Here is a 144,179-nt window from a genome sequence, read left to right on the forward strand (position 1 = left end):
TTGCTTGCAGTTTGTGCCGATATATTAACATTTAAAAATAAATCCGTGAATACGTCTCAGATTGGTGCAACAATTTGTATAGGTTGAGAAAACGATGTAAACATAATTTCTGGCCAATAACACAGGCTTATGAAATACAGTAGTTATGACGTCTTTTTTATTGCCGTATGCAGCATAAAATGGTCTTTTATGCAATAGTTGAAATTCTTAAGAAACATTGTTATTTAAAAAGTTATTTAAAAACAACAACACACACAACAACACAAAAACAAACAACAACAACACTTACCGGTGTGTTAACATCCATTTACATTTAAGTTTGAACCCCACAAAGTCACGTGATACTGCACCATGTGCATAGTTAGTTCAACTCAATGACGTTATAACCAACCACGCGACGAAAGTCGAGCCACCTGGAACAATAATTTTCCCATTAAACCAGATCTGGAAAGATTTTTTTTTGTGATGGCAGATAGTGTATGTATCTTTTCAGGTCTGGAAAATGTACGTCATCCCGCGGTTCCTATATGGTATAGAAGTACAGCTGCTTTAATCCAGAAATTTCAGGATACTAGAAGCCTTTCAAAGAAAGATACTTCGACATCTACATGGCTTGCCAGAGAGATCATCAAACGCAGCTGTCTATACCCTGGTAGGGGCCGAACCCGTTGAGCTTGCTCATTGAGAGAAATCGCATGGCACTTTTCTTGAACATTGCACGTTTACCAGGATCGGTTGAACATCAAGTTTGTTGGTTTGTTTGCATCAAACTTTAAAATTGGCCATGCATGTGTATCTCATGGAGCTGCACATTTTCAGTGGTGAAATGTCAAGGTCATCCTTTAAGGTCGAAAGTCAGAGATATGGGGGGGGGGGGGGGAAATGTGTTTCACAAACACATCTTGTTATATTATGTTTTTTAATTTGATTTGAAAGAACTCAAGTGCTAGTCCGATTTCTATGATTTTTTTACATTTGTGCAGCTACTACTAAGTATATAATAATGGTAAGTTTCTACAAGGCTTGTAAATCTTCTCCAATTTGGTTAACCAAATTGGATAGTTTTACTTTGAGAAATTTTTGCGTAGAAAATACATCATGCTTATGCTTACTATTATTATTACGCAACGCATAATTTTGGCTGTCAAAAGTTAAAGTGATGTTAACCATGGTAGTTCTATTACATGTATTAACTTGTACGTTTGAATAATGAAACTGCTTTTTATTGATAATTTAATCACCAAGTGTACCACTAAACCTGGAATAAATTTGTTCGTAAAATCTTTTGGAAAAATCAATGCGGCTTGCCTAGAAGTGGATGAATTTTGAGTTTTTGAATAGAAATTAGACAATCAAGCAATTTTGATATTACTATGCAAATGATCTGGTAACAAGCTTTTACTTCTTAATGACTAGGTAAAGTTCTTTAACGTGCCCATGTAAAGGCAATTAGGGTTGTATATGATATTATGTTAATAATATTTTGTTACTGCCAAAGTTTTTAAGCAAATATTGAAACAATTGCTGTTTTTAAATAGTGGTTATCATCTTTGTATGAAGTTTTATGCATCAGCATTGCACATATATGTGTTCAGTCTTGGGAATTAAATGGATTCATTCAACAAAGTTTTAAATAAAACATATAACTCATATCATTGTTACTGTTCTCTTCTTATATTATATATGACATACATTTACACATATGTGGAAGTTAAAACATATTTTGTTACTTGTATTATTTTTATTAATGCTAATCTTTGCTATATCAAGGCAAAAATCGATTCTCGGTCACGTGCGTCCTAAAGCTAGGTCACCTGATGAAATTTAAGAAACACATTTCCACTACTAAGGAGTCCATACTTATCACTCAATATTGATAAACTTGGTCAGAATGTTATTTTTACAATGCCTAAGGCAAGTCACATGTGTCTCAAACCTAGGTCACCAGTTCAAGTTTTGACTATTGTATGTATCTCGAACTCAGGGGATCTATTAAGGGCCATGATGGCCTACTTGCTTTAATATTTGTATGCCACCGGGTCGAATGATCGGGGATATATTGTTTTTAGCCTGTCTGTCATTGTATGTGTCTGTATGTGATTGTATGTGTCAGTCCAAAAACTTTATCTTGCTCATAACTTTTGCAATATTGAAGATAGCAACTTGATATTTTCATGCATGTGTATCTCATGGAGCTGCACATTTTGAGTGGAGAAATGTCAAGGTCATCCTTCAAGGCCAAATAAATGGCTTCAAAGCGGCGAAGTAGGGACATTGTGTTTCACAAACACAGCTGTTTATTATGGTAACTGTTCTATAAATAATGTGTCACTTTTTTACACACTCATATTCGATTAATACTTTTATAATGTGAATTAATTTAAATTTGGAATATATTTACAAACATTTTATATTCTGTAACTGATGAGCCATTGGTCGTACCCGAAATACACATAAGCTTTTGGTCGTACCCGAAATACACATAAGTCGTATCTGTTTATTTCGCGCGGCGCTTAGAGACAATCAGTGGTCATATACAGTCAACACGATTGTCTACCTTTCTTGGAGTATTTCAATTGTAGCCTTCCCTGTATGAATTTACTTCAATCCATTTCTTCACTCGCAGTACATCCGGATACCTTTCACGGCATTTAGGACTGCGGGGATCTTCTTTTCCTCCGTGGTTGGGATCAAGTCTGAACCGAAATCTGAAACATCTGAAACATTTGGAGAGGGTCGTAACGAAATGCGTTGGATCGCCTTTTCCAATTTGTTCAATTTTGACCGGTATATGTGTTCGTTTATTCGTTTGCTCATACAGTGAGTGATGTTTGTTATACTGTGTATAGGCAATCCTGGTAGTAACACAAAATATAACGACAACAACAGAACTCTTCATATTATTCAATCGTTTCGCATTACAACGCTTTATAATTTACAGGTTTTTAAATCGTCAAAACATGCATATAATGAATATTTAGAGCATGGTTAATGGTCAGTATTACTGTTTCCTCACAAATATTATAACTTCAACACAAATGTGCGAATCCGAAACCATTTTTTTTTAAATTTTGTCAATTTACCAAAACGTGAAAAGGCACATACCATACAACTTATTCTTTAACGGTGAATAATTATGTATATGTGTATTAAGTTACTGCTAGTGACATTATTCGAACAGGTTAAAATCATTTAGACCAGTCTTTAACGGCCATAATTTGACCAAACTCTGTTAATAGTAATGAAAATCGATTTCATAATCTGGTAAATTGCGGCTTAAATGGTGTACTCACTATGTTAGGTAAACTATAAGACACAACAAACTGAAACTGATTTAATTGTAAGCCAACAGATGCAGCTTACGGTAATTGAAGCTGTCACTGAAGACACACCAGGAAATATCGTGTGTGACATATCTATTAATCTAATAATAATCAATCTAAATGCGTCTGATCTTTAACCGCCGATCTTGTTAATAGCATTCACCATATGGACGCTAAGTCTGTTATTTTATGTGTACTGCTTTTAATCTGTTTGGAGATCACCACCATATGAGGAAATTCATTTTATCAACGATTATCGGTCTCAGTAGGGAAGTCGCAGAGATAATAAAAACATTAACGAAAATTATTGCAATGTCTGTGAATTTCTTGTCATCAATTTTCCACTAGAAAAGCATGCGACGAAAAAAATTCTGACATGTACAACGTCTTCATGAAAAGCATGGACAGCCTTGACGTATTGAATGTTAAGTAAAAACTTTCATAAAGTGTCAATGTGTGGCTGGCACGTTTTACGGAAAAGAGCAGAGGCACTTTCCGAGGTAAATACTCGCGCATTTAGATTAATAGTTTTTTTTTCCAAAGACAATTGCATATTTCAACGACAAATTCACCTTATATCCATTGAATCCTAGCTTGCTGTAAACTTTCATATTTTTTTTAAGCCAAAGGAACTTCCGCTTACAGAATTTATAGTCCTAACTGGACCTGTTTAGTCTTAACCCATTTATGCCTAGCGTCTAGAAAAAAGGCATTGGCAAACAGCGTAGACCCAGATGAGACGCAGCATGATGCGGCGTCTCATCAGGGTCTGCGCTGTTTGCTTAAAGGAAATATTCTAACTATAGAAATAAATATACTTAAAGGGGCCTTTTCACAGATTTTGGCATGTTTTGAAGTTTGTCATTAAATGCTTTATATTGATAAATGTAAACATTGGATCTAAAAAGCTCAAGAAAAAAAAAATCAAGAATAAAATTTAAAAAAGGAAAAAAAGTAGCCCGAAGCAGGGCTGGAACCAGTGACGACCGGAATCCTGGAGTAAAAACCAATTAGACCGCTCGGCCATCCTGCCAATTATATAAGGGTGACGTATTTTATACTTTATATAAGCAATCTTCGTAGTTTCACAAAATTAAACGACAACAGAACTCTCCAAATTATTCAATCGTTTCGCGTTGCAACGCTTTATAATTTTCAGGTTTTTAAATCGTCAAAAGATGCATATAATGGCTATATTAGACCATGGTAAATGTTCAGTATTACTGTTTTCTAACAAATATGATAACTCAAATGAATTTGCGAATCTGAAACAACTTTTTTTCAATTTTGTCAGTGAAAAGATCCCTTTAATATTAGCGTAGGATTATCATCTGAGTAACTGTCTATTCAGCTGCGAAGCCCTGCAAACACCAGTATGTGAAGTATTCAAGTGTCCGTATATATACTTACAATATTTTTTCTATTGGCTTCCCCAGACACATATGCTGAAATGGCCCAATCTGTTCTCCGATTGACAAATATTTCTATGTTATTGACGTTAATGGTCATTTTTCTAGTCGTGAATGTGCAAGGCTGATTCGATATTTCCGCTATCACCGGTAAGGACAGGAAGGAAAGCTCCAATCACATTCCGTTTTTTTGGGGGAAAACACTGTAGTCATTTTAATATTGGAACAAAGGGCGACAACAAGTGTATACGAAAATAATGAAATAAAATAGTACATAACACGTATAATGTTGTAACAACAAATATCAGAAATCCAAGTGATTGGATACCGTAATACAGTAAAGCTATTATCCAAATGTTTTTCGGTTGACAGAGCTCAAAAGCTAGACGCACTCGGGCGGTTAACATAATAATACAACCGAGTGACTTATTTGCGCAATATTGTGATTTATTGCCGAATCTTATAATGAACGTATTCACTGATTTTTTTCAAATGAGAAGTAATCAACACATTTAGAAATAATAAATAACAAAGCATAAATAACCCACAATATATAACGTAAATCATTCAGTCGTTTAGTTTTGGTACTACACACGTATCTTCCGTGAAGTAATATTCCCTATTTATTCTATGCTTTTCTGTGACAAAGCCCATTCATATCAAGACATTATTTAACTTCATGCCGTTCATTTCACTCCAAGTAACAATTTACGAAACACCATCATCGATCGCTCCTCCACTAACTAAAGTCGTTAAAGAGAGTTATTATTATAGCTTTTAACCAAACACGGCCACTGTCAGTACTTATAGCAATTATTTTAAAGAAATAATGACTAATTGGTACTTGCGGTTCCAACTCGCAAGTCTGAAGTCAAAGGGAAACAATTTAAGATAAAATTGTGACAGATTTATACATCAGATGGGATCACACAAATATTTACAGAATATAAACACACTGATAAGGACTTTATTTTTCGCAAATATCTCAAGTTATTAAACTACATGTAAAACATATTTAGTGCATAAAACAAAGTTTGATTGCAGTTTGTGCCGATATCATAACATTTAAGAATAAATCCTTGAATACCTCTGGGATTGGTGCAACACTTTTTACAGGTTGAGAAAACAATGTTAACATAACCCACCCTGAACATGAATGCTGTACACATCGAATTTCTGGCCAATAACACAGGCTTATTAAATACAGTAGTTATGACGTCTTTCATATTGCCTTATGCAGCATAAAATGGTCGTTTTATGCAAAAGTTAAGAAATTCTTTAGAAACATTAAAAAAAAAGTTATTTGAAAAAAAACAACAACAACAACACACACAACAACACAAAAACAAACAACAACACCACTTACCGGTGTGTTTACATCCATTTAAGTTTAATTGTGATTCCACAGTCACCTGATACTGCACCATGTTCATAGTTAGTTCAAATAAAAGACGTTATAACCAACCACGCGATGAAAGCCGAGCCACGTGGCACAATAATGTTCCCTTTTTTTTCTAATTGTTATTTAGGTTATTATTTTTTTTAATTATGAGCCTAAACCAGATCTGGAAAGATTTTTTGTGATTGCAGAGAGTATATGTGAGAGCATGGAACGACAACTCTGTGTGGTGATTGACCGCTTGGATGTGATATCTATAAAATGTGCGCCACCCTGTGACGGCTTTTTACCGTGTGATGCACATAAAACAAGCATTATGTATTTTATAGACGGACTTCAATAGATCAACACTGTTATTTGTTTGCATGACATTAACCCTTTAAGCTACATAGTTCGAATACTAAAACAACATATGTAATAATTCTTACTCACATTTCCATTCTCCATTGATGACTAAGTATGATTAAACGAATAATTAGAAAACAAATCTATAGAAAACCTTAAAAAATACCATAAATAATATTCTGTGTTAATTGTAACTATCAGTGATTTACAATTATTGACACCTCGCAAAAATGACTATGATCACTATGTTATAGATAACTGATATGGAACAAACATTTGCTAAACACTGTTGAAGTATGCAAATGTGAGACATTGCAGATGCTCATCAGGGCTTTTGTTCCTTCTTTAGCAAGGGCCTTATAAAGGCCCTTCTTCCCAAGAGAAAGGCCTCTTCCTCAAAATGATTTTCTTTAACAATTTCCCAAAATTTCTAGCTTACTTTTGGATTTTTTCCCGTTGCTCAGTTTTTTTTCTCAGTTTTGTCGATACTTTTCACCCAAATGGAAAGCCGGGACACTTTCCTAAATCAAGAAACGGCCTTGTGCACTATTTTGTTACCTGTTCCCCTCCTAAAATGTCACAAACTGGTAGGAGTCCATCTTGGCGAAATTCATCCATGAGAACCTCTTCAGGATATACTCCTTGGGGAAAGTTCTTGTTTAACTGCGAAAAATCGACCAAAAAATCGCTGACATTTGCGCGTCGAGAATTACACACTTCTATTTTGGGGTCATAATTGTGAAACTTTAAGGTCTTTTGGACTAACTTGGGGGATCTTCATCAAATGAACGGTTTTTAATCACAGACGAACGCTTTCTGCTGGCAACCACAACGACATATGTGTACATTGTTTGATCTTTAATGCTGTTGCATAGTGTTATTCAATACACATGTGAAATCATCGTTGGGTAAATACATATATATATATATATATATATATATATATATATATATATATATATATATATATATATATATAGTAAGAGTATATATATATATATATATATAAGAGAATATAAGAAATAGAATAAAAATGTTTCTGATAATTGTAAAGTTATTTGCATATGATAGAAGATTTTATTTCAGAATCAGTAGGCCATAGGCCCATGTGAACATACAGCTATGTACATAAACAGTATTAGCAAGTCACGTTACACAATGAAAAAAAAAAATAAAAAAAAAATGTTGTGTTGAAATAAATCAAGTACCAATACATTTTAAGGAATGAGTTGTGCTAAATAATTAAATATAACAAAGATCCCGATTAATAATACGAGCAGAGGCAAAAAGGGGGTTATCGGACAAAACGCAAATATGCGGAGAAGGTGTATATAATTTTATATTTTTGTCTTGTAGGTACTATATCTCTGTTCGTTTAGTTTATGTCAACACAAAATATATACAACTGTTATATACAAATAACACATAATTTATTATACATCACAATAATTTGCTTCTCGTATATATCCGAATCTGTATACATTTATTATTTATAATCGTAAATTTCAATTATGTTGATAATTTAATGACTACTTACAAAGTTGCCTAAAAGATACGCAACATGCATGAACACATTTCGTTATTCTAATTTTTTTTAAAAGAGACACCGTGATCTGTCAATAAACACATGTGTTACAAAAGTACAATTATAATAATATTTCAGTAATTGTGTTGAGTATTTATCAATAAATTACCAGTAGAGACTCGGTGAACGAGAAATCATATCATTATATTACTCAATACACATAACGAATGATAATACAATATTGTGCGTTGCACTATCAAAAGAGACATAGGGTGTATTTTACAAATGATGTATCATTTACAGATTTTCTGATTTCAAAACATTTAAATATAAACATGCTTAGACGCCGAAGTACAATTTCATTTTTGCTTTCAAACAGCTGCTTTAATTTAAACATACTAGGTCTACACCAAAAATATTTTTTGATGTATTGTTTGCGTAAATCATGATATAATGAACATTCTAAAATGAAGTGAAACTCGTCTTCAAGCTTATCACAAACAGTACATTTTCTATCTTCTAATGGGATACTTATTGGTTTATGCCACCTTCCAGACTCAACTTTTAGATTAGGCAAAAAAAAAAAGTCTTGGTTCAGGAAACATGGCCAGAAAAATGTAGGAGGGTAGGTAGGTTTTTTCTTTTTTTTTTTTTTTTTTTTTTTTTTTACCAGTCGACTGATTTCAGGGTGAAAAAGGGTCAGTTAATGCACCCATGATTGTTTAAACACTGACCAAATGATTAATATTGCACATGTGGTATTTAGTCGTTGTATATTATTCAATATTCCTAGCTCTTTATGCACTTCTTCAGGGCTAGCGCTGGCCCAAAATTTCTTTTAGCCAACCATTTTTTCTTTGTCTGTCTGTGATAGTGTGACCTTCATATTCAAAAGTGAACAAGCCATCTTTATGAGTCTCTGGTGTTTGGGGTGTGACCTTCAGAATTTTTTTCATCATGAGACCTGACCTAGTCTCCAACAGGTGCTCAAGAGTCTGAATAGTGGCTGTCAAAAGGAGGGTAACCTCAGAATAGCACAAGTCTTTCTTCTGGTACATTTTTTGATAAAATGGCAATGGGTTTGAGCGCATCGCACAGGAAGTGAGCAGTGTACATAAATTTGAATGTTGCTATTGGTTTGTACAGGCTAAGGGCGTCACAGTACATTGATTTTGATTCATTATCAAAGCGAAGCCAATTGTTGTCAAGTTTCCATGACTCTTTGAATGTTCTAGTGTTTTGTGTTTTAATTATTTTTTTTTGTTATGACTCTTTTTCGTCCAACAACGCTTTAAGGTTAAAGACGCCATGTTAGCGACTTTAGAGACAAAGTGGTTACTTCCATTTTTATAGTAGTGTAGATGAAGGACTCTTCCTATGTGTTAAAAATTTGAAATGTTAATTAAAATTAAACCGCGCGTGTTTTTCACATTTTTATTTGATTAAAATACGCTGCTGTCAGTTAGCATAGTGTGCGAGTAAAACAAACAAATTAATTAATTATCATCTTTTCATTTCGATCGGAAATTGGCAGAAAGTTGTAACATCATCGACATAGAACTAATTATTTTATTATCACTTTTAAATTCAGATCAATAGACAGCTTGGAAATAGTTAAAATATTGTCACGCTTCTTTTCATTTTTAATCTATAATAATACGACATTTGCGACCGGCCGCTATTTTGTTTGCAGACGACAATATTAACTGTGTATTCAAAGTGCACAGTGTCTGCGCATGAATGACCGAATATTACTCCATAGCTCCACCCATTTTTACATTTCATTTAACAACGTCATTTCATGTGTAAGCGAGCTCAATGTTGATTGGCCAGCTAGCATGCGCACTTCAATAACAATAAGGTCAAGCGATGTCTCGTATACACGTGCAGACCGGTTATTGTTCACTGTTCAAATTGCGAACATTTTCATTGAAACAAAGAGAAAAATATAGAAAACCAATCCAGGTTTAATTGGTGGCTGTTTTCAATGAAATTTTACGAGATTTTAGCATTTTCTTCATCAGATTTTTTTCCATGGACCAAAAAAATCGTTAGGGTCGGGGGCAAAAAATAGGGTCGGTCGGGTTCCCTGAACCAATACTATTTTTTTTTTTGGCCTTATGAGAAGAAACAATTATTCTAGTGAAAGCAATCCTGAATTTTTGAACATTTATACACTTAAGAAACGTTTGAAAATCAAAGTCGACTGCCTCCCGAAAAACCGTTAATCGGGTCGAGTTATCCAGACGATGGTGCCATAACTGGATATAACTATCATGAAGACGTTGCTTAAAAACATACATAAAAACATCAATATCACCGACTCCATGGGAAAGCCATACTTCGTAGAAGCCCATTGAGGTCAGTAAATCTCGGACTAAAGTAACCCAAGATGTTTTATCAGGGTATATATCTGCATCAGCTTTTAACATATTATATACTATTCGAGTGTATTTGTTGTCATTGCTGATTAACAATTTTAACCAATATCTAACAATTCTAATATATCTTTGATTTGCTAAACTAAATCTGCTTAAAATGCCATATACAAAATCGTTTTGTGTGGAACGTTTAACTCTTAAAATTCGTTTACAATATAGAGTATGTACTCTCTCAATATTAACAGCATTGTAAAAACCCCAAACTTCACATGGATAACTTAGAATAGGTACAACAAGTTTATCAAACAACTCTAATCTATGAAGTATAGACACATCAGTGAAATTCAATAAATAACTGTCTAATTTGAAAATTGCTTTCTGTGCTTTACTAGCTAACGTTCTCTGAGTTTCGCTAAAAGACCCACCTTGAGTAAATACAATACCCAGATAGGAGAAAGACTTAACAATTTCAATATTTTCATTATTAAAAACAAACTTCAAATTTCTTGGCAACATTCCAGATTGTCTAAACACTATGACTTTAGTTTCTGAACATTTATTTTCAGTTTCCATCTGTTACAGTATTCTTATAGTAAATCCAGACCTTTTTGTAATCCATCTGCTGTATCAGAAAAAAGAACAATATCATCAGCGTATAATAGAAGAAATAATTTTGTCATGTAAGTATCTATTCCGTCAAAATTGTTCAAAATCAAATGCTCTTCAATATCATTCAAGAACATAGAGAAGAGGAAAGGTGATAGGCATTCCCCTTGTCTAACACCAAGCATACATGTAAATTCATTACTAAGTGTATTGTTATATTTCACACGAGATTTAATACCACTATACATATTTCTAATTACAGTAAGCATTTTACCTCTTACACCAATTTTAATAAATTTATACCATAAACTATTTCTTTCTACATAATCAAAAGCTTTACTAAAATCTATAAAACAAGAGTATAACTTCTTTCCAGTATTAATAACATGCGTAATTAAGCAATGTAAAACAAAAATATTATCTGTAGTACTCATACCGCTACGAAAACCTGCTTGTGCCTCAATATAAGCATTATGTTGCTCTGCCCAATTAGTTAAACGATTGTTTAAATTCTGGTAAATAATTTTCCAAAAATACTTAAAAGCGTTATTCCTCTATAGTTTTCAGGGTTATTTAAAACACCCTTTTTATGTAACGGTATGAGATATCCTTCCGACCATTATTCTGGAAAATAACCGTATCAAAAATAGTATTAAATAAAATATTTAGAAAAGGTAATAACTGGCCAATGCCATATATCAAAAACTCATTTAACAACATATCAGGACCTGCACTTTTCCAATCTTAAATTCCTTTATGGCAGTTGTGATTTCGATATTGCTTATAGGTACGTCGAGCTCACCAAACATAACATGAAATTCATTATTAACAAATCGTTCATTGAAGTACAATACATCTTCATCCGGATTGAAAAAGTGATCGTCTGGATTATTTACAGCTTTAAAATATGTTTCAAAAGAAGACAATGGTATATTTGGGGACTTGACATGTGAAGCATCTTTTAACATATTCCAGTATAGTTTAGCATTAGTACGTCTATTTGTTTCAAGTTGTTTTGTGCGATCAATATTATATTTTCGTTTTGCAGATTTCAAAACAATTTTCTAATCTGAACGAGGCTTAACTAACAATACACGATTTTCATCAGTTTTACAATTTCTATACCGATTTAAAAATAACATAAAATCTTTTCGTTTAACTTCACAATCGTCATCAAACCATACATTGCTTTTCTGAGGTGTTAATTTATCATTTTTCTTAGCTATATTTTTCTTAAACAAATTATCAGTAACACTATCTAATATATTTCCAAAATGGAATAAACTTGACTCAATGTCATTTTGATTTACAGCATTTCTAGTCTTTATAGTCAAATCACTTAACTTATCTGCTACAACATCGTCACTTAAAGCACTAATATAATTTTCTTTTAATTCAGTATTCCATATATATTTACTATCTATAGTAACATAATCACCACCATTAAAGGGATCTTTTCACGCTTTGGTAAATTGACAAAATTGAAACAAGAAATATCTTTAAAAAAGATATACGGGCGTTGATTGTGGTCGATGTTTATGAACGATCAAAAGTTATCTCTATGAGATAAAAAGTAGCGGATGCCTTTTTTCTGCGCAGTTGTTAGCTACATCATAAGCAAATCAATTACGGGGTGTTGCGCCAGATTTCGTGGCTTATTTTGCTTTATGTGATATTATTACTCAGATATCTATATTTACAGAATAGAAAAACACAAGAAACATGAAAATAAACGAGTGCATATAGGTCAGCCGGCAATACTCGAATCTTATTTAATTGCATAATTATAGTATAGCGAATTATTGTGGTCATGCTTAATAAACTGGTCTAAATGGATAAATATTTCTAATTAATTTTATCAAAATTGGTCCTTATCATGCAAATTTTGAAACCATATTAAAAATCGATGATTGACATACCACAATAATATCGCCGAATATCTTTATTTAGTATCTTTCTGATCAAAACAGACTTCAAGTGCACAAAGTTTACGAGACGGCGTTTATATAAAGATTTCTGCAACTGACCGCAAACTGACCTTGATACCTTGCGGATTGGAATGCAATGCATTACAGTCACTACGTTATTGTCAGTAAGACACAATGATCGCAACCCCTTTTGCGAACTCCGGTGATGAACTGTATATAAACTCTGACTTTCACAAAATGACCGCGTATTGACCCGAAACCTCGCGGGTTGAAATGCAATGCAAGTAAGTACTAAATATGACAACATAGCCTTTAGTTAAACGCTTTTGCGCTGGTAATTCTCTGAAAATAAAAGGTGAACGCACAAACTGTATTTATGTCGAAAATTGATTGTAAAACTGTTCTATCTATTGGGCCTTTTCATTAGAGATAAAATTGTTTCATGCAGTAAAACAGTGTTACAAAGACGCGGATATGTTTCCAATGTTCTGGTGTTATACTCAAATCAGCCAATGGAATAAATGAAGTGTATTCATTCGTACCTAGCCGCGGGAAATTGTATTTCAGTATTATTGGACACTTACAAAGGTCAAGTCAGGGTGAAAAGCTGGCTTATTCAGCTTACGCCGAAAAAGTTGTTTCAGATTCGCAAATTTTCGTTTTGGTTATGATATTTGTGAGGAAACAGTAATACTGAACATTTACCATGCTTTAATATAGCCATTATATGCATCTTTTGACGATTTTAAAACCTAAAAATTATAAAGCGTTGCAACGCGAAACGATTGAATAATTTGGAGAGTTCTGTTTTTGTCGTTAAATTTTGTGAAACTACGAAGATTGCTTATATAAGGTATAAAATACGTTTAGCATGTGTTCTCGGCGGAATAGCTCAGTAGGTTAAAGCGTTTTTACTTCAGGACTCTGGCAGGACTCCAGGGGTCACTGGTTCGAAACCTGCTCCGGGCAATGTTCTTTTCCTTTTTTAAATTTTATTCTTGATTTTTTACTGGAGCTTTTACGATCCAATGTTTACATTCATCAATATAAAGCATTTAATGAATAAGTTAAAAAAAAGCCAAAATCTGTGAAAAGGCCCCTTTAACATCATATACAAGTTGATGACTTTGATGATTAATATTGTTTTCATAGACAAATTCAATTAAGCAATGGTCTGATAATGGGTTGGGGTCGCGAACAACAAAGGATGTAAAGAATGGATAAACGGATTCAGATACAATAACATAATCTACAAGACTACAGCCTCTATGGCCAACAAATGTATATTTGCCGATGCCAGCGTCTTCACCAATTCGACCATTTAAGATTCGAAGTCCGGTCTGCTTGCAAAAATCAATAAAAGCAACACCGTTGTTATGAGAATGGCCCATTATCCTGTGAATATCTCGGATAAAATGCGTCAGCACTATTATCATCTGGCAGACATACAAATGGTTCATTCGTGTCGAGAGATACAAAATCAGGGTTATCAGACGTGCGGCTATTAAAATCACCAGATATCACTATATTGCATTTGCCATTTGTACTATTATGAATGAAAGCAACAAATATCGGTCCTAACTTCCAAAAAGGTACGGAACCATATAGGCCTGTATAGCTCAGTATTTTAAACGTGAAAGTTAAACATTACACGTGGAAGCGCTAGATTGACCCCGGATATTGACGGATTATTTATTTAACCATTTTAATCGCTTCTACAGTTTTCAAAAAATATAATTATATCAAAATATGTTATTTAAAGTCCAGTCATACTACAGCAGCGGGCGCCAAAAACCGGTAATAGAAGAAATACTCTTTCAAATAACAAATATGGATTTCAGACATAAACATCTGGACGGAATGTGTCATTTTTATTGAAACGGCGTCAGAAAAGTCTTCCGTAGATGTGCACGTTATATTTTTTTGTTAAGATAGCATACTTTTATAAAAAAATATAGAAAATAATATGTTTTTGAACAAAAATTTGATCACTAGCTTGTAGATGGCATTGCTGTATATAATATACATTTATACATGTTTTATAACATTTTCCCCCCTATCTACTGGTATGCCCCTTGATGTTTGACTCTACCCATACATCACTATCAGTCTTACAACCATGCGGTGTTAGGGCGGTACATGTTTCTGGTTAGTAGTATTTAGAAGGCCGGGGATATGAAATGATGAACCCTTACTTTTCTCTCGCCCACCAGACATCGGACAGTTCACTGACTACTGTCAGGGATATGGCTCTCTAGTTTCAACTAGTTTCAACACTCCGCTTGATAATGCATGTTGCATTAATAGTTGATTATAGACCAATAAACACTGATGTGGAGTTTTAATGAGGCCTGATTCCGTTTGGTGTCATTGCTTTACTTTATAACGATAAAATGTTTCTGACCGATATAAGACAGCGGTAGTACATTTCGATAATAGCAATTTATGTCTTGTGATCTGTTCGTTGTCATTTTAATTTTAGTCTTAATGATATTGTTGTTGTCATCATTTAGCAAATTCAGAGGGTACTCGTATTATATTTAGCATTTGTCCAGATGTTTTGTTGAAGAGAAAGTACACAAGAGGAATGCAAGCCATTGCATATTTTGATTTCATTCCAGGTAATACTGCCAGTTCTGGAAATAAACATAATTATTTCAACACAATCGGATTAAAATCGTCCGCGTGTCTAGAATGATGAAATTTATTTTGTTTGTTGATACAGATACAAATACAGTTAAATAATTTTGAATGAAAAAGGCCGCAGCATTTTATTTTATTTGGTCATACAGAACCAAATTCAGTTGACTTTTCCCAATATTGACGGAAAAATGACCACTACAATTGTTTGTCCATATTCTTTTTACATAATATTATGTTAGTATGATATGTTGCCGACTAAAAACTTCTGCATCTACATTCACGAGACTTTAGAGAGAAAATTCATTACATTTACAATCCCCAATTAAACACTACTTGAAGGAAACGGTTTGGTTTAAAATACACCAAATAAAAAATATATTTGCATTTTTCATAAATCACAGTTTGTTTGTTTTAGAAAAAAGACCTGGCCACACTTTAGTGCTAAAGGTGAAATGTTGTGTCGCTTTCTGTATAATTATTTTTGTCATATAATGCATGATACATACTTAAATTATTAAATTATGTACCAATCCGACATGTAACTCACATTTTGTTATTATTAGCTGAAAGAAATCTGTCGATATTTATTGACATTTTTTCAATCAATAAATATGTCTATTAAAAAAAAGCCAAAACAACAAGATCTGTTTCAAGATCTTATGAATCTGCGCTAATAATAACAAAAATAGTAATACTCTCTAAAGTAGGTATATCATCATTACAATAACATAATCAGTATATGTATCTCGTTTGCATGTACATGTATTTTTAGACAATTCCTGCCATGAGGTCAATACAAGCGAATTGCAAAGTGTAGTTAATGTTTTCAAAAGTTGTGGCTGCAAGCAACATCGTAAAAACAAATGCGCAGTACACTTAGATGTGTTTCCCTGATGCAAACACAAGAAAAAGCAGCTTACAAATTATAAACACACGGGATTATCGTGGATTGTAGATTTAAATGTGAGACTTTTCAATTATGAATATTAAACATATTCTTTATTTTTTTACATTAAATTCTGTAAACTATAAAGACGGTTATTGTTGGACTTGAAATCGTAACAATAACTTTCACTTATTCTTTGAGGTACTATTTATCGTTTGTGCATTGCTTGAATTTGCTCATTTCGACGTCAGAAGTGTTGAAACCATGATGACCTATTCATGATGACCTATTCATCAAAGCTCTTTACCGTTTTCTTCGACCCAGGTTGATGTTTATTTAATTTTAAACGACACCCCTAAAAATAGTTCCTCGGGGATGTGGCGTATAAAGCAGTATTAATTGCAGATTGGCAGGATAATTTCCTGTCCTAATATTAAACACTGTGTTTTATCACAAAATATAATAACGGTTTTTATAAAAAATAAATAAATTTCAGTTGAATATTAAAAGTGTGTACAGTATTGTATAATATACATTAAGTGTGTAACATAATTCACTCTGAAGTAATTCACGAATTAAGGCGTGGAAAATTCATTCAAACAAGAACACCGATATTTATAGTTTATATTAGAAGAAGAAAGCACAACACGTTCAAATATTAAGAAACATTATGCATAGGTTTAAGATTCAAATATATTTTATCAGTCTTAATGCAATTCATATTTTAAATTATCATAATGCTTGTTTTTGTTTTAATTTCCGATATGTAATAACATGATCAAAATATTTGATATACGATGCAATTACTATGATTTGTCATTTAAAGAATAAGTTAAACTGTCAGGTACAAACAGATATTTAAAGATATTATAACTAAGATATTTATCGTTTTTGATTGTGTACCAAACCCATGCTTAATGTTTAAATGCTGGCTTGCAATATAAAGGGCATGTCAAGGTGAATCTGCTGACATAAAATATTTACTCTGGCTTTTACAATAAGCTCAAACACGATTTGAAAGTACCAGCCTTTGTAAATGAACTCATCATACAATCTTCATTAAGAAAAATAACAACAATTAAACTAATACTCGATCTGCGCAAGGAGTAATGGACCCATGTTTAGGCTTACCAATAACATCTCATGGATTGCGAAACGTATACAAAATTGTTAACATTTCTTATTATTTTAGGTAGCTGTCTTGCCCAGGTTTCGTTCTTAAGTGACCTTTAACAGCATCCATTAAAATGTAGGAGAAAATTTTCCGCAATTGGACCCAAATGAATAATTCGAGAAGGTTGCATTCGCATATGTGATAGACTTCCTCAACAACTTCGACTACGTAAATGTTTCGAGATGAATGTAAAATCAGTTGTTAATCAGGCGTAGCTCTGAACATCGTTTACGTTTATTTACTCTAATATGGTTTAATCTTAACAGTGGAAAGATGAAGACTGGTTGTTAATTAAATGCACTTACGTTTTTTTTAAATGTATCTATTTGTGTTCAATTTAAATGTTCAATATGGCGTGCCCGGAGTTCGCAATGTCGAACGTTTCATATTCGATAGGTATGCATAATAACTACTGTGCCTCTGCCTACTATATGTAGTGGTATACACGTTATTTGAAGTTTTAATGTTGGGGTGTATGCCACTTATGACCATTAATAGAAAAGACAAGTAGATATTATCAAGAATGCCTCTCATGAAAAAGTTTTCATGAGTTTGACTTTTTCCAATATATTCTTAGTAAATGTAGACATATTAACATGGAATATCCGCGCAAGGATTTGACTACTTCAGATCAAAGTTTATTGAATTTCGAAGTTCTGTCCTAATTTACCCATGATGCATTATATAAATTAATTATTAATTGTTTCTTTTTCAATTTTGACAGAAAATAATGGTATGATCACATGTAATATTTTCACCCATGGTAAGCTGCGAAGCGAATTTTCTTCAGAATTGAACATGATTGTGTCATCGGTACAGATTAATCGTATCCAATAGAATATCTTTAAAAACAAACAATAAAGTATTCCGTTAGCAAAAAATGCTTTTTACCGGAAGTTTTCATGACTGCCTTCACGGTTCTCGGATTGCTGAAAACCAGAGTTACCGGCCCCATCCAGAGGCAAAAGTTGTTCCTAACCCTCGCCCCAAGTCCCTGGAACCGTATGCAATCCCCAGGGGTCTTCGGGAACGGAAAGTAGACCTATGTCATACGAGCTTTGTTGAAACAGAATAGGCGGGATAAACTTGTTGGTCATGACCAATGTTATGACTTTATTATCAGGCTCAACTTGTTTGCCATGACCAATGTTCTACTGTATAGCCACATGACCAACGTTCTACTGTATAGTCAGGAAAAGCTCATTTGATGTTACCAATGTTCAAACAAAATAACTAGGGAAATCATGTTTTACTTGATCAATAATCATACTGATTACCCGGTGCAACCCTTCTTGATATGATCAATGACTGCTGTACATGGCCTTGACCATGGCGTGATCAATTTTAAATTGAATAACCAGGATAAATATGTTTTGCAAGACAATTAATGAAATTGATTAATTAGAATCAACTTGTTTGATATGACAAATATTGAAACCTTATAATCAGGATACATTGGTTAACCATGCCACATATATCACCTTTATAAAACATTTGCTACTTTAAATGGTTAATTATGAAATGCAAATGTTGATAAAATGGGGGGGGGGTATATATTATATAATTAATTATATTCCGTATACATTATTTTGACTTTCTATGTGCACTAAAACTATATCTAAATGTTCTTGATAATGCTCATGTCGTGAGTTACAATCATTCGCAAATGTAGAACGTCTTGTAAAAAAGTGCCATACAAAGCACGGCATTTTGCCATTTCATTCCCATTCATCTCTAAAATATTACGAATATAGTAAGTCATTTACTTAACACGTCGGTGTAGAGAGTATGTCAATATAGCCTGCCTTAAACTTCACTCAAATTGCATTGACTGGTAAATCGAGTCTCTTGAAATATAAATAATTCATTGATCTTCGATTTTTCTCACGACGTCGATAAAATGAACGTGACATATTCAGCAGGTTTTATATTCCGCGCTGCGGCTAATCGCAGTTCCAGACATATGGCTCACCCTGTAAAATAAAAAAAATGTAACTGCGCTAAATAACCCAGCGCATTTTCCAGATGGATTAATGTCTTCAGGAGTGTCGCACAATAAACATCGTGTTAGGGAAGATGAGATTCATTCATGTTCGTTTGCATGTACAATTACATATTATAATGCGGTCATATGATAAGAGGAACACAGTCTCCTAATTGAATAAACAGTTTACTATAACCCAACGAAACAATCGGTGTTATTTGATGGTTCTAGTTAGTGCGAAAGCAGCACCATATTTCGGTGGCGTTCGGTTTAACTAGCTTGTGCGCAAATATCCTGAAATACCCCGGTGCCGTTTGATGGTGCTAGCTTATTTGAAGGCATCCCGGGATATCACGGTAGCGATAGATGGAGCTAGCAATCATACTATAACAGAACAAACCAATTCAAGACATAGACTTCTATCCTCCAAGTCGGAAGACGACCGCACATAATCACTAGATAAGTATGACGCTTTCAAAACGACCCTTGGTATTCGATGACTGCGTATTTGGTACATGTATATTTTGGTAAAAGATAATGTTTGAAACGTTGCCATTATTGTTACTTAAAATATGCAAATAAGTACCGCGTAATACCTCCATAACATCGTATTATTTTAACATTAATTTCTTTTGAATTGTTACCGTATTGAAAATTCGTTCGTTCATTTAACGGTTGTCAGTTATTCGACGTGTAAAATTAATTGACAAGCCATAGATATCCCACCGCGTCGTACAAGTACTGCTGGGCAAACATGTATTCACTTAAACGGACAACAGTTCTACTTTCATCACATGTAGGAGAGACAAGAATAATCGTTGAGAAACGTTAAAGAATAATCCACACACAAGGTGTGTTGTCAGTCAGGAGTTGGCTCAAAACTTGATGTCCACGCTCTTCATGATCTCCAGCCGACCTTTAGTTGATGTTTCTTTTGTTTGATTGATGCTGCTGCGAAATTGAGTCGTCTAAATATAGCGTGTGTATTTATTTAAAACTAACAGTGGTATTTTATGTTGATGACATGTTACAATCTTATATACATGAAGTATGACGGTGCGTACAATTTAGCTTAACGGTCTTAGCCACAAATCTACTAAACATTTCATTTAAGCGGATTTTTTTTCTGACAGAAACTGATATGTAAACATTCCGACTAGCGATCGATTGTAACGAATGTAGCCATCACAGAGCGTCTGTCGTAACGACGAGGAATATTATAGCAAGATGTTCATGATCTCTTTAAAAACATTACATGAAGCCTAGATTAATTTAGGAGACATTTTCGTGGTTGGAATAACTGTATTTTCTCACATGCCCAAATGATTAAAATGTGTAGTTGTTGAAAGAGATTGTGAGGAACTGATATGGTGATGATGCTAACTATCACAACTGTCACAAATCGTTAACAGTGTACAAATCATAATTATAACAAAGTCACGTTATTTACAAGAAACAATGGTAAACTACAACATTCAGTTGAAAAGCTGAAAAGAAACAAGAAGAAACGTATTCAATAAGCTTTGTTTCACATACTTATTAGTGTTACCAAATAAATGAGATATGCGATGCTTATTTGTAAGCAAGTGACAGAGAAAACATTGAAAATTTTGTGCTGAAATCACTGACTGAGAAACTCATAACATGCATTTATATTTAAAACTCTAGCACATGACATCGTGGAATCAAATTACTACATCGATGTGGAAAGAGTGCGTTATGAATCGTAAATATGCATTTCTAATTAACATACACAGTTTGATTATGTAGTCAAATACTGTTGCCCGAGTTCTTTAAATACAGGCGGCGAGTTCAATGAACACCTCATTTAGAGAAACCATAACGCTGACATTAAGATTGATTAGAGTTAGGCATCACAGAGAGACTGTAAATACGTCGCAACATTTAATTAACAGAAACATCGCAACAATATAAAATGTCTCTTTCTTTGATCATAATATTATACAACCTCATCAGCATTAGGTGTGGCTTCAGTCTCGAAAGAAATTGCTCAACGTTTCTGTTCTAAATAGAACTCCGTTGGGTAAAGGTACAATGATATTGTAAGAACTCACTGTTTTGGACAAAGTCACAATTTCGATTAGTAATACATTTTCAATATTTAAGTTGACTTGCGAATGATTGCAAGGTGTTTTCCTACATAGGGTTCTTGAGTTAGAAATTGAATTTAAATCGCCCTTGAAAACAACATTTTTTTCAAGACACAAAAGGCCATAACTCTGTGATTTTCCAATGGCGTACAATGCCATTTGGCGTGCATCATTATCTTATCTTTATATATACTCATACCAAGTTTCAATGAAATCCGCCAAAGCACTTCTACGATATGGCTCCGGACACAAAAAAGCATTTTTCAAGATACAAAGGGCCATAACTCCGTTATTAACTGATGGTGTACAATGCCATTTGGCGTGCACCAACCTCTTATCCATATATATACTCATACCAAGTTTCAATGAAATCCGCCAAAGCACTTCTAAAATATGGCTCCGGACACAAAAGTGCCGGACGGACGGACGAACGGAAAGACGAAAGGACGGAAAGACTGACGGACGGACGGACAGCGCCAAAACAATATCCCTCCGCCTATGGCGAGGGATAATAAAGCACGCAAGACATTTTGGTTTAGACCAGGAAACACATTCCAACAAACATGCCAAAATTTACCTAATCCCACTGCAGATACCATCAGTAACTGCGACGGAGCGTCTTTCTGCTGACAAGGCTGTTGACGTACTTCACGCGTCTTCTTCAGGGACTACATTGCCTAACAAGCTACGACCAAAAGCTGAAATAAACGACAATCCACACTGATTTCAATGCGAAAGCATGCACTCGACAATCTTCAACAATGCTCCAAAGTTCACATGCTGAACGCGAAACTTCTCGGAACTATGCTATGCCACTAAGAAACACATTCGCGAGCAATGGGTCGAGGATGGGCTACACTTATACTAGCAAGGGCTGTTGGCATTAATGTGAAGAAAAACTCAAAAACGTACATCAATTTGAACATCAATCGCCAAGATGGATCCTACCAGCTTGTGCCGTTTTCGGCGGGGAACAGGTTACTTAGTCACCAATCGAGAATGGAAATGGTGGGTAAGAATTATTACATAATGTTGTTCTAATATTCGACCTATGTAGCGTAAAGGGTTAATGTCATGCAAACAAATAACAGTATTGATCTATTGAAGTCCGTCTATAAAAATATAATGTTTGTTTTATGTGCATCACGAGGTAAAAAGCCGTCCCAGGGTGGCGCACATTTTATAAATATCACATCCAAGCGGTCAATCACCACACAGAGTTGTCGTTCCATGCTCTCACATACACTCTCTGCCATCACAAAAAAATCTTTCCAGATCTGGTTTAGGTTCATAATTCAAAAGAATTATTACCTAAATAACAATTAGAAAAAAAACGGGAAAATTGTGCCACGTGGCTCGGCTTTTGTCGCGTGGTTGGTTATAACGTAATTTGTTTGAACGAACTATCCACATGGTGCAGTATTACGTGACTTTGTGGGATCACAATTAAACGTAAATGGATGTAAACACACCGGTAAGTGTTGTTGTTTGTTTTTGTGTTGTTGCAGATGTATCGACAGACATATGCAAAACGATAATTTTGTGGTGCATAAGGCAATATGAAAGACGTCATAACTACTGTATTTAATAAGCCTGTGTTATTGGCCAGAAATTCGATGTGTACAGCATTCATGTTCAGGGTGGGTTATGTTTTTACATAGTTTTCTCAACCTGTAAAAATTGTTGCACCAATCTCAGACGTATTCAAGGATTTATTCTTAAATGTTAAGATATCGGCACAAACTGCAAGGCAAGCAAGGTGCATTCTATGCACTAAATATTTTTATGTTTTATATTCCATTACATTTTATGACAAACATAAATTATTTATCATCTAACCATTTAGAATAAAAACAAACACATTTGTTTAGGTGTCATGACAAGCAGGGTATTTTATTTCTTGAAACACACGCACGGAGTGGGTGTTTGTATTTGACAAGGCTTTCTACACATAAATGCAAGAAACAAATCTTCTGACGATCGTATGTGTTCAATGAGCAACAGATATCGACCCCAATGGCACCGCTCAGTTGAAGAGTCTCGAGACGTCAGTAAACGTTGCGACATCCTTCTCATATATTTAAGAACTGAAACGATACTAAATCCATTCTGTAGATAACATGTCGTTATACGTATCATTAAACATGCTCATGCGTTACATGTGAATAATTGAATATTATTAATACCCATCAGACGTCAAGCCTAAACTAAAAATAATACAATTGCACAATTTAACTACACAATTCAAAATCACAAGCCCAACCAAGGACGCCACGGCCCTAACAACCGCCCGTCCGCCGCCGATGCCCAAAAAGCACCGAGGACGCCCCCTATGCCCATCCACAACGCCTATTTGCGAAAAGTACATAAAGTGAAGCATTAGTTTTGATAAAAGCAGCTGCGATAATTACAAGATTTATTCATTACCATCAATTAAGAGAAGTGCACATGACTTCACGTACACCCCAAACAATAATCGGTGGTAACGAACGATTCAGGTGTAACCGCGAGCGGGATACGCAACCCTACTGCTCATTTTTCATTTTTCTTTTAATGGCAGGGGGACGTATGAGGACCCATGGCTCAAGACCGGTGTCTAGGTGCCTTCATCACCTCCTGAAACCTCTAATTTTAGAGAAATCTACAAATAATCAGCTGTTACTATATCGTAAACGTTAAGTATTCTTTTTAGAAAAACTATGTAAATCCCATGGTAAAATGTCCGGAACCAATGCCCCTTTCTATCTCAAGTCAGTCATCCGTCTGCTCTCATAAAACTCACTGAAACACATAAAACATTATATTAACGTCAACACACAAACAAAGCTTAAATAAATAAAACGATTTAAATAAAGTCTTCGCTCTACCCTGCTTGCCTGTCGAATGACTAAACCTACAAATCTGTGCACGAGGAAATCTTTATTTCCGCACCATTGGACATACATCACCTTCAAAAACCTGTATAACCAGTTTATTCATTCACACAACGATAATAAATACATTTATGTTTTATATTCCATTACATTTTATGATAAACATAAATTATTTATCATCTAACCATTTAGAATAAAAACAAACACATTTGTTTAGGTGTCATGACAAGCACGGTATTTTATCGACAGAAAAAGAACGGGGCAAATAAACAACGCACAACTAACAACATACAACACCAAGTACCATATATATTTACAAATCCAAACGAGAAGAAACAATTGTTTGTGTTTCATCCGAATCTCTCACGCAGCGATCCTAAGCGCCAACAGTCTTCCACTGCCCATGCTTTTTTAACACTATCAGATACACCGCTATTTGCAACAGCAGTTGCTTCCCCTGACCGAAATGAATGCAACCCGTGAACATTAGGTTTAAGTCAAATTTCACGAAAGATGTGGTGCAAAACATCTAATTGTCTACTGTAACTCATCTGCTTTGAGCCAACTAAAATGTATTTATTCATTTTCTTACAATTTGTTATGTTTCTAAACGAAACATATATTGCAATATCTAGAATAGTTTCTACCAAGATACATTTTTTCAAGTAGAAGACAGGGCATAAAACTGCATTTGTTTTACAAAATGTCAAAACCTGTTCCTCCTTGCACAAATGAACCATTTTACTATTGAAAATTATAATTATAGCACACTCTTCAAAACATCTTGTATCGCATCCTTTCAATTCAAAGTCCCCAAACCGCAAAACCCCCCAAAAAACGCACCAAACACACCGTTACAAATCTCAAATCAAAGAATCAAAGCCTCTACACATCCGCTTTAGTCACTAAGCACCTCCGAACCAGCGGCCCAGAATTGGCCCTTTCAATCCATCATCAGAAAACACAACCAGACCAGAATTACAACGACCACACGATCCCACAACCCCATGAGCCCACGAAATGCCACACACAATCGCGTCTACCCCAGAGGCAGACAGACACGAAACACACACACCAACATTTTAAATTGACTTTCTGTAACAAAACCGTTTCCCTTGCTTTCTTTTTTGCAAGTATTTTCCAATTTGAAATAAATATTACCCTTGCTATCTTTTTTGCAAGTATTATACTTTTAAAACTATTATTTTTAACCCTTGCTTTCTTTTTTGCAAGTACTGTTTTTGCTTTCTTTTTTGCAAATATTCCATTCCTCGTGTACTGTACACGACTTCGTAAGCACCAGGTGCAAACGGACATACACCAACATGGTTTCTATACATACTTAATGGCTATACAAAAACAACATCCATTGAATCATATCTACACATATAAACACGTGAAAAATCCCAACTATACCATAAGTATAGCAAAACAGTCAAACCATTCATATCACCGATTCACATATAAACGACATATAGTATAGTTAAATTCGAATAGCAAAAACATTTCTTGAAAAAGGTCTTGAACTGAAACAGAGTGGTTATTACTCATACAAATAGTTTGCCCTTTGTCAAACACAATAATATCCTTCTCAAAGTGCATTTGTACATTACCAGCCTCAAATAAGAATGGCCAAAATGCTGCACTAGGCCATCTGTGTACCACCAAAACGCCATATGCGTTGCATTCTAGAAAGTGCAAAATTGTTTTTCCTACGAAATAAATAGGGGCATCAACCAATTCAAATCGGCACCCCAAAACTGTGTAAAGCAATCTGCTTCCGTATCAAAATCAAAGAATTTTGAATTATATCTTTAAGTATTTCTATTTTTAAAAGTAGCCAAGCGATCAATCAAAAACGGACCCGAGCTACCATTTAAATACTCAAAGAAATCTCGTGAGATTTACCAATCATCTGTATTGCTCATTTTACTTATACTGTCGGCAATGGAGTTTAATTCTCTTGGAACCCATTGTATTTCTAGTCCTATATTCATCTTCAAACACATACTAAAAATGCTTAGTGCTAGATCATGTTACTCAAGTTTAGAACTTCCTACCTTTACCAACTTTATAAGTGATTCATAGTCAAAAAACCTCTTAACAGCCCCCCCCCCCCTTAAAAAATTCCCATAGGCACGTAAAACTAGAACTACTCCATTAATTATTCTATAAGTAGAACTTGTATTGCAATCGTCATTTAACCATATATCGTGAAAAATGAAACCTGACATATCAACAATATAAGCCCCACCAGCAAACCCACTTGCATCACTGTAAACTTTTAAAACTTCGACACATGTAGTTTTACTAAAATGTCTTGATTGTATGCCATCTATGCGACCTAACCAAAATATAAATTCGGAAATAAATAAGCTATCTGGTTCAAGGGCTATAACTCTATGCAATGACGGTCTAGAAACGATTTCAGAATAAAGATATCTAGTCATTTACCTTGCCAGACTACCTATAACAGGCATCATTGAAACAATTTTCCCCGTACATCTAGCTAAAGCCCTTGCCGAAACCATTGGCATGGAAGAAAATACCTTTAAAAGAGTATTTTTAAAATCAGTTATTCTTCTATCGGGAATTTCAAAAGAAAACATTTGGCTATCCCAGATTAATCCTACCCATTCTAGCCTCTGAACTGGTACTTATATTGACTTGTCCTCATTGATCACAAATCCAGCTTCCGGCTTCATTCACGGCTACACTTGATTGACTAACAACATGAGGGATGTCTTTTAATTCTTCAATACAGCCATTATGTTACATATCCTGCACCGACTCGTTAACATCTGCTAATCTATCTGCTTTAAAGCTGATTGGTTATTTCCAGATACACATTTTTCAGGTAATTGTAAGAATGGTAATGTGTAAGCGCCGACAATACAGTCAATTATATCAGGATTGGCACCAATGATTTTCCGAAAAAAAAAGGACATGCCTCTCTTTAAACTACATTTTACAGGAGAAAAACGTGAGAAATGATATTTTTCTTCACAATGTGCGTATTATATGTAAACCAAACACGTCAATCAATTCTCCTCTATCCCAGAGGGCCTACCTTCTTGACCGCTACCACGTGGTCGCTACGTGTGTCCATTTACTGTGCCAGCACTGTCCCCGCCGGCGAAGCGATCTCTCCTCTCATCCTGACTGTCCATATTAATAAATTGCCAACTCCAATACGACACAAAAATAAATCAAATTTCACAATTAAATGTGGTTGAGAAAATAAATAAAACGATTTAAATCAAGTCTTCGCTCTACCCTGCTTGCCTGTCGAATGACTAAACCTACATATCTGTGCACGAGGAAATCTTTATTTCCGCACCATTGGACATATATCACCTTCAAAAACCTGTATAACCAGTTTATTCATTCACACAACGATAAAAATACATGTAAATCTAGTTCAATAACTTGAGATATTTGCGAAAAATAAAGTCCTTATCGGTGTGCTTACAATTTGTAATTATTTTTGTGATCGCAATTTATGTATGAATCTGTCACAATTTTTATCTTAAATTGTTTCTCTTTGATTTCAGGCTTGCGAGTTTGAGCCGCAAGTACCAAGAAGTCATTATTTCTTTAAAATAATTTGTTCAAGTACTGACAGTGGTAATGTTTGGTTCAAAGCCAACTATAATAACTCTCTATAACGACTTTAGTAAGTCGAGGAGCGATCGATGCTGGTGTTTCGTAACTTGTTTCATGGAGTGAAATGTACGGCTTAAAGCTAACTAGTTTAAACATATTTTATTTCCAAATTGACAATTACAAATAAATAACAATTCACAAAGTATAATATGGAAAAAGGGTTGGACCTAAAGTTCTACAACATTATCGGGGGTCTTTCCCTAGAGTACAAAGTTACATCGATAAAGGTGCCACAGGAGCAAACAGGCGAAGCAGTCAAATGGTTTTGGAACAAGTCTGAGTTAAGGTCACTGCAATTATTTCTTAATCTTGCATGTAATATGGAGGATTTCCTATTCCCAGTAAAAAAATATTGGGGAATCTTTTCGCTAGCGAAAAATACGCGTTTCAAGTTTGATTTAAAATGTGAAATAGTATTGCTGTTACGAATATTTATGTCTAAGGAATTCCATAGATCTATGGCAGAGGGTAAAAAGGAACGGGAATATAATTGTGTCCGCCGTGATACAATGACGTAGTCGTCTCCGTTGCGTTTTGTACATATTAATTAGTTTCATATACTGTCATCTTTTATCAAGAGACGGTTATTTTACTTCGTTGTACAAATTAACGAGTGAAACAGATCTGGTTAGACCTGAGACAATTCGCGCAGCTTCGTGTTGAATTTTATCTAATAATTCCTTTTCGTATAAAGAGCATCCGTCCCAGACGACACATGCGTATTCAAGTATTGGGCTCAAACGAGTGACATATATAGTGTTTAAGCTTTTTCTGGAAACCTTAAATTTAAGAGACCTCAATATTCCCAGTACTTTCGATGCTGATTTTAGAATGTTATTAATATGATCATGCCATTTGCCGTCATTTCCTAAAGTTAGACCAAGATGTTTATGACTTTCCACAAAATTAACCGGAATATTATTAAAGGAAAGTTGAGGTAATCGAACATGTTTTTGGGTTGTAAATAAAATTGCTTCCGTTTTCTGTGGATTGAAGTCAACCAGCCATCTTTTGGCCCACAAGTTTATCTGATGTAAATCATGATTCATTATTCCCTCAAGATCACTGAAATTGGATGTCGTACAAGATAAAGACGTATCATCTGCGAACAAACGGGTGATGCTAAGAAGATTATTGACAATGTCATTAACGTAAATTAGAAAAAATAACGGACCAAGGACTGAGCCTTGAGGAACGCCAGCTTTTACTTGCAACACATTGGATATAAAGGATCTGACAAATACTTTTTGAGTTCGGTTAGATAAATAGCTCTCTATCCATTTTAACAAACTACCACTGATCCCATTTTCTTTAAGTTTGAATAAAAGGCCTTGATGCCATACGCGGTCAAATGCCTTGGAAATATCACAAAAAACCATACAAGTAACTGTTTTTTCGTCAAGAGAACGAGCTTTTTGATCGAAAATATCCACAAGCTGAAAGACAGTAGAGTGACCTCTAAGAAATCCCGACTGCTTACAATATATAAGGTTATGCGAAACAAAGTGGTTATAAAGATGCTTATAAACAACTCTTTCCATTAATTTACCAAGGCAGCTTAAAAGTGAGATGGGACGATAATTCGAGGGTGTATTTGCATCTCCTTTCTTATATATGGGCATGACCATTGCTTTCTTCCACAGTGCAGACAACGTGCATTCTTGTAATGATTTGTTAAAGAGCAAGCAAAGAGGTTTTGTTATTGAAGAACACGTACGCTTAAGAACTAAATGGCTGATTAAATCTTCACCAACCACTTTATTAGGAAATAAAATCTTAATTATATCTTTTATTTCAGATTCATTAATTAAAACTTCGTCTAAGCAATTAAACACAAAAACACTACTCTAGAGTCAGGTAGAACTCCGGAAGACGTGTCTAGCGTTGATATTGAAACGAAATAATTATTTAGACAATTTGCCTTTTCTACGTCAGACATATAAATATTTACATTTCCATCAGGATCAATGGTTTTTAAGGGCGGTATTATATCAGAAGAAGAATGTGAGCGCATGAGTTGTTTTAAGAGCTTCCAATATTGCTTAGTGATAGACGACTGAAAGTCGTTTAAGGTTGTTTCTATATTTGAGAAAAATTGCATTTAGCATTTTTAATAATATTGTTAACTCTATTGCGAACATGCTTGAATTTAGCCCAATTGTTTGCAGATGGGTGTTCTATTGCTTGGGATTTGGGTCGATCGCGTTTCCGCGTAAAAGAACGTATCATGGAATCATACCAGGGTTTATCGTTAGGACGCACTGTGACAAGTTTAAATGGGATACTCAATTTCATTTAATTCAAGTAATTTGTTTGTAAACAATAAAGTTGCTTCGTCTATGTTCGAATGGTTAATGGAGTTCCAGTTTTCGCTATCAATTAAAGCATTTAAACGATTGAAGTCTGCACGTTTATATAACCAAGCATTTCTCAGTGTCGGTTTGCTGATAACTGACTCAACTTTAATATGTTCGGCCGTTGCATGGTGATCACTGATGGAAGAACACACGGGAATAATCTCGCTATCGAGCACATTAAGAGTATTGGATACAACTGTAGGATCATGTAAGGTAGAAGTGTTAGCCGTGACTCTGGTTGAATTTGTAATCGTATTACGTAAATTTAATAGAGCCAGTGTTTGTTTTAAGCGCGTGAAGTTTTTAAGTTGGTCCTCATTTATGTCTCCGACCATAATTAAGTTTGAATTCACGTCAAGAGCTTTATCGATACTTACTTCAAAATCATCCCAAAACGCCACATTAGTGCTTGGGGAACGGTAGAAAAAGCACAACATTGCAGTGAAATTGACGGCTTGAATTTCTATTCAGATCGAGTGCAAGGCGTGGCGTTCTAACTCAACCATTTGGCGCGATAATATAGACTGATTCACGCATATAAGTAAACCGCTTGAATGCGCTGTATAATCCTTCCGGTGGAACGCTATATTAAAGCCTTTAATTGTTAGTTCATTATTAGATACGATATCGGTAAGATTAGTTTCAGTAAAACATAGGATGTCGAAATCACACAAGTTTTTAATATAGTCAAGTTTGTTTCTGATTGAACGCACATTAAGATGCAGAACGCTGAGAGAGCAGCTGCTATCTGGCCCCGGATTAAGTTCAATATCGCCCGACAATAGGAGCAGTAACTGTATTATGTAAGAAAAAAACATGTTTAAGGCGTATATATATTCGCTCGGAGTATATATCTGAGAAAAAATGCACGCGAATATTGAAAGAGGAAAGAGATAAACAGCAAAAAATCTAATTTTGCATTCCACGTGAAACAAAACCTTTAACGGCAAAGGAATTTAGATGAATTGAATATTCTCACGGTCATTCTGTAACCGGTAATATCGTTACCTATTTGGTAGGAGGACAGCGCACACACATACGAAAACGAATGACCGTGTGATAAGAAAACCAAAAGTGCATATTGAGACAGCCGCTTGCTGCACACTGGACAGGACTATTAATTGACATAAGATAATAATAATAATTTAAAGAATAAAATGATACATTCTTAGTATGAATGAGTTGATAGTAAATGGATAGTATAGGTTCAGCAAGAATACACAGGGTGATACACAATGAGCTACTGAGTGTAAAGAAAAGATATAAAACAAACGCGTCTTAAAAGGCTTTTCAAACCTAACATTTTCGAATATTGGAGAGAAATTAGTAGAAATATATGCCAAGTACCTAGCATCAGTATGGCACCATTTTCAACAACAAAGATCAGAGCAACACACGCATGCATACACAAAGACATACGTACATAAAAAATAATAATAATATAAAAATACACACAAAAACCCCACAAAAAATATACATACAAGCATAAGACAATCAGGCACATGCAAACATGCATATTAGCTCAACTACAACTACGAAAACATACGCTTATGGAAAAAAATAAATAAAATCAACGATGTGGACAGATGAATGCGTGTATAGCGCGGATGTGATCCTTGAAAAAAAGACAGACAAAAGAAAAACAAACTTTTTATGGCTTTAAGTATTCAAATATTAGAATGCTGGCAAAGCATAGCGCAAAACAGTAGCATTAGGATAGTGTAGTGAATATATGACTATACACATGTACATTGAATAATAATAATGAAGTCAATGTATGACTGTTAACATGTACAATGTATAATTATCAAAGTTGTCGCTTCAAGAAACAACAGCTCGTATGCTTTAATATAAGATAGAGCCTCAAATGCGTAAATATATAATAACGAAGTAATGGAACGTCAAGGTAAAACTATCTTTTGGGAGTAAATTAAGCGAGCTCGTACATGCATGAAAGTTTACATTCATCTGTGCTAATGTTTGCCTCAATTTCAGTGTATGTGAAAATTAATAAATCTTAATATACTATTAAGTAGTCACTATTAAGTAGTTTTGGTGTTTGAACAAAAAAGGATCAATTTTAGAGAGACTGCGTTTTAGAGTGCCGACCAGGTTGAAAAAACTGTGCTGCAAATATTACGAAAACAATTTAAAAACAGAGATCATGGTCGCATGTACATAAATACAGTTAACGAAAATTTCACCTTTTTACCCAAAGAATAGTCGTTCATACCGAATAATACGATGATTAATGCTCAACAAAGTAAAGATCAATACAAGTATAATCACGTGTTAATAGTGGAAAGCGAGCTATTTATGAAGCTAAATAATGTCTTGAAATGAATGGGCTTTGTCACAGAAAAGCATAGAATAAATAGGGAATATTACTTAAGCGGAAGATACATTTGTAATACCAAAACTAAACGATTTTATGATTTACGTTATATTGTGACTTATTTATTCTTTTTTATTTATTCTTTCTACATGTGTTGAATACTTCTCATTTAAAAGTAATTAAAAAAATTAAGTGAATGCGTTCATTATAAGATTCGGCAATAAATCACAATATTGCGCAAATAAGTCATTCGGTTTTATTATTATGTTATCCGCCCGAGTACGGCTAGTTTTGGAGTTTTGTCAGCCGAAAAACATTTTGTTAATAGCTTTACTGTATTACGGTATCCAATCACTAGGATTACTTATATTTGTTGTTACAACATTATGCACTCTTTTCTTTTATTATTTTCGTACAATCGTTGTCACCCTTTGTTCCAATATTAAAATGACTTAAGTCCCCCCCCCCCCATTTCCCCCCCCCCCAAAAAATAAATGGAATGTGATTGGAGCTTTCCTTTCTGTCCTTACCGGTGATATCGGTAACATCGTATCAGCCATGCACATTCACGACTAGAAAAATGAACATTAACGTCAATAACATAGACATATTTGTCAATCGGAGAACAGCGAAACAGATTGAACCATTGCAGCATAGCTGAATAGACAGTTACTCAGGTGATAATCCTGCGATATTAAATATTAAAGACAAGTAAACATGTGGTTAATGACATTGCGCATCATAAACACTTAACAGGTCTAGTCAGTACTATAAATTCTGTTCGCGGAAGTTCATTTGGCTTAAAAAATATGACAATTTACAGCAAGCAAGGATTCAGTGGATATAAGGTGAATTTGTCTTTGAAATATGTTTTTGTCTTTGAAAAACTATTAATTAAAATGCATGATTCTTTATCTCGGAAAGTGCCTCTGCTTTTCTTCAGTACAACGTGCAACACATTGACACTTAATGAAAGTTTTTACTTGGCATTCAATATGCCAAGGCTTTCCATGCTTTTCATTAGGACGTTGTACAAGTTAGCATTTTTCGTCGCAAGCTTTTCTAGTAGAAAATTGATAACAAGAAATTCACACACATTGCAATAATTTTTATTGATGTTTTCATAATCTCTGCGACTTCTCTACTGTGATCGTTGATGATCGCGTCAAAGCCAGGAATTTCCTCATTTGGTGGTGATCTCCAGACAGAAAAAAGCAGTACACATAAAATAACAAACTCAGCATCCATATGGCGAATGCTATTAACAAGATTGGCGGTTAAAGATCAGACACATTTAGATTGATTATTATTAGATTAATAGATACGGCACACGCGATATTTCTTGGTGTGTCTTCAGTGACAGTTTCAGTTACCGTAAGTTGCATCTGTTTGCTTACAATTAACTCAGTTTCAGTTTTTGTGTCTTATAGTTTACCTAACATAATAAGTACACCAATTAAGCCGCAAATTACCATATTATGAAATCGCATTTCATAACTATTGATAATAGCGTTCGGTCATATTAAGGCCGTTAACGACTGGTCTAAATGATTTTAACCTGTTCGAATAATGTCACTAGCAGTGAATCAATACATATCTACATAATTATTCACCGTTTTAGAATAAGTTGTATAGTAGGGGCCTGTTCACGTTTTGGTAAATTGACAAAATTAAACAAAATGGTTTCGTATTCGTACATTTGTGTTGTAGTTATGATATTTGTGAGGAAACAGTACTACTGACCATTTTCCATGTTCTAAATATTCATTATATGCATGTTATGACGATTTAAAAACCTAAAAATTATAAAGCGTTGTAACGCGAAACGACTGAATAATATGAAAAGTTCTGTTGTTGTCGTTATATTTTGTGATACTACGAGGATTGCTTACACCGGTATACAGTATAAAACATCACTCATTGTGTGAACAAACGAATAAACGAACAGATATACCGGTCAAAATTGAACAAATTGGAAGAGGCGATCCAACGCATTTCGTTAAGACCCTCTCCAAATGTTTGAGATTTCGGTTCAGGCTTGATCCCAACCACGGAGGAAAAGAAGATCCATGCAGTCCTAAATGCCGTGAAAAGTATCCGGATGTAGTGCGAGCGCAGAAATGTATTCAAGTAAATTCATATAGGGGAGGCTACTATTGAAATACTCCAAGAAAGGTAGACAATCGTGTTGACCACTGATTGTCTCTAAGCGCCGCGCGAGATAAACAATTACGATTTATGAGTATTTTGGGTACGACCAAAGGCTCATCAGTTACAGAATATAAAATGTTTGTAAATAGATTCCAAATGTAAATTTATTCACATTAAAATTGTATTAATCGAATATGAGTGTGTAAAACAGTGACACGTTAATTATAGAACAGTTAACATAATAAACAAGAGCTGTGTTTGTGAAACACAATGCCCCCTACAATGCACCGCTTTGAAACCATATATTTGACCTTGGATGACCGTTGAACTTTCTCCACTCAAAAGGTGCAGCTCCATGAGATACACATGCATGCCAAATATCAAGTTGCTATCTTTAATATTGCAAAAGTTATGAGCAAGGTTAAGTTTTTGGACAGACACATACAATGATAGATAGACACATACAATGACAGACAAACAGACTGGCCAAAAAACAATATACCCCCGATCATTCGACCCGGGGGCATAAATTTATTAAAGCAAGTAGGCCATCATGGCCCTTAATAGATCTCCTGAGTTTGAGATAAATACAATAGTCGAAACTTGAACTGGTGACCTAGGTTTGAGACACGTGACTTGCCTTCGGTATTGTAAAAATAACCTTCTAACCAAGTTTATCAATATTGAGTGATAAGTATGGACTCCTTAGTAGTGTTTCTAACATTTTATCAATTGACCTAGCTTGAGGACGCACGGGACTGAGATTCGATCTCGGCCTTAATATATAGCAAAGATTAGCATTAATAAAAATAATAGAAGTAACATAATATGTTTTAACTTCCACATATGTATTAATGTATATCATATATAATATAAGAAGAGAAGAGTAACAATGATATGAGTTATATGTTTCATTTAAAACTTTGTTGAATAAATCCATTTAATTCCGAATACCAAGACTGTGAATGAATATAATTTAGTACTTGCAACCTTAGTATTATATCTTCATTTGGCTAGTTTACGATTAATAACGTATTAAAAAAAGATTCGTTATCTTCGGGTCACTGAGTAAAACTATCGCAGTGAGATATACTGTAGTGTGTACCAAATTGTGACGAAGGACGTCTATGTTGTGGAGAAGCACTCAAGTAGTCGCAAGCCGCACTTTACCGTCTTATTGGGTATGTTCGGCAAAGATACAGGTACCTGGGCCTATGTGTCATACACTCAAGCATTGTATGGCTGGCCCCTATTGTGGACCCTGATGCTGCTCGCAGCCACCTTCATCCTGTACAAGCTCACAAGGCTCGGTCCGACTGATAGGCACTGATTTTATGGACATCTACACTTGGTGAGTTCCAAATAGCTACGGTGTATCGTTTAAATACATGCTTGTAACGTGGTATTTTGAACTTCGTACTATTTTACTTTAAACATTAATTATTTTAACGGGATAAGTATTGCACAACTTGGCCATTTTTTATCGAAAATATTTCAGTGATTTTACTGTAAAATATATTTGTTTACACATATAAAGATACAATTCTTTTTTGAATGCCCGATGTCGATACATTTGCAATTTGTAAATACATCTGTTTACGGTTTGTGACATTTAAAAACTGTTACTGTTTATATGCACCATTTATGTATACTCTGTGTAGTGTGAAAGTATGCATCTTCGTATTTTCTATGCCTCATAATCTCTTTCAACAAGTACATATTTGCATTATTCAGAGCATAGGGATCCGGCACACACAAATTCGTATATGATATATAATAAATAGACAAGGGGTTGAACATGCCAAATAGGCAGAATGTCACACATTCAACAAAAGTTCAAATTACAAAGTCATTATCGTTTAAAATTTACAAACCTTTATATAAAGTTTAAGAATAACAAAGTCAAAAATCGGACGAAATCGACAGTTTTCGCTAGGTAAGACAAAAACCCGCACTCCGATCTAACCATAACCCTACGTGTAAATGCATGCTTACAAACAATACTATCTTAATTTATCGGTTTACATTGATGAAAAAGAGTTAAATAAACAACTTACCCCTAAAAACTAATTCCAATACAATCAGAATGAGTAAGTATTTTTCATTTAGTTACATCCATTCCGTGAAAGTAATCAGCGGTCGTCATTTGTCAAAGCGTCGTTGTTGTTGTTGATTAGTGCCTGGATCTGTCAGTGTAATTCACTGCTAAGCCGGGTTCAAGTAAAAAAAATAGGGTTAAAACAGTTGTTGCCAAGAAAATATAAACTTTTGGAATTAGTTTATAGGGGGTAAGTTGTTTATTTAACTCTTTTTCATCAATGTTAAGCGATAAATTGTGATAGTATTGTTTGTAAGCATGCATTTACACGGATGGTTATGGTCAAATTGGAGTGCGGGTTTTTGTTGGTCAAGGCCACGGCGTCTTCTCATGCCGGCGTTCCACTTCGACATACTAAAGCCATACGTGCAAGTATACAACGAGGCAGTGCAAAAACTCATGGTAAGGTAAATGCAATCTTCTCAGTGAATTTCGAAATTAATTAAAAGTGTCCGTTGAATGTATAAACATTGGTAAAAATATATAATTCCAGTGGACACTGTATCTAGTTTATGCACCTCTGATATTCATATACAAGAGCTTTTTCAAGCGATAATTACACTATTAGAATAAAGTTACAAAGGTATTTCTCTTAAATAAATTTCATGACACAAACATACAGTGACCTAATCACCAGGGACATTGATAATCATTATGATCATAATATTCGCAATTAACATTATTATTATCAGTAGAATTAAAAGAAACATTGCCATCAGCATGACAAGTATGTATTACTGTATTTGGTTGTGGTTTTATTGTTGTTGCTGGTAGTGGTGGTGGTCGTTGTGGTGGTCGTTGTGGTGGTGGTATTGGTGATGAAAGTGGTCGTGGTGGTCGTGAAGATGCTCATGTAGTTTAAATTGCCGTTGTTGTTGTTATTGCCTTAATTCCTTATTTGGAGGTAAACCTGGATAGTGTGACGGACAAGAATGAGTGTTTCGAGTTGTTCTCAAACGTATCCCGCCTCACCCTGGACATCATTCTGCGCTGCGCCTTTTCCTACGAGACCGACTGCCAGGCGCCGGAGTTTGTAACACACAACTTTAATAAGTGATCCCCATTCGTCGATGCGATAAAACTAATAGAAGATTATTGGTCTGTTTTATTTTTTATTTGATTTAAATATGTGCACTTTTCAACCATAATTTTCTTTAAAAAATGATCAAAGAAATGATTATCAATCAATAAAAACATAAACAATAATGAACACTATTTATATCGATCATCATGACTCAAGAGCGGCAAGAGTTAATGAGCTTTGCAAAAGGAAAACGTCTTATTTCTGCGCGGAGATTTGCACTGCAGTATTTTTTTGTATTAACTCAGAATGTAACTGAAAAGAGAAACTGCAGAAACATTATCAGAACAAATATTCTTGTTAACACCCGATTGGCTTTTATTTTAAGACAAATTACCTTTGCAATACAGAATAATACATTTTAATCTATGTTAATCATTAAACAAATGATTTAAGCTATGTGATTCGCATTAAACTTTACAAATCAATTAAATTCAATTTTATTCAAAGCATGGCGGTTTTAAACCGTTTGCAAGGCATGACAAACCTTAAGTTTATCCCATAAATAATCAACCAACAAATCACAAAAAAAAAATCCCTGTGAAAATAATATTTAATTTGATAGCTTTGCAATTTAAAGCAATAAAAAAATAAAGAATCAATTTATTTTAAATTTCATGACTCCATGGTGTAACATTCGTCGCTATAACCGAATTACAAGTTACTTTCAAAAGAACATGGTAATGAATTAAGTACCATTATCGACTGATTCCAAGCTTGCTGACATGAGTTTTGTTACTCGTCTCGCTGACAATGTTTAATAACCATTGTATAGAAGGTCATCAAAATGCATGTGGATTTTTTACTTAACTATGAGACGCCTTTAATCAAGGTATTAGCTGTTCTGAGTACTTAGCTTGAAAGTATACTCCGAATACGCTTAAGTAACATTATATGCAAGATATATCTACTTTTAAGATATACGGTTTTAAAATACAAGTGAAAATGTTAATAAAAACACATTTTAAACAGTAAAGATTTATATCAGGCATTATTCACCAATGGTATTGTTTATATAATGGGATGGTAAGGCTATGACTCCATGAGGTCTTCAATTCAATGGTATCCGATTTATTGACCGATGTTAATACTTGGTGTATTTTATTCAACTTCACTAAAATGACGAAAGACATTAAGACACAAAACAAAGAAATATAAGACACATGTTATGGTTTATGCTATATTATATGTGAAAAATTTGGGTTAACAATATTGATTTTCAATGAAATCTTAGTTCATATATGTCTCAATCCATGTACAAGCGTAATGTCTATTTGTACATTTATTACATTAAAATGTAAACAAAATATAACAGGAATTTTTAAAGGTCGCGGTTGCAAATTTTTACTTTCGTTTTTAGTTGTAATTATGTGGTTTTTAAAAATTATATTGGACATTCAACCATTAAGAATAAAATTGATTAAAAGAAAAATACTTACCTTGTTCGCAGACGAGTTAAATCCAAACAATATAAGAATCATCAAGCTAAAATCGGTATCAACATGTGTTGAAGTATTGTGTGTTGCTATAAATCAACCATGACTTACTTTCGTAAAAGGGGAGTAATAAGTCAGCTCATTGAAATTTAAAGGTGTAATGTGTGCAACAAATAATATGTTGATGAGACAAAAAGGACTTTCAGCAAACGCTAAGACTTGTATGGTCTGATTGGAAAACATGTAACTTTAACAGATCCCCCATTGCAGCACATTGTAGCGAACTGGATCACCCGTTTGATAATATCGACCTCTGCTGTATTGAAGCTAATGAAAAAATTGTCAGACAAAAACCGAAAACTTCGAGCAACATAATAGATACGGCGACTCAACACTTTTCCATTAAATAAATAAAAACGACACATAAACATGAAACAAGACTAATTGCATCAAACTAAATTCCATTTTAATCATCGTAGATTAGTATAATAAACTATTTAGGCGCCATTTTATAACACACAATTATAATCAATCACAAAACGAAACGTGAATATGAAACAATACTGAAAGCAAAACGTCCACTGAAAATTTTAATATTTTATCATTACATTGATATAATGAACATCAAGGGCGCCAGTTTATAACACAATTTTAATATGCGTAAATTAATAAAAACAAAGAAATAAACGACACGTACTTATAAAAACAAAACTAAATGACTTAAACGTTAACTTCAATTTTCACAATCTTATCGAAATCATTAATATCCCTGGCGCCAGTGTATAGCACATGGTTAAAATCAGCAGAACGTTGTGGTTCTAGTGTGCATTCGCACTGAGGAATCTAGGTATATATAATATATATCGTTCACAACTCGTTTAGCCATGAACAATTCTGCTTATTTGCGTTTTAAAAAAAAGCGTACATCACTTCATTTACATTGATTTAGCAGAGACATTACAATTACTATAACTTGCCTGTCGAATACGAAAAGAACAGTCTTCAAAACACTGGCTTCGCCTTAATGAATATGTAATTTGAAAATAAATAGCTCCATTTAAGGACACGTTACTTCCATGTATGACACTAGAGTCATTTAATGTCAAGACTGAAACGTAAACAAATCAATAAGGTAATCAAGTTAAAGAGATACGCCTGATTGACAACTGAATTTCCATTGATCTAGAATAGAAAATATACGAAACATATTTTTTTACGGAATTCTAGTAAGCCTATGTACATTTCTCGAACAACTCATTCCAATCAAGTTTCTCCAGCAGTTTATGTGCTGTTAATAAGTTAATAAAGGTTGACAACCTGGTATAGACAGCTACGCCGAATAATCAATCAAAACGCTGAAGGCACTACAGTTGTTCACTGTTGTGGAAGCAAAGGGTGTTGTTATACCGCAATCTGGTGTACACAATTGTTTTTAACTACCCATGAGATTTTGTAAGTAAGCTTAAACATAAATCTAGTGCTGCATACACACGTTTAGTGTTTGGTTTGTGTTTCGCATTAGTACTCGAATTACAATTAATTTAAATAAATGTACTGAATTTTAAAATGTTTTTAAAGTTATATAGAATATATAATACAACATAAATATTAAAATTAATTGTTACCTTACATAAAGTATTGAATGATAAAAAAATACAAATTTGATAAACAAGTTACGTCAAATATGACTAAATACTTTCATGAACACTTGTATAACTAACAAATATATGTTTTGAGCTTAGCAGGTATATTTCTTGGTACGGTTTGGTTACAATCGTATTAAGACAGAACAACACAAAGTTTTTAACTTACGCCTTGAAACATTAAGTGGATTAATTGTTAAATAAAAATAAATATAGTTCACACGTTATGAATTTATGTATTTAATACAAACTTAAGCATATGGAACACACTAGCAAATCCCTCTTGTGTTAAGTGGTACATATACACATGTATGAAAATCCGACTTATCATTGAGATTGAATTAATCGTCACTGGGACCACAGAGTTTAACACAACACCTATTAATGGGTCACTTAAATCAATAACAAACGATTTGAATTACGCTAAAATGTCTTTTCTTTTATAAATTCAAGTCAAGTAGGGAAATAGTATGCTAAAATAGAAGAATAATATTCTTATATAAATGTAAACGGTTTGACCCTCGAAGAAGACGTTGTCATCCAGAGTGCTCGGAACAAGTAATAAGCATGACGCATGCTACATTTAAATGTTAAGCAAAATGTTGGTCGTAAGGTAAGTTAAATTTACAATATTTTTCGCTAGGAAGACGTATACTATTATTAGGTCGTGGTTTTGTTAACTGTTGTTATTTCATGCTAAATGTAGACTATATGAAGAGTTCATATTATACAATGTAACAAATACGGAATATCATTAACATTGGCTGTTGTCTTTAAATGATTTTATTCAGCGTCTTTTAACAGCCCGTATACATATTTGAGTAATTGTATAAATGTCAGTAGATTCATTTTAGCATTTTCGCAATTATGCAATCCAACACTTTTGTTAAACATTAAGCTTTGTTCGGTAATAAAGTTTTGTATAATAAGTACTAACGGAGGAATAACAACATATTTGACCAAAACTGTACACACTTGTATTATGCAACTGTCATGGCAACGACCCAATACCACCTGTCTGATATTTTAAGATAAGATACAGTGATATTAGGACACTGACTTATAACACAAATTAACTCCGCCCACTTTCTGAAATATCAGGTCACTCGTTAAAGGGGCCTTTTCACAGATTTTGGCATTTTTTAGCTTAATCATTAAATGCTTTATATCGATAAATGTAAACATTGGATCGTAAAAGCTCCAGTAAAAAATCAAGAATAAAATTAAAAAAAGGTAAAGAACATTGCCCGGACCAGGTTTCGAACCAGTGACCCCTGGAGTCCTGCCAGAGTTCTGAAGTAAAAACGCTTTAGCCTACTGAGCTATTCCGCCGAGTACATATTCTTGAAGTATTTTTATACCTTATATAAGCAATCTTCGTAGTTTCATAAAATTTAACGACAAAAACAGAACTCTCCAAATTATTCAATCGTTTCGCGTTGCAACGCTTTATAATTTTTAGGTTTTAAAATCGTCAAAAGATGCATATAATGGCTATATTAGACCATGGTAAATGTTCAGTATTACTGTTTCCTTACAAATATCATAACTAAAACGGAAATTTGCGAATCTGAAACAACTTTTTTCAATTTTGTCAATTTACCAAAGCGTGAAAAGATCCCTTTAACACAATTTTATCTCCGCCGACATCTGAGCTTATCGTGCTACTCTGCAATTTTTACTGATTCGTAAGTCACGCTTACCTGGGATTAAGATTTAGGAATTTCTTTAAACATTTAAACAAAAACTTGACCTGGGCCAGACACAAGTTTTAGAAGCGTTTATGAATGGGACCTTTTAAAGCTTCTAATATTAATATTTAAACAAACAGAAACAATAAACAAACTCGAAATAGTATCTAAAGAATAAGAAAGCGTCCTTGTCAAAAACTCACGTAAATACAATGGCAAGTTCAACAATCGCCATCTTGACAGTTTACTAAATTAATTGTTAACAATTTATACAGTACATTTTAACTGCTTAACTGAAAAAACTTACGACTTAATCTACAATCAAAGGCAATCCACTGTGATCATTAAAGTTTTAAGCTTTTCTTTTATTATTTGTATGTCTTGTAAAATACATCTATTTTAACCTACTGCACACTTCTGTTTACGATATCGCTTGCAACCATTAGTTTACCACAATTTTCGCTATAGATAAATATATAAATAAGCTTGTAATTACGTCGTGCAACTGTTAGATTACGCCAAAGCAACCATTCTTTTCTTGCATGATCTATTTTATACCAATTCTGATTATATGATTGGATTTACCTTATACCTCATTTAGATATTCTAAACTTATTTTTGAATCAATTGATGAAATTGATATAGACCTTGAAATACAAAGTTGTTTCTGTTTTTGTCGCTTTGTACAGTAAAATTATATCATTTGAAATATACTTTGAATTGTGTTAAACATGTTGTACTAATTGTGAATATGCAAACACCTTTTCTGTCAGTTAATAATAAGACATTATCAGTCGCATATGGGCTGAAGATATAATGAACGATGCAAGTTTATTTATTATGCATCATAGGGCTAAAAATAAGTGTACGGTAAACGACGCATTAATACAAAATAATACTAAAGTTTGTTTATGTATTTGTGCATGCTAAAACTATGTGAATTCCTGTAAGTAATAATTCAATTTTTTTTTTTTAAATGTTAAGTCTTTAAAACCCGATTACCTTAGAATACTGTTTTATTGAATATCAAACACGTACAAGAAGTATTATAACAATGTAATTCAACTACAAATGAATGAAGTGTTTTAAATCGAAAACGCATTATTATATCATTGGTTTATGTTTTAAAAATATAAAAAAGAACATATTAAGGTCGTTTGACATTCAATATTGGGACTATTCTACAATATGATATCTGTATTAACAAACGAAATAAAATGCATCTGTTTTAGACAAGCTTGCGGTTTTAATTCGATTTGGTTGATATTTATTTTATTTCCAGACATAGCTGACATTATTGCCATTTAAGACCCCGTTGTTGAATAAAAGCGATTCGCAATAGATTACATTGCCATGTTGTACCTAATATAACAGCGATATCTACACACATGCTAAACGTAATGCCAGTAATCGCTGGATGTTCTATATAATGACATATAATGACGATGGCGACGAACAGATCGTAACATGTCTACACCAAGTCCTCTGTTATAATCGAAATTTAGTACCGCTATACAATGTCGATCAGTTATTTTTTGTCGTTCCGAGATCGAGCAATGACAACACTCGGGATCACGCCATCCTGTTTTGCATTCACTCGCGTCAAAACTACATATAGTGAATTATTGCCGGTATTAAACGTTAAACCGTACATATCTTCTTTAACGACGTTTACGAACTATGTGTTCTTTCAGAGAGCCACATCCCTATCTGACAGCAGTCAGTGAACTGTCCGATGTTTGGTGGGCGAGAGAAAAGTAAGGGTTCATCACTTGATATTCCCGTCCTCCCTAAAATGTCCAGCCTCGAATCTGTATCATGGTATAAAAAGGTAAATAATTAAAATAGACGCCAAAACAAGTGCAGATGCATTTTATTTGGCAGACATAGTTGACATGTTTAACGACGTTTCAACATTCCGTCAATATGTTTGACACCCATATTATTTATTTCATTTGATAGACTATTTCTTCTATTGCTTTTTTAAAGCGCCCGCTGCTGTATTATGACTGGATTTTCATAATATGGCTGCGATTATGTACACAAGATAGCAGAGTACGTCATACACAAGCGGAAAGCAGCATTGGTAACTGTATTAATATAGTTATAGTGATAACACAGATTGATACGCTATTGTATGTAATCGTACACATTTAATATTGATTCTAACAACATAACTGAGGCAATCTAGGTGGACATGTTCATAAAAAATAATTAAAAGGGGAAAGTATAACACAAATGAAACAGCACATGCAGACTTGGAAACGCTATACTCAATTATCAATAACCATTGTACAAAGACAAACAAATAATAATCAAATCATTTCATTACATAGACTTTTTGATGAAGCTGTATATTTCGAACGTACTTGGACATCCTACTGACCGCTAGAGACGAGCATGGATGCGGCATGTCCCTGTTGGACATCCGTAACGAAGTGGACACCTTCATGCTTGAAGGTATGGAGGCTCGTTGTGGTTGAACGGGTAGTAATTTATGCATAATAATGAAACTGAATAACCAATGTGAACACCGATTACTGTTATCGACATTTTTTTGTTAAAAAACTGTATTATTTTTAAATAATTGAAACCAACTTCGAGAAAGTTCAGGTCAGGTCAGGTCAACATGCAGGTCAATACACAGTGCAGTTTTTTTTGCTTGTATTTAGATCCTTACCAAAAACATGCATACCATGTACATGCAGTATTGTCAAGATATGCACACAAAACATAAGGTCACATTTTTGCGCGGTTATGAGCTGCTACTTGTGTAAGGTTATATTGCGATATGAAAACACGTTTCCGAATTACACTATATAAATTAATTTAATAATTTAATGCATACATTAATTAAATCTACCGCAATGCTGTTTGAAAAGCTGCCCACGTATGTGGCGGAATCAAGTCCGTAATAAGACACAAGATATAATTTCAGCATACATACGTCGCCAGCAACTGTTTTGGAAACAATGCCAAATTTAATCATATATGATGTAAATCTATATATTAAAACAATCGCTGATTACATTTTTGTTAATATAATTGAGATGAAATACAAGTCATGCTCCTGATTATCAATATCATAATTATGTGGGCGGGCAGGGACGGTCGCGGTTCTTGAAGGCACCCTCTAATTGAATGAACCAGCCGTACAGTCCCCGTTAATGCTTCGACGCATGATTACTGCCGAGATCCGTGGACGGCATAATTATTCAAAAACAAATTTTAGACAACGGCTTAGCGATAATCTCATTTTCGTAATTTGAATAGTTTTCTATCACAATTGTTTAGGAGCTTTGTCGGAAAACCTGACGCATGTACCTTCCGCGTACCAAATTTTTGTTTCGGCGCAAACAGGTCGATTGAAATGCAAACGGCTTAATGGAAGTCAGAAACACGAGTTTCTTTTGCAGTAATAAATTTGTATTATCATTTATAAAAATCGCGGAAACAAGTATTTAACAAATAAAGAAATACAAAATACATGTATATGATTTTTTTTAAACACTTTACTTGTGTCGCGAATTCGTTAAATCACTGATAAAGAGAGCGGAAGAAGTTGAAGAATGTATAATACATTCAGTTTCCTGACTTTATATTTCCGGCGTTAAAAAAATACCATGACCCAATTTTACATAAATCTTAAACATGTGCAATTATTCAATTCGTTCTACGTCACATATTCACGTGAAATAAGTACGTAAATTTATAAATTAAGGCATATATTCACAATACATAAGCGATTTTTTATTAACCAAGAAGCTACCTTCTGTGCGAAACAAAAATTTATTAACATATACATTATAGAAAATATATTGTTTTAGTATAAAACAAAAAACAATCGAAAAAACATATATTGAAGCTTCAAAATACATCAGTTTTCAGTACCTCTTTCCTATATCATATGAAGATAGCTTTCGTCATTTCACAGGTCACGATATCACTGCAAGTTCCATTTCATGGACATTGTACGCGCTCGCTTAACATCCAGAATACCAGCTGCGCGCGCAACAGGTTATAGACGACATTTTGCAAGACCGCGACAATGACGACATAACCTGGTGAGGTGTATAGCCCGCGTTACTTCGCACATTAATGTACGTTTCTAATAGTATTCCCAAATGAAATTTGCATGTATATATTAAACCATTCTGCTTGCAAATTAAGGGCGGATCTCACCCGTCTGGAGTACCTCACCAGGTGCATAAAGGAGAGTATCGGAAACTACAGTCCGGTGCCTTTCATTCAGCACGAGTTCACACATGACTTCGAGATCGAGGGACGGAAGTTCCGAGCAGGCACTCCGGTGTCAGTCCACATTTACGGCGTTCACCATAACAGCGACGTATAGGAAAATCATATGGAGTATTCACCGGAAAGGTTCTGCCGTTTTCCTCCGGGGCCAGGTAACAAAATATTGCACATATGCAATTTTCCATATTTGATACTTGATAAGTTATTTAGCTGAGTTGTGTTCAATATCTTTTCATTGATTCCATAGTAACAATTTTTTTAGTCATTTTTCTTCCTTTTTTGAATTGGGGAAGAGTGATTATTACAATAGCATATATTATAAAATCACTGATAGGCGGAGTACAAATATTGTGTGCACAGACATTCAAACGGAATTGCTCATTAAGGTAAATATGGGTGTTGTTTTTATCAATGTTTATTGTTTCAACAGTTAGTTGGAACATACATATTGACTAGGTGAGAATAAATATAAGTTTCAGAAGTGTTACATGTATTGTTATAATACTCAACACATGTAATGTAAATAGTTAATGTCATGTTTAAAAAATAACTCTCCTGAGTTCCGTATTTTTTTTATAATGCTTATTATGTATGCATCATGAGGCCATTGGCCGCCCCAGTGTGCCGAACATTTTATAAATGTTATCTGCTCGCTTTTATGGCGTACATAAAATTCACTTAATGCCTGTAGTGTGAATTATAGGTCCGACTGATTGATGTATATTAGTGAGACACTAATGGCCTTTCTTGCGTTTAAAGTCGATTTAAAAACGAAAACAAAGACATTTACTTCTTTAATCTTACTGCAATATTGCGGGTTAGAACCGCAAGTACCAAGAAGTCATTATTTCTTTAAAATAATTGCTTTAAGTACTGACAGTGGTTCTGTTTGGTTTAAAAGCCAACTATATTGACTCTCTAAAATGACTTTAGTTATTAAAGAGGGACGATAGATGATGGTGTTTCGTAATTTATAATTTGAGAGATCAGAAATGAACGGCAGGAAGTAAAATAATGTCTTGACATGAATGCAGTTGTCACATAACAGCTTAGTGCTAATAGATAATGGTGTGGAAATTAGGTGGGAACTACACGGCTTAATAATTTAAGTATAAATTATTAATAAAGAATTATATATGTTTATAATTTCTTAGATATCTACCAATATATCAGGGTAATCGACTTTAAAATTGTTGATTATTTCACAAATCAGTGTGCAGGTCTTTTTCTGTCGCAATAAAGCCCATTCTTCGCAATTAGTCATTTCGGATTTATTATTTTGCTAACGACCCGAGTACGGCTAGGTTGTTGAGCTCTTTTAGCGGAAAAATATTTTCATAACAGAATATAATGTAAGGTTGACGTATTACTTGCATTATTGACATTTATTTGTATGACATTATATGTGTAATGATAAGTTTTAATACTGAGTAATTAAATTAAAATTAAAGACGAAATATACAAGCTATTCGTATCTTAGTTATAAAGCCTATTTTATTTATACACAAGCAAGAGTGTGTAAAACAATTCTTTTCTTTAACAATTCTTGATATTGTTCGTAATAAAATATAAAAACGTTAACAATTAAATTAAAATATGAATAATATCATAATTTTGATATATAATTTTACTGTATAATTAGTTATAGTAGGTTAGATTGCCGTATTGTTGCATGGTGGCTTCTGAATTATTGTCCTTTTCCCCCAAACAATTTAAACGGTCATACCAATCAAATTTTTGACATTTTTAATTGGCATGGTTTCTTATAAGTATGTTTTGTTTTTAATGACGACTCTTCACATAGCATCCAATTGCCTGTTAACGTCGCAGGAACTGTATTGGTCAGCACTTCGCCTTGAACGAGGAAAAGGTCGTTCTTGCTAGGCTCCTGAGGAGGTATCCGGTTACATCTGATTTCAATAATTAAGCTGCATCGGTCGGAAATGTTTCTTAGAACATGCATGAAGATTTGAGCATAACGCGACTCAATAAGTATTGTTTCCCATGTGTTTTCCCGACCTCTACGACTTTATTTATTTGACCGATATATCGCCAATGAAAGAGTCATTGCCTGGCAGTTCCGTAGATGTTGATTATCTCCAGACAGAATTAAAAAGAAACAGTATGTAAAATAACAGATCCTGCGTCTATATGACGAATGTAATTAAAAAGATTGGCGTTATAAGATCAAAGGCTCACAAAATTGATTTAAAATACGCCAGAGACTGTGTGTGCTGGAGTGATTGCAATGACAGTCCCAATGATGGTAAGCTGCATAAGTTGGCTTGCAAGCAATTCTAAGTACTTTGTGTCCTTTTTTAAAATCTGATTTCAAACATCTTAACTTTAAATTCACAATTTATCGTAGTATAAAATCGCTTTCTATCCATATTAATAAAATATCATGGTCTTAAACGACTGCTCTAAATGACTTCAATCTGATCGAATAATGTCACTTTTTCTATCTAAATGAAAATAAACATGATTTTTTACAGTTGTAAAAAAGTGGTATGGTTAGAGATAATACAAGACAATTTTTTTATTCAGGCTTGCACAGTGTACACCATCTTAACTCTTGATATTTTTTATACAATTATGTCACAGAGATCAACATAGAAATACAATAAACATAAGAAGAATAGTAAACGGTTACGAAAAGGCTCGGTAAAATATATATGGATGATTACTATTTGAAGTTATGTTAAACAATTAGAAATACTGTTTCTTAAAATCAGAGCTTCTTTTGCAAATTTTGCTTATTGAATAAGTTCAGCGTTATTCGTTGTATTCAGCAATTGGTGGTATTTATAAACAGAGGGCCTTATGTTATAACATTTATTTAGGTAGTTCCTTCTACTATCAGCGTATAAAGCACAATTATAGACAAAATTAAACCCATTTTCAACATCTAGGGGTAAAAGAGGCGAGTTGTTTCATACAATATGTGATATGACAAAAATACCTTATATTTTTTATGTCACTGTCCCACGCACACAAAGCAAACCAACTATACCGGTATAGATTATATTAAACACATTCGAGGATGCGATCACTTGATATTCATAAAGACCTTCTCCAAATGTTTTAGATTCCGGTTTAGACTGGATACCAACCACAAGGTGGAGAAGAAGATTGCTGCAGTCCTGAAAGCAGAGAACGGTATCCGGATGTACTGTGAGCGCCGGGACTTATCCAAATGAGGGATATAGGGGTGGCTACTTTTGAAATGCTCCAAGAAAGGCAGACAATCGTGACCCAAAATTTGGACACATCCGACTTTGCTTACGAATTGTCAAAAAGACAACTTCTGACCAAGTTTTATCAAGAATCACAATAAGGCCTCTTTAGTAGTAACTAGGTGTTTTTAAAATTTGATAATGTGATCTAGGTTAAGGATTCAGCTGACAAATATTAAAACTACACATATAGATATTAAGAATAACATTCTGATTAAGTTTCGTCAAGATTTGATGGTTAATGATGGTTTCTGGTGTGGTAACAAGATATAGCTGAGATTGTACCAAGTAACCCAGTCCAAGGATGTTTTCACCTTGATTCAAACCGGGCCAAAGAATCGACAAAATTTAAAGTGTGACAAAGTTACAACAAGACGGAGTCATACGCGTTGCCTATAAAGTGATAACAAAGTTTTATAAGACCTTGTGAACAAGTTTTTAGACGAACGAGGCCAGAATTGGTACTTGGATATCATCGAAATCAACATTCCGAGCAAGTTTCATTAAAATTGGAATGTACCTATAGTGTCATAAAGAGCTTAACATTGACGCTACGCGATGCTCTACTGTCATGCGACGGACTCTGGGCATATGACAATCACAATAACTCACCATACGCACTTCTTGGTCAGGTAAGCTAGAAATCAAAAATACATTGTATCCAAAATATAACTGCTCACTGTCAACGGATTAATTGTGTTTATTGCAATCAACAGTTGTTCACACCTTCTACATCCTGCATTGAGGATACACTAATAACAAATATCACGAGTAACGCATGTTTTGTATAACTTCCGCAAAAGTTTTAATTAATGCCATACATATATTAAAAGAAAATTATGCAAACAATAAGTCTACATATTTAGTTCAAAACTATGTTGAATGAATTTATTTCATTCCCAATGCAAATTCTGTGAAATGCTGATGCAAGAAATTTCAAACCCATATTAAAAGCATTCTGAAGATTCAGCAATTGTTTCAATATTTGCTTTCATAGTTTGGGAGTAGCAAAAGAATATGTACATACATCTCATTAATAAAAACTTAAAATGATATATTACAAAACTTTACTACTCGTGCGCACGCTAAATAACTTTACGTGGTCACTAAAAAGTAAGAAAAGATGTTTGGAAACATCAAAAGTGCTTGTTTGAGTCTTATCTCAATTTTTAAAATCAAATAATCATGAAGCAATAGTTAGTTGCCCAAAACAAAATATAGATGTTATTCCAGGCATATTTGGTCATTTAATAATAATCAAAAGACATTGTTGGTTTTCAAATGTTCACGCTAATAAGGTATTGTAAGGATCAACTTTAAAATCAGTTACAGTTTTTTGTGTGCAGTTAAATGTCTGACAAATATCTGTAAAACAAATGAGAAAATGATTTTCAAGCGTTGTAGAAATTTCACACTTCATATAATAGCTGCACAATTGTTTCTTCATTTCAAAGAAATCTGCGTTGCCCTAAAGATTAATTTTACATCTAGTAAAAAAAACTCAGAAATACATTATATGAAGGTTTTAAGTGTTAACTCATCAGAAAAATGTTATTGCAGCTGTCAACACTGTAACGAGTCTCACCGAAACAGATCCAGCAATCATAAATTATATCAAAATCAGTCAACCATTTTGTTTGCATCAAGTTAAGTAATACAACACAGCTGCATATTTAGGGATGTGATTGTTTAAACCTCAAGGGGTTCACAAAAAACAGCTGCCCTTTGCAATAGATCATTTAAAGTAAGGAACTACTAAGAGAAGAATGTTGACATTGATGAGGCTGAAATTTGCTGAGAAAGTTAGAAATATTAGTACTCTGATATTGGTGAAAATTGTGAATGGCCCAAGAGTACATGTTGTTTTGGCGCGCAATGTCTGCACGTGTTGGATATTGCAAGCCGTATCATCTGCTTCTCTGCTTGTGTCAAGTCTTAAAGGCACCAATACAGCAACACGACAAATGAAGGTGCAGTATGTGTCGTCATACAGAGCGGCATACAAAGAGAAAGACAGACAGGCTGAAAAACAGACAGACAGACAAATAGACGTGATGACTAACGTCAACTAGTATGCAGTTTGTGGTCACCAAGAACATTTTTATTTTGTAAATAATCATAATAATAATATGGTTTAAGGAACCGAATTAACATTTTCGAGCCGGAACTGAAATGTCAAAACGAGTATACTAGACTGTCCATCAGCCTATGTTCACTTACAGTGTGTATCCGCTCCCTAACATGTTTAACTGTGAACAATACCCGTACAGATATTTACTTGATTAAATATATATCAGTAAAAGCTGCGATTGGAATTCCTCAATGGGCAATGAACTTGGGTCTATGTTTAACCTATTTTTTTAAAATTAGAATGATAAATGTATCATTTAGTTCTTCATACCATATAGTGCCGGGGAAATAATTTTAAGTCATATTATAATTTATTGCAGGTGTTAATGTTGTTGCACGGTATAACTTGTTTCAGCACGAATGTATAGTCGTGTACATTTAACATTGATTTCGAACTTTGGGAGAATTACGACACATAGAAAAGTTATCTTAGAGATGCTTGAATGGTGTGTACACTTGCTTTCAAGTCTTACATCTTGTGAAACCAAACGTTGATTATAAAGCAACATATGCGTTGTCAATTATTGCAATAAAGTGCACTTTTCTTTCGGAATTTTAAGTTTACTTATTTTAGTAAGGTACTGTTCATAAAATAACAGTTTGAGTTTAAAAGTCACATAAATTCAACCATTTCCGCATTTGCTATGGTGAATTTTAAACCTTTCATAATATAACGCCTATGTGTATTTAATCGAAAAACCTCGAAGTAACAAAAGAAAGCGTCCTCGATATCGCACGGGAAGGTAACCGATTTGAAGGATACATCAAGAGCAACTGATTTGAAGGATACATGAAAGGCAACTGATTTGAAGGAAACATTAAGAGCAACTTATTTGAAGAATACATCAAAGGCAACTAATTTGGAGGATACATCAAGAGCAACTTATTTGAATGATACACCAAGAGCAACTTATTTGAATGATACACCAAGAGCAACTGATTTGAAGGATACATCAAGAGCAACTGATTTGAAGGATACACCAAGAGCAACTGATTTGAAGGATACATCTAGAGCAACTGATTTGAAGGATACATCTAGAGCAACTGATTTGAAGGATACACCAAAAGCAACTGATTTGAAGGAAACATCAAAAGCAACTGATTTGAAGGAAACATCAAGAGCAACTGATTTGAAGGATACACCAAGAGCAACTGATTTGAAGGATACACCAAGAGCAACTGATTTGAAGGATACACCAAGAGCAACTGATTTGAAGGATACATCTAGACCAACTAATTTGGAGGATACATCAAGAGCAACTGATTTGAAAGATACATCTAGAGCAACTGATTTGAAGGATACACCAAGAGCAACTGATTTGAAAGATACACCAAGAACAACTGATTTGAAGGATACACCAAGAGCAACTGATTTGACGGATACACCAAGAGCAACTTATTTGAACGATACACAAAGAGCAACTGATTTGAAGGATATACCAAGAGCAACTGATTTGACGGATACACCAAGAACAACTGATTTGAAACATTCATTAAGAGCAACTGATTTGAAGGATATTAAAGAGCAACTGATTTGAAGGATATTAAAGAGCAACTGATTTGAATATACACCAAGAGCAAGTGAGTTTAATGAAATACCAATAGCAACTGATTGAAGGACACACCAAGAGCAACAAATTTGAAGGAAACACAAAGAGCAACTGATTTGATGGATACACCAAGAGCAACTGATTTGAGGGATACAAAAAGAGCACCTGATTTTAAGGTTACATCAAGAGCAACTGATTTGAAGGATACATAAAGAGCTACTGATTTGAAGGATACATCAAGAGCAACTGAGTTGAAAGATACATCAAGAGCACCTGATTAGAAGGATGCACGAAGAGTAACTCATTTGAAGAATGCATCAAGAGCAACTGATTTGAAAGATACACCAAAAGTAACTGATTTGAAGAATACATCAAGACGAACTGTTTGAAGGATACATCAAGAGCAACTGATTTGAAGGATACATCAAGAGCAACTGATTTGAAAGATACACAAAGAACAACTGATTTGAATGATACACTAAGAGCAACTGATTTGAAGGATACATCAAGAGCAACTGATTTGAAAATACATCAAGAGCGTATTGAAGCTAATAATTATATAGCTGGAACATTTGTGTCTTTACTTCAATATTTATGAAACTTATATTTAGAGCACAAATTATACATGTATACATGTGTTCTACAATTTAATGGACCCTATTTATATATTTAAGTTTGACTGTTTTAGAGTTTTATATTTCTTTTTCACTATAGTGTGTTATGTCATGTTATCTACTAGTCATATCGATGTTAAGTAATTAAAAGGCTGATGGAAGACATATTATACAGAAATAATGGTCAAACATGAATACAGTTGACCAATTTAACATCGGAGGACGAGCATTTGAATATCTATTTCGATAGTAACAACATACGTTTGCAACAAATGGAGAGAAATATCACCGATTCGTTGGGAGAGCATTTATGTGTCTAGGAAGCTTTAGTTAAATACTTCAGAACACTGACATATGCAGTATACAGCAGCAGACCATTAAACAGTTAACCATATAATTAACATTTCTTTTAATCACCGAAAAAAACACACCTAAGCTAAGGGTTTGTGTGTCTAAAATAGCAATAGTTGGGCAAATAAACTCCCTATTTGATTATTAATACAAAATAGTCTAACAAACAATTACCTTTAAAAACTGTATTTTACTTGATTTAGTATTTTTTTACTATTTCCTTTAGGCATGGATTTTTATAGGATTGGGAAAACGTAGCCTTATTAACTATAGAGGAAGGGACAGCTATTCTGACCAGTGAAAACAGAAAAAAATGACTTGATAGACGCAGCCTAGATAGACACGTTCAATAAATTTGGTAAGTGATTATACTCTTCCAATAGCCCGATTATTACAATCACATTAATTAGACGTATACTGTAACGTTTATGTATTATATAAAGACGATTTATGTGTTGCTATTTTTATATCATTATTATAAAATCTATAACGTAGTCTTATGTACATTGGCCGTCATTTACTAGTACATTCCATAATTTGGTAGCAAGTTCCGATGATTTCGGTCATTTAATCTCAAAAGGACACATTTGATGATTTGACACTGTATTAAGCTAGTAAAATGGTTCCCGGGCGGCTCCGCGAAGTGATGATCAAACTATTATATTCTAATTAGAATAATTTTACTCGTGGAAAAAAACGGTATTCACTTGACACGGATGTGAACATAGAAAGTGGGTTCTATTCAATTTATATTGAACATGCACAACATTTTTTGACCTATTTTGTTAAGCAGCACTCATATGTTCATGCTTTTGTGTTATCTATATATGAAAACAATGGGACAAGTCAATTACGAAGAGTTTGGATTGCATTAACATAAATTTGACTGGAATAACATAAATGAATCCCATCGATCAAATTTCTTTCGTGTTCCTTTCCAGAACCATAATTACTTACTGCAATCGTCGCCGATTAGTCCCTCTTATTAATTGTGTCATAAAATAAATGCACGATTATAACACAAATCGCAATTATTAAAGATTTGTTTTTGTATTGATGGAGCGTTAAATGTTATTATCACCGTATCATTAACCATCGCATTTGCATATTTGATATTTCCTTTACATAAAACGCGTAAATGGTGCGTCAATTTTTAGAATTGAGCCATTTAACATTAAGGGCAGATAGTTCAAAAAACGTACCGATGCAGTTAATGTGCCTATGATTTTCTGGTATAGGCATACTATCTTGGTAACGTGTTTTATCGGTGAAGTAATTTATTACGCTGAATAATAAACAATCACTGATCCTTCGTTATTACCTACATAACATTGCAGAACCTGGTAATCAAAACGACGTTTGTTGGGACTAATGGTGAGGAATTGTATAAAGCATCGAGTGCATACCAAAGAATAACAAACAAAACACAAGATGTTGTCAATGAAAAAATCTAGCAACGTTTTATGTCGCAGCTGGAATTCTAGCCTAATAAGAAGGTTTTTATTTACACTATAAAATCAATTTGCGGCGCATATATCAAGCGATAGTCATAAATAAGAAAATGCACATTTGTAGATTGATGAAAGAATATTTGCACAACATAGCACAATAAATTTAATTATACTATTGCAAACATACAATTATTGGATTATTGTTTTCTATTCAAATTGTAGGATGGAAAAGCGTGAGTAAAAAGTTCAATTATAATTTCAAATACAAGTACAACCCATGCATAAAGCAACAGAGGTTCTTTATATTGCGTGACTTAATGATGCCGATACACTTTCTTTTGCACATAATGTTTTATGCGAAATACATATCTGCTTCTTTTTTATATTGTCTATACACTAGAATATGGGGATAATTTGCTACAATTTCAGTACAATAAAACAAATGGTAATTTTAGCCTCATTAACATGTATACCTGATGGCATTATCATCCAACAATTAATGTTCATAAACATCATTAGACTTAGCCAAGCCTTTTGTCGAAATGGCAAGAAACACGTTTCAGTGACTTTCATCTGTTTTCTCTTGAGTTCTTGTCAGGCTGCAAAGCGTTGCTGATAGTGTCTTAATACACATGTACACAAAATGTTAAATAATATTTCCATCGCGTGGTTTCGATGGAAGAACAAACGTTCGTTCTTTAGTGTGTGATATTTGTGTTATAAAAGTCTTCCTCCTGCGGTTCAGGCTGGTGTTCGTAAAATTGCAAAATCACGCTTGTTTTCTTTAATGAAATTAGAACAAATATTTTTAAAGATTTAAGAGTATGTTTTCATTTCGATCCAATTTTCCAACGTGAATAAAACAATGCAAACACAATATTTTTTGCTTAATCTTCTTTGCATAAGCAGCACGAAAATAAACTTCACCCACATGTGGTCCAGACATACCAGACCGCCATGGATGAAACATGTAATGCTTCTTTGTAGAAAATGATCTCGAACCATTATACATGTGAAGTTTATGTTTGGAGCCGTTAGAATATCACTAGAATGTATGTACTTTACCATGCGCATGTATTCTCGTTTTCTATCGTCCACAATTTTACCAAAGACTTATAAAATAGGTCTGTGATTTTACATAACAACTACATATATGAAAAATATGTACATGTCTAGAAATTCAAATAATATTGCACGATAGGTTATGACAAATTTTGTTATTTCACACTTCAATTTTATCTTTTACCGGCAGCAACGCTTTGTTAAATTGAAACAATCAGATTCAAAATAGTGTCCGTTCAGTTGTGTAACTATGCGTTGTTTGCGAAAACACGAACGGTAAATGGCTATTTCTTGAGAAAAGTTTATGTTAAGAGATTCAATATAAACTTTTATTGTACATGTTTACATGTTGCAACGTGTTTTGATATTGATATAATCTTAATAAAGCGTAATCGATATACTACATATTATACAACAGTGCATGTTCATATATGTTTTCAACCTTATGGTCAATAATTAAAAATGTAAAAAACAATAGTTCGAATGAAGTTATTTTTGTTTAAAAATTATATCTTTCTGATATTATATCTTTATGTCACATTCCAAGGAAGTCATATAAAAAATAGAACCAATTTGGCTTGATACATATGTACTTTGCGCGTATCAAGATTGTCGCAAAAGGTAAATTACCAGCATGTATGGTTCGGTAGTTGCTTGCTTGAACTAAATATTTGTGAATAATCATTTAAATGCATATTTTAAGTATTCTCATGAAAGAATTATGTAAACAAACACCCATTTAATCGTGACGAGGCTAAAAGCCAGTATCTGGAAAAAGTGATGGCTTAATGCAGCTTGAGATCGTTTTGTGAATTATTTCATGACACTTTATTTGCATGAATAAGGTAAGGAATAGCAGGTAATTTTTAGGATGTTTTTTGCCTTCCCAACTTGTTGTTTATAACATTTACAAACTACTGCTTTTAGGTGATTATACATGTCTAGGAATTTTGAGAATGGTGCCGGATGTTGTCATGATTTCAGTAATGACACACGTTGTAATTTTACAGTGGCAATTAAACAAATTATTAAAGATAAACAATTTCAATGTAAACATTCATGACGGATGCCATTTTTCTATTATGGAGTGTATTTGAGTAATCGATATCCATCATCGACATACCTTGAATACTGATGACTTTTTAAAATGAGTTAGTTGTTTATTGTCATTTTAGAAAACTCCTGGTTCCCTATCCTGTACATTCCTTTTTAATTACCTAGTGTGTAATATACATTAAGCATGCCTATCAAAAGCTACAATTAATGTATGAATGTATTTTCATGTCATGACAATGAGCTTTGTTCTTTAGAAGCACGTCTTTGGTGCCAAATTGCACGTGGTGCATTTCGTACAGTCTTCAAACTGCTAGTGAATGTTGTTTTGTGTTCTAGCAAGCAACTGTCATTATGTGCGTTATTTGTTATGTTATGTATTGTATTTATTGTAATGGTCAGTCTCTATATACGTAGGCAAGTTTACCTTGTTGACTAATTTTAATGTGTCCATTTATCTGTACATAGTTATTGTAAATATTGTCTATAAGTATACAAACACCTTGCGCTTATGCACAATCCGACTATATATCAGACATAACACAAATCAAAGCTTGGACTTCGATTCACTGAGTCATTTAATATAACAATAACCAAATGCACCGTGCTGCTGCGGCTACATAATACAGTTATTAGAGTCAGCGACATTGTATACTATATGTATATAATTGAATAAGGTGTTTCTGTTATTTTCATGCCATGTCTGTCAGACGTGGTACATCAATTTAAATGTCAGCCGCATGGTTTCTCCAAATGAAGTGTTCATTAAAGCCCATGTCGTATTTAACACGTGTGAAATCTAATATTACTTTATTATCAAACTCGGTTTGTTAATAAGAAAGTTAATGCGCGATGTATTTCGATTCTTTTATACGTAATTAGGGCTACAAATAAGTATGGAATAATCAATAATGTAATATATGACAACATTAATTATTAGCGAACGTTTTAGTTTGTCAGTCAGTTGTTTTAGCTATAGAAATGTTGAGGCTTGAAACTAGCATTGCCCAAGGATTCCGATCTGAAAGATCAAGACTTTATTTATAATGTAACTCTACAATAAATCTAAAGATGGAACAGTCGTCAATTTAAGAAATGATTTCTGAATGTCGATGTACGTTGACATTAGAAAGGCCCTACACTCTGAAGATGAACCGAAAGTTAACATTAACCATAAAAGGTAATTGTTTTTCGGTTTTGTGTGTTTTTTTAATTCGCTTTATATCAAATTACTTGTTTATGAACATAATTATATCCATGAGGACACTAGCCTAGCTATTGATGAGACATAAAACATGTAGATGAAAATTGCGTTCACTGTTATCTACTCTTCTTTAAAACAGTGCTTTTTATCCAGATTAATGCTGAAGACAGTAATAAAAGGCGTTGATAATGTTAATGCTTATTCTGAAACATTGTCGCACTAACGAGCCTGGTTCCAGAAACAATGTTTATTCAGATTTAATGATGGTTTATCTGAGTCGTTATTTACTTCGGAATATTGGATAGAGCATATGCATTCTTAGTTACGTACAATCATTCACAGACGTTTGCAGCGAAGCGAACTAACCTTGTGCCGTTGGGAAATCACATTTCGGATACGGATGTAGTTGTTTACAGCTTCTGCACTGGTAATGATGGCGTCTTGGTCGAAGTGATAAACAATATTTTACACACGGGAGCTTATTCACAAGTTCTACAAGTATTTGGGATGACGACCGGGCGCCCTGAATCAACAGTGTTTGATCAGGTTATTTTGAGGCCCTTTATCATTATAAATTATTTTGTACTTGCGTAATAGTAATGAAAATGTTAACCTAGTGCGCGATGATATTTCACATAAATGTAAAGTTACACTCATTATTTTATAAGTTGTAAGGAACTTTTTCACAGATTGTCGAAATTACAATTTTCCGACTTTTTGTCGCATATTTAAAAATAAAAGAGCACTGTACATCATTGAGCAAAATAACTATAATGACTTAGATTCATATTGAAACAATTTTTTTTCTATGTTTTATCATCATAAGAAATAGATGCAATTATACAGCGTTACAAAGTATACTCGATATTTGGAGTCATTTCTTATCATTTTAGGACAATACCTGGATTGTTTATAGAAATTATAAAATGCACGACAAACTGTTATATGCCATACGTCTGATTTGTTTAGGTGGTTTTCTTAACAATTAATACATCTTATATCTTTTAGTTTCTTGATGTCTTATCTTTTTGTTATACTGGACCGCCTTAGTTTTGATGCTTACAGTTAGCAATTAAAGCATTTAATGCCGAACTTCGAAATAATCAAAATATGTCAACAGGTCCGATATACCGTAAATTGGATTACTGCTTTATACAAACAAAAAATCACACAATACAATAGATTTTCGAAAATCAGACTTCGAGTCCATGATTCAATTTATTTATGCAGCCTGGCACGATGAGTTTTTACACTCCAAGCACTATTTCATGTTGGTGCCGATATTGAAATATTAAACTAACGCAATGACGATTTAACTTCAATTTCTAAGACAACATCCACATGTAGAAAAAAACTTGCAATTATTCGCAAGTAAACTCAAATATTGAAAATGTATTACTAATCGAAATTGTGTCTTTGTCCAAAACAGTGAGTTCTTACAATATCATTTTACATTTACCCAACGGAATTCTATTTAAAACAGAAACGTTGAGCCATTTTTTTTCGAGACTGAAGCCACATCTAACACAGCTGATGAGGTAGTATAATATTATGATCAAAGAAAGAGACATTTTCTGTTTATTAAATGTTGCGACGTATTAAAGGTCTCTCTCAGACGTCCCGAATCTAATCAATCTTAATGTCAGCGTTATGGTTTCTTTAAATGAGGTATTCATCGAACTCGCCGCCTGTATTTATAGAACTTGGGCAACAGTATTTGACTACATAATCAAACTGTGTATGTTTATTAGAAATACATATTTACGATTCATAACGCACTCTGTCCACATCGATGTAATGTAATTTGATTCCCCGTTGTCATGTGCTTAAGTTTTAAATATATATGCACGTTATGAGTTTCTCAGTCAGTGATTTCAGCACAACAAATGTTTAATGTTTTCTCTCTATCTTGCTTACAAATAAGCATCGCATATCTCATTTATTTGGTAACACTAATAAGTATGTGTAACAAAGCTTAGTGAATATGTTTCTTCTTGTTAGTTTTCAGCTTTTCAACTGAATGTTGTAGTTTACCGTAACGGTTGTTTCCTGTAAATAACATGACTTTGTTATAATTATGATTTTAAAACTGTTAACGGGTTGTGACAGTTGTGATAGTTAACATCGTCACATAATCAGTTCATCACAATCTCTTTCAACAACTACACATTTAAAGTATTAAGGCATGTAAGAAAATACAATTATTCCAACCACGAAAATGTCTCCTATATTAGTCTAGGCTTCAGGTAATGGTGTTACAGAGATCATGAACATCTTACTATAATATTCCTCATCGTTCCGACAGGCGCTCTGTGATGGCTATATTCGTCACAATCGATCGCTAGTCGGAACATTTACATATCAGTTTCTGTCAGAAAACACATAACTCCGCTTAAATAAAATGTTTACTAGATTTATGGCTAAGGCCGTTAAGCTAAATTTTACGCACCGTCACACAACATATATATTAGATTGCAACAGGTCATCAACATAAAATACCACTGTTAGTTTAAAGTAAATACACAAGCTATATTTAGACGACTCAACTTCAGAGCAACATCAAACAACAATAGTAACGTCAACTAAAGGTCGGCTGGAGATCGTGAAGGCTGTCAAGTCTAGAGTTCATCCCTGACTGGCAACAGAGCTTGTGTGTTGCTTTCTCTCCTACATGTGATGAAAGTAGACCTGTTGTCCGTTTAAGTGAATAAATGTTTGCCCCGCAGTACTTGTACGACGCGGTGGAATATCTATGGCTTGTTAATTAATTTTGCACGTCGAATAAGTGTCAATCGTTAAATTAACGAAATAATTTTCAATGCGGTAACAATTCAAAATCAACAAAAATAATACGATGTTATGGAGGTATTACTCGTGAATTATTTACATATTTTCTGTAAAAAATTATGGCAACGTTTCAAACATTATCTTTTACCAAAATATAAATGTAGGAAGATGCATCAATAGTTGGATAATTGGTGTCTGATACGCAGTCATGGAATACCAAGGGTCGTTTTGAAAGTTTCATACTTATCTATTGGTTATGTGCGGTCGTCTTCTGAGTTGGAGGAAAGAGGTTTCTGTCTTGCATAGGTTTGTTCTGTTAAAGAAGGATTCTTTCCCACTTGCTAGCTCCATCTACCCCTACCGTGAAATCCCGGATGCCTTCAAATTAGCTAGTACCATCAAACGGCACCGGGGTGTTTCAGGATGTTTGCGCACAAGCTAGTTAAACCGAACGCCACCGAAGTATTGCATGCTGCTTTCGCACGAGGTAGAACCATAAAATAACATCGATTGCTGCATTGGGTTATAGAAACTATTTATTCAATTAAGAGACTGTGTTTATCTTTACTCTCTCTCAATTCCAATTGATGTAGATTCAAAGACCTTTTAAAACCCTATGTTTATGTATAAGACCGTATAAAACACATAACTCCGCTTAAATAAAATGTTTACTAGATTTATGGCTAAGGCCGTTAAGCTAAATTTTACGCACCGTCACACAATCATATATATTAGACTGCAACAGGTCATTAACATAAAATACCACTGTTAGTTTTAAGTAAATACACAAGCTATATGTAGACGACTCAATTTCAGAGCAACATCAAACAACAATAGCAACGTCAACTAAAGGTCGGCTGGAGATCGTGAAGGCTGTCAAGTCTGGAGTTCATCCCTGACTGGCAACAGAGCTTGTGTGTTGCTTTTCTCTCCTACATGTGATGAAAGTAGACCTGTTGTCCGTTTCAGTGAATAAATGTTTGCCCCGCAGTACTTGTACGACGCGATGGAATATCTATGGCTTGTCAATTAATTGTGCACGTCGAATAACTGACAACCGTTAAATTAACGAAATAATTTTCAAAACGGTAACAATTCAAAATCAACAAAAATAATACGATGTTATGGAGGTATTACGCGCTGAATTATTTACATATTTTCAATAAAAAATTATGGCAACGTTTCAAACATTATCTTTTACCAAAATATAAATGTAGGAACATGCACCAATAGTTGGATAATTGGTGTCTGATACGCAGTCATCGAATACCAAGGGTCGTTTTTGAAAGTTTCATACTTATCTATTGGTTATGTGCGGTCGTCTTTTGAGTTGGAGGAAAGAGGTTTCTGTCTTGCATAGGTTTGTTCTGTTAAAGAAGGATTGTTTCCCACTTGCTAGCTCCATCTACCCCTATCGTGAAATCCCGGATGCCTTCAAATTAGCTAGTACCATCAAACGGCACCGGGGTATTTCAGGATGTTTGCGCACAAGCTAGTTAAACCGAACGCCACCGAAGTATTGCATGCTGCTTTCGCACGAGGTAGAACCATAAAATAACATCGATTGCTGCATTTGGTTATAGAAACTATTTATTCAATTAAGAGACTGTGTTTATCTTTACTCTCTCTCAATTCCAATTGATGTAGATTCAAAGACCTTTTAAAACCCTATGTTTATGTATAAGACAGCATTATCATATGTAATTGTACATGTAAATGAACATGAATCAATCCATCTTCCCTTACGCGATGCTTATTGTGCGACGCCCCTGAAGACATTTATCAATCTTAAAAATGCACCAATTAAAGCTGTACTGATCATATAAATGCAGCAGAAAGTACCAGCTGCAAAAGACACTTCTTTTCCCTGATCACATTATCTCCGCAATCCGCATCTGCGCTTGGTTATTTAACGCAGTTACATTTTTTTATTTTACCGGGTGAGTCAAATGTCAGGCAATGCGATAAGCCGCAGCGTGGAATATAAAACCTGCTGGATATGTCACGTTCACTATATCGACATCGTAAAGAAATATCGGATATCTGACATTGAATCATTTATATTTCAAGAGACTCGTTTTGCCAGGCAGTGCAATTCGAGTGAAGTTTAAGGCGGGCTTTATTGATCATACTCTCTACACTGTCTTGTTAAGTAAACGGCGTATGTCTTACTATATTCGTAATATTTTATTTCAAATGGCGAAAGTCCTCACGGTTATGTCCCTTTTTAAGAGACGTTACAAGAGACGCAGGAGTGAAATCACGAAAGGCATATCCGAGGTTCCGAATAGGTTCCGTATTGGTATATGTGTAATTTTAAGAGACGTCTCAATGAAATGTAGAAAATCGTATCGTATATTCAGATTAAAAGAGACATCGTTATTTTGTGAGCTTTAAAGGGGCCTTTTCACAGATTTTGGCAGGTTTTGAAGTTTGTCATTAAATGCTTTATATTGATAAATGGAAACATTGGATATAAAAAGCTCCAGTTAAAAATCAATAATAAAATTAAAAAAAGAAAAAAAGGTAACCCTCTGCAGGGCTCGAACCACTGCCGCCTGGAGTCCTGGAGTAAAAAGTCAACCACTTAGACGTCGGTATTTTATAGTGTATGGAACATTTTTGAACAGATGTTTTAAAATTGCGAATGATTGTAGCTCACGACATAAGCATTATCAAGAACATTTTGTTTTATTGCACATGCAATGTTAAAATAATGTATACGGAATATAATCAATTATAAATAAATTCCCCTCCCCCAATTTAAGCCAAATTTGCATTTCATACTTCATTTTTAATGGGATAAAGTGGAGAGCCCGCTCATGCGTGAGAGTTTTCTATAGAGTTTTTCTATATCATGATTTTTTGAAACAAATAAGTATTTTTTAAGTAAAGTGCAACCGCGCGTTTGAACGGATAGAAAAATGTCGGATCATTGTGGGGACCTAATATTACAAACGCGCGGTTGCACTTTACTGTAAAAAATAATAAAAAAAAATCATGATACATATAGAAAACTCTCACGAATGAGCTGGCTCTCCACTTTATCTCATTAAAACTGGTAAAATATTAAATAAGACATCCTTAAAAATGTTATCTGGGTGGCGCTTTATTCTCCCAACACAGATCTTAAAAAGTCACGTGGTATAGGCACCGTGGATAATACGGTTTGAAAATGTGTCATATCAAACAAGTTGATTCTAGATATTTATTTTCAACACTTGTATTCAAAACAGATTTATCCTGGTTATTTAGTTTGAAATTGATCACGCTATGGTCACGGCCATGTAAAACAGACATTGGCCATGTCAAGAAGCTTTATTTCTGTTTAATCAGTATGATAATTGGTCAAGTTAAACATGAGTACCCAGGTTATTTTGTTTGAACATTGGTAAAATCAAACAAGCTATTCCTGACTATACAGTAGAACATTAGCCATATCAAACACTTTGAGCCTGTTAATAAAGTTATAACATCATTCATGTCTAACAAGTTTTTTCCGCTTATTCTGTTTGAACATAGGTTATGTGAAATAGCTCTACTTTCAGTTGCCGAAGACCCCTGCAGACCGCATACGGATCATCCGCGTTTTTTAAAACGGTGTTTCAGCATTTTTTAACAATTTATTATCAATATCCCCTTTTTGTCTCCCCTGGTTTTTGAAAACGCGAGAGTCGACAGGCGATATTATTACAGCGATATTTGAACAGTACGAATATCGCATGTCGCTTCGTGTATCGCGCAAAATATCGTGCGTCGCTTTGAGTATCGTGCAAAATATCGTGTGTCGCTTCGCGTGGCGTGTGTCGCCTTTGAACGCGAGACACGAAATTTTGCGCGATACTCAAAGCGACACACAATATTTTTCGCGATTAACGAAGCGACAGACGATATTTTGCGCGATAAACGAAGCGACACGCGATATTTACCACGCTATATCGCCTTTTGGGCTATCTACACAAGGGCGATATTTCGTGCTACATTCTCGCGCGTCGCTTCGTGTATCGCGCAAAATATCGTGGGTCGCTTCGTGTGTCGCGCAAAATATCGTGCAATGCTTAGTGTGTCGTGTGTCGCCCTTGATAAAAGAAGGGCGAGATTAAAGATGGCACTATCCGGATTCAGTACCCGACCTTGTACACTCTGGGTTTGCCTTAGTGAGCATGTAAATTGAAATTAAATCGATCCATTTGATAAAAAGTGCATTCAATTTACAACGAGTCTTCCAAGGTTAATATTGAAACATTAAAGTGTAAATAAACGTAAGCAATGTTGGGCGATACGCCTGATTAACAACCGATTTTACATTAATCTCGAAAAAGATACATAGTCAAAGTTGTTGAGGAATTCTCCAACATTTTATTGGCTGTTGTTAAAGGTCACTTGAGGAATTCTATCACAAATGCCAATACAACATCCTTGAATTATTCATTTGGGTCCAATTGCGGTAAATGTCTCCTACATTTTATTGGCTGTTGTTAAAGATCCCTTGAGGAATTCTATCACATATGCCAATTCAACCTCCTTGAATTATTCATTTGAGTCCAATTGCGGAAAATGTCTCTTAAATTTTATGGGCTGTTGTAAAAGGTCACTTGAGGAATTCTATCACAAATGCCAATGCAACCTCATTGAGTTATTCATTTGAGTCCGATTGCGGGAAATTTCTCTTACATTTTATTGGCTGTTGTAAAAGGTCACATGAGGAATTCTATCGCATACGTCAATGCAACCTTCTAGAATTATTTATTTGCATGCAATTGTGGGAAATTTCTCCTACATTTTATGGGCTGTTGTTAAAGGTCACTTGAGGAATTCTATCTCATATGCCAATGCAACCTCCTTGAATTATTCATTTTAGTCCAATTGCGGGAAATGTCTGCTACTTTTTATTGGCTGTTGTTAAAGGTCACTTGAGGAATTCTATCACATATGCCAAAGCAACCTTTTTAAATTATTCATTTGAGTCCAATTGCGGGAAATTTCTCGTTCATTTAATTCGCTGTTGTTAATGATCACTAAAGAACGAAACCTAGATAAGACAGCTACCTAAAATAATAAGAATGGTGAACAAATGTTTGTTATTCTATGTTTAGCAATCCAGGATATGTTATTGGTAACCCTAAACATGTGCCCATTACTCGTTGTGCAGGTTAAGTGTTTGCTTAATGTAGATTGTATGATGAGTTCATATCCAAGGGCTGGTACTTTCAAATCATGTTTGCGCTTATTGTAAAAGCCATTAAATATACTTTATGTAAGCAGATTCACCTCAAGGGGCCGTCCAACGTTTTGGTAAATTGACAAAATTAAAAAAGTTGTTTCAGATTTGCAAATTTTCGTTTTAGTTATTTTTTTTAGGAAAAAGTAATACTGACCATTTACCATGCTCTTAAATATCTATTATATGCATCTTTTGATGATTTGAAAACCTGAAAATTATAAAGCGTCGTGTGACGCGAAACAATTTAATAATTTTGAAAGTTATGTTGTTGTTTTAATTTGGTATACTACGAGGATTGCTCATATATGATTAAACAAATACATCCGCTCTAAGCATGAGCATGGATGGTAGAGTGGTCTAGGCGGGAGACTTTTTACTCCAGGACTCCAGGGTTTAGTGGTTCGAGCCCTGTTGAGGGTTACTTTTTTGTCTTCTTTTGAATTGTATTCTTGCTTTTTTACTGGAGATTTTTAGTTCAAATGTCTAAATTTATCAATATAAAGCATTTTATGACAAGCTTCAATATATGCCAAAATCTGTTGGACGGCCCCTTTAACCTGCTCTTTAATATTACCTTTTCCGACAATCTTTATACGCACAAGTTCATATGTATGAAGCCAAATTGGTTCTATTTATATGACTTCCGTAGCATGTGACATTAAGATATTATATCAGAAAGCTATGCTTTTTAAACAAAATAACTTCATTCGTACTATTGTTTTGTACATTTTTAATGATTGACGATAAGGTTGAAAAAATATATGAACATGCACTGTTGAACAATATGTAATATATCGATAAGGCTTTTATAAGATTATATCATGTCATGTTCCATCATGTTAACATGTACAATAAAAGTCTTTATTGAATGTCTCAATAGAAACTTTTCTCAAGCGATAACATCACCGTTCCTATTTCAGCAAACAATGCCTAGTTACACAACTTAAATGACACTAATTTGAATCTGATTTTTTCAATTTAAGAAAGCGTTGCCGGCGGTAAACAATTTAATTGAAGTGTGAAATAACAAAACAAAATATAAAATAACAAAAAAGTGAAATCATCGCTCTATCGTGCAATATTATTTGAATTTCTAGACATGAACACAATTTTCATATCTGTCATTGTTATGTAAAATCAAAGACATATAAACGTGCTTTATATGTCTTTGGTATAATGTTGAGCGATAGAAAACGAGAATACATGCGCATGGTAAAGTACTTACATTCTAGTGAAATTCAAACGGCAACAAACATAAACTTGACATGTATACTGATAATGTTCGAGATCATTTTCCACAAAGAAGCATTTCATATTTCATCAATGGCGGTCTTACATGTCTGGACCACATGTGGGTGAAGTTTATTCGTGCTACTTATGCAAACCAGATTAATCAAAAATTATTGTGTTGGCTTTATATTATTCATGTAGGAAAATGGGATCAAAATGAAAACATACACTTACATCTTTTAAAATATTTGTTCTTATTTCATGTAAGAAAACAAACGTGATTTTGCAATTTTACGAACACCAGCCTGAAGCGCAGGAGAAAGACTTTTATTACACAAATATCACACATCACAGAACGAACGTTTGTTTTTTCATCGAAATCACGCGATGGAAATATTATTTAACATTTTGTGACATGTGTATTAGAACAATATCAGCAATGCTTTGCAGCCTAGGACATAAACTCAATAGAAACCAAATGAAAGTTACAGAAACGTGTTTCTTGCCATTTCGATAAAAGGCTTGGCATGAGTCTAATGATGTTTATGAAAATTTAATTGTTGGATGATAATGCCATCAGTTATTACACATTTTAATGCGGCTTAAAATTACCATTTGCTTTATTGAACTGAAATTGTAGCAAATTATCCCAATATTCTATTGTATAGACAAGATAAAAAGCAGAAGTACGTTTTTCGTATAAAACATTATGTGCAAAAGTACGTGTATCGGCATCATTTAGTCACGCAATATAAAGAATCTCTGTTGCTTTATGCATGGGTTTTAATTGTATTTGAAATTATAATTTAAGTTTTAACTCACGCTCTGCCATCATACGATTCGAATAGAGAACCATCTAAATGTATGTTTGCAATAGTATAATTAAATGTATTGTGCTATGTTGCGAAAAGATTAGTTCATCTATCTTAAAATGTGCTTTTTCTTATTTATGACTATTGTTTGGTACAGATGCCGCAATACTGATGTTATAGTGTAAATAAAAACCTTCTTATTAGGCTAGAATTCCAGCTGCGACATAAAATGGTGCTAGATCTTTTTATTGACAACATCTTGTGTTTTGTTTGTTATTCTTTGGAGGTATGTGCTCGATGCTTTATACAATTCCTCACCATTAGTCCCAACAAACGTCGTTTTGATTACCAGGTTCTGCATTGTTATGTAGGTATCAACGAAGGATCAGTAATTATGTTTTATTCAGCGTACTTAATAACGATGAATTAAATTTAAGCCTGTACCAGAAAATCATTGGCAAATTAATTGCACCGGTAAGTTTTTGAACTATGTGCCGTTAATGTGAAATGGCTCTATTCTAAAAATTGACGCACCATTTACGCGTGTTAAGGAAATATCAAATATGCAAACGCGAAGGTTAATGATACAGTGATAATAACATTTAACGCTACATCAATGAAAAAGAAAGTAAATCTCTTATAATTGCGATTTATGTTATAATTGTGCATCTATTGTATTACACAATTAATAAGAGGGACTAATCGGCGTCGATTACAGTAAGTAATTATGGTCTGGAAAGGAATTCGATCGATGGGATTAATTAATGTAATTCCAGTTAAATTTATGTGAATGCATTCCAAACTCTTCGTAATTGACTTGTCCAATTGTGATCATATATAGATTTCACCAAAACATGAACATATGAGTGCCTCTTAACAAAATAGGTCGAAACATGTTTTGCATGTTCAGTATAAATTGAATAGAACCCACTATCTATGTTCACGTCCTTTTCAAGTGAATAGTGTTTTTTTCCACGAGTAAAATTATTCTAATTAGAATATAATTGTTTGATCATCACATCGCAAAACCGCCCGGAAACTGTTTTACTATTTTAATGAAGTGGGAAATCATCAACTGTGTCCTATTTAGATTAAGTGACCGAAATCATCGGAACTTGCTATCAAACAATGGAATGTACTAGTAAATGACGGCAAATATACGTTAGTGTGATTAAGAGTTTTTCTCAAAATGCTATAAAAATAGCAACAAATAAATCGTCTTAAAATAATACATATACGTTACATTAAACATCTTATTAATGCGTTTGTAATAATAGGGCAATGGGAAGATTAGAATCCCTTACCAAATTTATTGAGCAATTCAATCTAGGCTGCGTCTATAAAATCATTAACTTTGTTCTCATTGGTCAGAATAGTTGTTTCTTTCCTATATTTAAATATATCCACGTTTTCCCAATCTTTATTAAAAATCCATTTCTTAAGGAAATAGCAAGAAAAAATACTAAATCAATACAGTTTTTAAAAGGTAATTGTTCGATAGACTGAATTTTGGCTTTAAAAATATATAGGGAGTTAATTTACCCAATTTGAGCTATTTAAGACGCCCAACTCGTTAGCTTAGGTAGTTTTTCCCGAAAAGATCATAATAAAGTCTGAGTCGTCTATCACATTTTAACTTCTGAAGACGGATTATATTGAAAGAAAATCAATGCTCTTGAAACATTATGAGAACATTATGTTCATGTTTATTTTTCGGCGGTTGAAATAAATGTTAATTGTATTGTGAGCTGTTTAATGGTCTGCTGTACATGTATATTACAAATGTCAATGTCTGAATATAAAGAAGTGAAACTCCAGCTGCTGGAGCAGTATTGCATTCTCATTGTATACAATTAGATGGTCCTTTATATCTGAATCATTTAACTAAAGCTCCGTAGACAAATAAATGATATCCCAACGGACTCGCTGTAATTTCTCTCCATTTGTTGCAAACGTATGTGGTTACGATCAAAGTTGATGTTCAAATGCTCTTCCTCCGATATTAAATTAGTCAACTGTATTCATGTTTGACCAATATTTCTGTGTAATATGTCTGCCATCAGCTTTTAAATAACTTAACATCCATATGACTAGTAGCTTAACATGACATAACACACTATGGTGAAAAAGAAATATAACGACCGACCGATGCAGCTTAATTATTGCATTTCCGACCGATGCAGCTTAATAATGGCATTTCCGACCGATGCAGCTTAATTATTGCATTTCTGACCGATGCAGCTCAATTATTGCATTTCCGACCGATGCAGCTTTATTATTGCATTTCCGACCGATGCAGCTTAATTATTGAATTTCCGACCGATGCAGCTTTATTATTGCATTTCCGACCGATGCAGCTTAATTATTGCATTTCCGACCGATGCAGCTTAATTATTGCATTTCCGACCGATGCAGCATAATTGTTGCATTTCCGACCGATGCAGCTTAATTATTGCATTTCCGACCGATGCAGCTTAATTATTGCATTTCCGACCGATGCAGCTTAATTATTGCATTTCCGACCGATGCAGCTTAATTATTGCATTTCCGACCGATGCAACTTAATTATTGCATTTCCGACCAATGCAGCTTAATTATTGAAATCAGATGTAACCGTGTACCTCCTCAGGAGCCTAGCAAGAACGACCTTTTCCTCGTTCAAGGCGAAGTGCTGACTGATACAGTTCCTGCAACGTTAACAGGCTATTGGATGCTATTTGAAATGTCGGCATTAAAAACAACACATACTTAGAAATTATGCCAATAAAAATGTCAAACAATATTTAGTATAGTTTAAACATATTTATTTTAGGCTCGATTGCATAGAAAGCCTTAGGCGTTTTTGAAACGCTCTCGAGTCCGTTTCCTGGGACTAGAACCAGTACTTGGTGTCTATGGGGGAAATCTAAAGAACGCTACCGCAGTGGGGATCGAACCCATGACCTTCCGATCGCTAGGCGGACACCATATCCACTACACCACAGCGACCTTGATATTGATCACAATATTGGAACTACCTTATAGCACAATTGGTATGACAGTTTAAATTGTTTGGGGGAAAAGCACAACAATTCAGAGGCCACCATGCAACAATACGGCAATATATACAACTATAACTAATTATAAAGTACCGTTATATATCAAAATTATGATATAATTCATATTATAATTTAAACGATGACGTTTGTATTTTTATATTTTGTTACGAACAATATCAAGAATTGTTTAAAAAAAGACTTGTTTTAATCAATCTTGCTTGTGTACAAATAAAATAAGTTTTATCTCTAAGAAAAACGAATAGCTTTAATATTTTGTCTTTAATTTTAATTAAATAACTCACTATTACAACGCACGGAAGTTTTGACATATCATTATACATATAATGCCATACAAATAAAAATCAAGAATACAAGTAATACGTCAACCTTGCATTATACATTGCAGCTGTTATGATTTTTGTTTCCGCTAAAAGAGCTCAAAAACCTAGCCTTACTGGGCTCGTAGCAAAATAATAAATCCGAAATGCCTTATTACGAATGCAGGGGCTTTATTGCGACAGAAAAAAACTGCAAACTTGTTTTGAAATAATCAACGATTTTATAGTCGATTTCCTTGATATATTAGTAGATATCTAAGAAAGTATGAATATATATAATGCGATTGTTCATAGTTTATAACCTAACTAATGAGCCGTGTAGTTCCCACCTAATTCCCACACCATCCTCTATTAGCACTTAGCTGTTCTGTGACAAATCCCATTTATGTCAAGACATTAATTTACTTCCTGCCGTTCATTTCACTCCATGTATAAAGTTACAAAACACCATCATCTATCGCTTCTATAATAACTACAGTCGTTATAGAGAGTAATTATGGTTGGCTATAAACCAAACAGAACCACTGTGAGTACCTAAAGCAATTATTTTAAAGAAATAATAACCTCTTGGTACTTACTGTGCTAACCCACAATATTGCAATAAGATTTAAGAACTAAATGTCTTTGTTTTCTTTATTAAATCGACTTTTAACGCAAGAAAGGCCATAAGTGTCTCACTAATATACATCTATCATTATAATTTACACCACAGACATTAAGTGAATTTTATGTACGCCATAAAACGCGAGCATATACCATTTATACAATATACGCCACACTCGGACGGTCATTGACCTCATGATGAATACATAATAAGCATTATAACTTTTTTTACGGAACTCAAGAGAGTTATTTTTTAAACATGATATTCATTAACTTTTTACATTACAAGTTTTGAGTAATGACAATAATATATGCAAACATTCTACAACTTACATTTCTTTCTCACCTGGTCTATAAGTATGATCCAATAAATTATTGAAACAAAACATATTGATACAAAACAATACCCATATTTACCGTTATGTGCAATGTAGTTGGAATGTCTGTGCACACAATATATGTACTCCGCCTATCAGTGATTTTATAATTAATACTAATTTAATATTCTCCCCTCCCATGCAAAAAGGGAGATAAATAATAAAAAATGTTACTATGACATCAATAAAAAGATATTGAACACAAATCAGCTAAATAACTTATCAAGTATCTAATATGGAAAATTGAAAATTTGCAATATTTTGTTACATTGGCTCTGCCGAAAACGGCACAAACTGGTAGGAGTCCATCTTGGCGATATTTTCCTCGGAGAACCTTTCAGGTGGATACTCCATGGGATTTTTCCATACGTCGCTGTTTTAGTGAACGCCGTAAATTTGGACTGTATCCGGAGTTCCAGCTGGGAACTTCCGTCCCTCGATCTCTAAGTCATGTGTGAACTCGAGCTGAATGAAAGGCACCGGACTGTAGTTTCGGAGACTCTCCTTTATAGACATGGTGAGGTTCTCCAGACGTGTGAGATCCGCCCTGAGTGTACAAGCAGAATGGTCTAATATATACATGCACATTTCATTTGGGGATACTATAAAAAACGTACATAAATGTGCGTTGAAACCTGGGCTACATACCACACCAGGTTATGTCGTCAATGTCGCGGTCTTGGAAAATGTCGTCTATTTCCTGTTGCGCGTGCAGCTGGTATTCAGGATGTTTTGCAAGCGCGTACAATGTCCAGGAAATGGAACTTGCAGTGGTATCATGACCTGTGAAAATGAAAAAAGCCATTTTTATGGAAAGAAATACTGAAAACTGATGTATTATGAAGCTTCAATATATTTTCCATTGTTTGTTGTTTTATACTTAAGCAATAAATTTTCTATAATGAATATTTTTATGAATTTTTGTTTCACACAGTAGATAGCTTCTTGGTTAATAATCGCTTATGTGTTGTGAATATATGCCTGCATTTATAAGTTTGCGTACTAGACTTTTCTTATTTCAGGTGAATATGTGACGTAAAACGAGTTGAATAATTTCACATGTTTAAGAGTTATGTAAAGTTGGGGCCTGGACTTTTTTTAAACGCTGGTAATATAAAGTCAGAAACTGAATTTATTAGAATACATTCTTCAGGCTTCTCTCGCCCCTCTTTATCAGTGATTTTACCGATTCCCGACACAAGAAAAGTGTTTAACAAAATTGATATACATATTTTTTGTATTTCTTTATTTGTTATATATTTGTTTGCGCGATTTAAATAAATGATAATAAAAAAATATATTTCTGCAAAAGAAACTCGTGTTCCTGACTTCCATTAACCCTAGCGTTTGCATTTCAATCGACTTGTTTGCGTCGAAACACGAATTTGGTTTTCCGACGAAGCTCCTAAACAATGGTGATAGAAAATTATTCAAATTACGAAAATGAGATTAGCGCTAAGCCGTTGTCTGAAATTTGTTTTTGAATAATTATTCCGTCCACGGATCTCGGCAGTAATCATGTGTCGATGCATTAACGGGGACTGTACGGCTGGTTCAATTAGAGGGTGACTTCAAGAATGGCGCGACCGTCCCTACCCGCCCACATAATTATGATATAGATAATCAAGAGCATGGCTTGTATTTCATCTCAATTATATTGACAGAAATGTCATCAGCGATCGTTTTAATAGATTCACAGCTTCCATGATTAAATTTGGCATTGTTTCCAAAACAGATGCTGGCGACGTATGAATGCTGAAATTATATCTTGTGTCTTATTACGGAATTGATTCCGCCACATGCGTGTGCTGCTTTTCAAACAGCATATCGGTAAATTTACTTCATGTATGCATTAACTTATTTAATAATTTATATAGTGTAATTCGGAAACTTGTTTTCATATCGAAGTATAACCTCACACAAGGAGCAGCTCATAACCGCGCAAAAATGTGACCTAATATTTCGTTTGCATATCTTGACAATACTGCATGTACATGGTATGCATTTGCTTGCTAAGGATCTAAATATAAGCAAAAGGTACTGCACTTTGTATTGACCTGCATGTTTTTCAACTGAAATTTCTCGAAATCGGTTTCAATTACTAAAAAAAGTTTTTTACATTTTTTTCGATAACAGTAATTGGTGTCACATTGGTTATTCAGTTTCATTATTATGCATGTATTACGACCCGTTTAACCACATCGGGCCTCCGTACCTTCAAACATGAAGGTGTCCACTTCGCTACGGATGTCCATCAGGCATGCTGCATCCATGTTCGTCTCTAGCGGTAAGCAGGATGTCCAGGAAGTCTAGGTATTTCCGGTCTGAAAGACCGGCCAAACTCTCCCGTAGGAATATTGATTGAGATTGAGAAAGTGATCACTGTCACTTCTTATTTCCTAGTACGTTCAAAATATACAGCTTCATCAAAAAGTCTATTAATTTTTGTTCAATGGTTATTGATAATTGACTATAGCGTTTCCAAGTCTACATATGCATTTTCTCTTTATTTTTGTTAATACTTTCCCCTTTTAATTATTTTTTATGAACATGTCCACCTAGATGGCCTCATTTGCGTTGTTAGAATCAATATATAAAAAAGCACGATTACATACAATAGCGTATCAATCTGTGTAATCACTGTATCTATATTAATGCAGTTACCAATGCTGATTTTTGCTTGTGTATGACGTACTCTGCTATCTTGTGTACACAATCGCAGCCCTGCTTGAATTTTCGCCCATTTCGGTCATGTTGAAAATCCAGTCATAATACATCAGCGGGCGTCTGAAAAAGCAATATAATAAATAGTCTTTCAAATGAAATAAATAATATGGATTTCAAACATATTGACGGAACATTGAAACGCCGTTAAAAATGTCAAACTTGTATGCCGAATAAAATGCAACTGAACTTTTTTGGCGTCTATTTTAATTATTTACTTTTCATACCATGATACAGATTCGAGGCTGGACAATTTAGGGAGGAAGGGAATATCAAGTGATGAACCCTTACTTTTCTCTCGCCCACCAGACATCGGCCAGTTCACTGACTGCTGTCAGATAAGGATGTGGCTCTCTGAAAGAACACATAGTTTGTTAACGTCGTTAAATAAGATATGTACGGTTTAACGTTTAATACCGGCAAGAATTCACCATGCGTAGTTTTGACGCGAATAAATTCAATAAAGGATAGCGTGATCCCGAGTTGTGTCATAGCCCGATCTCAGAACGACAAAGAATACCTGACCGACATTGTAAAAAAAATATCGGTACTTAAATTTCAATTATAACATAGGGCTTGGTTTAGAAATATCATGATCTGTCCGCCATTATATATCATAATATAGAACATCCAGCAATTACTGGTATTACGTGTAGCATGTTTGCAGATGTCGCGGTTAACAGTAGGTACAGCACGGCAATATAATCTTTTGCGCATCGTTTCAATAACGGGGCCTTAAATGGCAATAATGCCAGCTCTGTCTGGAAATAAAATAAATTATATCAACCAAATCGAATACAAATCCTAGGCTTGTCTAGAACAGACGCACATTTTATCTCGTTTGTTTATAAAGATACATATTGTAGAATAGTCCCAATATTGAATGTAAATCGATCTTAGCATGTTCTGTTTTATTTTTTTAAACATAAAATTATGTAAGAATGTTGCGTTTTCCATTTGAAACAGTTCATTCATATATATATGAATTAAATTGTTATAATGCTACTTGTACATGTACGTGAATCCTGTCAAATAAAATGATGCATAATACAAATACTTGCATCGTTTCTTATGTCCCCATCTCATATGTCACTGATATTGTTTTCTTATTTCTAGCTGTCAAAAAAGGCGTTAACATATTCACAATTTATACACTTTTAACACAATTCAAAGTATGTTTCAAATGATAGAAATGTTCTGTACAAATCGGCATAAAAGAAACAATTTTGTATTTCCAAATCTCTATCAATTGTAATGATACAAAAATAGGTATAGAATATCTAAATGAGTATAATAAAAACAATGTGTTCAGATTTCTTATTATTTAAGGTAGCTGTCTTGCGCAGGTGTCGTTCTTTAGTGACCTTTAACAACAACCAATAAAATGTAGGAGAAATTTCCCGCAATTGGACCAAAATGGATTATTCGAGAAGGTTGCATTCGCATATGGGATTGCATTCCTCAACAACATTGACTTCGTTTCTTGTTCGAGATTAATGTAATCAGGCGTATCTGTTAACATTGATTTAGTTTATTTACTCTTTTATGTTTCAATCTTAACATTAGAAAACTCGTTGTTAATTGAATGCACTTCCTTTTTTCAAATGGATCTATTTGTTTTCCGTTTACATATTCACTATGGCGAGCCCAGAGTTTGCAAGGTCGAACGTTTCATATTCGATAGTTACTGCATAATACCCACTGTGCCTCTGCCAACTATATGTAGTGATATACACGTTATTTGAAGTTTTAGTGTTGGGTTGTTTCATTCATTTTCCCATTAATATAAAATACAAGTGGATGCTACCAAGAACGTCTCTCATGAAAAAGTTTGCATGAGTGCGACTTCTCTATTATATATATAACAAAACACTCGTCTCTGACGCCGCTTTTGCATCAGATTTAATCATAATAAATGTTTAAAATCTCTTTTTTAATTGATGATAAAATAAAATGAATAAAAATATCAAAATCGAAAAACCCAAAATACCCCAAAGAAAAAGATTATATACCAATTTGAAAAAAATCAAGGTTACCTTTTTACAAATTAAAGTCATCAAGCATATTGTAACAAAACAGTTACCAAACTATTACGGGATTAAAAATGTATAATTACCTTCCTGGTTTGGTCGTATTTTGTGATAACCATTATTTGCATAAGTCAGAGGTTACTTCCGTCACGCCAGGTCAATAAATACACACACTATCTATGACTTAGCGGTCGATAGTCGCAAAATTTGGTATAAATAGTTATAAAGTTCAGTAAATACGCACAATATCTATGAGTAAGCGGTCGGTAGTCGCAAAATTTGGTATAAATAATAATAATAATAATAATAATAATAATAATAATAATAATAATAATAATTAAAAAAATAATAATAAAAATAAAAAATAAATAAAATAATAATAATAATAATAATAATAATCATAATAATAATAATAATAATAATAATAATAATAATAATAATAATAATAATAGTGTTCAATGCCGAATATCTCTAAAAGCAACAGATGTAAGGAGTCTTCTGATTTGCTATCACTCAAGGGTCGGTAAAAACTGTACCTCGAAGTACAATTTTGTACGTCGAAGTACAATACGTACATTTCTCTTTTAATCTAGTAGGTCTTGTTGACTTTCGACCCAAATGCTACTCCATAGACCAATGTTTAAACAAAATAACCTGGGTAATCATGTTCAACGGGATATTTTGACATGACCTATATCTGTTTGACATGGCCGTGAGCATGGCATAACCAATTTCAAACTGAAGGACCAGAATAAACCTGTTTTGCAAGAAAATTGTTGAAACTGAACAACTAGAATCAATTTGTTTGATATGACAAATGTTCAAACCTTGTAATCAAGATAAACATGTCATAAACTTACCATGTCATTTCCTCAGACTGACTAGCTACTTAAAACCTGTTTGAAATTACCATTATTCATACTGAATTACCAACGTTCAAATTCAACAACCATATACATATTCATAAACGCTTGTTGCCACATATATCACATTTATCACATAAAACATGTGCTACTTTAAATGGTTATATATGAAATGCACATCTACCTTAAATTGGGGGGGGGGGTATATTTATATAATTATTTATATTCCGTATACATTATTTTGACTTTGTATATGCACTAAAACTATCTAAATGTTCTTGTGAATGCTTATGTCGTTACAATCATTCGCAATTTTAAAATGTATTTTCAAAAATATGCCATACACAATAAAACTATATCGACGTCTCTTAAAGCGCACAAAATAACAACGTCTCTTATAATCTGAATATAATATACGATTTTCTCCATTTCATTGCGACGCCTCTTTACATCAGCCATATACGGAACCTATTCGGAACCTCGGAAATGACTTTCACGATATCACTTCTGCGTCACTTGTAACGTCTCTTTAAATGTGACATAAACGCGAGGACTTCGCCATTTCATCCCCATTCATCACTACAATATTACGAATATAGTAAGACATACACCGTTTACTGAACACGTCGGTTTAGATAGTATGATCAATAAAGCCCACCTTAAACTTCACTCAAATTGAATGGCCTTGCAAAACTAGTCTCTTTAAATATAAATGATTCAATGATATTCGATATTTCTTTACGACGTAGGTATAATGGACGTGACATCTTCGGCAGGTATTCTACTCCACGCTGCGGCTAATCGCACTTCCTGACATATGGCTCATCTTGTTTAATTATACAACAAGTGTAACTGCGTTAAATGACCAGCGCGCAGATGCGAATTTCGGAGATAATGTGATCAGGCAAAAGAAGTATTTTTTGAAGCAGGGGCTTCTTGCTGCATTTATATGATCAGTACGGGTTTGATTGGTGCATTTGTTATATTGATAAATTTCTTCAGGAGTGTCGCACAATAACCATCACGTTAGTCTATAGTGTTTTATCCAGGTCGTTTTAGCGTGGCGCGCAGATGCGAATTGCGGAGATAATGTGATCAGGCAAAAGAAGTATTTTTTGCAGCAGGGGCTTCTTGCTGCATTTATATGATAAGTACGGGTTTGATTGGTGTATTTTAATATTGATAAATTTCTTCAGGAGTGTCGCACAATAACCATCACGTTAGTCTATAGTGTTTTATCCAGGTCGTTTTAGCGTAGCGCGGCGCCGTGCCCTTTTTTGTAACGCCTCGCTGCCCCCTTTTAAAGCCGCCGCACTGCCCTTTCATGCCCGCTTTGATGAAAACCTCGATGTTATCCTAATGGAAATTATGCATTAACTGCATAATTCAGTTATATCACGGACTCTAGATGAGACGGATATGAAACGGGACCGTATCGGAAATTGCTCGTCGATACTTTGTCACGTGACCGGCAGCTATCGATAAGCGTACATCGAAGCGCCGATGTTATTCATTTTGATGTACCCACTCACGTCATTTTGTGAATTATACTTTTATTTCTCGGCCGAAGATGTAGTTTCAAAAACTGAACTCCAAATATAAACGCTTCAAATCTGTATAGAGTACGACTATGTTTACCGTAAATATAGATTATAAAACGGTATGATATTTTCAAAAGTTAAATTTATAACTTGCCGCGCTGCCCAACTTAGAAGTAAAACTTCATATATATTTATTTATCTGAAAACTACAAAACGTAGGCTTTCAAATGATATATAATTTGTCAAAATCGGCCGAGAAATAAAAGAAAAATTAGAAAAAAGACGTTAGTGGGTACATCAAAATATAACCTCGGCGCTTCGATGTACGCTATTCGATAGCTACTGGTCACGTGACAAAGTATCGACAAGGTTAAACGCGCGGGGGTAAAACATAAAATGTTTATTAATCGTGTTTAACTCGCGATAAAACCATAAATAACAACGGAAATATACTTAGAGTTTTTGCATAAAATTGAATTTTCTACACTAACGGTCAAATACTCGAGTCAACTCCTGTCAATATACGCTACATGGTTATATCAAATCATTTATTTTCAAGCGTTATTAAATAAAAAAACAAGTTGTATCTTGATCGTAATCGTCTTAAAGATAATTAATTATTGAAACAATTAGTGTAACCTATGCTAATTAAACAAAATGTCATTCGCGTATTAGGAGGACATGTACGATTTAACGTTGCTAGCGAACCTGTAGCTAACATCATTTTAACAAGATGGCGGACTATACAGAAAATAAATTGTGACGCTCTGAAACAAATGGCAAATAACGATCGAATTTACGACGGAGATCATACATTTAGAACGGATTAATGAAATGCTTGTGATAATCAACGATGTATAAAACGGTTTAGATACAAACAACATATTTATTAGTACATGTAATTTACTCAGAGGATGTATGTCACGGACACAATTGTTTGCAAATTATAAGCGTTTAGTTTCCTCGCAAAGTTTAAACATCTGACAAGATTATCGATAGAAAACGGGATAAGACAAACATGGTTTCACGTAAATTTTAGTGGATCTGTGTATAGTCAGATTCATATGCATATATTACTTTATTATGTTTGTCCTTCTGTACCGTTTACTGAAACATCATGGAACTCAAATTGACATTGCAAGGTAAATATATTAATATTAATTAAGGTAAGTTAAATACATCAATTATCATTAAATGCCCTTGTTTATATTTTTTTCCACACATGCCTCTGATTACATGTTTCTCGCAAAAACAGGTGTTTACGGAACGTTCTTTCCTTTTTATGTCTAAACTGCGCGTTAAAATGCCCTTTTGGAAGTAATGCGCCATGCCCATTTGTCCTCCTGGAAAAAACACTAGACTTAGGGAAGATGCGCTTGATTTATGTTCGTATGGACGTACAATTACATATATTATGATAATGCAGTCTTATACATATACCTAGGGTTTTCATAGGTCGTGAAATCTACATCAATAAGAATTGGGAGAAAGTGAAGGAAACACAGTGCCTTAATTGAATAAATAGTTAACTATAACCCAACGAAGCAATCGGTGCTGTTTGATGGTTTTAGCTAGTGCGACAGCAGGCATGACATATTTCGGTGGCGGGAGGTTTAACTAGCTTGTGCGCAAACATCCTGAAATACCCCGGTGCCATTTGATGGTACCAGCTAATTTGAAGGCATCCCGGGTAGCGATAGATGGAGCTAGCAAGTGGGAAAGAATCTTACTATATCAGATCAAACCTACGTGAGACATGAACCTCTTTCCTCCAAGTCGGAAAACGACCGCACATAACAAATAGATAAGTATGAAAATTTCAAAACGACCCTTGGAATTCGATGACTGCGTATCCGACATCAATTATCCAACAATTGGTGCATTTGCTACATGTTTATTTTGGTAAAAGATAAAGTTTGAAACGTTGCAATCAATAATTACTGAACATATGTAAATAATTACCGCGTAATACATCCATAACATCGTATTACTTTAACGTTCATTGCTTTCGAATTGTTACCGTATTGGAAATGCTTTCGTTCATTTAACGGTTGTCAGTTATTCGACGTGAAAAATTAATTGACGAGCCATAGATATCCCACCGCGTCGAACAATGACTGCGGGACAACATTTATTCACTTAAACGGACAACAGGTCTGCTTTCATCACATGTAGGAGAGAAAAGAATAATCGTTAACAAGAAGAAACATATTCACTAAGCTTTGTTTCACATATTTATTATTTGTATCAAATAAATGAGATATGCGATGCTTATTTGTAAGCAAGAAGGACAGATATAGAGAAAACATTGAACATTTGTCGTGCTGAAATCACTGACTGAGAAACTCATAACGTGCATATATATTTAAAACTTAAGCACATGACATCGTGATATCAACTTACTCCAGCGATGTGGACAGGGGGCGTTATGAATCGTAAATAGGCATTTCTAATTAACATACACAGTTTGATCATACAGTCAAATACTGTTGTCCAAGTTCTATAAATACAAGCGGACAGTTCAATGAACACCTCATTTAAACAAACCATAACGCTGACATTAAGATTGATTAGAGCTAGGCGTCTCTGAATGACCGCAAATACGGCGCAATATTTAATTAACAGAAACATCGTATCCATATCAAATTAAAATGTTTCTTTCTTTGATCATAATATTATACTAGCTCATCAGCTTTGTTAGAAGTTTCTGTGCTTAAGAGAATTCCGTTGGGTGCAGGTAAAATAATATTGTAAGAACTCATTTTTTCGGACAAAGACACAATTTTGTTTAGTAATTCATTTTCAATTTTTGAGTTGACTTGCGAAATAATTGCAATTTTTTTTCCTACATGTGGATGTTGTGCTAGAAGATGAAGATAAATCGCCATTGCTTCAGCTGAATATTTCAATATCGGAACCAACATGAAATAGTGCTTGGAGTGTAAAAAACTCATCGTGTCAGGCTATATAAATAAATTGAATCAATTATGGAATTGAAGTCCGATTTTCGGAAATCTATTGAATTTTGTGATTTTTTGTTTGTTTAAAGCAGTAATCCAAGTTACGGTACATGAGACCTGTTGACATATTTTAGATTATTTCGAAGTTCGGCATTAAATGCTTTAATTGCTAACTGTAAGCAGAAGAACTAAGGCGATTCAGTATAAAAAAAGATAAGAAATAAAGAAACACAAATATATACGATGTAGTAATGTTAAGAAAATCACTTAAATAAATCAGAGATATGGCATATAAAAGTTTGTCGTGGATTTTATACTTTCTATAAGCAACACATGTATTGTCCCAAAATGAAAAGAAATGACTCCAAATATCGATTATACTTGTTAACGCTGTATAATTAGATCTTTTTCTTATGATGATTAAACATTAACAAAAATGTTTTTTTTCAATATGAATCTAAGTCATTATAGTAATTTTGCTGAATGATGTACAGTGTTCTTTTATTTTTTAATATGAGACAAAAAGTCGGAAAATTGTCATTTCGACACTCTTTGAACAAGTTCCTTAAAACTTTTAAAATTATACATGTAGCTTTACTTGTATCTGAATTTCATCGCGTACTAGGCTAACACTTTCATAACGATTACGTAATTACAACATAAAGGGCCTCGATATAACCTGATCAACCACTGTTGATTCAGGGCGCCTGGTCATCATCAAAGAAACTTATGGAACGTGTGAATAAGCTCTCGTTTGTAAATAGTGTTGATCACTTCGAAAAAGACGCCTTCATTACCAGGGCAGAAGCTGTAAACAACTACATCCGTATCCGAAATGTGATTTCCCAACGGCACAAGGTTAGTTCGCTTCGCTGCAAACGTCTGTGAATTATTGTACGTAATTAAGGACGCATATTCTCTATCCGATATTCCGAAGTAAATTACGTCTAAGATAAACCACCACGAAATCTAAATAAACATTGTTTGTGGAATCAGGCTCGTTAGTGCGACAATGTTTCAGAAAAAGCATTAACATTATCAACGCCATTTAACAACCGTCTTCATCAGTAATCTGGGTACAAAGCACTGTTTTTATGAACAGTAGATAACAGTGAACGCAATTTTCATCTACATTTTTTTATGTCTCATCAATAGCATGGCTAGTGTCCCCATGGATATAATAATGTTCATAAACAAGTAATTTGATATAAAGCGAATTAAAAAAAACACAAAACCTAAAGACAAGTGTCAATTACCTTTTTATGGTTAATGTTAACTTTCGGTGTATCTTTAGATTCCATGGCCTTTCTAAGGTCAACGTACATCGACATTCAGAAAGCATTTCTTAAATAGACGACTGTTCCATCTTTAGATTTATTGTAGAAATACATTTTAAATAAAGTCCTGATCTTTCAGATCGGAATCCTTGGGCAAAGCTAGTTTTAAGTCTGAACATTGCTATAGCTAAAACAACTGACTGACAAACTAAAACGTTCGCTTATAATTTCTGTTGTCAACATTACATCGTTGATTATTCCAAACCTATTTGTTGCCGAAATTACGATAAACGAATCGAAATACATTGCACATTTACTTTCTTATAAACAAACCGAGTTTGATAATAAAGTAAGATTAGATGTCAAACGTTTTAAATGCGACAGGGGCTTTAATGAACACTTCATTTAGAGAAGCACCATGCAACTGACATTTAAATTGATGTTTCACGGACGTCTGACAGACATGTCATGAGCATAACAGAAAAACCTTATTCAATTATATACATATAGTATAAAATGTCGCTGACTCTAATCATTATATTATGTAGCCGCATCAGCACGCTGCATTTGGTTATTGTTATATTAAACGACTCAGTAAATCGATCAATGTACAAGCTTTGATTTGTGTTATGTATGATTTATAGTCCGATTGTGCATACGCGCACGGTCTTTGCATACTTATAGACACGATAAACAATAACTATGTACAGATAAATTGACACATTAAAATATGTGTACATGGTGAACTTGCCGACGTATATAGAGACTGACCATTACAATACATACAATACATAACATAACAAATAACGCACATAATGACAGTAGCTTGCTAGAACACAAAACAACATTCGCTATCAGTGTATAGACTGTCCGAAATGTACCACGTGCAATTTGGCACCAAAGAGGTGCTTCTAGAGTACAAAGCTCTTTGTCATGACAAGAAAATATATGCATACATTGATTGTAGCTTTAAATAGGATTGCTAAATATATATTTCAAATTAGGTGATTTCAAATTAGGTAATTAGAAAGGAATGTACAGGGTAGGGAACCAGAAGTTTTCAAAAATGAGAAGAAACAACTACATGTAACTCATTTTAAAAATGTCATCAGTATTCAATGGTATGTCGATGATGGATATCGATTACTCATATACGGTCCATAAAAGAAACATGGCCTCGTCATGAATGTTAACATTGACATTGTTTATTTGTAATAACTTATTTAATTGCCACTGAGAAATTACAATATGTATCATTACTAAAATCATGACGGCATCCTACACCATTCTCAAAATTCCTAGACATGTATAAACACTTAAAAGCAGTAGCTTGTAAAATGTTATAAACAAGAAGTTGGGAAGGCAAAAAACATCCTTAAAATTACCTGCTTTTCCTTACCTTATTCATGCAAATAAAATGTCATGAAATAATTCAAAAAACGATCTCAAAGTGCATTAAGCCATCACTATTTCCAGATACTTGCTTTAAGTCTCGTCACGATTCACACGTTAAATGGATGTTTGTTTACATAATTCTTCCATGAACATACTTAAAATATACATTTAAATGTTTATTCACTAATATTTAGTTGAAGAAAGCATTTACCGAACCATACATGCTGGTATATTACCTTTTGCGACAATCTTTATACGCAAAAAGTTCATATGTATCAAGTCAAATTGGTTATATTTTTATATGACTTCCGTAGCATGTGATATAAAGAAATAATATTAGAAAGCTATAATTTTTAAACAAAAATAACTTCAATCGAACAATTGTTTTGGTACATTTTTAATTATTGACGAAAAAAGGTTGAAAAAATATATGAACATGCACTGTTAGATAATATGAAGTGTATCGATTACGCTTTGATAAGATTATATTAATGTCAAAAACGGTGCTAGATCTTTTCATTGACAACATCTTGTGTTTTGTTTGTTTTTCTTTGGTGTGTGCTCGATGCTTTATACAATTCCGCACCATTTGTCCCATCAAACGTCGTTTTGAGTACCAGGTTCTGCAATGTTTTGTAGGTATTTACGAAGGATCAGTTATTGTTTATTATGCAGCGAAATAAATGACTTCACCGATAAAACACGTTACCAAAATATTATGCCTCTACCAGAAAATAATAGGCACTTTAATTGCATCGGTACGTGTTTGAACTATTTACTCTTAATGTTAAATGACTCAATTCTAAAAACTGACGCACCATTTACGCGTTTTATGTTAAGGAAATATCAAATATGCAAACGCAAAGGTTAATGAAACAGTGATAATAACATTTAACGCCACATCAATAAAAATGATATTAAATATTTCATAACTGCGATTTCTGTTATAATCGTTCATTTATTGTATGACACAATTAATGAGAGGGACTAATCAGCGTCGATAAGAATAAGTAATTATGGTTCTAGAAAGGAACACGAAAGAAATCGATGGGATTAATTAATGTAATTCCAGTTACATTATGTAAATGCAATCCAAACTCTTCGTTACTGACTTATCCAATTGTGTTCATAAAGATAACAACAAAACATGAAAATATGAGTGCAGCTTAACAAGATAGGTCAAAACATATTTTGCATTTTCAATATAAATTGAATAGAACCCATTATGCATGTTCACGTCCTTTCAAGTGAATACCGTTTTTTCCACGTCTTAAATTATTCTTATTAGATTATAATAGTTTGATCATCACTTCGCGGAGCCGCCCGGGAACCATTTACTATTTTAACGAAGTGTGAAGTATTAAATATGTCCTTTTGAGATTAAATGACCGAAATTATCGGAACTTGCTGCCAAATTATGGAATGTTCTAGTAAATGACACCAATGTACGTTAGACTAATAGATTATCCAAAAATGATATAAAAATAGCAACACATAAATTGTCTTTATATAATACATATACGTTACATTATACGTATAATTAATGCGTTTTTAATAATGGGGCTATGGAAAGTGTATGGTCACTTACCAAATTTATTGAACGATTCAATCTCGGCTGCGTCTATTAAGTCATTTTCTTCTGTTCGCACTGGCCAGAATAGCTGTCCCTTTCCTATAGTTAAATAAGGGTACGTTTCCCAATCCTATAAAAATCCATACCTAAAGGAAATAGTAAGAAACATACTAAATCAAGTAAAATGCAGTTTTTAATGGTAATTGATTGTTAGACTGTATTTTGTATTAATAATTATATAGGGAGTTAATTTACTTAATTATTGCTATTTTAGACACACAACCCCTTAGCTTAGGTGTGTTTTTTTCGGTGATTTAAAGAAATGTTAATTATATGGTGAACTGTTTAGTGGTCTGCTGCTTTTTATTACAAATATCAGTGCTCTGAAGTATTAAACTAAAGCTTCTTAGACAAATAAATGCTCTCCCAACGAAATCGGTGATATTTCTCTCCATTTGCTGCAAACGTATGTTGTTCCAATCAAAGTAGATCTTCAAATGCTCTTCCTCCGATGTTAAGTTGGTCAATGGTATTCATGTTTAACAAATATTTCTGTATAATATGTATGTTATCCGCTTTTAAATAACTAAACATCGATATGACTAGTAGTTTAACATGACATAATAGTGAAAAAGAAATATCAAAGTCTAAACAGTCAGACTCTAATATGTAAATAGGGTCCGTTAAATTGTACAACACATTTATACATGTATACTTTGTGTTTTAAATATAAGTTTAATCAATATAGAAGTAAAAACACAAATGTTCCAGCTATAGAATTATTGGCTTCAATACGCTCTTGATGTATCATTCAAATCAGTTGCTATTGATGTATCCATCAAATCAGTGGCTCATGGAGTATCATTCAAATCAGTTGCTCTTGATGTATCCTTCATATCAGCTGCTCTTGATGATTCCTCCAAATCAGTTGCTTTTGATGTATCCTTCAAATCCATTGTTCCTGATGTATCCTTCAAATCAGTTGCTCCTGATGTATCCTTCAAATCAGTTGTTCTTGGTGTATCCTTCAAAGTAGTTGCTCTTGATGTATCCCTTCAAGTCAGTTGCTCTTGATGTATCATTCAAATCAGTTGCTCTTGATGCTTCCTTCAAATCAGTTTCTTTTGATGTATCCTTCAAATCCATTGCTCCTCATGTATCCTTCAAAACAGATGTTCATTGTGCATCTTTCAAATAAGTTGCTTTTGATGTATCCCTTCAAATCAGTTGCTTTTGATGTATCCTTCAAATCAGTTGCTCTTTATGCTTCATTCAAATCAGACGCTCTTGATGTATCCTTCAAATCCATTGCTCCAGATGTATCCATCAAATCAGTTGCTCTTAGTGTATCATTCAAATCAGTTGCTCTTAGTGTATCCTTCAAATCAGTTGCTCTTGGTGTATCCTTCAAATCAGTTGCTCTTGGTGTATCCTTCAAATAAATTGCTCTTTGTGTATCCTTCAAAGCAGTTACTCATAGTGTATCCTTCAAAGCAGTTACTCTTAGTGTATCCTTCAAATCAGTTGCGCTTGATGTATACTTCAAATAAGTTGCTCTTGATGTATCCTTCAAATGATTTGCTTTTAATGTATTCTTCAAATCAGTTGCTCTTGGTGTATCCTTCAAATCAGATGCTCTTGTTGTATCCTTCAAAACAGTTGCTCTTGATGTATCCTTCAAATCAGTTACTCTTGGTGTATCCTTAAAATAAGTTGTTTTTGACGTATCCTTCAAATAAGTTGCTCTTGATGCATCATTCAAATCATTTGCTCTCTATGTATCCTTCAAATTATTTGCTCTTAGTGTATCCTTCAAATCAGTTGCTCTTGATGTATCCTTCAAATCAGTTGCTAATGGTGTAGCCTACAAATCAGTTGCTCTTGATGTATCTTTCAAATCACTTGCTCTTGATGTATCCTTCAAATCAATTATTCTGTGTGTATCTTTCAAATCAGTTGCTCTTGATGTATCCTTCAAATAAGTTGCTTTTGATGTATCTTTCAACTCAGTTGTTCTTGATGTAACCTTCTAATCATTTGTTCTCCTTAATATCATTCATATCTGTTGCTTTTGGCGTATCTTTAAAATCAGTTGCTCTTGGATATACTTCAAATCAGTTGCTCCTGATGTAACCTTCAAATCAGTTGCTACTGATGTAACCTTCAAATCAGATGCTCTTGAGGTATAATTAAAATCAGGTGCTCTGGGTGTATAATTAAAATCAGTTGCTCTTGGATATACTTCAAATCAGTTACTCTTGATGTAACTTTCAAATCAGTTGCTACTGATGTAACCTTCAAATCAGATGCTCTTGATGTATACTTCAAATAAGTTGCTCATGATGTATCCTTCAAATATGTTGCTTTTAATGTATCCTTCAAATCAGTTGCTCTAAGTGTATCCTTCGAATCAGTTGCTCTTGTTGTATCCTTCAAAATAGTTGCTCTCAATGTATCCTTGAAATAAGTTACTCTTTGTGTATCCTTAAAATAAGTTGTTCTTGACGTATCCTTCAAATAAGTTGCTTTTGATGCGTCATTCAAATCATTTGCTCTTTATGTATCCTTCAAATTATTTGCTCTTAGTGTATCCTTCAAATCAGTTCCTCTTGATGTATCCTTCAAATCAGTTGCTATTGGTGTAGCCTACAAATCAGTTGCTCTTGATGTATCTTTCAAATCACTTGCTCTTGATGTATCCTTCAAATCAATTATTCTGTGTGTATCTTTCAAATCAGTTGCTCTTGATGTATCCTTCAAATAAGTTGCTTTTGATGTATCTTTCAACTCAGTTGTTCTTAATGTAACCTTCTAATCATTTGTTCTCCTTAATATCATTCATATCTGTTGCTTTTGGCGTATCTTTTAAATCAGTTGCTCTTGGATATACTTCAAATCAGTTGCTCATGATGTTTTCTTCAAATCAGTTGCTCCTGATGTAACCTTCAAATCAGTTGCTACTGATGTAACCTTCAAATCAGTTGCTACTGATGTAACCTTCAAATCAGTTGCTACTGATGTAACCTTCAAATCAGATGCTCTTGATGTATAATTAAAATCAGGTGCTCTGGGTGTATAATTAAAATCAGTTGCTCTTTGATATACTTCAAATCAGTTGCTCTTGATGTAACCTTCAAATCAGTTGCTCCTGATGTAACCTTCAAATCAGTTGCTACTGATGTAACCTTCAAATCAGATGCTCTTGATGTATAATTAAAATCAGGTGCTCTGGGTGTATAATTAAAATCAGGTGCCCTTAGAATATCCTTCAAATGAGTTGCTCATAGTTTATCCTTTATATTGGTTGCTCTTGATGTATTCATCATATCAAGTGCTCTTAGTGTATCATTCAAATCAGTTGCTCTTGGTTTATGCTTCAAATCAGTTGCTCTTGGTGTATCCTTCAAATCAGTTGCGCTTGATGTATACTTCAAATAAGTTGCTCTTGTTGTATCCTTCAAATGATTTGCTTTTAATGTATTCTTCAAATCAGTTGCTCTAAGTGTATCCTTCAAATCAGATGCTCTTGTTGTATCCTTCAAAACAGTTTCTCTTGATGTATCCTTCAAATCAGTTACTCTTGGTGTATCCTTTAAATAAGATGTTTTTGACGTATCCTTCAAATAAGTTGCTCTTGATGCATCATTCAAATCATTTGCTCTTTATGTATCCTTCAAATTATTTGCTCTTAGTGTATCCTTCAAATCAGTTGCTCTTGATGTATCCTTCAAATCAGTTGCTATTGGTGTAGCCTACAAATCAGTTGCTCTTGATGTATCTTTCAAATCACTTGCTCTTGATGTATCCTTCAAATCAATTATTCTGTGTGTATCTTTCAAATCAGTTGCTCTTGATGTATCCTTCAAATAAGTTGCTCTTGATGTATCTTTCAACTCAGTTGCTCTTGATGTAACCTTCTAATCATTTGTTCTCCTTAATATCATTCATATCTGTTGCTTTTGGCATATCTTTCAAATCAGTTGCTCTTGGATATACTTCAAATCAGTTGCTCCTGATGTAACCTTCAAATAAGTTGCTACTGATGTAACCTTCAAATCAGATGCTCTTGATGTATACTTCAAATAAGTTGCTCTTGATGTATCCTTCAAATATGTTGATTTTAATGTATCCTTCAAATCAGTTGCTCTAAGTGTATCCTTCGAATCAGTTGCTCTTGTTGTATCCTTCAAAATAGTTGCTCTCAATGTATCCTTCAAATCAGTTACTCTTTGTGTATCCTTAAAATAAGTTGTTCTTGACGTATCCTTCAAATAAGTTGCTTTTGATGCGTCATTCAAATCATTTGCTCTTTATGTATCCTTCAAATTATTTGCTCTTAGTGTATCCTTTAAATCAGTTCCTCTTGATGTATCCTTCAAATCAGTTGCTATTGGTGTAGCCTACAAACCAGTTGCTCTTGATGTATCTTTCAAATCACTTGCTCTTAATGTATCTTTCAAATCAATTATTCTGTGTGTATCCTTCAAATCAGTTGCTCTTGATGTATTCTTCAAATAAGTTGCTCTTGATGTATCTTTCAACTCAGTTGCTCTTGATGTAACCTTCTAATCAATTGTTTTCCTTATGTATCATTCAAATCTGTTGCTTTTGGCGTATCTTTCAAATCAGTTGCTCTTGGATATACTTCAAATCAGTTGCTCTTGGATATACTTCAAATCAGTTGCTCATGATGTTTTCTTCAAATCAGTTGCTACTGATGTAGCCTTCAAATCAGTTGCTCCTGATGTAACCTTCAAATCAGTTGCTCCTGATGTAACCTTCAAATCAGATTATCTTGATGTATTATTCAAATCAGGTGCTCTGGGTGTATAATTAAAATCAGTTGCTCTTGGATATACTTCAAATCAGTTACTCTTGATGTAACCTTCAAATCAGTTGCTACTGATGTATCCTTCAAATAAGTTGCTTTTGATGTATCTTTCAACTCAGTTGTTCTTGATGTAACCTTCTAATCATTTGTTCTCCTTAATATCATTCAAATATGTTGCTTTTGGCGTATCTTTAAAATCAGATGCTCTTGGATATACTTCAAATCAGTTGCTCATGATGTTTTCTTCAAATCAGTTGCTCCTGATGTAACCTTCAAATCAGTTGCTACTGATGTAACCTTCAAATCAGTTGCTACTGATGTAACCTTTAAATCAGTTGCTACTAATGTAACCTTCAAATCAGATGCTCTTGATGTATAATTAAAATCAGGTGCTCTGGGTGTATAATTAAAATCAGTTGCTCTTGGTGTATCCTTTAAATCAGTTGCCCTTAGGATATCCTTCAAATGAGTTGCTCATAGTTTATCCTTTATATTGGTTGCTCTTGATGTATTCATCATATCATGTGCTCTTAGTGTATCATTCAAATCAGTTGCTCTTGGTTTATGCTTCAAATCAGTTGCTCTTGGTGTATCCTTTAAATCAGTTGCTCTTAGGTACCCTTCATATCAGTTGCTCTTGTTGTATCCTTGAAATCAGTTGATCTTTGTGTATCATTCAAATCAGTTGCTCTTTGTGTGTCCTTCAAATTAGTTGCTATTGATGTATCCATCAAATCAGTGGCTCATGGAGTATCATTCAAATCAGTTGCTCTTGATGTATCCTTCATATCAGCTGCTCTTGATGATTCCTCCAAATCAGTTGCTTTTGATGTATCCTTCAAATCCATTGTTCCTGATGTATCCTTCAAATCAGTTGCTCCTGATGTATCCTTCAAATCAGTTGTTCTTGGTGTATCCTTCAAAGTAGTTGCTCTTGATGTATCCCTTCAAGTCAGTTGCTCTTGATGTATCATTCAAATCAGTTGCTCTTGATGCTTCCTTCAAATCAGTTTCTTTTGATGTATCCTTCAAATCCATTGCTCCTCATGTATCCTTCAAAACAGATGTTCATTGTGCATCTTTCAAATAAGTTGCTTTTGATGTATCCCTTCAAATCAGTTGCTTTTGATGTATCCTTCAAATCAGGTGCTCTTTATGCTTCATTCAAATCAGACGCTCTTGATGTATCCTTCAAATCCATTGCTCCAGATGTATCCATCAAATCAGTTGCTCTTAGTGTATCATTCAAATCAGTTGCTCTTAGTGTATCCTTCAAATCAGTTGCTCTTGGTGTATCCTTCAAATCAGTTGCTCTTGGTGTATCCTTCAAATAAATTGCTCTTTGTGTATCCTTCAAAGCAGTTACTCATAGTGTATCCTTCAAAGCAGTTACTCTTAGTGTATCCTTCAAATCAGTTGCGCTTGATGTATACTTCAAATAAGTTGCTCTTGATGTATCCTTCAAATGATTTGCTTTAAATGTATTCTTCAAATCAGTTGCTCTTAGTGTATCCTTCAAATCAGATGCTCTTGTTGTATCCTTCAAAACAGTTGCTCTTGATGTATCCTTCAAATCAGTTACTCTTGGTGTATCCTTAAAATAAGTTGTTTTTGACGTATCCTTCAAATAAGTTGCTCTTGATGCATCATTCAAATCATTTGCTCTCTATGTATCCTTCAAATTATTTGCTCTTAATGTATCCTTCAAATCAGTTGCTCTTGATGTATCCTTCAAATCAGTTGCTAATGGTGTAGCCTACAAATCAGTTGCTCTTGATGTATCTTTCAAATCACTTGCTCTTGATGTATCCTTCAAATCAATTATTCTTTGTGTATCTTTCAAATCAGTTGCTCTTGATGTATCCTTCAAATAAGTTGCTTTTGATGTATCTTTCAACTCAGTTGTTCTTGGTGTAACCTTCTAATCATTTGTTCTCCTTAATATCATTCATATCTGTTGCTTTTGGCGTATCTTTAAAATCAGTTGCTCTTGGATATACTTCAAATCAGTTGCTCCTGATGTAACCTTCAAATCAGTTGCTCCTGATGTAACCTTCAAATCAGTTGCTCCTGATGTAACCTTCAAATCAGTTGCTCCTGATGTAACCATCAAATCAGATGCTCTTGATGTATAATTCAAATCAGGTGCTCTGGGTGTATAATTAAAATCAGTTGCTCTTGGATATACTTCAAATCAGTTACTCTTGATGTAACCTTCAAATCAGTTGCTACTGATGTAACCTTCAAATCAGATGCTCTTGATGTATACTTCAAATAAGTTGCTCATGATGTATCCTTCAAATATGTTGCTTTTAATGTATCCTTCAAATCAGCTCTAAGTGTATCCTTCGAATCAGTTGCTCTTGTTGTATCCTTCAAAATAGTTGCTCTCAATGTATCCTTCAAATCAGTTACTCTTTGTGTATCCTTAAAATAAGTTGTTCTTGACGTATCCTTCAAATAAGTTGCTTTTGATGCGTCATTCAAATCATTTGCTCTTTATGTATCCTTCAAATTATTTGCTCTTAGTGTATCCTTCAAATCAGTTCCTCTTGATGTATCCTTCAAATCAGTTGCTATTGGTGTAGCCTACAAACCAGTTGCTCTTGATGTATCTTTCAAATCACTTGCTCTTAATGTATCTTTCAAATCAATTATTCTGTGTGTATCCTTCAAATCAGTTCCTCTTGATGTATCCTTCAAATCAGTTGCTATTGGTGTAGCCTACAAACCAGTTGCTCTTGATGTATCTTTCAAATCACTTGCTCTTAATGTATCTTTCAAATCAATTATTCTGTGTGTATCCTTCAAATCAGTTGCTCTTGATGTATCCTTCAAATAAGTTGCTCTTGATGTATCTTTCAACTCAGTTGCTCTTGATGTAACCTTCTAATCAATTGTTCTCCTTAATATCATTCAAATCTGTTGCTTTTGGCGTATCTTTAAAATCAGTTGCTCTTGGATATACTTCAAATCAGTTGCTCTTGGATATACTTCAAATCAGTTGCTCATGATGTTTTCTTCAAATCAGTTGCTACTGATGTAACCTTCAAATCAGATTATCTTGATGTATTATTCAAATCAGGTGCTCTGGGTGTATTATTAAAATCAGTTGCTCTTGGTGTATCCTTTAAATCAGTTGCTCTTAGGGTATCCTTCAAATGAGTTGCTCATACTTTATCCTTTATATTGGTTGCTCTTGATGTATTCATCAAATCAGTTGCTCTCAGTGTATCATTCAAATCAATTGCTCTTGGTTTATCCTTCAAATCAGTTGCTCTTGGTGTATCCTTCAAATTAGTTGCTCTTGGTATATCCTTGAAATAAGTTGCTCTTTGTGTATCATTTAAATCAGTTGCTCTTAGGTACCCTTCACATCAGTTGCTCATGTTGTATCCTTGAAATCTTTGTGCATCATTCAAATCAGTTGCTCTTTGTGTATCCTTCATATCAGTTGCTCTTGATGAATCCTTCAAATCAGTTGCTTTTGGTATATCATTCAAATCAGTTTCTCTTGGTGTATCCTTGAAATAAGTTGCTCTTGGTGTATCCTTCAAATCAGTTGCTCTTGAAATATCCTTCAAATCAGTTGCTCTTGATGTATCATTCAAATCAGTTGCTCTTGGTGTATACTATCCTTCAAATCGGTTGCTCTTGGTGTATCCTTCAAATCAGTTGCTCTTGATGTATCCTTCAAGTCAGGTACCTTCCCGTGCGATTTCGATGATGCTTGCTCTTGTTAATGCAAAGTCTTGTCGATTAAATTCACATAGGCGTCTTATCACGAATAGTTTAAATGTCACCATAGCAAATGCGGAAATGGTTTAATCCATGTGACTTTTAACCAGAAACTTTTTTTTATGAACAATACCCAACAACAATAAATAAATAAAAATTCCGAACGAGGAAAATTGCGCTTTATTGCATTAATTGACAACGCATATGTTGCTTTAATGTGAACGTTTTGTTTGACAAGATGTTAGATTTGAAAGCAAATGTATACACCATACTGTAGACAAACGTTTATTCAACAATAATGTTAGAAAGACAGTCATCGACATTTAGATTGATTTATCAGGGGTTGCAGGCAGAGAGCTAATAAATCACACATTAAATTAATAGCTACAACTCGATAATGAACATTTATGTATAAAATGGCTATGACTACGATTAATGTTTTTTATATATATATTTAAATTTAAGTTGTGCCTAGATACTGGATTCTATTTATAATATGCTAATAATATGAGTATATCACAATGAAACGCGCATGTTTGTTTTTCGTTCTGCATTAAAAAGTATCAATTTATGCTGTTTACTCTGAAAAAGCAATTAGCATAGTTTATAAAAAATAATTTTAATTTAATGTGTATGTCGACATCATTTTATGGGTCCAATTGGAACGGACATTCCATTATGGTCTCTGAAGAACTAGAGGTTCATTCCAATGTTAATGAAACTTGCTCGGAATGTTGATCTCGATGGTATCTAAGCTGAGTACCAATCCTGACCACGTTCGAACAAAACATTGGTCACAAGGTCTTATAAAACCTTGTTATCACTCTATAGGTCACATGTATGACTCAATCTTGTTGTTACTTTGTCAGACTTTAAATTTTGTCGATTTATTGGCCCTGTTTTAATCAGGGCGAAAATATCCATAAACTGGGTCACTTGGTAAAATCTGAGGAAGACATTGTTACTACACTAGACGCCACAATAATTTTTTTGAGAAACTTAACCATAATGATAATCGTAATATCTAGTTCGAATATTTGTCAGCTGAGTCCTTAAACTAGATTACACAATCAAAATTTTAATACACCTTGCTGCTATTACACAGGCCTTATGCAACACTTATTCTTGATAAAACTTGGTCAGAATTTCATTTTTGACAATACGTAAGCCTATTCAGATGTGTCCAAAACCTGGGGCACCTGGTCATGTGCTGACAGTCGGGCTCATGCGAGCGCCTTGGAGCAATGATATCCCTCTTGTTTCAATTATCGTTTATCGCTCAAATGTGAGACTGGATACAATACATAAACACGGTTACACGCACTTTTGTTGTATTACAACATTTGACTGTGAGTCTGTAATCGATCAACAAAAATTGAATCAACAAATAACGAAACTGATGAACCTTTGGTCGCATCCAAAATTCACACAAGTCGTATCTGTGAATATCGCGGCGTACTTAAAAACCAGTGGTGATTTACGTGTGACACGATTGTCAATCTCTTGGAGCATTTCAATGGTAGCCGCACCTATATCCCTCACTCGGATAAGTCCCGTCGCTCACAGTACATCCGGATACCGTTTCGGCTTTCAAGACTGCAGCAATCTTCTTTTCCACCTTGTGGATTGGGATCCAGTCTGAACCGGAATCTGAAACATTTGGAGAAGGCCTTTATTTATATCAAGTGATCGCATCCTCGAATGTGTTTAATATAATCTATTCCGGTATAGTTTGTGTGCTTTGTGTGCGTGTTTATGTCACTTTTTTGTGTAAGATCTCAGGTATTTTTTTCATATCACATATTGTATAAACCAACTCGCCCCTTTAAACCATACATGTTAAAGATTGGTTTAATTTTGTTTGTAATTGCCCTCTGTTATTAGAAAAAACTACCTAAAGAAATGTTATACCATTAGACCCTCCATTTATAAATCCGACCATAATAATAATTCTGAACTTATTAAACAAGAAAAATTTGCAGAAGAAGCTATGATGTTCAGAAATAATATTTCTAATAGTAATCCTCCATATATATTTTACCTATCCTTTTCGTAACCGTTTACGATTTTGATTATGCTTATTTTATTTCTATGTAGATCGCTGTGACATAATTGTATGTAAAATATCTAGGGCTAAGACATAATAGAAATAGAAAAAAGTAACATTATTCGATCAGGTTGAAGTCATTTAGAGTAGTCGTTTAAGACCGACCATTATATTATATTAATATGGATAGAAAGCTATTTTATACTACGGTAAATTGTGAATTTAAAGTTAATAAGTTTGAAATAAGATTAAAATATGCCACACAATACTAAGTATTGATTGCAAGCCAACTTATGCAGCTTACCATCATTGGGACTGTCATTGCAATCACTCCAGCACTCACAGTCTCTGACGTATTTTTAATCAATTTGTGTGCGCTTTTGATCTTAAAACGTCAATCTTTTTAATTGCATTCGTCATATAGACGCAGAATCTGTTATTTTACATACTGTTTCTTTTTAATTCTGTCTGGAGATAATCAACATCTGTGGAACTGCCTGTTTCATTGGCGATAAATCGGTCAAATAAATCAAGTCGTAGAGGTCGGGTAAACACATGGGAAACAATTCTAATTGATTCGCGTTGTGCTCAAATTGTCATGCAGGTTCTAAGAAACATTTCCGACCGATGTAGCTTAATTATTGAAATCAGATGTAACCGTGTACCTACTCAGGAGCCTAGCAAGAACGACCTTTTCCTCGTTCAAGGCGAAGTGCTGACCGATACAGTTCCTGCAACGTTAACAGGCAATTGGATGCTATGTGAAGCGTCGTCATTAAAACATCATATACTGATCAGAAATCATGCCAATAAAATTGTCAATAAATATTTGAACTACCTTATAGAACGAGTTGTATGACAGTTTAAATCGTTTGGGAAAAAGGAAAATAATCAGAAGCCACCATGCAACAATACGGCAATCTATACTACTATTACTAATTATAACGTACCGTTATATATCAAAATTATGATATATTTTGACATTATAATTTAAAAGATGACGTTTTATTTTATTTAATTACGAACAATATCAAGAATTGTTTAAAAAAAAAGAATTGTTTTACTCAATCTTGCTGTGTACACATAAAAACAGACTTTATCTCTAAGATAAACGAATAGCTTCGTCTTAATTTTAATTGAATTACTCACTAATAAAACTGCGGAAATTTCGACTTATCATTACACACATAATGCCATACAAATAAATATCAAGAATGCATTATACATTGCAGCTGTTATGAAAATATTTTTTTTCCGCAAAAAGAGCTCAAAAACACAGCCGTACTTGGGTCGTAAGCAAAATAATAAATCCGAAATGCCTAATTGCGAAGCATGGGCTCTGTTGCGACAGTGAAATAATCAACAATTTTATAGTCAATTCCTTGATATATTGGTAGATATATAAGAAATTATCTACATATTTAATACGTAGTTCATAATGTATAACCTAACTAAATAAGCCGTGTAGTTTCTACACCATTCTCTATTAGCACTAAGCTGTTCTGTGACAAAGCGCATTCATGTAAAGACATTAGAACTTCCTGCCGTTCATTTCACTCCATGTATAAAGTTACGAAACACCATCATCTATCGCCCCTCTAATAACTCAAGTCGTTATAGAGAGTCATTATAGTTGGCTTTAAACCAAACAGAACCACTGTCAGTACTTAAAGCAAGTATTTTAAAGAAATAATGACTTCTTGTTACTTGCGGTGCTAACCCTCAATATTGCAGTAAGATTTAAGAAGTAAATGTCTTTGTTTTCGTTTTTAAATCGACGTTAAACGCAAGAAAGGCCATAAGTGTCTCACTAATATACATCTATAAGTCGGGCCTATAATTCACACTACAGGCATTAAGTTAATTTTATGAACGCTATAAAACGCGAGCATATGACATTAATAAAATGTACGCCACACTCGGCCGGCCAGGGACCTCATGATGCACACGTGATAAGCATTATAATTATGTTTGACGGAACTCAGGAGATCGGCATGTTTATTTTTTATAAATAACATTAACTTTTTACATTACATGTGTTGAATATTATAACAATACATGTAAAAATGCTGAAACTTACATTTCATTCTCACCTGGTCAATAAGTATGATCCAATAAATTATTGAAACAATACACATTGATAAGAAACAACGCCGATTTTGACCTATTATGCAATATAGTTTGAATGTTTGTGCACACTATATATGTACTCCGCATATCAGTGATTTTATAATAAGAATATATAAATAAATGTACCTTTGGAATTGTCGGCGATCGTAATGTGAATGCAAATGTACTTCGGTTGTGAGAAAGAAACATAAGTAAATCTAAGTTACTACCGTTTGAAATATTCCACTGACAATTATAAATAACAATAACAAAAATGATGACGTCTTAAAACGTAAACGTTCGCGCCGTCGGCGACGTCGTACGACGTCGCGCCAAAATCAAAACATTCTCCCGGCCGCGAAAAAAAGATAACACATATTTAGTAATATTAACAAAACATAAACACTATTTATAAGACAAGTCAATGTTGATTAAATATCACACCACAATATCCAACGTCTATCGTATCACACTTAATAATTGAATTAAAAAAGAGATCTAAAAAAATCGAGTGTTACAGTTTTTCTCTTTGATTTCCGTTCCCTTCGTTTGTTTTGTTTGCCTTTGTTTGGGGTCGTTGTAAGCATGTATTTTTCCTCAATGTCGTTGAGCCGCGTGTCCTCATCTTTCTGAATGATCACCAGCGGGGCCATCTTGTATTCTCTACCGCCAATCGTCTGGGGCATTGTGGTTGCGAGCAATGGCGGCGGCTCGTCTTTCACGACTTACGGGACCTCCAGAATGAATTCACTAACGGTTTCGTTTGTTATATCCCCGTCGACGCCAGTGCTGCTCCGTAAGCTATCAGTTGAGTCCGCCTCATATTCATAACCGTATTTCGATGTCGTCTGCTTCTTCAAGTGATTATTCGGCTCACCCTGGTTTTAACTTTTTCCCTCACGCGCTCTTCGAGTTTTGTATTCGGTCGGTCGCCATGGCTTGCTTCCACTTCCAATCGCGTATAGTTGAACACGGCTTCGTCGGGACTGAAGTGATGGGGAGCTTCCGATTTTGACGTATCCACTTCCGGTAATGAATCAAGCCGTCGCGGATCGGGAAAACTCATTGTCCGTGTACGCAACCGTAGTCGTCGGCAATTATGAGTGTTCTCCATCTCGTCGACGTCAGCCGGCGGTAACCAGGGTTTGATGAAGCAACTGTCAATAGTGGAGTCATCAGCGATTCGGACCGAAAGTGAAGTCAGAAGATCCGGAAGTTGAGAACGTGCCGCGCTCCTCCACCGTCTGCGGTCAGAGTCGGTTAGCTTAACGAATGGGGTGCCTTTGTTTTGGTTATCTTCATCGCCGCTGCTGTTTCTGTCGCTCTTGTTACCGGCCGCTACCACCTTACCGATCACCGTGACAGTACAGGATGTCCCCATATAAACAGGACCCGACAGTAGGTAGCCTAGCTTGGACTTTACAGCTGTAGGACCGTTCCCGCGAATAACAGTGTCGTCAACCAAGTCCCAGTAGTGGTCTGTACCAAATCAGAACGGCAATGTCTAGCATTGAATCGACTGCCATTTCTGATCACGGCACAAATGTCGGCGATTGTAATGTGAATGAAATGTACTTCGGTTGTGAGAAAGAAACATAAGTAAATCCAGGTTCGCCTATTTACTACCGTGTGAAATATTCAACTGACAATCATAAATAACAATGACAATAATAATGACGTCTTAAAACGTTAACGACGTCGCGCCAAAATCACAACATGTATCAATAAAAAGATATTGAACAGAAATCAGCTTAATAACTTATCAAGTATCAAATATGGAAAATTACACTTGTGCATGATTTTGTTACCTGGGCCCTGCCGAAAACGGCACAAACTGGTAGGAGTCCATCTTGGCGACATTATCCTTGGAGAACCTGTCGGGTGAGTACTCCATGGGATTTTCTCATACGTCGCTGTTGTGGTGAACGCCGTAAATATGGACTGTAACAGGAGTGCCTGCTGGGAACTTCCGTCCCTCGATCTCGAAGTAATGTGTGAACTCGCGCTGAATGAATGACACCGGACTGTAGTTCTCTCCTGTAGAGACTCTCCTTTATGCACATGGTGAGGTACTCCAGACGGTTGAGATCCGCCCTGAATGTACAAGCAGAATGGTCTATTATATACATGCAATTTGGGGATACTATAAGAAACGAACGTAAATGTGCGTAGCAACGCGGGCTATAAACCTCACCAGGTTATGTCGTCATTGTCGTGGTCTTGCAAAATGTCGTCTATTTCCTGTTGCGCGCGCAGCTGGTATTACGGATGTTTTGCGAGCGCGTACAATGTCCAGGAAAATGAAAATGACAAAAGCCATCTTCATATGATATACGAAAGAGGTAATAAAAACTGATGTATTATGAAGCTTCAATATATGTTTTTTCCTTTGTTTGTTGTCATATACTAAATAAGAATATTTTTTTTATAATGAGTATTTTATAAATGTTTGTTTGTTTAGCAAAGTACGTAGCTTTTTGGTTAATACTCGCTTATGCATTGTGAATATATGCCTTAATTTATAAGTTTGCGTACTAGACATTTCATATTTCACTTGAATATGGGACGTAAAACGATATGAATAATTGCCCATGTGTAAGATTTATGTTAAGTTGAGTTCTGGTCTTCTTTTTAAACGCTGGGAATATAAAGTCAGAAACTGAATTTATTTTACATTCTTCAAGCTTTATCAGTGATTTTATCAAATCGAGACACAAGTAAAGTGTTTTACAAAATTTATATGCATGTATTTTGTATTTCTGTATTTGTTATAAAATTTTAATAAATGATAATACAAATATATTTCTGCAAAAGAAACTCGTGTGCCTGACTTCCATTAACCCGTGCGTTTGCATTTCAATCGACCTGTTTGCGTCGAAACAAACATTTGGTACGCGGAAAGGTACATGCATCAGGTTTTTCCGACGAAGCTCCTAAACAATTGTAATAGAAAAGTATTCAAATTACGAAAATGAGATTAGCGCTAAGCCGTTGTCTGAAATTTGTTTTTGAATAATTAATTCGTCCATGGATCTCGGCAGTAATCATGCGTCGATGCATTAACGGGGACTGTACGGCAGGTTCATTCAATTAGAGGGCGACTACAAGAAAAGCGCGACCGTCCCTGGCCGCCCACATAATTATGATATTGATAATCAGGAGCATGGCTTGTATTTCATCTCAATTATATTGACAGATATGTAATCAGCGATTGTTTTAATATAAAGATTCACAGCATCCATTATTAAATTAGGCATTGTTTCCAAAAACAGATGCTGGCGACGTATGTATGCTGAAATTATATCTTGTGTCTTTTTACGGACTTGATTCCGCCACAAACATGTGATGCTTTTCAAACAGCATATCGGTAGATTTAATTCAAGTATGCATTAAATTATTTAATTTATTTTTATAGTGTAATTCGGAAACTTGTTTTCATATCGCAGTATAACCTCACACAAGTAGCAGCTCATAACCGCGCAAAAATGTGACCTAATATTCGTTTGCATATTTTGACAAAACTGCATGTACATTGTATGCATTTGCTTGGTAAGGATCTAAATACAAGCAAAAGGTACTGCACTTTGTATTGATTTGCATGTTTAACAACTGAACTTTCTTGAAATCGGTTTCAATTATTAACAAAAGAATACAGTTTTTTACTAAAACATTTGTCGATAAAAGTTTTTATAAGTACGTGTCCTTTTATTTCTTTGTATTTATTTATTTACGCATATTAAACTTGTATTATAAACTGGCGCCCTTGATGTCCATTATATCGATGTAATGATAAATATTTGCTTTCAGTATTGATTTTATATGCATGTTTTTATATGTATGTTTCGTTTTGTGATTATTTACACTGACACTGATTAAAATTGTGTGTTATGAAATGGCGCCTAAATCGTTCATTATATCAATCTAAAATTGTTAAAATGGATTTGAAGTTTATGCAATAACTGTTGTTTCATTGTTATGTGTCGTTTGTATTTATTTAATGGGGCTCTAAAGTGTTGTGTCGCCGATTCTAGTATGTTGCTCGAAGTTTTCGTGTTGTGTCTGATCATTTTTCATTAGCTTCACTACAGCACAGGGCGACGTTATCAAACGGGTGATCGAGCTCGCTGCAATGTGCTGCAATGGGAGATCTGTTAAATTTCCAAACAGACCAATACAAGTCTAGGTGTTCACTGAAAGTACTGTTTGTCTCATCAACATATTATGTGTTGCATACATTACACCTTTTGATTTCAATGAGCCGGCTTATTACTCCCCTTTTACCAAAGAAATTCATGGTTAATTTATTGCTACACACAATGCTTCAACACACGTTGATACCGAATTTAGCTTGATGATGCTAATATTGTTTGGATTTAACTCGTCTGCGAACAAGGTAAGTGTTTTTCTTTTAATCAATTGTATTCTTAGTAGTTGAATGTCCAATATTATTTAACCCCCCCCACATATTTACAACTAAAAACGAAAGTAAAAATTCGCAACGGCGACCTTTAAACATTCCTAGTATATTTTGTTTACAATTTAATTCAATAAATGTACAAATAGACATAATGCTTGTACACGGATTGATACATATATGAACTAAGATTTCATTGATAATCAAGTTTGCTAACGCAAATTTTCACATATAATATAGCATAAACCATAACATGTGTCCTATTATCGTTTGTTATGGGTTTGATTTTTTCCCGTCATATTAGTGAAGTTGAATGAAATACACCAAGTATTAACAGCGGTCAATTAATCGGATACCATTGAATTGAAGACCTCATAGAGTCATAGCCTTACTATCCCATTATATAAACAATACCATTGGTGAATAATGCCTGATATAAATCTTCACTGTTTAAAATGTGTTTATATTAACATTTTCACTTGTATTTTAAATCCGTATATATTAAATGTAGACATATCTTGTATATACTGTTGCTAATGCGTATTATTAGTATACTTTCAAGCTAAGTACTCAGGCGTCTAACACTTAATACCTTGATTAAATGTGTCTCATAGTTAAGTAAAAATCCACATGCATTTTGATGACCTTTGATACGATGGTTCTTAAACATTGTAAGCGAGACGAGTAACAAAACTCTTGTCAGCAAATTTGATTTAGTCGATAATGGTACTTAATTCACTACCATGTTCTTTAGAAAGTAATTTTTTATTCAGTTATTACGACGAATGTTACACCATGGAGTCATGGAATTGAAAAAAAATTGATTCTCTGTGTGTGTGATTCCTTTTAATGTTAAATTGCGAAGCTATGCAATGAAATATTATTTTCACTAGCGTATTTTGTGTTTTTGTGTGATAATTTATGGGATAAACTTAAGGTTTGTTATGCATTGCAAACGGTTTAAAACAGCTATGCTTTGATTCAATTATATTGAATTGATTGGTAATAATTTTAATGCGATGCCCATAGCTTAAATAATTTTTTAATGATGAGCATCGATTGACATGTATTATTCTGTATTGCAAAGGTAATTTGTCTCAAAATAAAAGCCGCGTAGATGTAAACATGAATGTTATTCTGATAATGTTTCTGCAGTTTTACTTTTCCGGTACATTCTGAGTGAGTACAAAAATACTGCAATGCAGACCTCCGCTCAGAAATGAGACCTCTCCCTTAGCAAAGCTCTTTAATTATTGCCGCTCTTAAGACCATAGTGTTCCTTATTGTATATGTTTTTTTATTGATTGATAGTAATTTATTTGATTATTTTTGAAAGAAAATATGGTTTAAAATTTCACTTATTTAAATCAAATAAAAAATTAAACAGGCCTATAATCTTCGGCTTTAGAGGGGTTTTTCTTGTGATAGAATCGGTAATCGCCAGGGAGGAAACTGTTAGTTTTATAGCAACGACGAATAGGGATCACTTATTAAAGTTGTGTGTAACAAACCCCGGCGCCTGGCAGTCGGTCTCGTAGGAAAAGGCACAGCGCACAATGATGTCCAGGGTGAGGCGGGATACGTGTGAGAACACCTCGAAACTCTCCTTCGTGTCCGTCACACTATCCAGGTTTACCTGAAAACAAGATATTAAGACAATAACAACAACAACGGCAATTTAAACTACATGAGCATCTTCACGACCACCACGAACACCATCATCACCAATAAAACAACCACCACCACTACCACTAACAACAATAAAACCACAACCAAAAAACAGTAATACATACTTTTCATGCTGATGGCAATGTTTCTTTTAATTCTACTGATAATAATAATGGTAATGGCGAATATTATGATCATAATGATTATCAATGTTCCTGGTGATTAATTTGCTGTATGTTTGTGTCTTGAAATTTGGTTTAGAGTAATACCTGTGTAACTTTATTCCAATAGTGTAATAATCGCTTGCAAAGGCTCTTGTATATGAATATAAGAGGCGCATTATCTAGATACACAGTCGGCTGGAATTTAATAGTTTTACCAATGTTTATACATTCAACGGAAACTTTTAATTCATTTTAAAATTCACTACTAAGATTGTGTTTACCTTACAACGAGTTTTTGCACTGCCTCGTTGTACACTTGCACGTATGGCTTCAGTATGTCGAAGTGGAACGCCGGCGTGAGAAGACGCCGTGACCTTGACCAACGCGCCCCCTCCGCGATGAGTAGGCCAGGTCCCAGCCACGGCAACCCGAACCGGTACTTGCCACTCAAACCCGTGAGTTTAGGCTCTAAAACACATGCATCAGTATTGACATTATTATTATTTCCTTTATACTTTTAAATTAATACACGAATAAAACATTTCTTTACATAATCGTATTCAGATCAAATAAGCAATAACAGGTTATTGAAAACAAAGGCCAAACACTGGTTACTGCGTACGATTATTTATGAGATAGAAATATTGAATATATGTAACCCTATTGAATAATCTAATTATTCATTTCACATTAACCGAGTTTAAAAAGAACCATTAACAACACCACTACGGAAACCGTTGAGTTTTAGAAGATAGATCACATTTAATTTTACCACCTGTGTGGTGCTTCAATAACGACACTTACTTTAGTATTGAATAGGATTGTTCCATCGGTACATATAGAACTTTTATTTCGACAAATACATATACATATTTACACAGTTGAAATAGGCCGTTATGGTCCTTGTTCAACATATATCATATCATTCATATATTCATAATACATGGTGTTGCATAAAAAAACGTTATGGTTGAATAAACGATAATGTTCTGATACAAAACGCACCCAAAACTATACCTTTAACTAAAAGTAAACGCTACGTACCGGAAGTTTTCATGATTGCCTTCACGGTGGTCGGGTGGTTGACCACCAGAGTGACCCGGGCCAGCCCCATCCAGAGGCAGAAGTAGCGCCGGAACCTCGCTCAACATAAAATAGTGTTTTTATTTATAAAGCTTATTGTATTTTCAAGATAAGGCATTCTTTTCAGTTAAACACCGTGAATTTATAAATGGGTAGTTGAATACTGTTTGTTATAAGTATGCCTCAAACATGGGTAAAATCGGAGTTAACAGTCAAAATTTAATGAAAATTAAAGGAACATAACAATTATTTCATTCCAATTATCGCTGTGTACATTAATATGTGTATGCAGATTACAAGTGACCATTTATAATCACTGAACACACACAAAATATATCGAATCATTGACTATCAGCTTGACAAAATATGTCCACTGACACGATTAAATTATTTATATTGCAATCAAGCAATTATTAAGTAATTATAATTACAAATGGTATCGTTACAAAATGCGTTTAAACATGTTAACGTGTATAATTACAATCTACAATTTATCTCTGAATAGAAGTAAAAGCAATGTTTCGTTCCTTTTTTCACAAACAACGCCAATATAAACGACTAAATTGACACTAACTAGAATTTAATAGTTTCAATAAACCAAGCGGTTTTGCCCGTAAATGATTGGCGTGAAGTGTAAAATTTCAAAATCTGTCATCACTTTAATTGTGGCAATTTCCCACAAGAATCTGAAAATTTCTTACACATGTACAAGTCGGGAAATGTGTAGTTATTTTGAAAAATGTTGTGTAACATAAAATGAGAATATATGCGAATTGTACGCTAAGTACATGCGTGCACTTCTCAAATATCACTTTATATTATAATCTTATAAACATGAAATATCGACTTCAATTTTCAAAAGGGTTTGCTTGAGATCATTTTGTACAAAGACACATTAAATATTTTACCCATGATAGTCTTTCATGTCTGGATCACATCCACATGTCGGCGAGGCTTTCTCGTGCTTCGCGTGCAAATGATATTAAGCTATTGTTTTAATTTGGCATTTTATTCTTTTCGTGGAGCAATCATAAAGACAAAACATATCCGTATTTTGTTCAAATATGTGTTAAGCTTAAATGAAACAAAAACCGTTACGTTGGTTTGAAACTAGACAAACACCAGCTCGAACCACAGAAGCAAGACTTGTGTTACGCAGCTATCACCCAAAACGTCCCTCGAAATCACTCGATAACAATATAATAGAACGTTTTGTATATGCGTGTTAAGACTACCCGCAACGTTGTGAAGTCTATGACAAGAACTCCAGGGAAACTTGGCTTTGGCCACTGCATATGGTTCTTGCCATTTCAACTCAAAGTTTTTGCAGGAGACACATGACATTAATTAGAATAGAGTTGTTGACTACAAAATCTTCGCGATCTGTCATGAAATCATTTTATTTTAGCGTTAAATTACCATTTGTTAATTAATGTTTAACATTAAAGAATGTGTGGTAAATCAGCCCAATATCATATAAGAAACACAAAAAAGCAGCAGATCTGTAGTTTGTCTGAACAATATTCTACCCAAACAAAGTGTATGTTCTAATCGCAAAGTCACAATAGCTGTCTGAAGTTTATTGGTGTTGATAGCGTTTTGCATTCCAATGTTTGAAGACTGTAAAGACAATTAAAATGGTAATTTTACTTTAAATTTAAACACATGCGAAATGTGTTCAGCAGTGTAATACATAATAAACATATTTGGAATGTTGCAAAGAAAACGAGACCTTGAATTAAACTAATATAACTTCTGTTGGGATGTCTTTGAAAAGCTTTATTAGTAGAAGCCCTGATATCGGAATCCTTGGGCACCGTACGATTTCAAGATTGATCATTTGTATTGCTTAAAACACTGAACAATCATAACGTGCAACAAAATGAACAAATGCCAATTACATGACATAATGGGATTTAATAAATCGCTCCCTATGCAAATCACACGTTATGAATAGTAAATATATCTTTTTAATTACCAGACCAAGTTTGATAATGCAAATAGAAAATATTTCAAACATTTAATATATATAGGCTGTGGGTTTAATGAACAATTCATCTAGAGAAAGCCATAACGCTGACTTTAAAAAAGACACCGTCGTCTCAGACAGACTATAAATACGTCGAAACTTTAATTCACATAATCATCTTTATCATTATGAACGCATAGTGTAAAATGTATTTTCCTTTGATCACAATATAATGTTGACACAATAAAATTGTTAGATATGGAATCGGTCTTGATTTATTGGCTAACTCTTTCGGTTCAAAGTCTAGATCAGATTGGTAAAAATATACGATAGTCTAATAACTCAAATATCGATTAGTGATACATGTTTAAAATAGTGATTAACGTGCGCACAAGTGAAAGGTATTTGTTAACATGTAGATGTTGACTTATTCACAAGTGTTAGGTGTTTTCCATTGTATTGACGTGGACATGCGCACAATTGAAAGTTTTTTTCCGACATGTACATGTTGACATACACACATATGCAAGGTGCCTGCACGTTCATATTGCATTGGGCAGAATTGTAAGGTTTTTGCTTTCATGTAGATGTTGACTCTCGCAGATTGCAAGGTGTTTGCCTACATGGAGATGTTGACATGAGGAAAAATGCAAGGTATGTGTATACACATATTTTGAATCGCGCGTAATTGAAAGGCGGTTGGATTCATGTAGATGCTGAAGCACAATGTCAAGGTCTTTTGCCAACATGTAGGCGTGGAGTTTTAAAGGAATACAAATCGCCATGTGAAAAAACATGCCTATGCTTAGTTACCGAAATATTTACAGACTTATAATACAAATTCAAAATCATAAAACTAATTACACAATTTGAAAATGAAAATAATATTTAATAGAAATATGTGCCGCGACGATAAACGTATTATATTGCAGACGCCCTGCATTGCATATACTATTTTTTAGTCCCATTATTTAAATTCGATAACTTTATTGAGTTATTTGCATGAGGGTATTCGGAACCAGCAAATAAAGTTGAGGTTAAATGTCTCGTTGACATATTTTGGCATAACATTATTTGCTTTATAAAACTATTGTTTAGAACTAAAGATATTTTGTATATAAAAATAGTTAAATTCAGGAAAAATACAAAAGATCAGACTATCGCATTACCCATAGGTCATCCGGGCTGTATGTTAGCAATATCGTATGATGATTACTCATAATAAAAAGAAATTTGAATTTCTGAATTGTTACAAAACATGTATTAACATATTTTCCGCGTCAAACACTGTTGATTATGGGCGTATGGCTGTCATCACAAATTCTAGTAGAACGTGTGAATGATTTTTCGTAACTATTGATGCATATGCTCGTTCCAATACCCTGAAGCTAAGAACGTCTAAAATAAACCATCATTAAATCTTCATAAACATTGTTTTTGCTAGAACGTACGATAATATAACCGATTTAGAATAAACATTATCAACGTCTTTTATTACATTCGTCAGCATATATCAGGAATCTACGTATCGTAGTTGTGACGAGTAACGAACAACGAACGCAATGTTAATCTACTTTTTTGTAGTCTTATCAATATATAGTGTCCCTATGGATATAGGTATGTTCACAAAAGATTTATTTTATATAAAACTTATTAAAAACATAGCAACAAAACCCGACACATGGGCAATGCCTCTGAGGAATATTGTAACGCATATTATATATCAAGTTTTCAGATTCTACGTAGATCCGGTCCAACAGTTAGAATGCATTTCTTTAATTGACAACTGTTTTATCTTTACATGTTTTAATTATACATTTCTGAATCCTTTGGCAATTCAAAACTTTCAACACTCAACATATGTATTGATTAAATCTCTGACTGACACACCATAACGTTATCTAATACAGTTTTCCATACATGACATCATGGATTTGAATTATTCAGATGTATTTTTAAGTACTAATATACTAATATACTAATGTAAGTTCTAATGGTAAAACATGGTAAATTACATTTCTTATTAACAATCCGAGTTGAATTGTAAATACGATTAAATTGTCCAAGTGAAACAAACATAGGTATGGGCTTTAATGAATACTTGATTAAGAGACACCAAGCCGATGACATTAAAATTGATGTAAAACGATCGTTTGCCAGGAACTAAAAATACGTGAAACCTAATATTTATTTTATGTTACCGCAACAGCACGGTCTGATGAGGTTATTGTTATATTAAATGACTCAAAACCAATCTTTGATTTGTGATATGTACGATTTATAGTCGGATTGTGCACATGTGCAAGGTGTTTGCATACGTATAGACAAGATAAAATATATATTCAAACTTTATTATTGTCTCATTCGTATACATACATACATAAATATACATACACATATACAAATATTCACATAAAACATGCATACGACCATTCTGTTGAAGAATTTTAAGAGACATACATATTCACGATTGCATTACTTCAAGACCATTACATATTTACAAAAGGTATTACACGTTAGGTGACCAACGCTAATCATTAAATAAAAAATGCTATACGGCTGATGAATTTGTAAAATAATGATAGTTGTATATCGGGCCCTAATGCGCGTATAACAAAAAAGTTAAAAAATACATTATAAAATACCGAATCTCATCTCAGATCAGATCTTGAGTGAACTGATTAGCAATGATTACCTAAATGCAAATAAAAGTACATATGATTTAAGAAAGTACAATGCCACAGGAATAAAACACGACGTTGTAGAATATTAAACCGGGCTTTTGCACAAGAACGCATCATTTCAATTTTTAATTTTTAGACATTCTAGCAAATGTTTTACATACAAGCTTAGCCTTCTCAAATAAAGAGTGTCTTATGTCATCGTTCAAAAAGCAATCTTGAAATGCACGGCTTTCGTCTTCAATATTACCACAAAACGGACATTTTCGTTCAAGTACACTTACGCCCTCGTAACGCCCTGTTTTTATGCGCAAAGGAGCGACACCGCAGAGGAACTTGCTTAATGCAGCGCGATGTCATAGGGGCATAATCACTGTGCAATACATCTCGGTCTGGTTATCATTTTTAAACAACCGAAACTTACGCAACTCATTATCACCACGATCAGAATGGCCTGTGCCACTATTTAAAGATTCCAGCCATTCTGAAACATTTTTTTCTTGCATTTGCTAGTAACTTTATTGCATGAAAATTAACGGCAAAATCGTAAGTCACCTTTTTACGCCGACGATCTAGTTTTAATCACAGAGAATGAGGAAGATCTCCAACACCTATTAACTTTATTATCACAGTGGTGCGATATAAATAATATGAAAATTAATACTGATAAATCGAAGATTATGCATTTTCGACCCCCTTCCAAAGAAAAAACGAACTTTAATTTCAAGTGCAATGATGACGTTATAGAATGCGTGGAAATCTACCGTTATCTTTGCTTAATGTTAACTGACTCTTTGGACTATAACGTAACGGCAAAACATGTAGCGCAGTCAGCTACACGAGCCCTTGGTCTTATCATCGCAAAGTTTAAAGCATTGGGCGGGATGCCTTACGAAGTGTTCTTAAAACTCTACCAGGCAAGTGTCTGGCCCACCATTAGCTACGGAGCGTCAATATGGGGTACCAGAGAATTCTCGTGCATAAATGCAGTCCAACATAGAGCTGCCCGCTTTTTCCTGGGGGTCGGGAAGTACACTCCAAATGCCGCTGTAAACGGGGACATTGAATGGACGCCACCAATAGTAAAACAGTGGAAGGCCGTTATAACTCATTGGATTAGACGCTCAAATATGGACACCAATAGTCTTAACATTTTTAATGTTTAGAGCCGGTTCTTCTCATAATAAATGCTGGCCACATTTTGTTAAAAAGACCGTTAAATCGTTTACTGAACATGATTTAAACATAAATACCTATGTCAGTAAATCACAATTAACACGAATAATTGATTTGTTCCAATAAAATATGTCAAACGGTTTAGATCACACATGGTTAAACCAAATTAGTTCAGTTACTGGTAACGGTAACAGTACCGGTGGAAATAAATAACGCCTTTATAAGACTTTTAAAAGTACATTTACAGCCAAACCTTGTGTTAAAAATAAAACTATAACAAGAATTGAAAGAAGTGCTTTAGCCAAGTTCAGGTGCGGTGTAGCACCCTTAAAAATAGAAACTGGTCGTTACCAAGGAATTGTCTTAGAACAACGAACTTGTTTTTATTGTAAAACTATGGTGGAAGACGAAACGCGTGTTTGACTCTAATGTCCATTGTACAACACCCTGAGAAATGAAATTGTATTAAAAGCGACATCCATCAAAAATGATTTCAATTCATTGTCAGTTCCTGATAAGATTTTATTCCTACTCTCCGATGACAATACGGTAAAATATAGTGCCAAAACCTGTCATGAAATACTTAGATTAAGACGCAACTACGTTTACAAATAATAAATATTGAATTTGTATTTTCATGTAAATGTGAATATTATATTTGTATATGTATATATAAGTGTGTATATGTTGTACATACAAACGTAGATAAATGTTTTATTTACTATTTTACCTATGCTTATATTGTTTAGTTATATCGTTTTATATCACGTAGAATCATACATTTTACAGTTTCACATAACTCTGTTAGAGTGGTTTTATACATGAACTTGTTTACTTTTAATACACGTTTTATAAACCATGAATGTATAAAAGTGAGACTCAAATAAACTTTCTGTCTGTCTGTCTGTCTGCTTTGGAATTGAAACACTTATGCTACAATATTGTTGTGCATCACAAGTTTTTAACATATGATCAACAAAGAAAACCCAGTTCCTGCATGATGTATTTGCTGCAAATGCAGTGCATCACGTTTATTTACTCCACAGTCAAGCACATTAGATAATCTAGCCTAATAAATAGCAACGGATTTCCACTATCTAATTTCCGTGGGTATCAATCCCATTTCACCAGGAACCGCAACATTTGGCGTATATTTACCGACACCTAAAAAGAAAAGGATGGCGCGATACTGCAAGGCATTTATACACGGGTAAGAACGATAACCCCAGAAAGCAGAGCCATCACTGATTGTATGTCAAACTGTAGAATCATATAGGTGAGTACATACGTTATATGGAAGACCAGCAGCAGATTTACATTTAGCTACCTGAAGACCAAGAGCCCGACTTGCACGTTGAGCAACTACATTTGCAGTGACATTGAAATCTAATTGCTTTGTAACATAAGTCCTAACATAAGTTCTAAATACATATATTTGTCAACAATAGTTACTGTGTGATCACCACATTTGAAATTACTAGTTGTTTTACACATGGATACAGGTCTAAACTGGACACTTTGAATCGTTTGCTATTTATATACATATTGTTGGTGCTACACAAGTTATTGAGAGCATTTAATAGACATTACAAATATTTTTCATTTACAGCTAACAAGACAATATCGTCTGCATATAGCAATATACATATTATATCAGATCCATAATCAACACCAATATCAAGCGATTTAATGTATATAGCTAGGTCAATTATGTATAGATTAAACAAAGGGGGCGCTGATATGCAGCCTTGTCGTAATCAAGACTTAACAATAAACCAGTCTATGTGTCTGGAGTTAACTCTTACACACGAATATACAGAAACATATGGAGATTGTACAGCACTTAACATTTTACCTTTTATACCAATGTCATGCAATTTTTTCCACAGTAAGTCTCTTTTATATAATCGTATGCCTTTTTAAAATCAATACAAGCAGCAAATTTAGATTGTTTTCGTTTCTTTCTAGTATCAATAATGTTTGTTAAAGTAGACAAATGCTCAATTGTGCTTCTTTTCTTCTGAAGCCATTTTGTTCATCAACAAGAATATTTTAACTTTCAGCCCAAATACTTAAAAACAGCACACATTAATATATTAACAGAACGAGTTAAAGAAAGTCCCCTATATGATAAGGGGTTCATTGTATCCATACTTGATGACTTAGGAATAGGGGTAATAATGCTTTTACCCCATATAGTTGGAATTGTACCACTCTTGAAACATAAATTAAACAAAGCATGCACAAACATAGCAGCAGTAATAATCTTTAGACCTTCAGTAGGTATTTCATCTATACCATTAGCTCCCAAGTTTACCATCATCAACATTTATTTTTCACTCCCAAAATAGAAATATCAGTGATGAAACTAAGTGTATCAAAATCACCATTTACAAAACTATACATATTATTACATAACATACCCAGTAATGCAAATAATGACTGTTACTAACGGGAACACAAACAAGATTCTATAGCAGCTTGGAGAGTGTCCGAAATGTACCAATTTGGCACAAAAGTAGTGCTTCTAAAGTACAAATCTAATTGTCGTGACAAGAAAATACATTTATTACATAGTAGCTTTTAATATGATTACTCAAAATATTACACGCGTGGTGATTTACGATGTATAAGTAATGTGCAGGAAATGGAACAAGAAGTTCAACAACTAAATAAATTCGAATGTTAAGCATTATGTCTTGGCCCTATAACGGATATCGATTACTCAATCACACTATTTATGTTATGCTTGCTGGTGGTTTGTACAGAAATAACCTTGAATACAAACTAATTATTCAAGTAAACAGTAAAATTTTCAATATTATACTGTGAAATGATATCGTTTTCATGACATTGTGACCTCATTATTTAAGCAAAAATTATACAATACAAAGAAAGTTTTCTGGGACTTAGTGGAATATTAATTTTAATTAACTCGTGATCATTAAAATAAGTATTTTCTATGATCACTCATGAATTTCAATCGATATGATACAAAATCCAACAAATATAAAATAGTAGTATGACATCGTCATAAAACCTGTTCATGAATTTTAAAATCCACATTTAAAATCTTAAATAAGTTTTTCAACACTACAAGAAAGGTATCATGACTGAAATAATTCCAACTAGTGACACCATTCTCGGAATTTATACACGCTTAAAATCAATAGGTGTTTATATTTTGCAAACAAGAAATTGAAACGAAAATATAATCATTAAGTTACCTGATTTATTATATAAAATGCAGATAAAATATGTACGTCACAAAACTATCTCAAGCTGCATATAACAGTCACTATTTCCAAGAACTGCCTTTTAGCCGTGTTATGATTCTCCCGTAAATCAGATGTTTGTTAACTTAATTATTTCATGAAAATACTTAACATATGCATTAAAATGATTGTCTTAACAACTGTATAATGTTTTTAGTCCTATTCAGTTAAGGCAAGCGTTTAATAATGCACATGTGTACCCCTGCACGTCTAAAATGCCGAACAACACATGTCGGCATAATACTGTCCCTTAGCTGTACTGGTAGTTCATATCTGCTAAAGCAATCAAAGGGCTGAAGGTACTGAAGTTGTGCGCTGTTGTCGTCCTTGACGCTAACGCGACCAACTAAAAATGGCTCGATTTCAATGTTGGCATATCGCTTGTGCCATTACTTGACTTCCGTATCATTTGAGATAAAGAGATTATGTAAGATTGCAATGGGTTTGAAACAAATTAAATCTTAAATCGAGCTATCGTTTTCTACATGTTGACCCATCGACTCTCGGGTAAACAAAATTAATATATTTACAGCCATCATTGAATAATATGTAAATCAATCATGCATTAATAGTATTATTACGATAAGGAACATTCTCAAACCACGTAATCATGTACAATATCAATCTGTATTGAATCTCTAAATAGAAACGTTCCTGAGGCAATAGCAATTTACCGTTCCTTTGTCACAAACAATGCATATTTACACGACTTAATGGGCACTAATTTGAATGTAATTGTTTCAATTCAACAAAGCGGTGCTGCCGGTACAATTTGTCATAATTGAAAGTATGGCTCATCACGCAAGATTAATGGGATTTCTAGAGATGTTAAAAAGCTTCATATATGTCGTTTTTATGAACACAGAAAAGAATAATGCATGGCAATATATATATATATATATATATATATATATATATATATATATATATAAATTAATAAATGAATGAATAAATAAATAAATATATGAATGAATAAATAAATGAATATATATATATATATATATATATATATATATATATATATATATATATATATATATTGATATATATATATACTTCTTACGGCCCCAAAAATCATTTTAAATTTAATATGGTACTGTTAGAGACCATTTTCTACAGACATGCAATAATAATTTCATCTAGCACGGTCTGACACATATGGGCCACATGTTGGCGATGTTAACTAGTGCGTCACATGGAAAACATATAAAGCAAATATTATTGATTTTGTTGGCAGTGTATTCTTCTCGTTGGGTAATAAAACGAAAACATAGATATACATTGTTTTTACATATTTGAGCTGATTTCATTTAAGATAAAACGTACTTTTGCAATTTGACGAACAGCATCTCGAACCGCAGGAGCAAGACTTGTATTACACAACTACCACACATCACAGAACGAACGTTTGTTCTTCCATCGAAATCACTCGATGGAAATAGTATTAAACGTTTTGGACTTGCGTCTTAAGACACATACAAACATGCAGTCTATAAAAAGAACTCCAGAGAAACCTGATGTAAGCCGCTAAAACTTGTTTAGATGCATTACCATTTAAATAAAAGCTTTGAGAGGAGTCTAGTGATGTTAATGAAAATATACTTGTTGGAACATAATGAAATAAGGCAATGACATCATATTGATATAGCGTAAAATAACAATTTGCTTTAGATTATTGAAATTGTGACAAAATATTCAAATACTATCTTATAAGAACAAGAACAAAAGAAGCAGATTTGGCCTCAAACATTTTGTGTAAAACAACATGCATAGTTATCGTAAGGCCACAATATATAGAAACTTTTACTGTTGACATATGTATGCAGATCGTCCAATTTTAGCTGAAATGACAATCGTAGTTAAAATGGGCACTTTGCTATTGTTATTATTGTTATATAACTAGTATAACAAAGGCTCTTGCAATATAAGAATAAAATGTCAATATATTGTGAACAGCTTTAATTAATTCATGTTTCTATAAAGGTGCGCTTACTTATTTGAACGTTTAGTACCAACGCCGCACTTCTAATGTAATTAGAAAAAACGTTCGTTCCTATTTTATGCCTCAGCCTTAAAAGGCGTTAGTTTCTCTCATAGACTTCATCTGTGTGTTGTTAGTTTATTGGTGGGTTAAGTGCATGATCCGATATATTGTACAAAGTTCACCACCATCAGTCGAAACTAACATTGCGTTGATTACCAGTGTATATAATGTTATGTGGGTATCAACCTAGGATCTCTTATAGTTTTTATTCTGCCTCTGTTGCAAACATTTAGCAGGGTCGAATGAACTAGTTGATCTCCGGCAGAACCTCGCATGTTCTAATATTTTACCTTTTACAAAATGTACATGCGAAGTTCCTGCAATTTTTTTTTTAATTAAAGCAAACATATGGCAATAAGTCATCAATTTCGCCTTTAAATTTATTTACTCATATCCGGATAAACTTTCTCCATATCGGCACTAACCATTAATTCTCTATATTATTGTCATTAGCATAACAAAAACATTAGCGACGAAAACAAGGGAACAAAAGACGGTGCCTGCCCCAGAAAATCATAGACACATATCATTGTTGTTTGTGTTCTATGTACCCTTAAGGTTAATGGCGCAAGTCTGAAAAGTGATACACCATGATCGTGTTAAGGAAATATCAAAGATGAATATGCAATGGTAAATTATGGTATATGATAAAAACATTCAGAGCGACATTGATCAACAATATAAAACTGTTTTATAATTGTGATTCATTTTGTGAGCATGATCTTATTTTTCATTTATGCGTATGACTAACTGGCGTCGTTTACAGTACATGTAGGTGTTTTGCTGTTGAATAAGAGCACGAAATAGATTAAATTGATGGGAGACTTAGAGTATTACGTTATATTATATTAAAATATTGCTACGTTTTCTGAATCCGAAGCCATTTCTTAGAGAATACAACAACTATTTTATGAAGTAAAATCATGTTCTTTAAAAGTAATTTCTTTGTGAGACTACAATTTGGATCTACAATTATACATAGTATTTATTACCACAATTATGTTCATTATAGTCACAACACTCCCAATTATGTGTACCTTATGTAGTTGTTTTCAAAAGATTAGAAAAAAATCTAGGTCGTCTATCGAATTTTTAAAGTAAAATACGAACGATGTCACAGTGCATGCACACTCTCTCTGATCTAAATCTGGAATTAATCGTCTGGTCGACGTTTCTGGAGACATATTATATTGAAAACAAATCCCTGCATATGAAATAGTATGTGATGCTTTAAAAAATAGGTTAGTACGTGTTAGGCTTTTTAACAAAGTGTTTCCTAAATTGTGAAAGGTTTAATGAGCTTACTACACGCTTTTGTGTTGTCATCTTTAGCAGACAATACGATCTTATTGATCTTAATATGGCTGTGCATTACCAATGTTATTGCAATGAGGTACATGTATTAAACTTAAACTCCTAGGTCTGTGGTGACGCGAAACTATCAAAATATATGTTAACATGCTCTTATGTCGACACAATCAGTCCAAATACACTGCATAATTATTCACATCGATATTAAGTTTTTCAACTGTATCAATGTTTGACCATTGTTTATGTATTATATAGCCGTCATTGGTGCTTAGCCACGTAGTACAACATGACATAACACACACAAGTGACATATAAATATATAATGTCGAAAACAATCAGTACTAAAATACACTATTATTGTCCATTAAATTGGGTAGCACTTTTAATAGTTTGTGTTTACCACAGGTGGTTAGCGTGTGGCTATGATATTAATTAGTGAAAACATCATTTTGAATGATAAATAATCATATTATAACGAAAAATTAACTTTTCTGAAAAAAAATATTTCACTATCAAATATATATATAACAAGGTATGCAACTCAAAATCAGCCCAAAACGGGGTGCATCGCTTTGAACAGCCATATCTTCATCAATTTTGCAGCGATTTTCACGATCTCGGTCTTATTCAACGCAGAAATGAATTTCCTTTCTGGAAATGTATATGTCTTGCAATATTTTTACAAATGCTGGGTCAACTTTTAAGAAATAACACGATACACAACACGCATGACCCAGTTGACAGTGATCATGTATTCTTTATGAATGAAATCTCCAGTTGTAAAGACACACCTCCGCATTGGACCAATGAAATCACTCGTATGTTTAAAATGTCAGTTAGTTGAAATGTATGTAAACAAAGGTTTCAAACGGCGCTGGACAGTTAGTCTTGATGCAGAATGTAACGACAAGAACGGTAATAATGTTTTTTCATACGTTTTATTGAATTATGGTATCGAACTACATGAACTTTATAGGGAAGTTGCCCTTTACTCCGTGAAGATTTCAGTCTTAAAGACAGCATGATCACTGTCAACTGGGTCATGCGTGTTGTGTATCGTGTTATTTCTTAAAAGTTGACCCAGCATTTGTAAAAATATTGCAAGACATATACATTTCCAGAAAGGAAATTCATTTCTGCGTTGAATAAGACCGAAATCGTGAAAATCGCTGCAAAATTGATGAAGATATTGCTGTTCAAAGCGATGCACCCCGTTTTGGGCTGATTTTGAGTTGCATACCTTGTTATATATATATTTGATAGTGAAATATTTTTTTTCAGAAAAGTTAATTTTTCGTTATAATATGATTATTTATCATTCAAAATGATGTTTTCACTAATTAATAGCATAGCCACACGCTAACCACCTGTGGTGTTTACCACATCATTTACATAATAAAGAAGTAAATAAAAATTCGGTTTTAGAAGTTATAGCTTAAACACGCCCTTGAGGTATCTTTTAAATCTTTTACCTTTCCAAGCTATTCCGAACAAGCTTACTCTTGCATGTGCAACGTGTTTTGTATAAATTAACATTGGCCTTCTATAATAAATTGTCTTCAATTCACCATGGCATAGGCATTGGCATATAAGCAAGTGCGAACATGGTTCAATCAATGTGACAGTAATCTGAATAAACGATTCTAAACGAAACATTTAAATACAATCAAGTAGAATAGACTATTTTGCACTAATTGACAATGCAGTGTATCTTTCATTACAGTCAACGTTTTAGTTGACACATATTTAATGTGTTAAAGTCAGAATATATACCATTTGGGCATATATAGGATAAATGTATCTTGTAGTATGTCGTTTTTCTCCTAAAGTTCGAAATCAATGTTAAATATACATGACTGTACATTCGCGCTGAGACAAGTTATACCGTGCACCAACATGTACACTTGTCTTTCATGATAAAATGACTTTGAATTATTTCCATGCCACATTATTGTTCGAAGAACTAAATGATGAATACATCATTATAATAAACCACTTGGTTTTAAACAAATCTAGGATCATGGCTCACATACTGTAGACACAGGCGGAGCTTTAATCAACAATTCATTTAGAAAGACAGTCATCGTCTGACATTTAGCTTAATTGAACATGGGCGTCAGGACGAGAGCTGGCTAAATTTGCAAATGAAGTTAACAGTAACAACTCGATCATAATGAAGGTATATGTTTATACTGTCTATGCCTAAGTTAAACTTTAAAGTGTTATAACAATCCCATGGTGTTACTAGGTACTGGGTTGTAGTAATATCATTTGCTTATTTTATGCTTATTTCACAACGGAACACGCATATCTACTTTTCGTTATATAGTAAAGCGCTGGCGTTTACACTTGTAAATAGTTATCAACTTACACATATGTTAAAACGTCTGCTGTTAAGGTTGATAAATATTGACCAAACAAATTAGAGAAGAAAATGCAAACACATGAAGACATACTTAATTAATAAAATATATGTGCAAATACGTGTGTCTTGCTGCAATTCAATTGAGATATGAAATGTTCGATCTCATTAATTGTGGAACATTAAGCGCTATACATGTGTCTTAAAATCACAATTTGACTCAGATCAGAAACTCATGAATATACTTTCATTGATTAATATTGATGACTGAAGTAAATGCTTACAGACGTTTTAAAGTAACACTTAAGCATAATTTAGTTATAATCACACATGAATCAGAAATTATTTTTAACAAAACCAAAGATGATAAAGTAATGTGTGTTGACCATTATATAATGTTTAGCTATTTTGCAACAGTTGCAGAATTGTGTGATTGTTTAATTGGACTTTAGGTGAATCAAATTGTTTTTACGGATTTAAGGATTATAATCTAATCGACAGTCAAATTTTGGACATTAGCACAAATTGTGTGAACTATTATTTATAAGATTTCTAAATGTTTTATTGTAGAAGTGCTGTGAAATCTCTCTCGAAAGACAATTACTTCACACAATATCTAGACAACTTCAAAAGTCAAAAATATTACGTTCGCATAATAATAATAATAATAATAATAATAATAATTAATAATAGTAGTTAATAATAAAAATAATAATAATAATTAATAATAGTAGTAGTAGAAATAGTAGTAGTAGTAGTAGAAGTAGTATTAGTAGTAGTAGTAGTCGTAGTAGTAGTAGTAGTAGTAGTAGTAGTAGTAGTAGTAGTAGTTGTAGTAGTAGTAGTAGTAGTAGTAGTAGTAGTAGTAGTAGTAGTAGTAGTAGTAGTAGTAGTAGTGGTAGTAGTAGAAGTAGTAGTAGTAGTAGTAGTAGTAGTAGTAGTAGTAGTAGTAGTAGTAGTAGTAGTAGTAGTAGTAGTAGTAGTAGTAGTAGTAGTAGTAGTAGTAGTAGTAGTAGTAGTAGAAGTAGTAGTAGTAGTAGTAGTAGTAGTAGTAGTAGAAGAAGTAGTAGTAGTAGAAGTAGTAGTAGTAGTAGTAGTAGTAGTAGTAGTAGTAGTAGTAGTAGTAGTAGTAGTAGTAGTAGTAGTAGTAGTAGTAGTAGTAGTAGTAGTAGTAGTAGTAGTAGTAGTAGTAGTAGTAGTATCTATATATCACACAATTGGGTGTCGGTTGGTATTGCTCGTCACTTTTGTTACATATTTTAGTTAAGGGTTTTCGACATTTGAAATGCGGACGATAATTACGTGTGTTTTCATTATTCGTATCGTGATGGAAAACAATTGAAGTTTATTGTTGTTTAATTAAGTCATATAAAAGAAACCGATGTATGGCGATACAACGAAATCGCTGCGTTCCAGACCATTCGGTTTATTAAATCAATTCAGTTGAAGGAAATGTCCAGATATAAGAAACTTTTGAAAAAAAGTGTTGTATTTTCCAAAATAGTGTTGTAATTTAGAATAACTTATTGGTGATAAGTTGTAAGGAATCTAGTTGAATTTCATCTTTCAAGAACATATTTAGACAATTCATATAACACTAAATAGATCATGAATACAACTAATAAATGTAAACCCGGTCAGTGATTGTAAATTCGTATTTGTGGCAAGTTCACTTCCCTACTCGATGGAATTGAAGACGGAGAACCAATTTGGGTCATTGTGTAAATTGAAAAAGCGAAACATATTTTTCTAATAAATAGGACGTTATTTCCGTATCTTCCGCTTATTGTCCACAAAATAATACAATCCAATCAAGTGGCGCACATGTTCAGACGAAAACAATAAATCTGGGGTGCCATCCCGCCTAAAAAAACAAATGTGCTGAAATGAAAGAAGATTAATATGATGTTGATTTCGCACCGGCCGAAATAACCTTGCAGTGTTATTGTCTTTTATACATGCCTAAATACCTACCTAAATACCTAATTAGATTCGATGAATAAAAACGATCAAAGCAATTGCAATAATTTAGTTGACAACGTAACGTTTTTCTCACAAATTAACACATTTGTATTATTTTTATGTAATTATAATATTGTAAAACAATAACATACAAAATCAGGTGCATGAACGTACCATCGGTTGTGTATAACGTAAACATGTCATATGCCATAAAGAACTATGCATTTTGCCATAACCTACAATGTTTATACAAAGGCGTTGTTAAATGTGATGATGGTGAATGATTACTTAGTGGATATATACGACATATGACTGGATCAGTTTGCTGGTGAAGAACTTTGCATCGACACAAACATCTAATGTGTATTACACAATACGTTATTTCAATCCATAACAGGAGTTAATAATGCAGCCATGATAAGAACAGTGGATAAACGGAACAATATTATTGTAAATGTGCTGGTGTCTTCATTGAACGACTTACATTTAGACTTATTTATTGTAAATACATTTTTCAAAACCCTATTTTCAATATGTTTCTTTGTTTCATGCCATTATACCTTGTGGTTCAAAGTCTCATGTTGGAATTTTTGAGGTCCTGATAGTTAGTCCAACATATGTTTAGAACTTCATCTGTATCCGAAATATGATTTCACATCGGGACCAAGGTTATTTCGTTTCGTCGAGCACGTCTGCTTGTGCTATTTGCGCATATGCTCTATCTAAAAGATTATGAGTACAGCTGTTATTAAGTCTTCCACCGCCCGCTGGTAATAAAGGTTTTTAATAATAAGGATCCTACATGCGATGGTCTAATTGAACACGCCAGTTTGACAGGGTATTTTACTCAATTTACACATTCTCTATATAAAGAATAACTATTGTAGGGATTGAGATTTTATATAATACATTTGATTACTCCCTGTGCATTGAAAACATGCATTATTTCCAAAAAAGAACCAAAATAACATAGTTATTTTTTACGTTTTCAATGTGTTCTCACGTAACTATTTAAGTTCATTTTAACCTTTAATGTCAATATGCCGAAAGTAATACGTGCGGCTTAACGCTTGCTGTGAACAAAAAATTAACTTGCAGGTTAATGTTGTTCACGTTAGTATACAGCTATACCAAATGTTTTAAATAGCAATGTGGACAGCTACTGGCTTCATTACCTGTACATTTAGTTTCCAAATCAACATCGATTAAACAATTAGAAAAAAGCCTAGGTGTATTGGCTAAATCCCTAGTAATAATGAAAATGAAGATGTTCGAATGGCCTATTAGGTCAACACCAAACTATGCCTTCAGACAATGGAAGAATGGCAACAACAGTTGTGTCCCTTATTAGTAATGTTCACGACTACAAACATATTGAGTAGTTTATGTGAACATAATTGTGTTAAAATATTTGCAGACAGACCATTATTTTATAAGCTAAAATTTAAAGCCAGTCAATAAATTGTACAAATACATATTTCACTAAACAAAAATACTGTTTCATAAACACAAGATTAAATATGCAAAACTCCTTTTGAGGTTTTCAAATACTATTCAAATGACTAACTCATGCATAAATCAAGAACGCGTATACATAAAAAGTTAAATACCTATAATATTAAAAATTTCATAATTAAACCAAACAAAGATTTGTTGAATACTAATACGTAAAGAAATTTCGTTTACAGTGTAAATTGCAATATTCTTTATGAATAATTTGAAGACCTTCGGCTTTTCCCATCATTATTGCAGATCAAACAACATTACATTGCCTTCTCTCTATATTATATAACACAAGTCGCATGTCTGGTTAGAATTATTTAAAGAAAAAGTGTCCTCTCTACGGAAACCACTATCTGACACGTTATCATCTAAACAAATATTTACAGCTGTCGTCCATAGCAACATGAGTCGCGACGACTTTCGTCCCGAATCTAGCGCGCACTACGGCTGTTTGAAATGAACAACAAACAAATACTGTTTTTATGAGATTGTCCATTTTATGAACACAAGTAATGTAATAAACATGTCATTGAGCTTGAGATTTAATAAAAATAGAGCATGACTCAAAACCTGCATTTCATTAACGCAAGAAAAAACCCTCTAACTCCGAGTTCTTATGTCTCATGTATGAGTAGATCGCAAAACCTCTTTCTTCCATATCTTAGTTTACTTAGTTTAAACCACACTTTTTTATTGTATTTCTACCGAAATATACATTTATGCATGATAAACACACACTCCAAAATACGTTTTTAACACACAGTTTACTGTTAAAAAACACCACGTCCGACAAGTCCTTACAGAGTTTAGATAAAACTATTGTGTTCACATGTTATAATAAGACAAATAGTAGTGCAAGATCCTCCTTCGAAAGCACACTATTGTACGCTTATCATGTGATACCTATAACCGCATTGACACAACACGCATTATAGCTATACAAACTATTTTTTATATAGACAATTCGGTCTAAGGCCGGTTTTTTAACCAAAATAAATCCGACAAAGTTGTGTTCATAAATATAATTAACCAAACAATGTGACGAAAAAAATATTTCAAGAAAATTAGAAACTCGATGTATAAAGCAGAGATTTTATAAGCCACAAACTCCATGTCAAACACCTGAAGTCACATTAAAAATACATCTCTCAGATACACAGACGGAAAATCAGACGGACGGACGGACTGACGGACGGACGGATGGACGGGCGGGAAGGCTGGCAGATATAGCGGTTCCTTCCATACTCCTTTCATACGCCGTCACATAGGACTGTTTATATATATAGATATACCAACATGTCATAAAGCCGGAATCGACTAGCGCTGGCGGTTACTAGATGTATGATGGGATGTGATCCAATAGAGTCGTTATTAACGCGATCCACCTAGTGTTAATTGAGAGAGATGTCCTGTCGGAGCGCTATTGAGAGATTAACATCCTCTTCTTATATCACATTGTTATTCAGATATCTCAATATGCATTAACAATTAATTGATTGTATAATTTACCATGGTTACTTATTCATTACAAACAACACACTGATAACAATCTAAAATAAGAGAACAAATGTTACCAGAACATTATCCATTCTATTTGTACAAAGTTGTAGTTGATATTCATTTGAACAGTCAAAATATAATCATGTCAGAAATATATTTTGAGAAAGCACACCTATTTTGTATTAGAGTTTTTCACACATTACACATGCATGCATGATACAATTATAGGATTGTGTTTATATGTAAATAATAACTATGTCTTCGTGTAAAATGCAACATTATAGAAGTTATGGTTTTTATTTCGAACCGAAATATTTATTTAATCATACATTACGTTTGGAATTCAACAACTAAAACATGTTCAGTTTAGAGTACTCAGACTTCGTATGAAAACGATAAAGTAACGTGCAATATGTCATTGCAATACTTTTGTATGACGTATGTCGCATGACTTAATTAAAAACACGTCATTTCTTGTTTTTACACAATTCGAAATGGTATTTGAGTCACATGAGCCACAGCGTACGTAACAAACACATATTTTTGTTAATGAACTCCAACGTTATAACATGTGTTCCAAAAAGAGCAGATGATGTGTATTTATTATTATTGTATTTAGTTCACTGTTAGATGGTGCATGTATTATCATATCACAATAGTTTTGTAAAATTTGAAATTACTATGATGTCAGAAATATATTTTGAGAAAGCACACCTATTTTGTATTAGAGTTTTTCACACATTACACATGCATGCATGATACGTGTAATTGTTTCGGATTCTGTGATGTGAGGACCATGATATAACGTTAAGTACATGTTAGCCCAGTACATTTATATAATGGTAATTTGAATCCTGTGTGCAAAACTGTATTCACATCGGCTCTATACCAACATCAATACTGATTCAGAAAGTGTTTTTTTCCATGTATAATTCTAGCCTTTCTGGTTTTACTGCTTTACGCGAGCACAAAGTATTTGATGGGAGTTTAAATGTTTAAGAGATTAGATTGAACAGAGTGCCTTCTCATTAAGTACCTTTTATTGTGGTTTAGATGCGAATAATAACCAAAGTTAACCTGGAAACTAAATGTTGGTTTGTTCACGTATTCACAATGAAGAGCATGGACAAATCAAACAAGAATACATGTACAAGAAAAGTTCAAAACATTAGCATAGGTTTTTTGTTTTGATTTATTTTTGAATGTGTGCTTTCAATGAACGGGCCTTTTTCCAAAGAGAATTCGAGTGTATTGTAAACAAACGCGTATTTTTATATTCTGTTGTTTACGTTTGTGTACAGTTACATGTGTAAAGGAACAATAAAACAGCGTTTAGCAATAGCTGTCGCTTAGATTATTAGATCATTTTATTGTACCTAACTATTGTGTGGCTGTCATACGGCTGTTATTTATTGGTACCCACTGATACTTTTATACTTGTGTGCAGGTAACATCGATTAATAAAGTAATGAGAGGCACACCACTTGAATATATTTTATGAAAATGTTGGGAAGAAAAGAATGTTGGAAGCATCTTATTATCTTTCTTACATCTTATACAAATGGACACAGATGTTTGGTTTCCATGGAAACTATTCCGAGACATGCAACTTAAGACGATGTGCGACACGTTATTAGATTCTATGTTACTCTACCGTAAGACGGTTCAAATACTTGCGATTAAATGTGATTATTCAACGCCGTTGACAGACGTTTTTTCATCAGACGTTTTAATAACCTGACATAACTTCTTTCAACATAACTTAATAATTTGTCTCCTTGGCATCATCAGACAGTTGGTTCTTGAAAGGTTTAAACATAACGACAAAGAATGCCGTCGATTATTTAAGAGTATGGTTCTTTTTACAATAATTGCAAATACTTAAAATACAATGTTTGTAAGTTAGATCAGATGATAGTTGCTTGATTGAATTCTTGAAAAATATTAACTGACAGTGGAAAGATTGTCATATGTATAAACTTCACGTTATTCGATATTTAGTATTTAAAGATCAAACATTCGTTCACACATTCGTTATTGTTTGTAGTTATATTTCAGCGAACGTTGTGATAAGACTGGATTCTGGTAAGCTTGAGAAGCAATCGCATACGAACTTGTTGACAACGTTTTGACTACAACAATAGAAAACTTTATTTTATGAGTTAGATATGCATTTAAAAAACCAAGATTAATATTCAGCGTAATAAAGTTTGGAAAAAGGGTAATGATAATATCGAACACTAATATGAAATTTTATACAACATATGTGTGTTTTGCCATACATATATAGGATTTTAACGTACATATATATGCCTTTATAAAACACGTATATACAATTATACCACACAAACATGGACATATAGAACAAATATATACACATATACTACATACATATAGACATAGTTAATACTGCAACATTTGACACGCCATATCCGAAATATAATATGCAATTAAACATTTTTTTAATTCAATACTCTTCCTTTGCTTATGAATTATGCTTCTTTCGATATTCCATCCATCATACTCTACTCTAATTGTTATGATAACCATGCCATGGTAAAACGTGCGTGAGCGCTTTAAAGTGCGAGACTGGATATTTTAAGGAAGGCGGGAATATGAAATGATAAACTCTTACTTTTCTCTCGCCCACCAGACATCGGACAGTTCACTGACTGCTGTCAGATAGGGATGTGGCTCTCTGAAAGAACACATAGTGTGTAAACGCCGTTAAATAAGGTATGTACGATTTACCGTTTATTACAGGCAATAATCACCATATGTAGTTTTGACGCGAACAAATTCAATACAGGATGGCGTGATTCCGAGTTGTGTCATTGCCCGATCTCAGAACGATAAAGAGCTACTGACCGACATAGTATAGCGGTACTAAAATTTCGATTATTACAGAGAACTTAATTTAGAAATACCACGATTTGTCCGCCATTATATATCATTACATAGAACATCCAGCGATTACTGGCATTACGTTTAGCATTAGTGTAGATGTCGCTCTTATATAAGGTTCACCACGGCAATATAATCTATTGTGCCTAAATGGCAATAATGCCAGCTCTGGCAGGAAATAAAATAAATTATATCAACCAAATCGGACAAAAATCTTTTGCTTGTCTAGAACAGATGCATTTTATCTCGTTTGTTTATAAAGATACATATTGTAGAATAGTCCCAATATTGAATGTAAAACGATCTTAACACTGCACGACTAATTAATGAATTGAATGCACTTCCTTTTTTTTCAAAGGGATCTATTTGTTTTCCATTTACATATTCACTATGGCGATCCAAGAGTTTGCAAGGTCGAACGTTTCATATTCGATAGTTACTGCAAATGTCCCACTGTGCCTCTGCCAACTATATGTAGTGATATACACGTTATTTGAAGTTTAAATGTTAAGTTGTTTCATTTCTTTGCCCATAAATATAAAATACAATTGGATGTTAACATTGATGTCTCTCAAGAAAAAGTTTGCATGAGTTTGAATTTTCCATTATATATATCAAAACACTCGTCTCTTAAGCCGCTTTTCCATCAGATTTAATCACAATACATGTTTAAAATCTTATTTTTTTTATTTAGGACAAAATGAATTAAAATATCAAAATTGAAAAAAAAACAACAAAAAAAACCCAAAGAAGTTTCAAGTATTTAATGCATCGAAATAGATTATATACCAATTTGAAGAAGATTCAATGTTACCTTTTTTATAATTGAAGTTATCAAGCATATTGTGAGTATTTATCACGGTCCAGCGCATTACTGTGAAGGAAATTCCCAACGGTAACCAAACAGTTACCAAACGATTACGGAATTAAAAATGTACAATTACCTCCCTGGTTTGGTCGTATTGTGTGATAACCATTATTTGCATAAGTCAGAGGTTAATTCCGCCACGCCAGGTCAATAAATATACGCACTATCTATGACTTAGCGGTCGATAGTCGCATAATTTGGTATAAATAGTTATAATGAAAACGTTCAATAAATATGCTCAATAACTATGAGTTAGCGGTCGGTAGTGGCATAATTCGGTATAAATAATAATAATAATAATGTTCAATGTCGAATATCTCTAAAAGCAACAGATTTAAGGAGTCTTCTGATTGGCTAACACTCAAGGGGTTGTAAAAACTGTACCTCGAAGTACAATTTTGTACTTCGAAGTACATTACTCTTTTTATCTAGAAGGTCTTTCTGACTTTCGACCCAAATGGTACTCCATAGACCAATGTTTAAACAAAATAACCTGGGTAATCATGTTCAACGGGATAAAGCTTCTTGACATGACCAATATCTGTTTGACATGGCCGTGAGCATGGCATGATCAATTTTTTTAACTGAAGAACCAGGATTAACCTGTTTTGCAAGAAAATTGTTGAAACTTCAAACTGAAGAACCAGGATTAACATTAACCTGTTGTGCATGAAAATTGTTGAAGCTGAACAATTAGAATCAATTTGTTTGATATGACAAATGTTCAATCCTAATAATCAAGATAAACGTGTCATTAACTTACCATGTCATTTCCTCATACTAACTAGCTACTTAAAACCTGTTTGAAATGACCATTATTCATACTGAATAACCAACGTTTAAATTGAATAACTATAATATTATACATATTCATAAATTTCAAAAAATTAAAAAATAGAATTAAAATTAAAATATTCGTTTATTGCCACATATATCCCCTTTATAAAACATTTGCTACTTTAAATGGTTATATATGAAATGCACATCTTGCTTAAATTGGGGGGGGGGTATATTTAAATAATTAAGTATATTCCGTATACATTATTTTGACTTTGTATGTGCACTAAAACTATCTAAATGTTCTTGTTAATGCTAATGTCGTGAGTAACAATCATTCGCAATTCTTAAATGTCTTTTCAAAAATATGCCATACACAATAAAACTATATCGACGTCTCTTAAAGCGCACAACATAACGACGTCTCTTTTTATATAGATATACGATATGTATGTATTTATTTTGACCTTGCGGTCAAGGATAACCCATGAAAGTGCAAGCACTTATTTCCCATGGGGCCCTTTGGTTTTTAGTGAAGAGACAGCAAGCAGAAGAGACAGTTTTGGGATACAAGGAATCCGGGTGCGATACCCTAGCTCTTTGCGAAAAGATACCTTGGTTCTTTTACGTGCTCAGTATATGGCACCGATACACGCGAGAATTACCTGGGTTTCATTCCAGTACATCTCTAGTTGGGTGGGAAACACTTAAAGCCTTTCTGAAATTTCCAGCGCCCCGGCCGGGAATTGAGCCGTGGACCTCTGGAATGGTAGACCAGAGTGTTACCACTCGAACACCGCACCACCCTACGATTATCTCCATTTCATGACGACGTCTCTTTACATCAGACATATATGGAACCTATTCGGAACCTCTGATATGACTTTTGCGAGATCACTCCTGCGTCACTTGTAACGTCTCTTAAAATGTGCCATAAACGTGAAGACTTTCGCCAAATCATCTCCATTCATCTCTACAATATTACGAATATAGTAAGACATACCCCGTGTACTGAACAAATCGGTGTAGAGAGTATGGCCAATATAGCTCACCTTATACTTCATTCATATTGAATGGCCTTGCAAAACAAGTCTCTTTAAATATACATGATTCAATGATCTTCGATATTTCTTTACGACGTCGATATAATGAACGTGGCATGTTCGGCAGGTATTCTATTCCACGCTGCGGCTAATCGCACTTCCTGACATATGGCTCACCTTGTTTAATTATACAACAAGTGTAACTGCGCTGCGTTAAATAACCTATCGCGCAGATGCATTGCGGAGATAATGTGATCAGGCAAAAGAAGTATATTTTGCAGCAGGGGCTTCTTGCTGCATTTATATGATGAGTATGGGTTTGATTGGTGCATTTTAAATATTGATACATTTCTTCAGGAGTGTCGCACAATAACGATCACGTTAGACTAAGGGAAGATGCGCTTGATTCATGTTCGTTTGCACGTACAATTACATATATTATGAAAATTCAGTCTTATACATATACCTAGGGTTTTCAAAGGTCGTTAATTCTACATCAATAAGAATTGAGAGAAAGTAAAGGGAACATAGTACCTTAATTGAAGAAATAGTTAGCTATAACCCAACGAAGCAATCGGTGTTGTTTGATGGTTATAGCTAGTGCGAAAGCGGCATGCCATATTTCGGTGGCGTGAGGACTAACTAGCTTGTTCGCAAACATCCTGAAATACCCCGGTGCCATTTGATGGTACCAGCTAATTTGAATGCATACCGGGTAGCTAGCAAGTGGGAAATAATCTTACTATATCAGAACAAACCTATTTGAGACATGAACCTCTTTCCTCCAACTCGGAAGACGACCGCAAATAACCAATAGATAAGTATGAAACTTTCAAAACGATCCTTGGTATCCGATGACTGCGTATCAGACATCAATAATCAAACAATTGGTGTATTTGCTTCATGTTTATTTTGGTAAAAGATAATGTTTGAAACGTTGCAATTATGGTTACTGGAAATATGTAAATAATTACCGCGTAATACCTCCATAAAATCGTATTACTTTAACATTTATTGCTTTAATGGTCACCGTATTGAAATGTATTTCGTTCATTTAACGGTTGTCAGTTATTCGACGTGCACAATTAATTTACAAGCCATTATTAATTATGACTCGTCAAACATTTATTCACGTAACCGGACAACAGTTCTTCTTTCTTCCCATGTAGTAGAGAAAAGAATAATCGTTGAGAAATGTTTAGGAATAATCCACACACAAGCTCTGTTGCAAGTCAGTGATGAACCAAATACTTGATATCCACGCTCTTCACGATCTCCAGCCGACCTTTAGTTGATGTTGCTATTGTTTTTTGATGTTGCTGTGAAACTGAGTCGTCTAAATATATCTTGTGTATTTACTTAAAACTAACAGTGGTATTTAATGTTGATGACCTGTTACAATCTAATAGACATGTAGTATGACGGTGCGTAAAATTTAGCTTAACGGTCTTAGATTCAAATCTACTAAACATTTCATTTAATCAGAGTTATGTGTTTTCTGACAGAAACTGATATGTAAACGTTCCGAATAGCGATCGATTGTAACGAATATAGCCATCACAGAGCGCCTGCTGGAACGATGATGAATATTTTAGCAAGATGTTCACTTTAACACCAAACTGTCGCAAACCGTTAAAAGTTTAAAAAATAAAATAAGTCACGTCATTTATAGGAAACACATTCAGTTGCAAAGCTGAGATAGAGAAAGAAAGAGAGAGAGAGAGAGAGAGAGAGAAGACAAGAGAGACATAGAAGAGGAGAGAGGCAGAACGAGGAGAAGCGACGAGAAATAGATGAGAGCGAAGAGCGAGGAATCGTATAGACGAGAAGATAGTAGAGAGTAGAGTGTAGCGAGATAGATAGAGAGAGAGAGAGAGAGGAGAGGAAGGGACTCGAATCGATGTTGCCAGAGCGCGCTATGACTCTAATATGCATTTCAAATTAACATACACAGTTTGATTATGTAGTCAAATGCTGTTGCCCAAGTTCTATAATACAGGCGGCGATTTCAATTAGCATTTTATGTAGAGAAACCAAAACGCTGACATTAAGATTGATTAGACTCGGGCATCTCAGAGAGACAGTAAATACGTCCGCAACATTTACTTAACAGAAACATCATAACAATGTAAAATGTCTCTTTCTTTGATCATTATATTACACTACATCATCAGCATTGTTAGATGTGGCTTCAGTCTCGAAAAGATGGCTCAACGTTCTAAATAGAATTCCGTTGGGTAAAGGTACAATGATATTGTAAGAACTCACTGTTTTGGACAAAGACACAATTTTGATGAGTAAAACATTTTCAATATTTTAGTTGACTTGCGAATAATTGCAAGGTGTTTTCCTACATTCGGTTGATGTGTTGGAAATTGAAGTTAAATCGCCATTGCATCAGTTGAATTTTTCAATATCAGCACCGACATGAAATAGTGCTTGGAGTGTAAAAAACCCATCGTGTCAGGCGGCATAAATAAATTGAATTATGGACTCGAAGTCTGATTTTCGGAAATCTATTGTATTTTGTGATTTTGTGATATTGTGTTTGTTTAAAGCAGTAATCCAAATTACGATACATGGGACCTGTTCACATATTTTAGATTCTTTCGAAGTTCGGCATTAAATGCTTTAATTGCTAACTGTCAGCATCAGAACTAAGGCGGTCTAGTAATCAAAAAAGATAAGAAACCAAAAAACAAAAATATATAAGATGTAGTAATTGTTAAGAAAACCCCCTAAACAAATCAGACGTATGGCATATAACAGTTTGTCGTGCATTGTATACTTTCTATAAGCAACCCATGTATTGTCCGAAAATGAAAATAAATCGCTCCAAACATTGAATATATTTTGTAATGCTGTATAATTGTATCTATTTCTTATGATGTCATGTTATGAGTCTAAGTCAGAATTGTTATTTTGCTCCATGATGTACAATGTTCTTTTATTTATTAATATGCGACAAAAATTCGGAAAAATTGACATTTAGACAATCTGTGAACAAGTTCCTTATAACTGATAAAATAATACATGTAACTTTATTTTTATTTGAATTATCATCGCGCACTAGGCTATCATATTCATAACGATTACGCAATTACAACATATGATGATGAAGGGCCTCGAAATAATCTGATCAAACACTGTTGATTCAGGGCGCCTGGTCGTCATCCCATATACTTGTAGAACTTGTGAATAAGCTCCCGTGTGTACAAATATTGTAAATAACTTGGACCAATACGCCATCAATACCAGTGAAGAAAGTGTACACAACTTCATTCGTATCCGAAATGTGATTTCCCAACAGCACAAGGTTAGTTCGCTTCGCTGCAAACGTCTGTGAATGATTGGACGTAACTAAGGATGCATATGCTCTATGCAATATTCCGAAGTAAATAACGTCTCAGATAAACCATCATTAAATCTGAATAAATTTGTTTGTTTAATCAGGCTCGTTAGTGAGACAAAGTTTCAGAATAAGCATTAACATTATCAACGCCATTTTATTACCGTCTTCAACATTAATCTTGATACAAGGCACTGTTTTTAAGAAGAGTAGATAACAGTGAACGCAATCTTCATCTACATTTGTTAAGTCTCATCAAGTGATAAGCCCCATAGTGTCCCCATAGATATAATTATATTCATAAACAAGTAATTTGATATAAAGCGAATTAAAAAAAACACAAAACCGAAAAACAAGAGTCAAGTATATTTAATGGTTAATGTTAACTGTCGGTGTATCTTCAGATTTCAAGGCCCTTCCAAGGTCAACGTTCATCGACATTCAGAAATCATTTCGTAAATTGACGACTGTTCCATCTTTAGATTTATTTTAGATTAACACTATACATAAAGTCTTGATTTTTCAGATCGGAATCCTTTGGGAATGCTAATTTATAGCTTAAACAACTGACTGACAAACTAAAACGTTCGCTAATAATTACTGTTGCCACACATTACATTAATGATTATTCCATACGTATTTGTAGCCCAAATTACGATTAAACGAATCGAAATACATCGCATATGTACTTTCTTTCTTGTTTCTAGGAAAAAAATATATGAACGTGCACGGTTGAATAATATTAAGTATATCGATTACACTTTTATAAGATTATATCAATGTCAAAACATGTTGCAACATGTTAACATGTACAACTAAAGTCTATATTGAATCTCTTTTTAGAAACTTTTCTCAAGCAATAGCAATTTAAAGTTCGTGTTTCCGCAAACAGTGCCTAGTTACACAACTTAACGGACACTATTTTGAAACTGACTGTTTCAATTTAACAAAGCGTTGCTGCAGGTGAATGATTTATTTGAAGTGTGAAATTACAAAATTTGTCATAAGTGAAATCATCGCTCTATCGTGCAAGATTATTTGAATTTCTTGACATGTACACAATTTTCGCATCTGTTGTTGCTATGTTAATCAAAGACCTATAAAAAGTATTGTATAGGTCTTTGGTAAAATGTTTGTGATAGAAAACGAGAATACATGCGCATGGTACAATACTTACATTCTAGTGAAATTCTAGCGGCTCCAAAACTAAACTTGACATTTATATTTGTACTATTCGAGATCCTTTTCTAGAAAGAAGCATTTCATATTTCATGCATGATGGTCTTACATGTCTGGACCATATGTTCGTACTGCTTTTGCAAACCAGATTAAGCAAAAATTATTGTGTTGGCTTTATATTATTCACGTAGGAAAATGGGATCGAAAATTAAAACATAAACTTAAATCTTTTAAAATATTTGTTCTTATTTCATTGAAGAAAACAAACGTGAATTGCAATTTTACGAAAACCAGCCTGAACCGCAGGAGAAATACTTTTATAGCACAATATCACACACCACAGAGCGCACGTTTGTTCTTCCATCGGAATCACGCGATGGAAATATTATTTAACATTTTGTGACATGTGTATTGAGACACTATCAGGAACTCTTTGCTGCCTATGACAAGACCTCAGGAGAAACCAGATGAAAGTCACTGAAACGTGTTTCTTGCCATTTCGACAAAAGGCTTATCAGGAGTCTAATGATGTTTATGAAAATTTAATTACTGGATGATAATGTCATAAGGTATACATTTTAATAAGGCTTTAAATTACCATTTGTTTAAATGTACTGAAATTGTAGCAAATTATCCCAATATGATATTGTATAGACAAGATAACACGCAGCAAATACATATTTCGAATAAACATTATGTGCAAAAAAACATGTATCGGCATCGTTAAGTCACGCAATATAAAGAATCTCTTTTGCTTATGCATGGGGTCTAATTGTATTTGCAATTACAATTGAAGTTTTAACTCACGCTTTGCCATCATACGACTTGATTAGAGAACAAGAATCCAAATGTATGTTTGCAATAGTATAATTAAATTTATTGTGCAATGTTGTGCAAATATTAGTCCATCTTTCTACAAATGTGCGTTTTCTTATTTATGACTACTGCTTGGTACATATGCCGCAATACTGATGTTATAGTATAAATAAAAACCCACTTATTAGGCTAGAATTCCAGCTGCGACATAAAACGGTGCTAGATCTTTACATCGGCAACGTCTTGTGTTTTGTTTGTTATTCTTTGGTATGTGCTCGATGTTTTATACAATTTCTCACCATAAGTCCCAACATACGTCGTTTTGATTACCAGGTTCTGCATTGTTACGTAGGTATCAACGAAGGATCAGTTATTGTTTATTATCCAGCGTAATAAATAACTTCACCGATTAAGCACGTTACCAAAATATTATGCCTCTAACAGAAAATCATAGGCACATTGATTGCATCGGTACGTTTTTTAACTATTTGCCCTTAATGTTAAATGGCTCAATTCTAAAAATTGACACATCATTTACGCGTTAAATGTTAAGGAAATATCAAATAATTATGCAAACGCGAAGGTTATTTATACAGATATAATAACATTAAACGCTACATCAATAAAATATATATTAAATCTTGTATAATTGCGATTTCTGTTATATTCGTGCATAATCGGCGTCGATTACAGTTAGTAATTATGGTTCTGGGAAGGAACACGAAACAACGTTTATCGATGGGATTAATTTATGTAATTCCAGTCAAATTTATGTAAAAGCAATCCAAACTCTTCGTTATTGACTTGTCCCATTGTGGTCATATATAGAAAACACCAAAACATAAACATATCAGTGCCGCTTAACAAAATAGGTAAACACATGTTTTGCATGTTCAATGTAAATTGAATAGAATCCACTATCTATGTTCACGTCCTTTTCAAGTGAATAGCGTTTCTTCCACGAGTAAAATTATTCTAATTAAAATATAATAGCTTGATCATCACTTCGTGAAGCCGCCGGGAAACCATTTTACTATTTTAATGAAGTGTGAAATCATCAAATGTGTCCTTTAGAGATTAAATGACCGAAATCATCGGAACTTGCTACCAAATTATGGAATGCACTATAGTAAATGACGGCCAAAGAACGTTAGACTACGTTATAGATTTTTTAATAATTATATAAAAATAGCAACACATAAATCGTCTTTTTGTAATACATGTACGTTACATTATAAGTCTAATTAATGTTTTTGTAATAATAGGGCCATCGGAGAGTATAATCCCTTACCAAATGTATTGAACGATTCAATCTCGGCTGCGTTTATCAAGTCATTTTCTTCTGTTCTCACTGGTCAGAATAGCTTTCCCTTTCCTATAGTTAAATAAGGCTACGTTTTCACAATCCTATTTAAATCCATATCTAAAGGAATTAGTAAGAAAAATACTAAATCAAGTAAAATACAGTTTTTAAAGGTTATTGTTTGTTAGACTGCATTTTATATTTATAATTGTAAAGGGAGTTTATTTACCCACTTATTCCTATTGGAAACGCACAACCAACCCCTTAGCTTAGGTGTGTTTTTTCAGTGATAAAACGAAATGTTAATTATATGGTTAACTGTTTAATGCTGTATATTACAAATGTCAGTGCACTGAAGTATTTGACTAAAGTCTCTTAGGCAAATAAATGCTCTCCCAACGCAATCGGTGATATTTTTCTCCATTTGTTGCAAAAATATGATGTTACTATCAAAGAAGATGTTCTAATGCTCATCTCCGATGTTATATTGGTCAACTGTATTCAGGTTTGACCAATATTTCTGTAAAATAAGTCTACCATCAGCCTTTAAATAACCTAACGTCGCTATGACTATTAGTTAAACAACATGACATAACACAATGGTGATAAAGAAATATAATATTATAAAACAGTCAATCTTAAATATATAAATAGGGTCCGTAAAATTGTAGAACATATTTATACATGTATACTCTGTGTTCTAAATATAAGATTAATAAATATAAAAGTAAAGACACAAATGTTTCAGTTATATAATTATTAGCTTCAATACTTTTTTATATCTCCTTCAAATAAGTTGCTCTTGATGTATCTTTCAAATCAGTAGCTCTTGATGTAACCTTCAAATCAGTTGCACTTGATGTATCCTTAAAATAAGTTGCTCTTGGTGTATCCTTCAAATAAATTGCTCCTGATGTATCCTTCAAATCAGTTGCTCTTCGTATTTTCTTCAAATTTGTTGCTCTTTGTTTATCCTTCAAATCAGTTGCTCTTGTTGTGTCCTTCAAATAAGCTGCTATTGGTGTTTCCTTCATATAACTTGCTCTTGGTGTATTTTTCAAATCAGTTGCTCTTTAATATCCCTCAAATCAGATGCTCTTGATGTATGATTCAAATCAGTTGCTCTTGTTGTATCCTTCAAATAAGTTGCTCTTGGTGTATCCTTCAAATCAGTTGCTCTTGATGTATCCTTCAAATAAGTTGCTCTTGGTGTATCCTTCAAATCAGTTGCTCTTGGTGTATCATTCAAATCAGTTGCTCTTAGCGTATCCTTCAAATAAGTTTCTCTCTGTGTATTCTTCAAACATGTGCTCTTGGTGCATCCTTCTAATCAGTTGCTCTTGATGTATTGTTCAAACCAGTTGCTCTTGATGTATCCTTCAAATCAGTTGCTCTTGATGTAACCTTCAAATCAGTTGCTCTCGGTGTATCCTTCAAATCAGTTGTTCTTGGTGTATCCTTCAAATCAGTTGCTCTTGGTGTATCCTTCAAATCAGTTGCTCTTGATGCAACCTTCAAATCAGTTGCTCTGGGTGTATCTTTCAAATCAGTTGCTCTTGAATATCCTTCAAATCAGTAGCTCTTGATGTATCCTTCAAATCAGTTGCTCTTGATGTAACCTTCAAATCAGGTGCTCTTGGTGTATCCTTATCCTTCAGTTGCTCTTGGCATATCATTCAAATCCATTGCTCTTGGTGTATCCATCAAATCAGTTGCTCTTCGTGTTTCCTTCAAATTTGTCGCTCTTGGTTTATCCTTCAAATCAGTTGCTCTTGTTGTGTCCTTCAAATCAGTTGCTCTTGATGTTTCCTTCAAATAACTTGCTCTTGGTGTATGTTTGAAATCAGTTGCTCTTTAATATCCCTAAAATCAGTTGCTCTTGATGTATGCTTCAAATCAGTTGCTATTGATGTATCTTCAAATTAGTTGCTCTTGGTGCATCCTTCAAATCAGTTGCTCTTGGTGTATCATTCAAATCAGTTGCTCTTAGGGTATCCTTCAAATCAGTTGCTCTTTGTTTATTCTTAAAATCAGTTGCTCTTGGTGCATCCTTCGAATAAGTTGCTCTTGATATTTATTTCAAATCAGTTGTTCTTGGTGTATCCTTCAAATAAAATGCTCTTGATGGATCCTACAAATCAGTTGCTCTTGGGGTATCCTTCAAATCTGTTGCTCTTGGTGTATCTTTCAACTCAGTTGCTCTTGATGTAGCTTTCAAGTCAGTAGCTCTTGATGTATGCTTTAAATCAGTTGCTCTTGAAAATCCTTTAAATCAGTTGCTCTTTGTGTTTTCTTCAAATAGTTACTCTTGGTGCATCTTCTAATCAGTTGCTCGTGGTGTATCATTCAAATCAGTTGCTCTTGATGTAACCTTCAAATTAGTTGTTCTCAGTGTATCCTTCAAATCAGTTGCTCTCGGTGCATCTTTCAAATCAGGTGCTCTTAGTGTATTCATATCCTTCATATCAGTTGCTATTGGTTTTTCCTTCAAATCCATTGTTCTTGGTGTATCCATCAAATCAGTTGCTCTTCGTGTTTCCTTCAAATGTATTGCTCTTCGTTTATCCTTCAAATCAGTTGCTCTTGTTGTGTCCTTCAAATCAGTTGCTGTTGGCGTTTCCTTCAAATAACTTGCTCTTGGTGTGTTTTTTATAAATCAGTTGCTCTTTTATATCCCTCAAATCAGTTGCTCTTGATGTATGCTTCAAATCAGCTGCTCTTGATGTATCCTTCAAATCAGTTGCTCTTGATGTATCCTTCAAATCTGTTGCTCTTTGTGTATCTTTCAACTCAGTTGATCTTGAATATCCTTCAAATTAGTAGCTCTTCATGTAACCTTCAAATCAGTTGCTCTCAGGGTATCCTTTCAAAAAGGTGCTCTTGGTGTATCATTCAAATCACTTGCTCTTAGGGTATCCGTCAAATCAGTTGCTCTTGATGCATCCTTCAAATCAGTTGCTCTTGATGTATCCTTCGAATCAGTTGCTCTTGGTGTATACTTCAAATCAGTAGCTCTTGATGCATCCTTCAAATCAGTTGCTCTTTATGTAACCTTCAAATTAGATGCTCTTGATGTATCCTTCAAATCAGTTGCTCTTTATGTAACCTTCAAATCAATTTCTCTTGGTGTATCCTTATCATTCAAATCAGTTGCTCTTGGTTAACCATTCAAATCTATTGCTCTTGGTGTATCCATCAAATGTGTTGCTCTTCGTGTTTCCTTCAAATTTGTTGCTCTTGGTTTATGCTTCAAATCAGTTGCTCTTGTTGTGTCCTTCAAATCAGTTGCTATTGGTGTTTCCTTCAAATAACTTGCTCTTGGTGTACTTTTCAAATCAGTTGCTCTTGATGCATCAATCTAATCAGGTGCTCTCGATG

The 144,179-nt window shown here is 33.9% G+C and overlaps 2 pseudogenes; one reads left to right on the forward strand and one right to left on the reverse strand.

Moving 5' to 3' along the window:
* Positions 1-37,452: 37,452 nt before the first annotated feature.
* On the forward strand, positions 37,453-50,502 carry LOC127831536 (cytochrome P450 4F5-like; annotated as a pseudogene).
* A 22,094-nt stretch (positions 50,503-72,596) lies between these two features.
* Positions 72,597-108,810, reverse strand: LOC127831537 (cytochrome P450 4F6-like; annotated as a pseudogene).
* Positions 108,811-144,179: the final 35,369 nt, after the last annotated feature.

The sequence above is a fragment of the Dreissena polymorpha genome, chromosome 5, assembly GCF_020536995.1.
Source record: "Dreissena polymorpha isolate Duluth1 chromosome 5, UMN_Dpol_1.0, whole genome shotgun sequence".
In the NCBI taxonomy this organism is placed as follows: Eukaryota; Metazoa; Mollusca; class Bivalvia; order Myida; family Dreissenidae; genus Dreissena; species Dreissena polymorpha.